General features: G+C 47.2%; 3 protein-coding genes across 4 annotated transcripts; 1 reads left to right on the plus strand and 2 right to left on the minus strand.

Annotated features, from left to right (window-relative positions):
• The first annotated feature begins 27,871 nt into the window (after positions 1-27,871).
• On the plus strand, positions 27,872-59,438 carry ACER3 (alkaline ceramidase 3). 2 transcript variants are annotated; one of them, XM_076074401.1, is made up of 12 exons: positions 27,872-28,299; positions 40,785-40,895; positions 43,013-43,065; positions 44,878-44,930; positions 46,792-46,873; positions 49,064-49,099; positions 50,781-50,839; positions 51,452-51,553; positions 54,340-54,447; positions 54,993-55,038; positions 55,592-55,671; positions 55,925-56,076. In XM_076074401.1, exons 1-11 carry the CDS (start codon positions 28,197-28,199, stop codon positions 55,643-55,645), a joined length of 807 nt encoding a protein of 268 aa, XP_075930516.1. In that variant the 5' UTR covers positions 27,872-28,196; the 3' UTR covers positions 55,646-55,671; positions 55,925-56,076. The 2 variants fall into 2 exon arrangements, with proteins under 2 accessions (XP_075930516.1, XP_032827759.1); XM_032971868.2 differs by having other exon boundaries at positions 27,873-28,299; positions 55,592-59,438.
• Positions 59,439-60,252: 814 nt separating this feature from the next.
• SPRYD7 (SPRY domain containing 7) lies at positions 60,253-69,363 on the minus strand. The gene is made up of 5 exons (XM_032971869.2): positions 69,206-69,363; positions 66,812-66,928; positions 65,369-65,535; positions 64,280-64,382; positions 60,253-61,864 (listed from the first exon to the last, which is right to left on the minus strand). The coding sequence occupies exons 1-5, from the start codon at positions 69,309-69,311 to the stop codon at positions 61,767-61,769; spliced, it is 591 nt and encodes a 196-aa protein (XP_032827760.1). The 5' UTR covers positions 69,312-69,363; the 3' UTR covers positions 60,253-61,766.
• Positions 69,364-70,346: 983 nt separating this feature from the next.
• On the minus strand, positions 70,347-119,133 carry LOC116952481 (cohesin subunit SA-2-like). The gene is made up of 34 exons (XM_032971867.2): positions 118,979-119,133; positions 102,479-102,622; positions 101,646-101,772; positions 100,156-100,347; positions 98,581-98,677; positions 98,152-98,228; positions 97,074-97,278; positions 96,019-96,170; positions 95,536-95,609; positions 94,515-94,638; positions 92,883-92,981; positions 92,615-92,694; positions 91,632-91,742; positions 89,300-89,414; positions 87,856-87,973; positions 86,678-86,781; positions 86,245-86,337; positions 85,912-86,001; positions 85,374-85,577; positions 84,974-85,044; positions 84,144-84,231; positions 83,295-83,375; positions 81,280-81,372; positions 80,554-80,722; positions 79,718-79,857; positions 79,112-79,213; positions 78,594-78,742; positions 77,945-78,073; positions 76,961-77,169; positions 75,903-76,113; positions 72,660-72,767; positions 72,328-72,460; positions 71,697-71,777; positions 70,347-71,219 (listed from the first exon to the last, which is right to left on the minus strand). The coding sequence occupies exons 2-34, from the start codon at positions 102,505-102,507 to the stop codon at positions 71,196-71,198; spliced, it is 3,879 nt and encodes a 1,292-aa protein (XP_032827758.1). The 5' UTR covers positions 102,508-102,622; positions 118,979-119,133; the 3' UTR covers positions 70,347-71,195.
• Between the last annotated feature and the right edge of the window lie 461 nt (positions 119,134-119,594).

Here is a 119,594-nt window from a genome sequence, read left to right on the forward strand (position 1 = left end):
CACCGCCACCACCACACACCACCACACACACACCACACACACCACCACACACACACCACCACACACACACCACCAGCACACACACACACCACCACACACACACCACCAGCACACACACACGACCAGCACACACACACCACCAGCACACACACACCACCACACCAGCACACACCACCACCACACACACCACCACACACACACACCACCACCACACACACACCACCACCACACACACCACCACCACACACACAACACCAGCACACACACCACCACACACACACACCACCAGCACATACACCACCACCACACACACACCACCACCACACACACACCACCACACACGCACCACCACCACACACCACCACAGACACACCACCACACACACCACCACACACACCACCAGTACACACACCACACACACACACACCACCACACACACACACCACCACACACACCACCACCACACACACCACCACACACACACCACCACAACACACACACACCACCACACACACCACCACCACACACACCACCAGCACACACACACCACCACACACACCAGCACACACACACCACCACACACACCACCAGCACATACACACCGCCACACACACACCACACACACACCACCACACACACACCACCACACACACACCACCAGCACACACACACCACCACACACACACACGACCAGCACACACACACCACCACCACACACACACCACCACCACACACACACACCACCACCACACACACACCACCACCACCACACCAGCACACACCACCACCACACACACCACCACACACACACACACCACCACCACACACACACCACCACACACACCACCACCACACACACACCACCACCACACACACCACCAGCACACACACCACCACACACACACCACCAGCACACACACACCACCACCACACACCACCACCACACACACACACCACCACACACACCACCACACACACACCACCACACACACCACCACCACACACCACCACCACACACACACCACCACCACACACACCACCACACACACACCACCACCACCACACACACACCACCACCACACACACACCACCACACACACACCACCACCACACACACCACACACACACCACCACACACACACACACCCCACCACCACACACACACCACCACACACACCACCACAACACACACACCACACACACACCACCGCACACAACACCACCACACACACCACCACCACCACACACACCACCACACACACACCACCACCACACACACACCACCACACACACACCACCACCACCACACCACCACCTGTGTCCCAACGTAAACACTTCGGTCCTCCGAGTCTGGCCCCGTTCCGCGTGTGCCGAGGTCGCTGCACGATGATCGCGGGTGACCATCGGGCCATCTGTCGTGTGGCCGCCGGGCTGTAGAATTCACGTCCACTGCACGTTCGCTCCGCTGACTGCCCCCTTAAATCGCGCCTTAAGACGCAACTTAATTTTCAGGGCTTTTCCTATTTCTTAAATCCTTTATTTTGACGTTGGAATTCATTGGTGTGAGCCTGCACGTGTGTGTGTGTCAGTGTGTGTGTGTTCTGAGTCGCCCCGTGGCACCTGGGTCTGCCCCGTGACCTCCTGCCAGCGGGCGTTTGACACTTCACGTGGCCTCAAGGTGCACATGGCCTGGCACAAGCGTCGTGGTGACGTCACCGCCACTTAGTGGCGAATGGCGGTTGTTGTTGTTGTGTTCTGAGTGGGAAGTGGTGGTGTAGCGGTGAGCGCGACGCTGCGCTACGAACCTGGCAATCCCGAGTTCGATTCCCGTTCACGGCCAAAATCAGTGACGATTATGTGAACCGGTCCTGTGCCTCCCCTAGGTCGATCAGTCTCAAAATGAGTACCTGGTGCGGTGTGTAAACATCGCCACTGGGGAGACAAAGGCGGCCGTGCGTGGTGTTGGCCACCCACTCCCATCGTGTGCCGTACCGGCCTTTATAGGTGCTCGCTAACAGCCCTTGTCCCAACAGTCTGTTCAGGCTATACGGGGGATCTTTGTCTTGTTTGTGTAAATTGTTGTACTCTTGGGTTCTTTCGGTAAAGTCACGTAGGTAGACAAATAATAGATCACGACGTTTTGATCACAACACGAGCAATCGTCATCAGGTGGGACAACCACAGCAAGAAAAAAAACCGCTAAAGTAGCTTTTTTTTCCACCTACGTGACTTGACCGAAATAACCAAAGAGTATGGATTCCTGCAGTCACGAAAGCTTCAAATCAATATTAAATTATGTCGTGTTATTATGAGTAAAGTGCAGGCGCAGCTCCGAGCTGGTGCGGGAGAACGCCAGCGAGAACGACCCCGGCCCGACGGAACGACCCCGCCGGGGAACGGCAGCGAAGAGAACCGGGGAACTCCTCGGGCCCAGCGTCAGGGGCCAGAGGGTGACGCGTCCACAAAACCGCACGAGTCGGCAGCGGGGTTGGCAGTGGGGTGGGAGTAGGGGGCAAGGCAAGGCAGCACGTGGCTTACAACAACCACGTTGACCAAGCACCTGCATTTTCTCACCTTCTCAAAGGTTTTTTTTTGTTCAACCTTAGCCCAGAGCGCACGATGTATATAACAAATCAAATTTACGGCAATTCAAACGAGGTTGTTAAACCTGCCATACCACTTCTGTGCTAAGTGAGCAGCAGTTGTTTTTTCGAATGACTGACTCCTAACCGGAGCAATTTGTAATTTCCCCCACCGCCGAAAAAACTGCAATTAAGATGAGAACCAGGTCGCGCTTGTTTCAGCAGTGGAACAATTTTGGTAATGTTTTGAATTGGCCGCAAACTATGCACACACTATGCACACGTGCGCTGCGCAAGCCTTAAAAGGCGCTCGCTTTCAGCACTTGCCCCCAAGTCGTGTGGTAAAGGCTTCTACTTCGAGGGGTCTTCGTATCCTTGTTGATTATTGCTCCCTTGCTGAGGTTAGCTCAACCTGAAACAAATCCGTATCCAAGTGAAGAGACTTTCGTATGTCTCTCCACGCAAACATTAGATGTTGTTATCATCACCGAATGGGATCTTCCAGAATCATGTTAACATTATTTGGAAGAGTTGGGCCCGGCCGGTTTGGGTCATCTGAGTCTCATCGGCATTTGTTTGTGCAGAGACGAGCGGGGATGGGGCTATTCATGCCGATTTATTTACGCACCCATAATGCTCCACATCAAATACCACCTCGTGCCAATGTACGACCATGGTGACCTTAATAGGCACCCGCTAAATCGTCGGTCGCCTTCACGCGAGGACATCGTCACCACTTACCTGGCGTGTTCGTATTACGCTAAAGAAAAGGTCCCGCATAGCTGTGGGGCCAACCACTCGTTCCCGCACGCCGCGCTCTACGAACCTGGTGACCTGAGTTTGATTCCTGTCAATGGCTAACGTCAACGGTGAGCGATAGCTGAAATTGCCCCGGGACCTCCCCTAGGTTGACTGAGCCTTAAATGCGTATAACCTGGTGCGGTGCACGAACATTGAGCGGTGGAGGGGTCAAAGACGGCCAGCCTTGATGTTTGGTCACACCACCCCATCGTGCGCCGTTCCAGCATTAATAGGTGCTCACTAACAGCATTTACCCCATCAGTCTATGTAGGCTACATGAGCGGTTTTTGTATTGGTGTTGGCTATGCCCAATGGAGTGTGTAATACAAGGCTCCGCGTTTCACGTGGGATTAGGGCTCCAATGCTGAACGTTTATAAACAGGATGCTGTTTTTTGCATCAATTATTTATAGGGTATCCATGCAGCTCTGTACAGTGAGCTGATAATGGTTCCATAAAATACATTTTCCGGATGATTTTGCTGGACATTATCGGCTAAAGCGCCTATACGAATAACAGCCGCTTTAAAAAATAATGGTGGCATATATGGCCCTCACTGTAGACATTACATTTTCACGGACTCTGCTCACATTACGAAGGGCAGCTACCCACAAAATTGCTCCGGCAAACCACACTGCGTGCTCCTCGCCAACAAAATATCCCGCTGAGCCTCTGCCACATTTAACCCCGCAGTAGCCGCTGTGTGTGTGCGGAACGCGTGCGAAAAATCGCAGAGAGATGGGCTCGTGGGGCTCATGATGGCTTTGTCGGCGCACCGAGCCAATGTCAGTGTCATTGGGGAAGCGTTAACTACAATGGTGATAGAGTACTTTCAGTGAGGGCACGTTATTCGTTATTGTCAGTGAGGTCTCTTAATTTGTATTGTCAGACACGCACATTGTGGCAGGCAGGCAGGCACATGGACGGACAGATAAGAAAACAGACAGGCAGGCAGACATAGAGATAAATGAAAAGACAGAGATGAGGATAGGCAGACAAACACATTGACAGAAAGACACAACTAAAGGCAGAGAGACACATCGACCGATATTTGCAAAGACAGGGGAGTGGGCAGAAGGGCAGTACAGTGGTGAATAGTAAAGTAGGATGACAATACATCACGTATTATTATCATGAAGGGTCTATAGTCACTTCGTAAAAGACAAATTTCCCCATGTAGCCTTCAACAGTGGACCACAATGCAGTTCTTCAGTAACTCCTAATGGGCTTTTGCATAATGCACAAAGGCTGAGTGCTTTTAACACATTGTTGTGTCGTTTCAAGCTCGTGGTTTTCCAGCCCCTGCGACGATTCTGCTATAATGTTTTTTTCACTCTCTCGTGATATTCAGATCTTATTCATTTACCAGGCTGTTGGAGAAACAGTTTTCTGGCGAGCAACGGCACCCCGGTGGGCCGCCTGTGTTTCCCCGGTCCTGATATACTCGTTTAAGCCTGAATTGGCCTAGGAGAGGCCCAGGAGGAATCCTGACACCCCTTGCCACTGCTGCCATCATTGGACAGGAATGAAATGCAATCCGTTGGGTTCGTAGCGCAGCATGCTAATCACTGCTCCACCGCTCCCCATCGTGTGTGGATGAGTGTGCACACCTGCGCACGTGCACAACACCCGTAGCGTGACTTTGTTTAAAGAGAGGGGAATACAACAGCATCTCAAAAGTCAATATTAAACTAACTTTAAACGATAAGAAACTGAGGTGTGCTGACCCTTCAGCCCCTACGGGGCGGCTTGTACAAATACCAAAGACACCCCCTATAGCCTTAACAGACTGTTGGGGCAAGTGCTGTTAGCGACCACCTATGAAGGCCGGCACGGCACACGAGGGGGTGGGTGACCAACACCACGCCCGGCCGCCTTTGCCTCCCCAGTGGCGATGTTTCCACATCGCACCAGGTACTCATTTGAGGCTGAGTCGACCTCGGGGAGGCCCAGGACCGGTTCAGATAATCGTCAATGATGTTGGCCATGAGCTGGAATCGAACTCGGGTTGCCAGGTTCGTAGTGCAATGCGCTAACCGTTACGCTAACATTCCAAAGACAAAGACCCCCCCCCCACCCCCACATATAGCTTTAACAGACTATTGGGGCAAGTGCTGTGAGTGAGTAGGACGGATGAAGGTCGGAACGGCTACCGCTCCCCACACAAAGTGCTCTTTCGAGTATGCAGGTGCGCACGTGTCCAAGGCCAGGAGTCGCAGGGGAGACTAATAAGAGGGCTCCACCTCTACGTGCGGATGAATATTTCAAGTAAAATTGCGCACGGGCTTAAAAAAGTGTCAGACCGTTGAGTGCAGCCAATTGAATCGTGCGCCGGTGGACTGTGGTCAGTGCCAAGGGCGAATTCCCTTTGGAGGCGATACATTCCATCGGACGGCTCGTAAAAGTTGAACTCCGCCCTAGAGGAGGAAGAGGTCAGGCGAACGTGTAAACATGGCCCACGGGAGGTACTGTGACTCACCACGCTCATCCAGATTCGTCTCGCACGTCAATTCGTCCTCCTCCTCCTCCATCGTTATTGTCGAATATGTTAGAGTTTGGTTGCAGAAAGCAACTCAATGCAACTTTAGCCCTTGCTGCTGGTTATACATTTTATTTTAAATGTCACGTGTGGGTGCTACTTCCCACGAGTGCCATGCATAATGTTATTTTGGATTCTTCACTTGATTTACATTGTACAGTACGTCGTTCTTTTTACGTATTACTGTGTTATTATTATATTTTATGTATTACTGTGTTATTGTATTTTATGTATTACTGTGTTATTATTGTATTTTACGTATGACTGTGTTATTATTGTATTTTATGTATTACTGTGTTATTATATTTTATGTATTACTGTGTTATTATTGTATTTTACGTATTACTGTGCTATTATTGTATTTTATGTATTACTGTTATTATTGTATTTTATGTATTACTGTGTTATTATTGTATTTTATGTATTACTGTGTTATTATTGTATTTTATGTATTACTGTGTTATTGTTGTATTTTATGTATTACTGTGTTATTATATTTTATGAATTACTGTGTTATTATATTTTATGTATTACTGTGTTATTATTGTATTTTACGTATGACTGTGTTATTATTGTATTTTATGTATTACTGTGTTATTGTATTTTATGTATTACTGTGTTATTATTGTATTTTATGTATTACTGTGTTATTATATTTTATGTATTACTGTGCTATTATTGTATTTTATGTATTACTGTGTTATTATATTTTATGTATTACTGTGTTATTATTGTATTTTACGTATTACTGTGTTATTATATTTTATGAATTACTGTGTTATTATTGTATTTTACGTATGACTGTGTTATTATTGTATTTTATGTATTACTGTGTTATTATATTTTATGTATTACTGTGTTATTATTGTATTTTACGTATGACTGTGTTATTATTATATTTTACGTATGACTGTGTTATTATTGTATTAAGACCTAACAGAGAATGGCTTGACGACATCAGAAGAGATTGGTGTCAGAATGATGTGGCAGTACTTGGAGCATATTGGCACAAGACAGAGAGAGGAAAGTGGAAACAACAGACGAAATGTGCAGTGGATACCGACGGGCTATCTGCCCATGGATCGTAATAATAATTATAATTTATCAAGCCATGTTAATAAGGAAATTAAAATGTCTATGATGTTGTCCTGCGCAGGCCCCCTGTAAACCCTTCCTCCCCATGCACTGTGCCAGCCACGTGGCCACAGAAATACCGCGGGGCTTAGTGGCTCAACGGGCCTCATTCAAAAACAAACCGACTCAACTGAATTTCACGGTGTCCAAAGATGAGGGATGTGTTAATCATAATTAAGTGTATCATCATCATCATCATCATCCATTACAATACCATATGATGGTATATTATTATTCAACCCATTGTCACTCTACTACTGGTAGGTTGTTTGACCATACTTCACCACACCGGTCAGTGTTGGTGAAGGATGGAATCGAGGACCGGTTCAGATATCACTCGCCACAGGATTATGACCGTGGCTTGAAATATATATTAGGTGCGTGTGTTCATAGTATATAGCTGAAAAATGTAATTAATAAGCTTGTGCCAGAGGCCCCGGGGGGACAGGCGTCTATGACGTCTCCTGGATAAACCCCATTTGGCGGAGCCAGGAGACTGAATCCTTCCCTCGAGGCTCCTCCAGAAACAACAAAAAACACTACGGGTAGCCACATGGAATGTTCGAATGCTCACTGCGGACGAGAGTCTGCCAATCCTCTGTTGGGAGCTGGACCGGTACCGCCTGGATCTCTGTGGTATTCAGGAGGTCCGATGGACCGGCTCTGGCTCCTGCCACCATGAGGGGTGGACAGTCCTCTACTCGGGGCAGGAGACTGCCAAAGAGCAGGGAGTGGCTCTTCTGAACAAAATAATGAAGGGGGCGTGGGAGTGTGGCGGTGAGGTGTGGAAAGCTGTAAGCCCCAGGCTACTTTGGGCTCGCCTTCCCATCAACCAGAGGCAAGGAGTGGTGGTCGTGGTTACTTGTGCCCCCACCGAAGACAAACGTCCGTGGACGGATGCAGGCAAGGCCGATGAGTCAGATGCCTTCTATGACCTCCCGTCACAGGTGCGAACTAAAGTGACCCCTCAGGATAGAGTCATCTTGTTGGGTGACTTCAATGCCCGAGTTGGTCATAATGCTGGCACCTGGTCTGGAGTGATTGGAAGGCATGGGCAAGATCAGCTCAATAATAACGGCAGGAGGCTGCTAGACTTTTTGTGCAGCCCATGGGCTTGTATTTACCAACACGCTGTTCCGGCATCGGCGCATCCACACAACATCATGGATGCATGCCGGGTCTAAGCAAGAACATCTGCTGGACTACATAGCGACGGACCAGTGGATGCGAGCCCATGTACTTGACACCAGGACCTACCGTGGAGCTGATCTGCCCTCTGACCATCGACTAGTCATCTGTAAGATGCGCCTGCCATTCTTCCACTCCGGTGGTGGGTGTACACCCAGGACCCCATTCAAACCCATAGTGGCATGGTCTTAGCTAGGTGATTAAATTTGCAAGCTTGAATTTCATCCATAAGAGGTTATTGGGTTAGATCGCGTAAATATATAAATGTGTCGTTAAAACCCACAACCACCCGACACAGCCAGCTAGTAAGGGTTGTCACGTCAACAGAACATGCCAATTCGTCGCTAGTACAGCACACCGGTGTGTTGGAGAGCCAAGCCGCAACATTTACAATCCGAGTACGACGTTTCGCCAGTAATTACGACTAACTTCATCAGGCGACAGCCACATTTGTAGAGAAGTCTTACTGTTTCGTTCCTTATATAGAGGCGCAGATGTGTTGATCACCCTTCTGCGCTCTTGTACAATGTGGGGGGGGGGGGGGGTTACTGAGTCAACGTACATGATGCATGTGCAATATGCGAGCCCTTTTAACTTGTCCTTCCTGTCTATTGTGTTTATTATTAAAATAGCCCTACCAACGGTTTTCATCATCACTTGCGGCTGGGGTTGGCATCGTCTCCCACTCCTCCTGATGTCGAGGGGAAATGGGCAACATTTAGGACTGTGGCTCATGCAGCTGCAATGGCTGCTTTGGGTACGCGGTCCAGACCTCCCCAGACACCCTGGCTAGACAGAGGAGGTGTTCAAGCTGGCTGAGAAAAAGCGACAGGCCCACTGTCATCGGCTACAGAATCCCACGTCGAAGAATGAAGAAACTTACCCCAGTCTTCGCTCAGAGGTTCGGAGAGCCGTGAGGCGCTGCAAGGATGGGTGGTGGTCGCGGGTTGCTGAGGAGATGGAGTCTACCTCAGTGGCCCACGATCACAAATCTCTATTTAACTCCATCAAAAAAGTAACCTGCAGCGCATCACCTATTATCATCATTAGGGGAAATAATGGTGATTCAATCTCCGACCCCAGGAACAGGTTTGCAGATTTGCTGAGCATTTCTGTGAGGTCCTGGGGGAGGGGAAATCCATAAGCCTGGAAAACAACGTGGGACAAAGTGGGGATTACCTTGCTGAAACTGCAGTGCCTCAAATATTGGAAGAAGTCACCCCTGTGAGTGGCTGGCTGTGGAGTCTGAGACCAGGAATGGCATCGGGCAGAGATTATCTCCCAAGCGAAATGTTGAGGGAGGGTGGCGTTTGTGCACAGACTGCCCTACGTGACATCATATCAACAGTCTGGACCACTGGACGGGTTCCGCAGGATTGGAAGGATGCCCTGGTGGTCCCCCTCTTTAAGAAGGGGGACCCCACAGACTGCAACAACTACAGGGGCATCTACTCCTCAGTGTGCCGGGAAAGGTCCTGGCAAAGATGAGGAGAGGCTTGCGGAGCCCCAATGCGTGTCAGGAAAGGGCGGTCTTGCACAGATGCCCTATTTTCTGTCTGTCTGCTAAAACAGAGGTGTAGGGAATTCCAACAAGATCTACATCTCTGCTTTATTGACCTGGTCAAGGCCTATGATACCATCAGTAGGCCTGGGCTCTGGGTTGTTCTTCGTGCTTTCAGAGTCCCTGACCCTCTGGTCACAATCATTAAGGACCTTCATGATGGTGAGCAGGCCCATGTAAAACTATGTGGCCGGGAGTCGGAGCCATTCCCTGTACACCTTGGGGTGTGACAGGGATGTCCTCTGGCTCCCACATTATTTAACATCTATTTCGACCACGTATTTCGTGAAACCTTCAATAGCTGTACCAGAGGAATTTACGTCTGGTACAGATACAATGGGAGGCTGATCGATGCCCGGGTGCGGTCAAGGGATGGCTCCCTATTGCTCAACCATGTTATATATGCTGCTGATCTGGTGATTGCTGCTCACTCAGAGGAGGCGTTGGAGGCGCTGCTGCTGAACCTGGAGCTTGCCACTAAGAGGTGGGACCTTACCATCAACCCCACCAAAACTAAGCATCTGCCTGGGTATTTTGTACCATCGGATACTCCACCCCCAGCACCTCCCAATTGGTGATGGGGCAGTTGTGGAGAGAATGGAGAGTTTCCCATACCTGGGTAGTGTGCTCATGACCGACTCCGGTTTGACAGCAGAGGTCTCACTCCTAATCAGTCGAGTGGCATGATCTTGTCATCGGTTGCTTAACGCTGTGTGTGGAAGCTACCTGGTCTGTCGCTCCGCACAAAGCTTCAAGGCTTCTCGGCCACAGTCATTCCCTCCCTTCTCTACGCTTGCGAAACGTGAACCCCCCTAATGGAACATCTTCGCCGGTTAGAAACATTTAGGCTGGCCTGCCTACGATCCATACTGGGTTTAACCAGGCTAGATTGTGTGAGGAGCTCACAAATCCTTGAAAGATCTGGGCAAAGTCCCATCGGTGAGCTCCTCCGGCAGGCAAGCCTGCGTGGGCTGGGTCATGTAGCCCGCATGCCCAGGCACCGCATGCCTAAACAGCTTTTGTTTGGCCGGATCGAGGGGCTAAACGGGCGCGTCACAGGCGAGAGAAGAGAGGGAATGATGTGGTACAGGAGGATGTGGAGCTGAGTGGACTTTCCGATGACCGGTACCAGCGGTGTCAAGATCGGCCTCTGTGGAGGAGGCTCGTGAAGGACGCTGCTATTGGGCAGTTGGAGCCAGTCGCCCTCCAACAACAACAACGGAGGGCGGAGGAGCAACGCTCACAACAACGAGCGGAGCGCCGGGTGGCTAAAGCACAGCAAGTTTGCACAGTAGGGGGCACAGGTGGTGCATCAGCCAGTCGTCTCAGTCAGTCGACCCGTGGCACCTGGGTCTGCCCCGTGACCTCCTGCCAGCGGGCGTTCGATACTTCACGTGGCCTCAAAGTGCACGTAGCCTGGCACAAGCGTCGTGGTGACGTCACCGCCACTTAATGGCGAATGGCGTTTGTTGTTATAGCTTAAGGCTACACCGCACCGCAAGATGCTGCACGAATATGGGAAGCGTGTACATCGTCATCACTGCCAACACATAATCACAATCATCATTATCCATATCACTTGGTGCCGACAAGTCAACAATGCCACTTGTCCCATAAGAGCCTGCTTCTTGCCATAGAAATGTGTAATTTCCTCCAATGGCTAAGGGCTGCCCCTGGAGATCAAGTGCTGGACTGCCTAACTCTCCAGGTACACTCTTGCAAATGAGTCTTATCCCCACCTGGTTAAGCTAAAATACATTTAACTCGCTCGCTTGAGCCATACAGGAGAAACGCCGTCTTGCTTGGAGTGTGTGTGTTGAAGTTCGTTCGCACCGTACGTAGCCAGCCGCACTAATCGGAGGTGCGGTGGGGAGGGGGGAACCAAACACAAAAAAAGCAGTTCTCAAGAAATGAGTTTCCAATCTCAACATTTATTCCCCCAGCGCAACGGCCAATATACTGCACATAGCTTGGCACCGACGTCATGTTTGCCACAGGCGTGCACTTTGGACATTGCGAAAGACAACACACAGAGAGGTGGAGAGAGCGCCTCCGTGGGAGACCTCTAGAAGGGTCGCACGACGAGTCCCGTAACCCGCTCGTGCTGACGGTGGGAGACGAAAAAAAACCACGCACGCACAAAGACAAAGATCCCCCGTGTAGCCTTGACAGACTGTAGGGGCAAGTGCTGTTAGCGAGTAGCACCTATGAAGGCCGGCACGGCACACGAGGGGGTGGGTGGCCAGCACCACGCCCGGCCGCCTTTGTCTGCCCAGTGGCGATGTTTACTACACACCGCACCAGGTACTCATTTGAGACTAATGCGACCTAGGGGAGGCCCAGGACCGGTTCAGATAATCGTCACTGGTGTTGGCCGTAGCGCGCTAACCGCTACACCACCGCTCCCCACGTACACACACACACACACGTGCACACACACGTACACACGTGTACACATACGTACACACACATACACGTGCACACACACGTGCACACACACGTACACTTGCAACATGCGCACACGAGACATGGCGCACGTAAGGCCGCACACGCATGCAGGAGTGTTACGAAGGGCGGCACAAGTGAGATTGGGCGAGGAACTGAAAAAAAACCTCGACAATACGAACAAAGAGTCCACGGCACACGACACAACCAACTTCGTGCCATTGTGATAACACCGTAAAGCCACTGGTTTACACACAAAATAAAGCCGCAGCGAGTATAGCGAACACTCCTTTTCTTCTTATTCTTCTTTGGTTCTTTCGGTAAAGTCACGTATTATGAGAATAAAATAATAAAATAAAATTATCACGACGTGGGGCCCCTCCACCCCGGGGCCCTCTCTCCTTTTCTTCTCTTTCAGGAGGGTCCTGCATTTGGGAAGTTGGCCAAACTTACCTTTTGTGTGACTGTTGTTATTGTTGCTGCTGTTGTTGTTTTTTGCCAGGTGGGAAGCAACCGCAGTGCCCGGAGAAAACCCCGCCGCGAACATTCAAACGATTCAACGAACCCATCCCGACGTACCCCGTCCACCTCGCAACCAAACGTTGACACAATCACCCCGTGGGGCTCCTCCACGGGTCGCTTGGCTCTCGCCATCCAAAGCGCGAACGAGGAGGAGGAGAGAGGCTCCAAGACCTCACGAGAGACGTGCGGCGCTTGTTCCACGGGACGTCGATGGAATCGGCTTCACTCAAAGCGAGCAAACTGCGTGCTGAGTAGATCCTGGGTTGGCGACATCCATCAGTGGCGTCCAGTGGAAGGAGGCCACTCACTGTGGTGTTACTTCGACTCGGGATCGAATTGACACGGAGAAGATCCACGCACGATTGGTGTCACCACAGGTGGTTTCGCCGGCGTCTCGCGTGAACCACAAGGCGGCACGCTCCTCAATAACACCGTTGGGTCTTAAAGGGCCAACACACGCGTCATTTAGGTCACATTGGGGGCAATGGGGCCTGCTTCTTAATAGGGCATAGAGATGCTGGACTCGGAGTAGACAACAACAACAAGAACCAGCTGGGGATTGAGAGTCAGACACACCCCAGGCGTGCGTGCCTCGTGTCAGTGAAGTTTACTGTACAAACCTGGACTCACACACACAGACACACACACAGACAGACACACACAGATACACACAGACAGACACACACAGACAACAACAACAACCGCCATTCGCCACTAAGTGGCGGTGACGTCACCACGATGCTTGTGCCAGGCTATGTGCACCCTGAGGTCACGTGAAGTGTCGAACGCCCGCTGGCAGGAGGTCACGGGGCAGACCCAGGTGCCACGGGTCGACTGACCGAGATGACTGGCTGATACACCACCATTGCCCCCTACTGTGCCAACCTGCTGTGCTTTAGCCACCCGGCGCTCCGCTCGTTGTTGTGAGTGTCGCTCTTCCGCCCTCCGTTGTTGCCGGAGGGCGACTGCCTCCAACTGCCCAGCAGCGTCCCCCACGAGCCTCCACAGAGGCCGACCCTGACACCGCTGGCACCAGTCATCGGCAAGTCCACTCAGCTCCACGTCCTCCTGCAGCACATCACTCCATCTCCCCAGCCCGTGCCGCGCCCGTCCAGCCCCCTCAATCCGGCCGAACAAAAGTCGCCTCGGCATGCAGTGGCTGGGCATGCGGGCTACATGACCCAGCCATCCCAGCCTTGCCCGCCGGAGGAGCTCACCGATGGGACCCTGCCCAGATCCCCCAAGGACCCGTGAGCTCCTCACACAATCCAGTCTGGTCAAACCCAGGATGGATCGTAGGCAGGCCAGCCTAAATGTTTCCAACTGGGGAAGATGCTCCATCAGGGGGGTCCATGCCTCGCAAGCACAGCGAAGGGAGGGAATGACCGCGGCCGAGAAGACCTGAAGCTCAGTGTGGAGCGACAGACCAGGTAGCTTCCACACAGTGTTACGCAACCGATGAAAAGGTATTGCCGCTCCACTGATTCGGAGTGAGACCTCTGCTGTTAAACTGGAGCCGGTCATAAGCACACTGCCCAGGTATGGGAAACTCTCCACTCTCTCCACAACTGCCCCATCACCGATTGGGAGTTGTGGGGGTGGAGTGTCCGATGGTACAAAATAACCAGGCAGGTGCTTAGTTTTGGTGGGGTTGATGGTAAGGCCCCACCTCTTAGTGGCACGCTCCAGTCTCAGCAGCAGCGTCTCCAACTCCTCCTCTGAATGAGCAGCTATTACCAAATCATCAGCATACATAACGTGGTTGAGCAATAGGGAGCCATCCCTTGACCGCACCCGGGCATCGACCATATGGAGATTCCCCCGGTACAGCTATTGAAGGCTTCACGAACTACGTGGTCAAAATAGATATTAAATAATGTGGGAGCCAGAGGACATCCCTGTCGCACCCCAAGGTGTACAGGAAATGGCTCTGACTCCCAGCCACGTAGTTTTACCCGGGCCCGCTCACCATCATGAAGGTCCTTAATGATCGTGAGCAGAGGGTCAGGTACTCCAAAAGCACGAAGAACAACCCAGAGCCCAGGCCTACTGATGGCATCATAGGCCTTGACCAGGTCAATAAAGCAGAGATGTAGGTCTTGCTGGAATTCCCTACACCTCTGCTGTAGCAGACGAACAGAAAATATGGCATCTGTGCAGGACCGCCCTTTCCTGAAACCGCATTGGGGCTCCGCAAGCCTTTCCTCAGCGTGCCTGGCAAGGCGATGTTGAATAATCCTTGCCAGGACCTTTCCCGGCACACTGAGGAGTGAGATGCCCCTGTAGTTGTTACAGTCTGTGCGGTCCCCCTTCTTAAAAAGGGGGACCACCAGGGTATCGTTCCAATCCTGCGGAACCCGTCCAGTGGTCCAGACTGTTGTTATGATGTCATATAGGGCAGTCTGTGCACAAACGCCACCCTCGCTCAGCATTTCGATTGGGAGATCATCTCTGCCCGCTGCCTTTCCTGGTCTCAGACTCCGGATCGCCTTCAGTACTTCCTCAACAGATGGCACCTCAGCCAGCCACTCACAGGGGGTGACTTCTTCCAATATTTGAGGCACCGCAGCCTCAGCAGGGTCATCCTCACTTGTGCCACGATGTTTTCTTGGCTGAGGGATTTTCCCTCCCCCAGGACCTCACAGAAATGCTCAGCAAATCTGCAAACCTTTTCCTGGGGGTCGGAGATTGGATCACCGTTTTTTCCCCTAAAGATGATAATAGGTGTGGTGCTGCAGGTTACTTTTTTGATGGAGTTAAATAGGGATTTGTGATCACGGGCCACTGAGGCAGACTCCATCTCCTCAGCAACCCGCGACCACCACCCATCCTTGCAGCGCCTCACGGCTCTCCGAACCTCCGAGCGAAGGCTGCGGTAAGCCTCCTCATTCTCTGACGTGGGATTCTGTAGCCTATGACAGTGGGCCTGTCGCTTTTTCTCAACCATCCTGAACACCTCCTCTGTCAGCCAGGGTCTCTGGGGAGGTCTGGACCGTGTACCCAAAGCAGCCATTGCAGCTGCATGAGTCACAGTCCTCAACCTCGCCCATTTACCCTCGACATCAGGAGGAGTTGGGCACAATGCCAATCCCAGCCGCAAGCGATGATGAAATTCTCGCTTGCAACTTTCATCAGATAACTGAGACCAGGCCACTTTAGGTTGAAATGGGGTCCTAGGTGTACACCCACCACCTGAGTGGAAGAATGGCAGGCGCATCTTGCAGATGACTAGTCGATGGTCAGAGGGCAGATCAGCTCCATGGTAGGTCCTGGTGTCAAGGACATGGGCTCGCATCCGCTGGTCCGTGACTATGTAGTCCAGCAGATGTTCTTGCTTGGACCCGGCATGCATCCATGATGTTGTGTGGATGCGCCGATGCCAGAACAGCGTGTTGGTAATTACAAGCCCATGGGCTGCACAAAAATCTAGCAGCCTCCTACCGTTGTTATTGAGCTGATCTGGCCCATGTCCTCCAATCACTCCAGACCAGGTACCAGCATCATGACCAATTCGGGCATTGAAGTCACCCAACATGATGACTCTATCCCGAGGGGCCACTTTAGCCAGCACCTGGGACAGGAGGTCATAGAAGGCATCTAACTCATCGGCTTTGCCTGTATCCCTCCACGGATGTTCATCTTCGGTGGGGGCATAAGTAACCACGACCACCATTCCTCGCCTCCGGTTGATGGGAAGGTGAGCCCAAAGTAGCCTGGGGCTTACAGCTTCCCACACCTCACCGCCACGCTCCCACGCCCCCTTTATTCTTTTGTTCAAAAGAAGAGCCACACCCTGTTGTTTGGCAGACACACACACAGACACACACACAGAGACACTCACACAGACACACACACAGACACACACACGAACACACACACAGACACACACCGGATTATAAGACGGATTATAAGGCGTAGCCACAACAATTGCTTTCGAATGCACGGGGGGGAGGTTGGGACGACACGAGGCGTTTGGGGCAAGTGTTACGGTGAAGGCTCTCAGAGGGTAGGACAAGGGTTAGGTTAGGGTGATGGCTGGCATGACAGATGGGGGGGGGGGAATATTTCTGGAGCTCAGTCCCAGACATCTCCGGCTGAAATCAATTCCTGGCGTAAGGTCGCAATTCCTGGCATAAGGTCGCAAGAGTTCAGGTCAGCATGACCATTGTTGTATCGTTACCACTATCGTCTGTGCCTGAGGCTAGGGTGAGGTTCAGATGTATGAGCACACTTATACCCAGTCTATAACGTCAATGCCGCAATGCCCGCGGCCCTTTCCAAGACTTATAGCGACGCATCTACGTGTCTGTACTTGAGTGCCTGTGAACTATTTTTACTTTCGCCACGCACGCGTCAATGTTTTTTGGGGGGTTTTTTTGTTGTTGCAATTCACGTGGGGTAAACATGACCCCCTGCAGCAGCTCGAGGCCTCGTCTACACGGACGACATTGTCTCAGCATCGATTCGCGACCCAATCGTGCGCAAAATGTGAAGTGGTGTGGGTGGTAGCAGTGCCGGACTAAGCTAGGTGCGGGCCCGGTAGCATGATGTTATAAAGGGGCCCTAAATAAAAAAATATACTTAAACATTAAAACACACATTTTTCACTTGCATAGTAAAGTAATTGTATTTTTTCATGTTCTATACAGCCAAATAATACGACAAATCACTAACCGTAAACACCCAGTTGTTCATAAAAGTTGAAGGCGGTATAGTACTATGGTAATAGAGCAAGTGCAGAATCACTGAACCGGAATTGATAGCTTGAGAACATTCAGCGCGGGGCCCTTGAAAGTGCGGGACCCGTAGCATGTGCAGCTACTTTTGTTACTAGGAGCATCGGGTACTGGGTGGTGGTGGTGATAATGATGCTGTTAACTTTGTTCAGACTGTGTAGCTATGCGAATTGATCATATTATTGTGCAAGGGAAGGAAAATAAAAATACGAGCGCATGAACATATAAACTGGAATCTAAACGTTAAACTATCACACGCATTGATAGAAATGCAGGATTGTGCAAACACATGTTGTGTTGAGATTCAAGGTGTATATTGCAGAACTGATGGGGGAGCGGTGGTGCAGTGGTTCGTGCATCGCTTTCTCGAGGATACTCATTTAAAAATACAGTCCTCAATTGGAATCTACATCGAAAATCGTCGCCCCTACTGCCAAAGCCTGGCAGGACGCTCCGGAGAAAGAGTCGCGAGCCTCGTGAAGCTTTCCTGCTTGAACAAAGGGGGGGGGGGGGAATAAACGATGATCATACTCATACTGTAATAATAACAACTCCTGGACACTGCCCCTCGTGGCCGACACGGCGTGTGGATGATGCCAGCAGTGGAGTGACAAAAGGACTAACGTAGTACTAATACTATAGCTTTACTAATGTACAATTATATTACTTTAAAAAACTAAAGTGGGCTCCTGCTCAGATGAGCATTGAGTCATTGGCGCTCATCTCCTGTCAACAGCCCCTGGTAGTGGAAATTCCGATATATCCATTTAAAACACATTATATACAGTATGTTGAACTTCATTCGCACCGTACGTAGCCAACCGTGATCATTTGAGGTGTGGGGGAAGGACGACAAAACTAAACACAAAAAGCAGCGCTTCAGATGCTCGCCACTGTTGACGTCCCCCACAAAGTGGAACTTCTTTTTTTTATCGACCCCGGAAGGGATAATGAGCTGAGTCAACCCCTCGACCAGGATTTGGAACTCGCAATCTTCCAATTGCTATATCTACGTACGGTGCGAAAGAAGTTCAACATGCATAAGTAAACATCGCTGGAGCGACCTTGCCAGCTGTTCTACTTTGCAACTGACCACTACAACACAGGGCGATTAGTTTATAGACACCCCACTCAATTGCTGCTGGTGACAACCCTCGGACTTTGAACAGGTGGAGCTGAACACTCGACAGTGGTCGCCCAGAACCGACCATCGAACATATTACGACCCAATGCCCCATATAACCACCCAACATTTCACGACCCAATGCCCCATATCACGACCCAATGCCCCATATAACGACCCAATGCCCCATATAACGACTCGACATATAATGAATCATAAAAGCGGTGTTTTTGGGTTAGATCGCGTAAAAATATAAATGTGTCGTTAAATCCGCCACCACCCGACGCGGCCAATCAGTAAGGTTTGTCACGTAAACAAAACGTGCCGATTAGTGACTACTTCAGCACACCGGTGTGTTGGACAGTAAACCCACAACATTTACAATTCCGGGTACGACGATTCGCCGGTAATTACAACCAGCATCATCATCAGGCTGTCGCCTGATATTGATGCGCTCTAACCAGTGTCGGATTAAGCTAGTGCGGGGCCTGTAGCATCTGTAGTACAGGGGCCCTACATAAATAAAAACACGTACATATTAAAACACGAATGTTTAACTTGCATAGTAAAGGAAATGTATTTTTTCATTTGCTATACTGCCAGATAATACGACAAATCGCTAACCTTAAACACCCAGTCGTTCATAAAAGTTGAAGGCGGTATAGTACTATAGTCATAGAGCAAGTGCAGAATCACCGAACCGGAATTGATAGCTTGAAAGCGCTTAGCGCGGGGCCCTTGAAAGTGCGGGGCCCGCAGCTACATGTGTAGCTACTACTACATGTGCAGCTACTACTACATGTGCAGCTACTACTACATGTGCAGCTACTACTACATGTGTAGCTACTACTGCACGTGTAGCTACTGCACGTGTAGCTACTTGTGCTACTAGGATCATCCGGCACTGGATCTAACCCAACAAACCCCCTCTATTATGCATCATAATGGTCGCGAAAGCCCACACCGTGTTCAATATAACGAATCAATTCACAGCTTCGAAGGAGGAGGCGTCATCACCGGCGATGCACCACTCCGCTACTCCTGATGCAATTATCTGGCTCATTAACCGCTACAGCTGTTGCTTGACACCCACACACGAGCCGTCCAGAGGAGTCCGGGCAGAGGAGCGAGTTACTACGATGTGATGAGACAACTGAGATTGGTGCAGGAAGGCACGAAGAGGGATTTAAAATAAAATCGAATTTCTCTCTCATCTCTCCATAGATATATTATTTGAGTGGGATATATAGAGAGTTATATATCAGTGAACATTGCGTATATTTGAGTGGGATATATACAGAGTTATATATCAGTGAACATAGCGTATATTTGAGTGGGATATATACAGAGTTATATATCAGTGAACATAGCGTATATTTGAGTGGGATATATACAGAGTTATATATCAGTGACCATAGCGTATATTTGAGTGGGATATATACAGAGTTATATATCAGTGAACATAGCGTATATTTGAGTGGGATATATACAGAGTTATATATCAGTGAACATAGCGTATATTTGAGTGGGATATATACAGAGTCATATATCAGTGAACATAGCGTATAATCAGCATTCTTTAAATGAGTGTCTCATTGTTGCAGCATCTCCACAGGAGTTCCGACGCAAGCGCAAGTCACAACGCGTGCCCAAGACCATCCTCGTGGAGACGACAACAGACGAGTGAGATATCTTAGACTGTTGGGGGCAAGAGCTGCCCGCGATCTCAGCGAGCACCCATGAAGGCCGACACGGCGCACAAGGGGGGTGTCGTGTGGTTAAAACACCCCCCACGCCCGTTTGTCTCCACACTGCCGATGTTTGTACGCCGCAGCAGGCAGGTGATACTTGTTGTAGGCTGAGTTGACCTGGGGGAGGACCACCACCACCATCCCCCCGCGCCCCACAACGCTTCAGATAATCGCCACTGATGTTAGCCGTAAGCGGGAATCCAACTGGCACGGTTTGGTGTGCGGTGCGCTAACCACTGCGCCACCGCTCCCCCACCCACGCCAACGCGAACCACAATGCGGGGAGGCTGTTTCCGTGCAGGCGGAAACTCCGAGCTCACACTTGAGAGACTTGCACACTCACGTCACGCATCACGTCCACTGTACAGGCACGTGCCACGGCCCTTTGCCCCAATCCACTGCTGGATGAGGGCCTCCCCACGCCACGCGTGGCCGTGGGGGTTGTTTGACCATACTTCACCGCGCTGGTCTACGCGGGTAATTGGCGAAAGGCAGGCGGACAGCACAGACGTAGAGGACAAATTGATGTTAAGTACAAATCCATAGCTGGTTTAACACTTAGGCTTTCGCGACCAATATTATTCATAATCAACGTTTTTTGGGTTAAAGCGCGTTATTTATAAATGTGTCGTAACCCTCCACCACCCGACACGGCCAATCAGTAAAAAAGTGTCACGTTGACAAAAGACAAATACCAGCGAAACGTCGTACTCAACACACCGGTGGGCTAAAGTAGTGAACTATTTTTTACTGATTGGCGGTGTCGGGTGGTGGAGGGTTACGACACATTTATAAATAACGCGATCTAACCCAAAAACGTGTATTATGAAGCTGTCAACCCATACGGTTTACCCGCAGTCTTGTACGGGGAGGTTGAGTCGTCAGGTCCGTGCGGCGTGCAGCCGTTTCAATAGGGGCAACACAAACAAAATCACAAGTCAAAATAAAAAGTCGTGGGACAGTTTTTTTACCCTCTGGAGAATAGCGAGTAGCGGATTGGGATGTCCACAGTGCCGGATTATCCTCGTAGCAAAAGTAGCTACAATGCTACTGGCCCCGCACTTTGAAGGGCCCCGCGCTAAATGCTTTCAAGCTATCAATTCCGGTTCGGTGATTCTGCACTTGCTCTATTACTATAGTACTATAGTGCCTTCACCTTTTATGGACGACTGGGTGTTTAAGATTAGCGATTTGTCGTATTATCTGGCTGTATAGAAAATAAAAAAATACAATTACTTTACTATGCAAGTTAAACATTTTATATCTTATATTTATGTTTTTTTTTTAATTTAGGACCCCTTTATAACATATGCTACAAGCCCCGCACTAGCTTAATCCGGCACTGGATGTACATGAATGATATATTGACACCAATGATCAAAATTTATACATAAAACAATTTTTGTTCAGTAACATAATTGTCTACTTGTTTGCGTTTCTCCCTCGTGATGGGATTTTGTAGGATGAACGTTGCGATAGGGGCACGTGGTGACCAATGAGGTCTGAATTGGTTTTGTAATAAGGTCGGGCACTGATAAGGGGTGGACAGGTTTGCGAATCCCGTACGCTTTCAGAACGCACAACGTGGCCCAGCAGGTATCCCCCATGGCCCCTGTTCCACATTGCCCTGGTCGCACGTTGCGAGCACTGCGCAACCTCCCGAGTTGAGCTCGAACGAGATGGGACTCGCAACGCGGGTCGCATGACCCGCCACTGTGGTGGCACGTGAGTGTAAGAGGGCTGTCGCATGGACAGCACCTCATGTGCAGCAGTCATGGCACAAACCACAATCGTTGCCTGGTAATTGAGAGGAGATATTCTGGACCCTCCCTGTTTCTTTAAAAAAAAAAACTGAATGTAGGTTCCAAAGTCGTTTCTTTAGAACTGCTGTTGTCATTTCCCCGCACCTCCGATTTGCACGGTTGGTCACGTACGATGCGAAAGAAGTTCAACATACTGTACATGCACGTAGGCTTTCGCCACCAATATTATTCATAATAAAGGTTTTTGGGTTAGATCGCGTTATTTATAAATGTGTCGTAACCCTCCACCACCCGACACGGCCAATCATCAAAAAAAGTGTCACGTTGACAAAAGACAAATAGTTCACTACTTTAGCCCACCGGTGTGTTGAAGAGTGAATCCACAACATTTACAGTTTGAGTACGACGTTTCGCTGGTAATTACATCCAGCATTGCCGTTACCCCACGCACAATTCCAGTGGATGAGATAATTGCTGAGGTAGAATCAGCAGTTAGACTCCTTCCACATAATGAGGCAGAGATGACTAGACACGAGGTTGCCAAAATAATTGAGAATAGCAAAGTTCCAAAAGTAAATATTAGCTCTAACGAAGCAAAAGCCTTAAGAGAGCTCCGTGTAAATAAAGATATCGAAATCCTGGCAGCTGATAAAGGCCGCACTACTGTAGTGATGTCACGAGCCGATTATGATAATAAAATTAGAAATTTACTAGAGGAAAGTACCTACATAAAAATTAAACGAGATCCAACTAATATTTTAGAACGTAAGACTACTGCAATAATTGCAAATTCATTAATCCCTAAGATAGAGTAATACCAAATTAAGCCAAGGACATCAAAACCACCTATACTGTATGGGCTACCAAAGATTCATAAAATCGGCATCCCATTACGACCCATAGTCAGTACAATTGGCTCTGCCACATATAAATTAGCAAAATATATAGCTAAACAAATACAGCCCTACATCGGTAGGACATCTTCATTCATAAGAAATTCAGAACATCTTGTGAATGTGATTAAAGATATGAAACTTAATTGTAATGATATTCTGGTAAGTTTTGATGTGATTTCTCTATTCACTAAGGTTCCAGTGAACGAATCGCTTAAATTACTTGATACACTAGTAAAGAATACAGGTTTACCAAATGATATTCCGAAACTTGCTGACCATTGTTTAAATAACACTTACTTCTTATGGAGAGGGGACTTCTTTAAACAAAAGGAAGGAGCAGCAATGGGCTCTCCTTTATCTCCTGCTGTAGCAAATCTGTACATGGAAAACTTTGAAATAAGAGCACTTGCCTCGAGCACATTAAAACCATCTTTTTGGTTTAGATATGTCGATGACACTTTGGTTGTCTGGCCACATGTTAAAGATACACTTAATAATTTTCTAAATCACCTCAATGCACAAAACCCGGCCATCCAGTTCACCATGGAAATGGAGGTGAATAACACACTCCCGTCCCTAGATATTTTGCTTGGACATGGCCTAAACGGTAAAATAACACACAGCGTTTACAGAAAGCAAACACACACTGATGCCTATCTGAATGCAGATTCGCATCATCATCCAGCTCAGAAATCCTCTCTTATCAAAACGCTTATACATCGGGCTAAAACAGTGTCAGATGGTCAAAGTCTAGTGAGGGAGATCACACACGTTAAAGAAGCATTACGACAGAATGGCTACAATAATACTCAAATTAACAGAGCACTTAATGCCAAATCACGATCGCAAAGCAACACTGCTGAAAGCGATCAGATTAAAATTCCATATATCTCAGGAGTAACTGACAAATTAGCCCGTGTTTTGCAAATGCAAAACATTACAGTAAGATTTGGTACAGTACACAAAATTCAAAAACTAGTATCTTGCACTAAAGACGAATTACCTAAATTATCAACAGAAGGTGTACATCGGATTAATTGTTTATGTGGCAGATGCTATATTGGACAGACGGGACGTAACATCAGCATAAGACTAAAAGAACACCAAAGAAATATTAAATTATCTCAAACACAACTGTCGGCAGTGGCAGAACATGCTTGTCAACAAGGACACTCAATTGATTTTGATAACGTTGAAGTGTTGTGTAAAACGAATTATTACTGGCAAAGGCTTATTAGAGAATCCATTGAAATTGAGAGAAATAGAAATAACTTTAATCGCTCTGACAGCTACAGGCTTAGTGCGGCTTGGAAGCGTATTATTAAATAATACATATTACAATTCCTTATAGGGGAAACACATACTAATTAACGGATTACTAACGTAGCATATAATCACAATAACACACATTACAACTAATTACAAATCTACAACTCATTACTAATCATAACCATTGACTGATTACCAATCAATTATATAATTAACCCCCCCCCCCCGCCTCAAATCACTGCACCTGAATGAGTTAGATGATGACGTCACCCTGCTGCTCTATTTAAGACCGGGAGCAAGTGGAGAGGGCTTCACCATTCTGGCGAATTGCTTGATGATGCTGGATGTAATTACCAGCGAAACGTCGTACTCAAACTGTAAATGTTATGGATTCACTCTTCAACACACCGGTGGGCTAAAGTAGTGAACTATTTGTCTATTGTCAACGTGACACTTTTTTGCTGATTGGCCGTGTCGGGTGGTGGAGGGTTACGACACATTTATAAATAACGCGATCTAACCCAAACACCTTTATTATGAATACTGTACATACATGTACATACTGTATATGACCACGTATACGGAGATTATGAGTGGAAACAAACACAAAAACGGCGTCCTTTGAACCTCACCAACTCAAAGCTGCTTGTCTTTTGTAAAGTCTGGTTCCTGCCACATGAAAGTGTAATTTCCACACTGGCTCAGAACCGCCAATGGAGATGTCCTTGTCACTTGAACGCATTAAATATTAAACACCTCCTCCGTCGAGCCCTAACACTGCGCCTTTTTGGCTTTGACATTCATCCTCGAACGCACTCACGTGACCATCAACCGCATCAGAACATCAACGGTCCGATGCGCACATCAACAACAAACGAAAAATGAAAGACGCAAGCCACAGCAGCGCGACTGTGACCATGCCCCCCACACAAACTCTGGAACAGACAGAATCGTGAGCCGCTGCAGGAGGTGCGGAGAGCAGAACTACACGAACTCTCCTTTCCCTCCTGAAGCACTCTCGTCGTGGCGAGCAGCAGACCTCGACAGTGGCATCGACCTCCTGGGCAATGTTGCCATCGCACGCGCCAACGGCATGGTACGGACTACAGACAGACAGACAAACGAACTGGCAGAGCAAATGCATGAAGGCTTTTTGAGCTTAGCTGGAAAGCTTAAAGTGGACGAGAGGAACGGGTGGGACATGATAATGAACACAAAGACAATCGTTGGACGAGTGCTAATGCATTCTATTCTGCACGCCTCCGATTGCATAAAATCTGATTTTAATCGAAAACGCGATGCCGCGAATGGCCGAGGCGATCTACGTTGTAAGAATAGGTTTGATCATTTCTTGCAATAAAACATCAAACAGAAACCTTTGCGAGGAATCATGTCTGTGTTAACCACATATACTTGTGGTGAACATGCAAATAAAAAATTGCTCTAGTAGTATATGATGATGCATTGTCTTTGAAACTGGTTGGTCCACACCAGAGACAGCTTTCGTTAGAGCCTCGTCTCAAGCAGCGTGAGACCAGAGAACATCGCCAAAAGGTGAGCAGCACCAGGACAATGCCACTATCAGGACATTGAGAGCTCGAGGCGAGCAGCTACATCATTGAACCTCCCTTGCCACTATCAAAATATAATAATTAGTTTTACCCTTTCTGGCAATAAAACAGTTGTGTTCAGATGTTAAAAGACCGATGTTGGTGCTTGGTGGTGGTGATTGTTGTGGTGGTGATTGTTGTTGTGGTGGTGATTGTTGTGGTGGTGGTGATTGTTGTGGTGGTGGTGATTGTTGTGGTGGTGGTGATTGTTGTGGTGGTGATTGTTGTGGTGGTGGTGATTGTTGTGGTGGTGGTGGTGATTGTTGTGGTGGTGGTGATTGTTGTGGTGGTGGTGATTGTTGTGGTGGTGGTGATTGTTGTGGTGGTGGTTGTTGTGGTGGTGGTGATTGTTGTGGTGGTGGTGGTGATTGTTGTTGTGGTGGTGATTGTTGTGATGGTGGTGATTGTTGTGGTGGTGGTGATTGTTGTGGTGATTGTTGTTGTGGTGGTGGTGATTGTTGTGGTGGTGGTGATTGTTGTGGTGGTGGTGATAGAGTTGGCCAAAGATCCCAATACATATGGGGCCGCAGAACGTGGACAATCGTTGGTGGCGCCGGTTGTGGCTGCCTTCACCGCTTGTCGTGGGTTCCCACGCCTCTGAGTCACGCTCAAACTCTCTCTGTGTGCCCGTTAAAAATTACAATATTCGTTTCTATGCTTCGACCAGCAGCGAAACGAGCATGGGGGTAGGCAGGGTGCCTTGGCCACCCCACTGGTGGCCCAAAGCTACGAGTTGTGGGCACCGTGGATAGCCACCATGAGATTTGTGTTTTTCTGTAACAGTGTAACAGAACAATGACCTATTTACGGATTCGAAGCTTTCGTGACTGCAGGAATTACTGTTTGGTTCTTTCGGTAAAGTCACGTAGAAAATAAAATAATAGAATACGACGTTTCGGTTGCAACACAAGCAACCATCATCAGGTAAGAATGAATGATGAAACACAGACACGGAAACAACACAGTCAGAAACACTTGTAGAGAGAGGCACACACACGTGTACCTCGCTCGGTGTCACTTTGTGTGCCTCTCTCTGCATGTGTGTCTGTGTTGTTGCCGTGTCTGTGTTGTGTCTTGGTGTGTGTCTCGCTCGGTGTGTCTTTGTGTGTCTCGCTCGGTGTGTCTTTGTGTGTCTCGCTCGGGGTGTCTTTGTGTGTCTCTCTCTGCATGTGTGTCTGTGTTGTTTCCGTGTCTGTGTTTCATCATTCATTCTTACCTAATGATGGTTGCTTGTGTTGCAACCGAAGCGCCGTATTCTATTATTATTTTATTTTCTACGTGACTTTACCGAAAGAACCAAAGAGTAACTTGCGTACGGTTTAAATTTATTTCTACGAAAATGCTTCCATTTACGTTCCACGTTTTATTTTAATTTAATTAGAGCATTGTTGGGGGCCCCACCTGACCGATCGCAGCTCGCCCTGAGCTTACGAAGCTGTAGTCACGACGCCACAGTCTTCGACCGTGTCAGGGTGCGAACCTGTCCGACTGATCAGTGAGCACAGTGTCTGTGGCAGGGGCGTCTCGCATTGCATGGGTTAAATGCTGAGTCGAGAGCAAGCCGCCTGGCTCCCTTATGTCCAAGGTGACCTGGTACAACGCATACACTTGCACGTGCATACAATGAATAAAGGCGCCCCGTATAGCTTGACAGACTGTTGGGGCAAGTGCTGTTAGCGAGCACCTATTAAGGCCAGCACGGCACACGCGATGGGGGTGGGTGGCCAGCACCACGCCCGGCCGCCTTTGTCTCCCTATTGCCGATGTTTACATACCGCACCAGGTTACTCGTTTAAGGTCGAGTCGACCTAGGGGAGGCCCAGGAATGGATCAGATTATTCGTCACCGAATCATCTGGCCGTACGCGGAAATTTAACTCGGGTTGCCGGTCCGTACCGCAGTGCGCTAACCACTGCACCACCGCTCCCCCCCCCCCCTCCACACACACGCAGCACACTTGAACACAGTCTCACACGCACGCACGCGTGCGCTCTCTCTTACACCCCCCTCTCTCCCTCGCGCGCGTGCACACTCTTATCATGCACGCACACTCTCTCCCACCAGCACACATCACTCTCGCCCCCTCCCTCTCCTCTCTCATTCATTCATTCACTCGCGCACCGCGCACCACACGAAGCAGCCAGCAGCTGTAGCCCATTGCCAACTGCATTTTCCTTGCGCGCGTGTGTGTGTGTGTGTCTCCTCTCTCTGTCTGCATGTGCCTCCTTGCGTTATCATCCTCCATACACACGCAGCGCTTGTTGACTGCACTTCGCTATGGCTCCCGTGGACAGCACGCGCGGCTACTGGGGACCGCCCACCGCAACTCTTGACTGGTGCGAAGAGAATTACGTGGTCAGCGTGTACGTTGCAGAATTCTGTGAGTACTGAACCAACACTCGCTCGCACACTCGCTCGCACACCCGTCCATCCGCATGGACCCACCAGCCGCGTGCGCTCACTGGCATGACTTGTAGTCACAGTGCCGTACAATGATGATCGCCTGTGTGTGATGATCACCTGTGTATGGCGATCACCTGTGTGTGAATATCACCTGTGTATGAATATCGCCTGTGTGTGATGATCACCTGTGTGTGATGATCGCCTGTGTGTGATGATCACCTGTGTGTGGTGATCACCTGTGTATGAATATCACCTGTGTATGGCGATCGCCTGTGTATAGCGATCGCCTGTGTGTGATAATCACCTGTGTGTGATAATCACCTGTGTGTGATGATCGCCTGTGTATAGCGATCGCCTGTGTGTGATTATCACCTGTGTGTGGCGATCACCTGTGTGTGAATATCGCCTGTGTATGGCGATCACCTGTGTGTGAATATCACCTTGGTGTGATGATCGCCTGTGTGATGATCACCTGTGTATGGCGATCACCTGTGTGTGATGATCACCTGTGTGTGGCGATCACCTGTGCATGAATATCACCTGTGTGTGGCGATCACCTGTGCATGAATATCACCTGTGTGGCGATCACCTGTGTGTGATGATCGCCTGTGTGATGATCACCTGTGTGTGGCGATCACCTGTGTGTGATGATCGCCTGTGTGATGATCACCTGTGTGTGGCGATCACCTGTGCATGAATATCACCTGTGTGTGGCGATCACCTGTGTGTGATGATCGCCTGTGTATGGCGATCACCTGTGTGTGATGATCACCTGTGTGTGATGATCGCCTGTGTGTGGCGATCACCTGTGTATGGCGATCACCTGTGTATGGCGATCACCTGTGTATAAATATCACCTGTGTATAAATATCATCTGTGTATAAATATCACCTGTGTATAAATATCACCTGTGTGTGGCGATCGCCTGTGTGTGGCGATGTGATGTGGTCGGAGCGGTGGGTCAATGGTTGGCGCAACGGGTTCTGAGCTCGGCGTTTCCACCCGAGTTCGATTCCCGGCCACGGCTAACATCAGTGGCGAGTGATGTCTGAACCACCCCCACCTCTGGAACCTCCATTCACCAACCCGCGCGGACCAGCGTGGTGAACTATGGTAAAACACCCCCATGATCAACAATACGGCGTGGATGGAGGACGTCGTCCACCAGCGGATTGGCAAAGGGCCTTTGCATGGTTCACTGTTGTACATTTCCATTGTGCCAGACTGTATCCTAACACACCTAATGCACACTTGGAACGCACGACTATACCAAAATAGCATGCGAGATATTGCACGAGGTATGACGGGTGCATTGGGAATCTACGGATGAAATGCACCTTACTAATATTAATTATTATTCTTCTAAGCTGTAAGAGGAAGGGGCCATGAGGTGGAGTCTTTTGCATTCAGCTGTCACGGAAGCATGTGGGAGTTTATCTCTCTCCGGACGCAACCCTCCAACAAACCAATTCATCAACTTGGCGAAACATCGCACGCCGCTCGCATTGGTGACAACAACAAAAAGAGTCTCGAGAATCAGTGAGGATTTCCCGAGTGAACCTGGAGCATTATCATTACCTGCAGGTGTGTGCTTGTACACTGTGTGCACACGTGAGTGTGTGTGCTTGTGTTACAAGCTGGCACTTGGACAATGTCGAGTCAGGGTTGTGTGCGTCCTGTGCTTGACTCAGAGAACAGGGTGACGCACACACATGTGCTCCTCCTACCTGTGTTGTTCGTCACCCGAGTTCGATTCGCAGCCACGGCTACAATCGGTGTCGAGTGATACCTGAAGCGGTCCTGGGCTCCAACCCCTTTACCAACCTGCACCGACCGGCATGGTGAAGTATGGTCAAAACAACCATCGTGACCAACACTGGATGAAGGCCTTCATCAGTACGGGACTGACAGAGAACTCTAAATTATTAAACTGTAGTTACTTAATGCCTTGGCATTGCTCTATGACTGCAACTGTGATACTCGTGAGGGTGTCTGAACGCAGTGCCACCACAGTCTGCCGGGGTTCAGCTCGCGCGCTGTGGCTGAGTTCCATGCAAAACGCGGCATTCATTTCCGAGTAAACATTTGCGCAATAAAAAAAACTCAGCACCTTTCACCACAATACACTCAAGCCGAGTAGAACGTTGTCTCCATGCTCAATGTGAGCAATGCTTGTACGTGCACACACACACACATTTATCATTTCCCTCTGCAGCCCTACACGACCTTGGTGGAAATTCTACATTCCTATGGCTGTGGGCAGTCTTGTCCGTATAAGATGATTACTGCTGGGCCACCTTCCACACAAAGTGGTGCTCGTTTTATTGAACGCACCTCGCAAACAAAGGGCGATGGGTTCAGTCAACCCTGCTGGGATATGAAACCCTTCACCTTCAGGTGGAGGTCACTTGCTCGACCCACCGCGCTACGCGAACCGCGTTATTTTAATTTCCTTGAACAGGCATGGCGCAATAAAACCAATTACCGGTGATGAATTACATTTCACGCACGAGCCAAATTATAGGAGCCGGGTGAAATCTTTTCGCTCAGCGCCGCACCACCGACAGTAAAAACCAAACTCGCGAGATTTCCCTACGCATTTGTCAGAGGCCAAACGATAATTCAATGTAATTCAATGTAATTCCAGTCGTTCCCAATCCACCCATGGATGATGGACTCCCCGTGCCACGTCCGTTTGTTGTCCTTCCCCCGCATCTCCGATTAGCGCGGTCGGCTACGTACGGTGCGAAAGAAGTTCAACATCCATCGTGTTGGGGTTTTTGGTGATTGGTCCCCATGACACTCGCCATTGATATTAGCCGTGGCTGGGAATCAAACTCGGGTGGGTGGGTTCATAAATAAACTAAATACCAAGAATATTAGTTTCAATGAAATCTGCACCGAGAGATATGAATGCTAAAGATTGTGTCAATCTTTCAAACTAACTGAGAACAAATAACTCAAAGTGACTCAGACTTGATTCTACCTATCCCTAGAGCAGGCTGATCATTATCCACAACTAATTATCTACCCAGGAAAACTGCACTGAGTCAGCCTCAAGCCTCATTTTCAGGAGGATCCTGCGTGGATTATGTGGCCAATTGCATTATTGAGTATATGTGTGTGCATGTGTGTTTTCAAATCTTGACGTCCTCCAGAAAGTACCATGGATATGAGATCAAACCTGCAGGTAATTATGCTAATGCTCTGTGTTTATTCAGAAAATCCTCAGTGATTCTCAAGAATCTTTATCACAGAAGGGTCCAGCCTTGTGATGTTTGGACAAGTTAATGGATGAGTTTGTGGCTTGTTGGAGGGTACATACGAAGACGAGCGATTAACACGTACAGTCGGATGCTGGATGTAATCTCCGGTCAAACTTCGGATAAGAACAAACAAAGAATCCAGGTTGTGCTTGCTTTTCAACATGGATTCACTTTGCTATTAAACTTATTTGACTGGCATAATTTTCCTACGTGCCATCTCGATTTGATTGGCTGTGTCATGGGGTGGAAAGCGATACTGAAATAATTGACATGCCCACAGAGTCTATCCCAGAGGAGCCTGATTATAAATGAAAGTCTTCCACTCTATAGGTCGGCAGTCAGCAGCAGAGGCCTGGCTAGACATTGTGGGCCCCCCAGTGCAAGGTGCCACCCTTTCACTGCCCCCTTCCCCCCTACCTGACCTGGTCCTACTGGACACCTGTGAAAAAGCCCGATGTAGCTCATTGGATTTCTCCTCCAGGATAAATGCAGATTCTGATGCAAAACTCCTGGGGTGCTAGCACCACTCCCAGCAAACACGAGCCCATCGGCCGCGACCGCTTGATTTTGCGTCTCGTATAAATGCCAAATGTGCTCATTGTATGGACAATAACGGCAAGGAAAACGACGCAGTTGCTCGAGTTAAACATTGACAGACATTTCCAACTGTGAGGTTTCTCTCCAAGGTCATTGTTTTCCACGTCTCAGGTACAACTCAAGAGACGTGGACTGACTCCTATAATTTAGATTATACACAAACACATTCTTGGCCTTAACAACCCCTAGTTTTTGCACCTTAAATGCCACACTCTGTGACAGCTAATGTTTATTATAAACAGTTAGTTTGCACTGTGGCGTGCACTACTTTTAAACAAGCCATTAATTTGGTGGCACTTTGAAATCAAACCACTGCTGGGCGTAGGTGTCCCTACGCGGGTGTCTCCACGTAGGTGTCCCCACGTGGGTGTCTCCACGCAGGCGTACCCACGCGGGTGTCCCCACGAGGATCTCCACGTTGGTGTCCCTACGCGGGTGTCCCCACGCACGCGGGTGTCTCCACGCGGGTGTCCCCACGCGGGTGTCCCCACGCGGGTGTCCCCACGCACGCGGGTGTCTCCACGCGGGTGTCCCCACGCGGGTGTCTCCACGCGGGTGTCCCCACGTGGGTGTCCCCACGTGGGTGTCTCCACGCGGGTGTCCCCACGCGGGTGTCCCCACGCGGGTGTCCCCACGCGGGTGTCCCCACGCACGCGGGTGTCTCCACGCGGGTGTCCCCACGCGGGTGTCTCCACGTAGGTGTCCCCACGTGGGTGTCCCCACGTGGGTGTCTCCACGCGGGTGTCCCCACGCGGGTGTCCCCACGCGGGTGTCCCCACGCGGGTGTCCCCACGAGGATCTCCACCTCTTCCAGGGACTTATTTCTCAGTCGGCCCAAGTCTATCAACACTGAACAGCAGCAGCAGCAGCATCCTGCAGTAATAACTCCACACAGTACCGGTACCAGACCTCGGTACAAATCGATACCTGCCACCTGAACACAGACGCAGATCGCTGGGTCGTCTGGGTCTAACCTGGACTGGTGGCAACCCGATCCAACACACCGGATCAGTTCCACCATACTTCGCCACTCTGGTCGGGTGTGGGGTTTAATTTCAACCAATAAACGTCTGACCCAAATCCCACACAGACACATCTGAGGCGGTACTAATGTAGGTTGCACGGTGTGTGTCCGTCGTACTTTAGGAGGCGCGCGCGTGTAGCCCCAAACGTATCAACCCGTTAATTAATTGTGCAATTATTTGCGGAATTAATGCGCTATTTAGAGCAAGTGTTAATTCGTCGGATTAGCCAAAACAACTAGCGTGGATTAAAAATAAACGGATTAAAATGTGTAGCGAGAGTCAATTTCCACCCAACGGTAATCATAGTCTGTGAGCTGGGGGGGGGTTTCTCTCCGACTGTTATCGTTGTTGTCATTTGGTTCCTGTGCAAACGTCGGCAGCTCCAGAGGCCACCCGAATATTCGCGTGCGCAGTGTGGACCGTGTTGGGCAAGGCAACGATGCGTCGGATCGTCGATTCACGTCGAGTTTGACGCTAACGACGATGCACGCGCGGGAGATTTTGAACGGAACTACATCTCCAAATTGTCACTCCTCGGTGAGTGTGAGGAGGGCCCAGATCGTACCCATGACGAATGTTAGTGGCCTCCAAAAGCAGGCACTAAGCATCCCAAAGCATCCTGTGGAAACCCTGGGCCCCTGTCATATGAACGTGGTATTTACACTCTTTTCTTGGTCGTAGGAAATATGAATGAGGGTTGACCTTCCACAACAATGTGCGCCGAGGATTAATGCTGTCGTAAATACGCCTCTGTGCCGTCAACAGGCAAAAACACCGTCATCGGCGGTTATGCTTAATCCACTGCTGGATGAACGCCCGCCAAAGCCGGCTCGCATCTCTCACGATCCGGCGATGTAATAAAACTAAATATTCTTTTTTTTTAATCGAGGCAACGCGCGGGCCCGCTACATCACGTTGTGACGCACGTACACACACCGTGAACACCAACTCGACCAACTCAACCGGTTAAAAATGAAATATTTATTTTAACGCTCCTTCTGTATTCGCAGTGGTGCCGAAGTATATATATAAAAAAAAAACAAGCAAACCAAAAACCTCAGCACATTCATAAACAACAACAGTGATGGCCGTAGAAATGAAGTCAATCGGAGGTGACATTTTTGGCGATGATTTCCTCCGCAGCCAGAGGTGACCTCTCTCTGTGGTGCTGTGAGCAAGGCAACCCGTCTAGCAGGTGGACACGCTGCTGACTACCGCCACGCTCGTTCGGGAGACGCTCTGACTTTGTAAGCGTTTACAAGCGATTAGATTCTTGGGACTCTTGAGTCGACTGACTAACAGAAACTTGTAATTGCCTCTTTTTTGTGGTTGATGACTCGGACAACTTTAACGTTTGGTGGCTACCCCGACATCCGCCCTGCCGAAGGTGGGAAAACCCTGATAAGCCACGGTACAGTAATGATTACAGTACAGACTGGCTCCACTCAGCGCGACCCCGCAGAACACTCTTTGTCCTGGAGAAGAAATAAAAATTACGGGGGGAAAATGAAGAAAATCAAATACAGTCATCAAATTAATCAGCCCAACTCGGATAATGCCAAAACAACTTAACACGGTGCAGGTGAAACAGCTGATTATCTCTTGATCACGAACCCGATCCAACGGAATCCCTTTACACAAGCCGGAGACGCCCCGCTGAGATACATTACGCCTTAATGAAGGGAAATCTCATCCAGTAGTCATGGAAGTCTGTTTGAGGCTCAGGTTTATTGTATTCCACGGGATCCTAAGAAGCCTGAATGACATTTTGGCCCAGATAGCCTGTGGGTGACCTCCTTTATCTTATTTATTTGCTTGTGTTGAAACCACTCACACCCAGAATGCCGTGTGGCTCATTGAATGTGTAAAAATATACATATACTTTTAAATATATATATCGGGTTTTTTTACGTTGGAGGGAACAGATACGAGTAGGAGGCATAGTCTGCTAATTTATTTGGTTTAAATGATAATTTTACTGACCTAACGACACACGTTCGTATTGGCATAGCTCTGCGATGGGATTCTTTCGGATGCACTGGCCGCGCACCTTGGTTCGAGCCCTGGTGCTGGCGGCCAGCCAATGTGTGCACGTACCTTGGACTTCTCTTGCAACGTACGTAGCCTGCCGTGCTAATCGCAGGTGCGCGATGCACACAGCGTGCCCCCTTGGGTATTTACCACAATATAACGCATTGTTACTATCATATCAGCCCCAATTTAAAATCTTGGTATTTTGTGACCTTCTACCCGTTCCCTTGAGAGGTTTTTTTGTTGATTTGCCTCTGCCAAGCTGCGACAAAATCAATGCCCCACGTAAGCTCGTGTTTTTGTGAACGCACCCGAGAAAGTGCCCCGAACTAAACTATTTCTGCGCTTTCTCCTTCGCCACATCCCGGGCTGAGCCAGGGTGAATTGTACCATACAGTAGACACACAAATGATGAAACGGCGCTGCCGGCTTCCCTGTGGCCTTTAAGCCAGAAAAACCGGTCCTGTTGTGCTGGAAACGTCCCCGCTTCAACAACCTTGCACCCACAAGCCACCTCGTCAAGGTTTGAGGAATGTCCGACTCTGTACAGAATCGAGGTTCCGCCTCTTGGGTCCAAATAACCAGGGACACAGATCGTGGGGAAAGAAGTAAATCTCACAGCACCACCAGAAGAGGGGAGATCTGCACGCGTTGCCATGGGGGTGTATTGTTTGTACGCAACTGACAACAACTGACAACGTGTTTCGGGAACTCGCATTTTTCCGAGGAGAGCAGCTGTCTTAAAACGAGGGCAGTCCCTGGGAAAACGAGGAGAGGTGGCAACACTAGTGCAGACCTGGTCACGTGCCTGGCTATTGAAATCTGGGTCACATTTCACAAGTGCATTGTCATAATAGCAGTAAGTAATTAGGGGAGTAACAATTCAATGCCCTGCTAAGTGAACGCAGCGTCAATTAGAGCCGCGTGCCTTCGAGGTCAGAGCGCTGGGCCCAGCACAGCTGAGAGAACCTGGGTTCGAATCCACGTTTCAGCAGCCAGTAATTTAAGCGGGATCTCGAGGGCATTGAAGTTGAGTGGGCTCAGCTGAGTCACCGATAAAAGCATACCCCCCCCCCCCCCCCCATCAAATGACATTTGGTTCTTTGGACCTTAGTTTGGATAAATTCCAGTTATGAGAATTGTAAAATATCGGTTTGACTGTTACGTGACGAACATTCATTTCCGTATAGACGGGTGAGTGGGAAAGCGCTGCCACTTCTTGTGTGGACCAGAGGTCACTTGAAGGGGGGGGGGGGGTCTCAGAGGCGGTATCGTGGTGTCAACTTCCGCGGGACGTTCTCGAACACCGAGGACTGCACTGCGCGACCACACCGCAGTGAATGTAGCGCCTCTAGTGGCTGCAGGGGTCTCAGGAACCCATTAAATACATTACGAATCTAAAACACTGTCATCGATTCTCACGTGCACGCTTCGATAAGTGCACCGTGAGCTTAAAGATCAATATTCATGAATAAATGCATCGTTGTAGCCGGAGGGCTTTACTAAGTCTCTTTACCCCGCATCGCGATAACGGCCTGCTTACATTTAAAGGCGCGTTGTGCACGTGGCAGGAAAGTGGAGCACTCAAGAGAATTGCAAACAAAAACACCATGCATGTGAGAGGCAATCGTGGTCAAGGGTCCACACGGATGGATTTAAGAATCAATTCGATTTTCACGAAATGTGTGTCGTGAGCCGTGGCCGTGAACCACTCCGCATCGCGGCTCTGAGTCGCCAGCGTCTCAGAGAGACAACCGTGGCTCCAGCACCTTGCCAGCAAACTGGGATTCGTCTGTGACGAAGGGGGCGATAATGCTCGTGTTTTATTTATGTGTGTACGTCTTTATACATGTGTGTACGTCTTTATCCCAATTGACTAAATTTGCTGTGTCATTTTCAAATGCGACAAATTGGACCCCCCACGCCGACACACAACGTCCTCTTCTCTTTGGGGAGTCTTGAACGTCCACTGCCAAGCGGATTGTGCGTGGCGTAATTGCAGTGATTACCGTTATCAGGGCCGGATTAAGGTTCTTGTAGGCCCTAGGGCCTAGGCACTTCTGTGTCGTCGGCCTTGAGTGATACACTTCCCATCAGTTGGTGCTGCTGCTGCTGTCCCGTGTCACGAGTGCCGCCGCTGTCACTGCGTTTGTGTCACTCGGCACTTCATCCAGCCGCTGGACAGCTGTCGTTACTGGCACGTTCATTATTTAGCCTGTGCCCGAATTCGATGGGAGCGCGCGCACTGTGTGCCGCAGATAAGCAGATTTCATTTGAAATTATTATTTTTAAAAAACAAGGTAAGCCTAAAAATATTAAAAGCGAAAATGTCTTCAACTATTTTTTTTACGATGCTTACATTTTTTTTATCATACAAAACAAAACTCTAAAGAATAACTCGTAGGCCCTTTAGTTTTCGTATCCTATTAGATAATACGGCCCTGACTGCTGTGCGTAATAACCAGGGGGGACGGGTAGCTGCTGGATTCGAACCGCGAACCTCTGCAACGAGCGGCGACCCCCGCCCACCGCTGGGCCACATCACAGCTCGAGCAGAGGGCCCCTGATGACGAGCCGGTGACGCCTGCGCGCGGCCACGCGCTCCGCAAACTCGCCACGCACTCGGCGTCTGCACAACCAAACAGCTCTCGAGCCAACGTAGACGAACGCAATCAATCGGTATCCTCCACCGCATTGCGGACAGAGTAAGGTGACGTCTGAACAACACGGGCGTTTCTGTTTTCCTGCGGCCAAGTTGCGCAACAGATCGTTAAGGTGCCGACTCCCGCATAACGAGCAGGGAGGAGAGGCACGTGACGTTGCGGTAGAGATTACGTGCCCTGGGGGAATGTGACATTTTTCATTGTCGCTTTACGTAACCGAGCGGGAGCCCGTTGAGATTCATTATCTTTGTGTCTCGGGCGAAGTGGGCCAGGTAATTTCGTTACGTAAGGCCGCTGTGCCAACGTTGCCGAATTTATAAAGCAGCCAGACAGGCAGTCTCTCCGTGCTCAAATTGGCGATGCGCAGCAAACCCAATTCCGCTGATGGTAAAAATGTCACATCACGACCCTGGCCGGAACCAGTCTCCCGACAGGTACCTCATTTGATCAGCCCCGAAGTGATGAAAATATCCCCGGAGTCGATTCCCAACCGGGAATTGAACCGACGCATTTGGGGTTTTGAGCCGAGCGCTTTACCGCAGCATCACCGGGCCCGATTCGATATTGCCGTGGGGTTTTGTTTTTTAAAGTAAAAATGTGATTTGGGGCCGAGACTGGTGCACGATAGCCTGCCGACACTTGCGAATGGTTAAATCGCGATGATTACATCACTCTGCGGTTGACATTACTAATTAGTGACCGTATCCGGAATCGAACTTTTCGTCTCCATGATAAAATGTTCTGTGGCAAGGGACACAAATCACCCAGCCAGTCAATCACCCAAACACGCAGCCACCCAATGATTAACTACCCAACCACACAACCACATAATCACCTCGTCACACATCCACCCAGTCACAAAACCACCCAGCCACACAACCACCTAGCCACACAACCACCCAGCCACACAACCAACCAGCCACACAACCAACCAGCCACACAACCACCCAGCCACACAGCTACCCAGCCACACAACCACTCAGCCACACAGCTACCCAGCCACACAATCACCCAGCCACATAATCACCCCGTCACACATCCACCTAGTCACAAAACCACCCAGCCACACAACCACCCAGCCGCACCGCTACCCAGGCATACAACCACCTAGCCACACAACCACCCAGCCACACAACCACCTAGCCACACAACCACCCAACCACACAGCTACCCAGGCATACAACCGCCTAGCTACACAACCACAAAGCCACCCAGCCACACAACCGCCCAGCAACGGAGCCACACGGCCACTCTCAACTTTACGGTGGAAAGATCGATGCCTTTTATGTGGGGCTGTGCGTAACGACCGTGACTGCGAGAGTGTCTCGAGCGAGCCGACGGTCCTGCAAGGCGTTGTTGCACAGACAGCACCAGCGGCAATGCACACGCACACAAAGTTTGGGATGCTCATCACTGGCAACCATAAAACAGGACGATAAAGATGGTAATCGAGATATGTATGATGCTATCATTGGGGTGTAGTCATATCGGTAATGAGCGAACGTTATTAGCGTACATAGAAACTGTACAGCGATTTAAAATATTTTATTCTCAGACGCATGTATGGTGAGCGCACGAATCGATTGTTAGCGACTAATTAATTCAGTGCCCCTTGCAAAATGTATCGCAATCACCACCACCACCACCATCATCATCATCCGATCAGACTGCAGGCCCGTCCGTGTAATTCGCGCGTGTTATTTTTTCGGTGGGCTAATTTACCAGCGAATGCGTGCGATGTGTAAACACGCGCACAGGACGGCCCCGGAGGATGGCTGTGAGTGGTACGAACCCGGTCACGGTGCGAGCAACCTGTTTTATTTTTAGTTCGCATCACTCGAAGCGCCTAAACGTGTACACACGGTGGTTACACGCCAGCATTGGGGCGCACTCGAGGGCAGGGTTGGTGGAGCGCGCGAAGAGGGAGACACGGTGTGAGCGAGAGACCCACCAGGAAGTCGGTTGGCGGCAGGATGAATGGTATATGCTAGCAATAGTGGATCAAACTCGTTTCTTTCCACAGACAAAGGTCCCCGTATAGCCTTGACAGAATGTAGGGGCAAGTGCTGTTAGCGAGCACCTATGAAAGCCGGAACGGTACACGAGGGGGTGGGTGGCCAGCACCACGCCCGGCCACCTTTGTCTCCCCAGTGGTAATGTTTTTACACAACACACCAGGTACTCATTTGAGGTTGAGTCGATCTAGGGGAGGCCCAGGACCGGTTTAGATAATCGTCACCGGTGTTGGCCGTGAGCGGGAATCAAACCCAGGTCGCTGGGTTCATAGCGCAGCGTAGCGCTAACCGCTACCCACAGACACACGCACACACACACAACAGGTTGGCCAAACGTCCCACGGCAGGGTCCTCCTGAACAGGAAGCCATGAGACTCAGTGGCACCTTCCCTGTTAAACCTGCTCAACAGAGAACGAGAAAGACCCATTGCCTAAAACGTCGCCCATGGTATGTATTTCCTTTTCAAGGCAGCGTTATTCACGAGCGTGTTGAGTTTAAGACGACGACTACTATTATTATTACTTGTGCTTTTTGCACCACTGCCAACGCAGCAGCAGCAGCAGCATCACCAAATCACGTCGCGATTGATTCAGCACGCCCGCTGTTCGTGCGACTCAAGCGCATTGTCGCAACGCGCGACCGCGACAGATGGTGGCAGCTTCGGTTGGCGTTCATCCAGCAGCGGATCGATCGCGGCTGGCGGCGGCGGCGGCGGCGACCCCTCTTCGACATCGTCGCCGTGCCGCTGCACATTTCCCCGCGAGCGTTCCGGTTCCCCCGATGGCCGAACGGGTCGTGCCGCCCCTCTCTCTCCGTCTCTCTCCCTGTGCGATGTTGACCCCGTGACCCCGTCACCGCCCGCAGGGAACACGGTGAGCAACGTGGTGATGATCGTTCCGCCGCTCTACGGGGCACTGCACACGCTGCGCTCCGGTCTCGAGAGGCGATACATCGCCGCCTTCCTCGGCCTGGCCGGTAACTCTCTCGTCCACTCATCCTCTCACTCTCGCGCTCTCTCGGTATCACGTCAATCCACTGCTGCACTGGGGGGGGGGGGGGGGGGGGGGCCGCTCCCCTTGCCCCGCGGCTCGTGGAGGTTTTCGTTGAGCGCGACTCCGACTAGCGTGGTTGGCTACGTACGGCGCGAAAGAAGTTCGGCATGCGTGCGCGCGTGCGTGCCGTCCTTCTTCCGGGGATGCTGCCGCGACCGCGACATTTGGCGCACGGCGCTGTCCGTCCGCAGGTCGCCGCCTTCATTTGATCCCCCGGCAAGGCGACCGCAGCAGGGAGGGCGTGAGCTTCCTGGACGCTCTGCGTCGACCCAGCGGTGTGGATAGCTATGGGATGGATCGCGTCTCATCGGGGGGTGAAGTGTGGGGCACTCCCACCTCTTCCAAGTTGTGCGGACACCTTCAAAGATGTCTGGGCGGCGTGAAAGAGTAGGCCAAATACCCCCGATGCGAGACAGCGAGGGGCTCTCTAGACCCCCCTCTAGTGGAGGACCTTCCGCCAGCAGTGGCGTGAGCGAGCAGTTGCAGGGTTACATTTTATACTTCACCACGCTGGTCAACGTGGGGTGGTGAAGGCAGGGAGCATAGGCATGAGAGAGCAGTACAGTCCAACAGTGGGTTTCTCTGCACCGTCCTCTGCTGACAACGTTGCCCCGCAGAAGCCCGCAGCACCTGTGCGTGATGGCCGTCCATCCAAACGCTGTCCAGGCTCAAAATCCCTGCTTAGCTTTTTGAGATCTCACCAGATCGGGCGCATTTGGGGCGATGTGGTCATGTGCGACCCCCTCTCACGGGATTCATCATTGGCCGGCGCCCGTGAGAGATCCCCGCATCCCAGACCTGGGTTCGGGTGGTCCCGCTGACAGGGAAGTTCATCAATGGCTGCGCCAAAGTCTCACCACTGTCAAGCTGTTCAGGTTGGATGTGGGGCGTCAGTCGTCCACGGTCAAAGCTGGGTTCTGAAGTGCAGTGCATGTCGTGATGGCTTCAGCCTGGTGTGAGTCACGAATGACTCCACACACACACACACAAAGTGCGACCACTGGCGTAGCAATGTCGACCTTCTCTGTGGCTTGTAATGGCTCAGCCCGCCCTGGAAGGCATCGTTATGGAAATGAGCAGGATAATTTAAAGTTTTGTCATTTTAATGTTCGCTGCGGCGTAATTACACACGTGCACGGCCAGCGCGTGGGTTTGGGGACAGACTGACGCACTGGCCACGTGCGGACGTGGTCAATGAGCAGTCGTTTGGTGACTTTGGTTTTTGCTGCGGGTCGCCGAGCACGCAAACAAAGAACACCGTCGAAGTTGTACTCGACACCAGTGGGTGTGCTTCTCGAAGTGCGTGAGGTTGTAAGCGCCTTCAGAAGATAATAATAGTAACGATTAAAACGAATGTAGCGCCCTTAAACACCCCAAGAGACGGTGGCAGAGGGGGTTCCTCACTGGAGTAGAATGAGAAGGTCTGCAACCTGCAGTGTCGTGGCTCGCCACAGTGTTGTGGTTGTCCACAGTGTTGTGGTTGTCCACGGTGTTGTGGTTGTCCACGGTGTTGTGGTTGTCCACGGTGTTGTGGTTGTCCACGGTGTTGTGGTTGTCCACGGTGTGGTGGCACGACTCAGTGTGATGGCCGAATGCAGTGTTGTGGCCGATCTCAGCGTGGTGGCTGGTACACAGCGTGGTGGCTGGTACACAGCGTGGTGGCCGGTACACAGCGTGGTGGCCGGTACACAGCGTGGTGGCCGGTACACAGCGTGGTGGATGGTACACAGCGTGGTGGCCGATACACAGCGTGGTGGATGGTACACAGCGTGGTGGCCGGTACACAGCGTGGTGGCTAGCCGCAGCATGGGTGGGACCAATGGAGTTACCGTATAATGATTCTCACAAACACATGGACTCGCGCGATTGAGAGTGGATTATTCACCTTGCGCGGGTCAGACACACGACCGTCGGCACACGGCAGAGCGGAGGAGAGAGGCTGATGCCGTGGGAGCTGTGAGACGCCGGGGGGAGACTCGCGCGTGCACGCGGCATTACAACCACCGTCCCTCTCTCCATCCCTCCCTCTCTTCTCCTTAGTTGTTGGCATCGGGTCCTGGTGGTTTCACATGACTCTCCTCTACCACATGCAGGTGAGTCAAGTGTCTCGTTGTTTTATGTTCACTTGCCCCGGGGGACAGCCTCACTGTTGGGGTCGCGGGAGCTTTTCGGGAGGGCTCCTGATAACTATTCGCAGTTGGTGGCTACAGCACCGCTGTGCCGTTTCCCTAGCCGAGCAACTTGCGGTGTCAATTTTTCCCAAATTCGGGCAAATTCAGACGGCGATGCCGGCACACAAACAAACTGCGGCCCACAACGTCGCTGGGTCTTGGGCGGGCATTTTAACGGCTAATCCCGCACCGTGGCATTAACCAGGGTGGCACCCGTGCCCCGAACCGCAAACCCCAGCGACGAGCGAGCGTGACGAGCCACCGCCAGACGGGCACGTGGCGTCGCGCGCATCCTGCGAGGCAGCGCGCAGCGTTGCGCGGCCGTCTTTCTCAGCTCATTGGATTCCTCCAGGATCATGAAATATTTTTTATTCAGAACGAGTCGCGTGTGCCGGCGTCACGGTCAACATTTGCCAAATTTGAAAGATTGCACTCGCAAGTTGCTCAATTTGTGATCGCCACACCGCCTGCTGTGAAACTTACTGCAGGCTTCGTGAAACACAGTAGGGCCCTTCCGTCGTGATAGCCTTGCCACTATTAGAACAGCGCGAATACCAATTAACATTGGTCTGGAAAGCCAATAATGCCGTGCGATTAAAACACGTCATTATTTATATGTCGAGCCATGTGGGATGGTGATGGCACACGATGAATCTGTGTGGTCGTCTTTAATGCCAGGCTCACAAACCCTGAGCTGGCGTCAGTCACAACCGTGAACGTGGATTTTTTTTTGTCCCCACGTATTAATTTTTATTTCGAACAAACACTGCTGGAAATTGTAATTATATCCAGACCCTGGCTTTGCTCGTAACTTAATCATCAGCAGGGCGATCGGTAAACGGCAGCAAATGGGTTTCTGGGCCACCTTTGTGGGTTTTTGTTGTTGTTGAGTATTTTGTCTCTGTATGTGTGTGTTGTTGTCTCCATCTGTGAATACTGCCGCTTCTCCTAACAATATTTCACAAACCTCACCGCCCAAATATCCCTTGACCATTCATCAAATCGCGGAGGGGGTAAATGGACGGGCATCTTGGAAATAAGGTCAGAGATATAAAGATATTACAGAGTTCTAAAGAGTTATAAAGAGATTACAGAGTTCTAAAGAATTATAAAGGGTTTATAAAGACTTCTAAAGAGTCATAAAGAGATATAAAGAGTTATAAAGAGATATAAAGAGTTATAAAGAGATAGTTATAAAGAGTTATCAAGAGATATAAAAAGTTATAAAGATATATAAAGAGATATTATGGAGTTATAAAGAGTTATAAAGGGTTTATAAAGAGCGACTTTCCTTGATATATATAAATAGTGGCTCCTCTATGTAAAGGACAGGGGATCGTCTTTTTGTGATGAACTTGTCTGACCAGAGTTTCCATACCGTGACCCAGCACACAAGTCATCTGATTTACAAGTAAAATGTTGTACAGTTACGCAATCATCGTTATGAAACGATATTTAATTTCGGCTTCCACAATGCATTTTTTTCCCCGCGTATTATTTTAAAGTCAGCCCACTGGACACTTTGGTCCGATACGTGAATAGACTAACATAGGTTCCATACGCAACGTAAATCCCACAGACTAACGTGGGACCCATAAATCTCAAACATCGATGAATACCGAACCCCATTAAACCATCATCACCCCGTCGATGTATCCACACTCGCATCCACTCACCCATTCAGTTCGCTCGTGTGCACGCGTCGACCACCAAACTTTGCAATTCCTCTTCCAGCTGCTGGACGAGTTGCCGATGATCTACAGCTGCTGCGTCTTCGTCTACTGCCTGTGAGTGCCAGCGCGAACCTCCCCCCCCCGCCACGAGAATTGCAACTCGTCTCACCTTACAATCGTGGATGTTGCGCCTTCGCTGAGACGCTTCACGAAGAGTTGGCAGCGGTGCGCATGGATGTGACGATGGAGGTGGATTAAGTAGACAGAGAGGAAGCGAATGGGGGGCGGGGAGAAATCTTTGATGCGTGAATTCGGTGAAAGCGAAATTGATTACGGTGAATGATTGAAGGGATGGTGAATGAGTGAAAGCCGTATAATGAGAATGTGGAGAGGGAGAAGTAACGGTGGCGGATATGAGGGGGAGATTAAGGGGGTCGTGGGGCGAGCTAGGGAACAAGAAAGTGAGCTTTGAGTGCGCAGCGGAAGCCAGCGGATGAAGGTGACCGCTTAATGTGGAGGGGGAAGTTTGTTCCAGTGAAGGGGGGCGAGAAGAGAGAAAGCAGAAGCGTGGATTGACACAGAGACAGAGAGACACAGAGAGAGAGAGAGACACAGAGACACGGGGATAGAGAGACACAGACAGAGATACACAGATAGACACGGGGATAGAGAGACACAGAGACAGAGATACATGGGGATAGAGAGACACAGAGACAGAGAGACACGGGGATAGAGAGACACAGAGAGACACGGGGATAGAGAGACACAGAGACAGAGAGACATGGGGATAGAGAGACACAGAGACAGAGACACAGAGACAGAGAGACACAAAGACAGAGAGACACGGGGATAGAGAGACACAGAGATAGAGAGACACAGAGATAGAGAGACACAGAGACACAGAGACAGAGAGACAGAGAGATACAGAGACAGAGAGACACAGAGACAGAGAGACACAGAGACAGAGAGACACAGAGACAGAGAGACAGAGACACGGAGACTGACAGAGTATTGTCCACTTCCACACGTTAACTGCATACCAAATGGGTAAAGAGGGCACCGATCAGTCCGTGCGAAGCCAACAAATGGTTTTCCTACGGAATCACCGTCCCCCATCATGGCAAAGTGGAATTTTGCAGAGGTTTAGAGGCCGTAAACAGACTTAAAATCTGCTTTTAAACAGAGACTGACGTTAACTCTTACCATCACTGGAATCGCTCTAATCATGTTTCCCAACCGTAGTTAATTTATGATTGCATTGATCCAGTGAATGGGAATTGTTGCAAATCGTTCGTCATTTTAATTGCAAACACAGCAGTAAGTGCTTCGTGTAAGTAAACTCCCGCATGAAATGCCCAGGGTCTATTCGGAATTAAAATATAAGTGCGACAATTAGATTACGGTCATGTTTAGGGTTCAGCACTTCAGACTCTGACAATCGATCGTGGAGATTGGCTCGAGGAATTTGTAAGAGAGGCTATTAGTATCGATTTGTAAAGCGTCGCTTCATCACGCATTCAAACAATCATGCTGTAGAGGAAAAGTTTGCTTACGCATAGCTCGCGTGAACAAAGGCCGGCCGGGCGTGGTGCTGGCCACCCACCCCCTCGTGTGCCGTGCCGGCCTTCATAGGTGCTCGTGAACAGCACTTGCCCAACAGTCTGTTTAGGCTATACGGGGGATCTTTGGCTTTGTATGCATGTGCGAAGGAGAGGTCACCATTGGTGACGGATAATCCGATCCATTACTGGGCCTCCCCTAGGTCGACTCGGCCTTAAATGAGTAAGCTGGTGCGATATGCAAACATCGCCACTGGGGAGACAAAGGCGGCCGGGCGTGGTGCTGGCCACCCATCTCCCCCCCCCCCCCCCCGTGTGCCGTGCCGACATTCATAGCTGCTACTCGCTAACAGCACTTGCCCCTACAGCCTGTTAACGCAATGCGGGGGTGTGGGGGGTCTTTGTCTTTGTCCCAGCTACGAATGCTTCAAGCCCAAGAACACGCACAACTACCCGCTGGCGGGGCTGCTGTGCGCCTACAGCCTGCTCGTCACGGCGGTGAGAGACAGCAGCAGCTCTGCTGGGCCCTGGCACGCTCCCAGGACCCACGCACATTGATTGGGGAGACCGCCCTTGCCTGAAGCCCCTGAGGCTAAGGCGTTGACGTCGCTCTGGGTTTGTCAAAAAGCAAATAGAAATTATTCGTGGCGAATTAACAGCGCCTGCAGCCCTTCGTCAATCCGGCGGCGGGTGAAAGGCCTCGTCCCCGCGCCGCGTGGGATGTGGCCGCTGTTTGACGTCGGTGGGTGCGGACCGGCGAGGGCGGTGAGCACACGCACGGGAGCATAGAAGTGCAGGGCAACGATTGTGCTGCACTGACCGCTGCTGCCCGCAACGTAGCCACGCAGCAACCTGTGCCTGGTGAACACCGTCTGTGCGCTAGCCAGGCTCAAAGGCTGCTGAGCTTCCAAGGATGTGCGTTGGTAGTGGCCGTACACGGGATTTGGTCCGTACATATTATTAATGTAGATTGTGATGGGATGTTTTTAGCATGAATGGCGCGATATAAAAAGAAAGATTTTATTAATATATAACGTGATTGGGCATGTTCTTAGTGGTTTTAGTCATCCGATAATGCAAGAGTAATATATAAATATTATATATAGATGCCTTGTGATGGAAAGGTTGCATATTGGTCCGCATGCAGCACTTATGAAGCCGATGCCCCTCCCTCAGCCGAGCCGCACTGACCGGCGTGGTGAAGTATGGTCAAGCAACCCCCATTAACCGACATGGCTTGAAGAGGATCTAATCCAGCAGTGGATTGACAATGTGCTCATTTAATCGAAATCCGATGGGCTTTGAAGCTCCTTTTTACGGATGAGAGAGGGGCGATAGTGGCCTTAAACGAGGCAAGGGGATGACAGTATAATAGTATGTTGTTGAATCTATCTGTGTGGAGTTTGGAGTGTTACCTGCAGGGGGTTTCTCTCCCCACCCCGATGTCCACCCAAGTGAGAAACATGACTGGGAATTGACACTTTGCCCTGACACTCCATGAGGCTTTCTTGAGTAATGCCAAATTATCATCATCACCATCGCCATATTCTCTGAATTACAAAGAGGCGCTGGATAACAGCAGTCAACCCAAACTTGTGCTCAGAGGGAGAAACATTTCATGGAGGGACAGGCCGCGGTCCCTTCATTTCAAGCATAAAAAAATTCAATTTCCGTGGTAAATATTAATTAAATTTCAATTAACATTTTAGGACTCTCAAGGTGGGGGAGGGGGGTGAGTAATTGCCCCCCCACAGCCCCCAGCTGAGATCTGCCACTGCTTCTGACCACTGTCAATGCGGTTATACAACGAAGACAAAGATCCACCGTATAGCGTGAACAGACTGTCGGGGAAAGTGCTGTTGGCAGGAACCCATGAAGGCTGGCACAGCACACTAGGAGGTGGATCGCCGCCTTTGTTTCCCCAGTGGCGACGTTTACACATCGCACCAGGTACTCATTTGAGGCTGAGTCGACCTAGGGGTGGCCCAGAACCAATTCAGAAAATCGTCACCGGTGTTGACCATGCAACTCTGGTCACACGCTCACCTACCGCTTTGTAGAAAATGACGCACCCCCAACGTTTGCTTTAAAATACCGGTTAAAAAGGGTGCGTCTTATACTCTAATCCAGAGAATACGGCCTTTGCCAAGCGGACTTCCCCACCAGGAGTTTGACTCTTCGCAACAAACCAGGAGGTGAACTCGCAACAAATCCGGAGGGCGGGGGGCGGGGGGGGCCGGGGCGGCAAGGGGGGACAGGGTGGGCGGCCACACGTCAAACCAGCGCCACCGTCGGCCCCGTGGAAGGGAGCTGATTGACTGAACGACCCCACGACTGGACGGGCGGGCGGACGGAAGCGAGATGTTCCCGCCGTGGATCGAGTGAAATAAAAACCGCACCGCGCGCTCGGCCACCCCCCACCGCCCACGTCGTCAAAGTCTGGGACACGGAGAGCGAGTAGCGAGCAACGCAGAGGACGGCAGAGCTCGCACGGGGCGTCGGCGCTCCGGCGCTCCGACGCCCCGAGCGAGCCGAGTGACCGTGGTCGCATCCCGCCGGGAATCCCCTCGCCCAGTCCCCAGGTGGCTCGCGCCGTCGGTTTGTGTCCCGCGGTTGCTGTCGTTCTGCTGCTGCTGTCGTTCTGCTGCTGCTGTTGTTTTGTTTGCTAACGATTTGTTTTTGACACAGGTCTACCTGTCGTGGAAGGAACCAGTCTTCCACCAGGTACTCGCGTCTACGTGACCCCAAGCGTGTCACGCGTGACATTTTACGGCTCTGTAAAGCCACTGCTGGACGTAGGACTCCTCGCGAACCGTTCCGTCAGGGTGGTCGTGTGACCATACTTCACCACTCTGGTCCGCGCGCATTGGTGAAATGGGGGACCCAGGCCCGGTGTGGACGTCACGCGCCGCTGCTGATGGCCGTGGCCCGGAATCGAACACCCTCAGCCGTCCTTGGTGACCCAACCTTTTCAAAACGACACGTGTAAATGCAAACATGCAGAAGGGCCATAGCCCGAAACGTCTATGGCCCAACGGTGGCTAGGAGATGTTAGCTACCTCGCCTGGTATACAGGAGGTCGTGAGTTCGATCCCGACCCTGACGCCTGCTGCTGCTGTATATGTGGAGTTTCCGTGTCTCTCTCCCAGTGGTCGCGTGGATTTCTCTCCGGGTCCTCCGATTTTTCCCTCCACATTTAGAATCAACGTCACCACGCGTTTAGAGTGTTTGGCTGCTGCTGTAAATGTGCACGTGATGATGATGATGATAAACCACTTCGCTGAGCTATGATTCGTGGCCAGGTCGCTTCTGAAAAAGAGATACACAGCTCAATGTGGCTTGCCTGGTAAAACAAAAAGTTAAATTAGTTGTCGATCTTATATATTCCTCCCCATTTAAGGCGGCGGTTGTCACATTCGACGGCTGTGGCATTCACTCGAGCGCCCTCCTGTGCTCCACGTGGCCCAACGCAGCCGCGCGCGGTCGCACTGCCGAGGGTCACGTGGCGCCCTCTGCCGGCGACGGCCGCGGCCTCCACGCTCCGCCCGGGCTGCAGGAGGAGCAGGGGGAGCAGGAGCAGGGGGAGCAGCAGCAGGAGGAGGAGCGGGGGAGCAGCAGGAGGAGCAGCAGGGGGAGCAGCAGGGGGAGCAGCAGGAGGAGGAGCAGCAGGGGGAGCAGGAGGAGGAGCAGCAGCAGGAGGAGCAGCAGGAGGAGCAGTAGGAGGAGCAGCAGGGGGAGGCCGCCGCCTTCCAGCGCCAGGCCAGGGCAGGGCCATGAGCGGGCACATCGAGGCAGCGAAGCAGACGAACTGAGCAGAGCACGCCCCGATATTAATTGCCCGATATGAGGCCACTCTCGCATCATTTGTTTGGGCCACGTCAAGGGCATTGTAACCAATCATCACTCCGCCACGGGTGGCCCAAATCCTGTTCATTTGTAGTCCATATGCCATCTCGAGAGGCCCCCACCCACCCCACCAATGCGCACCTGGTGAAGTGTGGTCTCAAAAGCCCCCACGGCGTGCGGAGGCCTTCATCCAGCAGTGGAATGACAAAGGGCTGTGTACATTGGTAACACTGTACTATGAGAACTAAGTCAAAGTGAACTCCTGCTCAAATCAGCATGGTGACATTGGTGAGCATCACCTATTAAACAGCCCTGACCCACTGATAGAAATTCCACGTTGCTATGGCAGGTGCAGGTTTATCTACAGGACAACCGCCGTTGCCTTCCGCACAAAGTGGTACATATTTTATCGACCGCAATTTTACATTGGCTTGTGCATTGTATGTATGTTGAACTTCTTTCGCACCGCACGTAGCCAAACGCGCGTTCCAATGCAGCCACAGTGCCTTTTATTGCATTCTGTACGCGATTTCTAAACTGCGCAATGTCACGTTGGCAGGTGATGTACAGCATCCTGGTAGCTGCGGTGGTGTTTCGAGCTGCGTATATCGTCACCTGGTAAGATCATTCGTCAAATAGAACCACCCACAGCATGAAAGCGTAGTCGGGATTTCGTGGACAATGTTATCCATCGTAGAGGTTGTTTTTGGGTTAGATCGTGTAAATATATAAATGTTGTGTCGTGAAACCCGCCACCACCCGGCACAACCAATTAGTAAGGTGTGTCACGTAAACAGAAATGCCAATTCGTTACTAGTACAGCACATCGGTGTGTTGGAGAGTAAACCCACTTCATTTACAATTTGAGTACGACGTTTCGCCAGTAATTACAACCAGCATCATCAGGCGACAACCTCAAAACTGACTGTCACCTGATGATGCTATTTGTAATTACTGGCGAAACGTCGTACTCAAATTGTGAGTCTGTGGGTCTCTACGCGAGTCTGTGAGTCTGTGGGTCTCGCTACGAGTCTATGCGAGTCTGATCGTGACCACGGCGGAGTGACGTTCATCACCAAAGACAAAGATCCCCCGCATAGCCTAAACAGACTGTTGGCGCAAGTGCTGTCAGCGAGCAGCACCCATGAAGGCCGACTTAAATCGCCGCACAGCCCCGGGCTCCATTGACAACTGCCGACGATTGCCCGCCGTCTCGCCCGCTCCTCTCAGGGTCTACCCGCAGCTGCGCCCGCACGCGTACACGTTCGTCGGGGTGTTCCTCGCGGGGTTCGTGCTCTGGAACGTCGACAATATCTTCTGCAGCACCTGGAGGTGAGCGGGCGCGCCACCGTTCGCCAGGGCGGGCCCCAGATTCCCAGCCCGGGGCCACGCACGCACCGGCAGATTCGCCGAGGGAAGCGGAACGACGCCGGCCCCGGATTCCGGGGTTGAATTCTGGACAGCCGCCGGCGATTCTGGTGGGGATTGTAAAGTTCGGCGAGTTGATGACCTTTCGGCCTGCTCACCGATGACGTGACGTTCGGTTTTGCGCTTTACTCGCCCCCAGTCCCAGCTCTGAAAGTGAACTATACGCGCCTCGACGTCACGCGGCGGCTGTCACCGCCAACGGCACGGACGGCGCAGAGGCAACAGTCCGTCTGTTTTTGTATTTGTGTCAAGTCCAGCTAGGGAGCGAAACTATTGGCTTGACTGCCATGGCACAGTCTCAGAGGGGAGTGTGTGAAACCCCATTTTTTGAAGGATAAAAAGGGCATTGGAAGGAATTTTTAGAAGCCATGTGTTCTTCTTCCCTGCACCTCCAGAGATTCGCACGGTTGGCTACGTACGGTGCGAAAGAAGTTCAACACTCGCATAGACTCACACAGAGACCCATAGACTCACACAGAGACCCATAGATTCACACAGAGACCCATAGACTCACACAGAGAGCCATAGACTCACGCAGAGAGCCATAGACTCACGCAGAGAGCCATAGACTCACACAGAGAGCCATAGACTCACGCAGAGACCCATAGACTCACACAGAGACCCATAGACTCACACAGAGACACATGGATTCACAAAGAGACCCATAGACTCACGCAGAGAGCCATAGACTCACACAGAGACCCATAGACTCACACAGAGACACATAGATTCACAAAGAGAGCCATAGACTCACACAGATACCCATAGACTCACACAGAGTGCCATAGACTCACACAGAGTGCCATAGACTCACAGAGAGAGCCATAGACTCACGCAGAGACCCATAGACTAACACAGAGACCCATAGACTCACACAGAGACACATAGATTCACAAAGAGACCCATAGACTCACGCAGAGAGCCATAGACTCACACAGAGACCCATAGACTCACACAGAGACACATAGATTCACAAAGAGACCCATAGACTCACACAGAGACACAGACTCACAAAGAGACCTATAGACTCACGCAGATACCCATAGACTCACAAAGAGAGCCATAGACTCACAAAGAGAGCCATAGACTCACAAAGAGACCTATAGTTTGTTGTCCTTCCCCCGCACATCCCGAGATTAGCACAGTTGGCTACGTACGGTGCGAAAGAAGTTCAACGTACATGTGCGAAAAATAATTTCGACCTGCAAAATTGTTCTCCGACACGCAGCGAACTTCCCTAACGGACTCTTTGTATCGTGACGCAAGACCGATGGCGCAAATCGAATAAACTAACCGTGGGGGGGGGGGGAAGAATTGTCGCACAATTTGAACGAAAAATAATAACGAGATAATAACAATTAAAGGATGTCAGTGGAGTGTGGTGGCGGTGGAGTGTGGTGGCGGTGGAGTGTGGTGGCGGTGATATCGGTGGAGTGTGGTGTCGGTGGAGTGCGGTGTCGGTGGAGTGCGGTGTTGGTGGAGTGTGGTGGCGGTGGAGTGGAGTGTGGTGGCGGTGGAGTGTGGTGGCGGCGGAGTGTGGTGGCGGTGATGTCGGTGGAGTGCGGTGTCGGTGGAGTGTGGTGGCGGTGTGCTGGCGCTGGGGTGTGGTGGCGGTGGAGTGGAGTGTGGTGGAGTGTGGTGGCTGTGGCTTCATCGATTCTTTGCGTGGAAGATTTGTGCCAGAAACGCGCCACGGGTTTAAGCTAAAAATAAAATTGTCTCGATTTGTGGGTGACAGGAACATGCCTTCCACACGCCTTGCAGCTAACAGGAACATGCCTTCCACACGCCTTGTGGCTGACAGGAACATGCCTTCCACACGCCTTGCGGCTGACAGGAACATGTCTTCCACATGGCCGCTCGGCAGAACTGGTTTGGTTAGAATCTAGCACTGGAGCTCGTTAAACCCGCCACCACCCGACACAGCCGATTAGTAAGTTCCGTCACGTAAACAGAACGTGGCAATTCGTTACGAGCACACAGCACATCTGCACATTCCAGTGATCAACGCTGGCCAAGCATCCCGGTATAGAAGTACAGACCTTAGGCAATTACTGACAGTGGCTCTGACTGTCTTACTTACTTACCCGTGATTCCCCGTACTTATGAGTGAATATTTCTCTCTCCCTCTCTAAGGTGGGGGGGGGGGGTAAGCTGTGAGTGTCCTACATTCTAATTAAGCCACTTGCTTGAGACTTATGAAAACATAAAATCTGGTAAAAACGTATGTCCTGATCAGAGGCCGTCACTCCGCACACATCAGACCGCCCCGAAGTGACTTCACAAAGCCGCAAGGAACAAAAGGAACATTGATGGTGCCATGAGGAAGACACACGTTGGATTTCACTCACATTTTAAATTGTCCTGGGTCTCCCCACTACCAATGCGCACTGGCCAATCAACCCCTCCATCAGCGAACTGGCAGAGACTTCTTCGTTAACATTACATACCTGTCCGGAACTTTCTTTGTGGAATCCACATTTGCGTTGGATGACCTGGGAAACACAGGTCGGTGCGTCTCGACAAGAGCCGGTGGGCAAGGCCTTCACGGAGCAGCAGATAGACAGAGGGCTGTAAATGATCATGACTGATTTTCATGCGACTGATTTTCGCGCGACTGATTTTCGCGCGACTGATTGTCGCGCTTCCAAGCAGGAGGAGTGAGCTGACGCTCGTGTCTCGGTGTGCAGGGATGTTCGGGGCAGAGTAAAAGTGCCCGTCCTGGGAGCGGTCACGCAGTTCCACGCGTGGTGGCACATCCTGACGGGACTGGGGTCGTACCTGCACATTCTGTTCAGGTATGAGCAAGCGTGCACACACAAACACATACACAAACACACACACGAACACACACACGAACATACACACAAACACACACGCGAACATACACACACGCGCACACACACAGACACACACGCGCACACACACAGACACACACGCACACACAAATATCCCCCGTATAGCGTGAACAGACTGTAGGGGCAAGTGCTGTTAGTGAGCGCCTATGAAGGCTGACACTGTGGCACACGAGGGGGTGTGTGGCCAGCACCACGCCCGACCGCCTTTGTCTCCCTAGTGGCGATGTTTACACACAGCACCAGGTACCTATGCACAGACAACAAATTGTCCTATGAGCCTGCACGTATACTATGAAGAGCCAATTACCAAAAATGTTGCCTATTATATATAAAAAAACGAATTCGACTGTTTTAGGGCCAGGGTGTTATTGACGAATGCGTGGAGTTGTTTGTTATTTGTGCATCACTGCCAATGAGACAGGGTTACCAATTAATTCGTTTCATGATGACGATCAGCGCAGTAACCCACGATTGTTTGCACGCAGCCTCCACACCAGGGCCGTTCACTTGAAGTGCAAGCCTCGGCTCAGGGTAAGACTTCCGTGGCATCAGCCACAACTTTACCTCTCAGTGTAAAAACGATGTCGTTACCGTGTTCTCTGAAATATAAGACGCTGCGGAAAGTAAAACCACGTCCCAAAACTTTGGTTGTATTTAGAGAAGAGGGTGAAAAAGTGCGCTTGAGAACTGTGAGAATACGGCACTGCCCCAGAAAGCCACCTTCTCCCAGATGATGATTATGAATGGCCGTGCTTTGAAATGGAAGATAAGATATTGAATAAGATATTGAATGGCTGGCGGTGCCCTGTGTGCAATGGGGAGAGTGGTCATCTCTTGCTCTGGACAATCGCCGTCTTCCAGGTGGTGATAATGAACGAGATAAAGACCACATCTTCCGTAAGGTCGATGGTGTTCTTCGGATTACAAGACGCACCGCCATCCCCTGACCTTTGCTTTAAAATGCAGGAGGGCTTTGCAACAAAGCGAGTCTTACAATGCGGAGAGAAAACGGTAACGAGAATAATCGAGTGAACACCTACAGACGCGCGAGCGATATTTAATTCGAGACCATTTCTATGTTTAGTTCCTTGCTGGAGTGTGGCCGGTGATGGAGATCGAGGCGCCAAAGCATCTCTGAACTTCAAGGAGAGCCGGCGATGGGGCGTGGGTACTTTGTTGGTGTATTTTATTTTAAATTCTTGCGCGTTGTTTTGCGTGCGTGCGTTCGGAGCGCGTTATACACACACAGCGTGATCGTGCGTCATTAAAACGGCCACTCGTCATCGGTGTGCGTCCGATCACGGAGCCTACACAAAAAGCAATAAACGGGGAATCGTGGCGGAGGACAGAAAAAAAACAACCCAACGCAACCCTTCGTGGGGTGGCACAGAACCCACCACCCCCCCGGCCCCCGCAGGGCCATTTCGCTTCCAGACCCGAAGTCGGCACCCGGATGAAGGGCGCAGCGGCGACCTTCAGGAGGGGTGCCGGGCGCCGGCCGGCGGCGAGCACGTGGACATGAAGGAAGCGAGCCGTCTCCAAACAATACACGCTTTGCTCTATATTCGCTTCTTTGTACAATCGTGTTTTGTTTTACACCGCTCATGTTGTGGTCACTTAAAACGAGCGGAGAAGGCACAAATTGCGAACGCGTTTGTCACTGCCGTACGGGCTGTGTATTTTTTGTAAACGTGAAACCGAACAAAGCCAAGCTGTGGTGGTAACAAGTGCTTGTGGCAAGCACGTGCTGTAAGAGGGTTCAACTGTGAAGATGGCACAACCAGCAATGACGGCGGTAATACTGAGCCGAGGCTGTAGTTTGTGAAGACACTATGAATTTGCACTATTAGTCCACATTCATGTCCGAAAAAAATGACGCGTAAACGATTCACGATCAATGCTTCGATTTAAATGTTTATTTTTCCATCTCATTTGCACCGCGTCACCTGTACCGTCTCATATTTGCATGTGTTCTGTACTGTCTTTTTCGTCTTGTTCATTCAGACCGGTAGCCGATTTCAGTCCATTCAGAGATACACCCCATTGGGCAGCAAAGGTGGCACAGTGGTAACCCTCGTGCCTTGCGGCAACAAGGCCCTGGGTTCGATGCTCGACTCGGGCGCCCTTCTGTGCAGAGTTTGTAAGTTCTCCGCCTCTCTCTGCATTGGTTTCCTCCGGGTTGTCCGCAACTTCCGTTTATCAGTGTTGGCCAAACATCCCCAGTGAGTCTTTGGACTCAAGTGTGGACCTCCTGGCTAAAGTGGTAGTAATTAATAAAACAATTAAAAGGAAACACGTATTTTTTTTGCAAATGAAAATAGGTCCAATTCAGAATCTTTAATTATCCTGGAGGAATCCGATGAGCTAGGAAGCTCTTTTTCACATATGTCCAATTCTTACACCTGTGAAAAAGAGCTTCCTAGCTCATCGGATGTTCAATTCTTACACGTGTGAATCGATGGATGGACTGTGAATAGTGCTGTGGCTCACAGCGGTTTGCGCACTGCACAATGAACCCGGCGACCTGAGTTCAAGTCCCAGCCACTACCAACATCAGTGGCAAGTGGCATCCGAACCGGACCTGCATCCCCACCGGACCTGCATCCCCCACCTGCACAGACCAGTGTGGTGAAGTATGGTCAAACAACCGCCGTGACGGACAAGGCGTGGGGAAGCCTTCATCTAGCAATGTATTGGCAGAGGGCTGTGAATTATGATTTACTTATCATTCTGTCACCAACGTTTCAACTTTATATTGATGCGAAATACACACATCGTGACATGCCTATGACATGCTCTCCGTCCAAGGAAGCTAAAGCGGAGGATTTGAGAGCTTCGAACGGTGGGTAGAATAGCGCGGCTGGCTACGTACAGTGCGCGAAAGAAGTCCTAACGTACGTACACGCGTAGAATTTCGCTTGAATTGTGGAGCAAACGTGACCCCGTGACTTCCCGACACCAAACCACGCGCATCACGGCCCACACACAGCCCAGTAACGCCACCACGGTGTCGATAAGAGACAATTTGCCAATTTGCACCACGCAACGACCGGGTGAGACAGTCACGCGGCAAATGGAGAGCAAATCGCTTCTCAACCCGCGGCCGCCGTTCGTCCGGTGGTGGGGCACGTGTGGTGACTCCACGACACAATGTACACACGCCGTACACAACGTTCATGTGCGTACGCAGCGGCGCCCCACATCAACTGTCGCACACACACACACACCTGTAGGTCAGTGTGATACACCAGTATAATATGAATGCACACTGTGCATGGAGGTATTATTCACTGCTAAGCTTTATAGACTCCGTCGGGGGTGATGGTTGATTAATCCCCCCTCTCCACCCACGAGATCCTGAAAATTGGTATTCCATTGACGTTCGCCAGAGAAAAATGTGGATTTTTTTTAAATATATGAATGTAGGGCCCTGTTGAACAATCTTGACATTTCAGCACTTCACCCCCCCCCCCACCTTGGGAATATTCTCCATCCGGCTCGGGTTAGACTGGAGCTTGAACCGCACGGTTGACAGTCGGAGGAGGTGCATACTCGGTAATGTAAGAAATGAAGCGTTCGCCAAAACAAACTAAAACCTCGAGCAATCGTCAACAGCTCCAACAACGGAAGCGGCAACTTAACGAAGCGCAAGCCGAGACGCCGACGGGCATCTGGGGGGGACGGAGCCCCCGAATCTCGATGCGCCGTGGCGTCTCTCCATCGCCACGGCGGACACGGGGAAGTTCCAGAGGCATGAGACTCGTCAGATACGGTCTCCACACTGCCACGCGCGGGCGTGTATTAGGAACCTAGCTCGCACGACTGTTAAATTAACAGGTCCCTGCAGGGTGGGCTGGTAGGAACATTGGAATTTTGCGCAATTTTATTTTTACACCCCAACAGCACGAGATTTCACTTCGTTAAAGTATTGAAAGGGGACGGACACATTAATCTATTGCAGGCTGGTACACTCAGTTTACAACTTCGTTCCTACCAGTATAATTCCACACCTTTAAGGAGAGCCCCATATATAAAGGGGAGCTAAAGTGAATATTGCAGTTCTCTGTATATGTAAACAGCACAGCACATTCTAATGGCATGGAGAGCGTACAGGAAGAATTGTTGCGCATACAAATCAAAGCGCTCCATTGTCAGTCATGGCAGAGTTCATTCCAGCTTGGTGACCCGAAGCCATTTATAGAAGTTCCACATTCCTATTATGGGGACCAGTCTATGCACAGGATAACTACTGTTGACTCTCCTGCATCCCTTGATGCAGCCTCATGAGGTAGTGCTCATTTTATCAACCCCCGGAGGGATGATGGTAGTGATGGTGTTGATTTGTCCGGTCATGTGCACACATCAATCATCGAACAGATATTGCCATTTGCGACAGACTGATGAGCATTCTAGTGATGTTCTACAAGGCCTAGAAATCTGACATTTGGCACAAATATAGTCCAAGTCTATGCTTAGATCCAGGGAAATCCAAAAAAGCTAACTTTTTGCACCCAAAAACTACAGCCCAGAATACGATTTTTTTCAGGGTCAGCCTAAATTTCTACATCGCTTTAAAGTCTAAATATGTTCCCCGTCATCGGTGAACAAAGTAGTCACCCCGAGGAGTGCGAAGACAAAGCTGACCGAAAGCAGGCATAGCTCACTACCAGTTAATAGTAAACAGTACGTAACGTGTGTGCATCAACTTGATAATACTCCACTGACGTACTTGCGGTTTGTGTAAATGTGGATGCATAAACGGTTACACGCTGAGAGTACAATATACGTAACTCTATATATGCAAATATATACTGCAGAGTGTATGCTCTAATCATGATCATGCTTTCATCCGTGTCTTAAGGATTTAGAGGTTTTTGCAAAAAACCTTAGCAACAAAGTGCCATTAAAACAACTTGTGTGCTTGCAAGGCCCTCGCGTGTCTGCCTCCGGTTTGATTCGAGAGTTACCTTGCACCACTGCACTGACAAACACCCACGAAGCAAGAGCGCCGAACAATGTGCATTCAATTAGCGAGGTCCTTTATTCGGACAACAGTCCAAACGTTTCGAGGGGAGACCAGAATAATCGCGATTACAGTAAAGCCTCGTTATTGCGGTATTTTATCATTCGGAAATCGGGTGATAATTCCGGAAGGCCGCGCGTTCGGTATATGCACGGCGCATTAGTAATTCGCCGCGAGCCGAATTGCCGTACCTAATGGTCCAATTTCGGCACAGCGACGTGCAGCGACGCCGCACGTCGCGACCAAAACGACGGTTCTGCACCGACGCGCGTGGCGAGCGTCGGTGCAGAACCGTCGCTTTGGACTTCACCTTGTTTGTGTGCGCCCTGTGTAAGCCGCACCCTCGCTGAAACGTCGTCTACACCTTCGTCAGGAAGTCATAGAAGGGTGTGTGTCAATGCGTACGGTGTGTGAAGAGTTTGGAAAATAAATTTGTAACAAAAAAATTTATTGGGGCAGGAGACACTGGGGAGTACCACTGTACATAATTCGGAATATTTGACAATTCGGCAAGGCAAGAGCCCCATGTGTGTCGATTCCACAAGGGTTTACTGGATTGTTGGGCGAGTTTGTAAAACTATTTTTTTGTTGGCGATTTAACTAAAAAAACGGTTGTGGCCGAGTTCTCAAAAGGTGGGTTTGGGGTATGAGACCGACACACAATGACCTTCCCCGCACACACACAAAGACGATTGGGAAACATAAGAACAAGATAACTCCACCAATTTCATTAGCTTTACTTGGTGAAATTTTGATAAAGCACACAGCAAGTTGATGAGTGTATTGTACAAAGTGCTTTATAAATTAAACAAAATGATGACAATTACAAACTCGTCAACCCTTTATCAGTGCTTACCTTGTTACATACCAATTCAGACCTTATTGGTCAACCAACGTTCATCCTACAAAGTCCCATCACAAGCAAGAGACAAAAACAAAGACCAAAAAAAGCAGTTTTTTTGCCTGTATTGAAAACGGCTGTCAGCCATATTGACCTGAAAACTCAATTTGCCTGTACAAGAATACAGGCAAACCGTATGGGTTGACAGGTATGGACATCGGCAGGCAGACATATGTACGCACGCGTGGACAAATCACAAATCGGACGATGGTTTTTAGCGGCTGATGGTAAAATTCTTCCAATGCCTCAATGAAATACGCAGCATATTTCTACCATTGCGATTAAGAAGAATGCACACACGCCGGACTTATATATTAATGAGGATTTGAAAGTAAGAGGTCTTTGCAACGGCATGGAGAATACTTGTCTTGGCGAGGCTTCACTGTTCGAATAAAACATTCAGTGCAGTCTTTTTTTGTAACAAGAAAACCCATCACAAAACGGGACAAACACGATGCACACGACGACAAACGGCAACGTGTGAACCGACCGTGAATAAAGCACATGTAATGGGACCTCAAAAATACTTAGCGGAAGCTGTATTTATCATTAAGCACGATTTAAAATCGGACGTCTTGTAGCGATTAAATATGTCTTCTTTATCTCTTAATTTCTATGTTACATCCGGCTGAAATCTGTACCAAATATCACGAAAAGAAAGCATTCGTACAATGAAAGTTACATATTCAACAAAGGTGCCAATTTACCAACGTACAATATATCTTTGCGCAGAAACACCAAGGCTTAAAAAAACACAAAGCGATCTTCATAATTAATTCAAGCAGCGAGCCTAATCGTCACCAGTGGCATCTCTCGCCTCCAGTTTCACGCAAAAAAACCTTTGCCTGTGGTTTTGCATTCTCTTGTTGGTGAGCAAAAGTGGATTTAATGTATAATATCTGGAATGCGATGCCAGTGGCCTGAATAGAACTTTTGCCATTGGATGGCAACACAAACTCCTTCAGCTTCTGGACTAAACCCGGCTGGTTTTTTAAACAAAAAGCCCAGAAAAATCGCCTAACATGGGATACTGTCTTCGCATTCAAGTTATTACAAACAGAGCCACCTGAAATTCGTGATCAAAATGGGGGAAAAGGCGAGGCAGAGATTATTAGCTTCGTCAAACTGAAGCCATGGTTCACCACGGTTATTACTGATAATTCCTGTAAATTTTTGTAACAAATTTTTGTCGGACACAGCACTAGAAAATGGCTTGGTTAAAACACGCACGCGCACACACACACACACAGATGCGTGCGTCAAAAAAAACACACGAGCGCACGCAAGCGCTCACACAGCCACTTACACTCGCGCAGCGGTGTGAACGCCACACTCTCAGAAGATCTGTTGTTCGAACATGATTTTCTCAAATCCCAAGGGCGGAGAGTGATAGAAGTCACTGAACTGGCAGTCGAGGATCGCGCTGTCGTCCACTGTGAATCGGAGCGCACGACACACGAGGGCAAGGGTGACGGTCCACCTTCATTGCACACTTTTTTGTATTTTTCGCCACAAGTTATGCCGATGGTGCTGCCGGCGACGCGTTCCCGAGACGAAGCATCCCACACCTGGGTTCTCGCGCAGAGCGGCGCGAACACACCCCCGTTGTGTTCGAACAAAAAAACACCCAAAAAAAGGGACATCACAGAGTTGCCTCTGAGATCCCCCTTCAAGTGACCTCTGGCACACACACAGACTCTACCGGGGAGCACTTTCCCACCCACTTTTCCATAACAGCTAAACACAGTTTTTTTTGTTTATTTTCCAAGCTAGACTTTAGCCAAATTAAGTGTAGAAATAAATTGATGGCGACAGTGTTTTTGTGAGCAGTCACTGGTAACCGTACTGTGAACATCAACTCAATAAACTTGAGAACCCGGTTTAATCACAGGCAGCAACCTAGAATCAAACAAGACATTCTCATTTGTAATAATTAAAACGTATAACGTACACGGTATTCGCTCGCTCTCGTAGAGAGAGATTGACTCAAGAGGCGCGAAGAACCGCAAAGCAGGAAGGACGTCACGGGGTGAGCAAGCGCCAGCAATTGCCCAAGCTTTGCGGTCCTATATTCTTGGTTCTTTCGGTAAAGTCACGTAGATCGAAAAAATAGAATAACATTTTTTTATTAAAAATAAAAGCAACATTAATTTTTTTTTTCTATCTACGTGACTTTACCGAAAGAACCAAGAATATGAATTCCTGCAGTAACGAAAGTTTTAAGTCAAAATTTATTTGCGGTCCTCTATAATAAGGTTGTTATCGGCCAATTAATGAGCGTTTTTATTTAACGCAGGGGGAAAGCCGAGCACCTGAAGAAAGCCGAAGAATTCGTGGGGGCAAACACCATCTCATCCACACAGACGAAATCGGCAGAGTTCACATTTGTGCTGTGCTGCCTTCTCCTGGCGAGCCCAGGGTATGACGCAACACGTGCCGGATTACAGGCGACACGGATTACAGGCGACGCGCCGCCACCACCGCCGCCTGTAATCCAGCTCAACGCTGACCTCCGATCCACACGGCCACCTCAAAGGGCGATGTTCTTACGTTATCAGGCCCCTCGACAATGCCTAGGTTTTACCACTCGCAATCTTTATGAGCACAAGTGTGAGAGTCAAGGTCATGGATCGAGTTAGCATGAGGCTCAATACAGTACACAAAATTCGTGATCTGATCCCATCCGTGAAGGATGTCATTCCTGACTTACAGTACCCCGGGGTTTACGAATTGAGTTGTACCTGCGGTGATTGCTATATCGGGGAGACAAAGCGACATGTCTCTGACCGAATTCGCGAGCACAAATCAGATTTGAAACACGGCAAAACGAATTCTTCTGCCGTAGCTGATCATTGTTACAACGCTGTGGGTGATCACGATATAATTTTCTCCGATACCAAGGTTCTTTGCAAACCCACGGGTTTTTATCAGAGATTTGTTCACGAGGCAATTCAGATCTACAAGCACAGACACAATTTCTAACCGAGAAGATGGTTTCAAATTAAGCAACCATTGGAAAGATGTTCTAAATCGAACCAAACATTAAACTAAATTTCAATGGTACAGTATATTTTTCAAGTAGTGGTACCCCAAACTTTCGCAGCTCTTAAATTCCCCTTTCACACCATCAATAGGTAAACTCCCCCACCCCCCCCCCGCGCCAACCGGCATGTGCACCCGTACACCACTTCTATGCCAAGTCGGCCAATCAAATGCTAATTTTTATGCTAATTCCTTTGTCAAGGCACCTTGTTTCCCCGCACACAGCTTAAAGGTCGCGGTCTGAGCGTGGCTGTGTTTCACTCCAGCACTGTCCTCGAGACACCCTGATCCCTTCACCTGATGAAGGCCACTTGTGTTCTGGCCGAAACGTCGTGATTTTTGTTGTTTTATTTTTTACCTACGTGACTTTACCGAATAGAACCAAAGAGTATGGATCCTTGCAGTCACGAAAGCTTTAAATCTAGAATTTAATATTACTGTTAACGTTAGCAAGTGTTAGCATTGGGACAAGCTTAGGTTCTGATGCAAGCACTGCGCTTAAGATTAGTGTTAACGTTAACATTAATGCTAATGTTGAGTCGAGGATTTGGTCAGTATTGAGCAATGGAATGATACAGATGAAAAGTTACAGGTTGGGTGAACAGTGACAGTTAGAATGAAGGCTCCTGTTAAGGAGTTGCATTGGGACATTGCTTACTGTTACCAAAGGGAAAAAAATATTGGCTACGTATGGTGCGAAAGAAGTCCAACATACATGCATGCATGGAGGGTGGGGGGGGTTGGTTTTAGTGAGCGACAGCTCAGAGGCACACTTTGATGTGGGATCAGGGCTGGGGTCCACGTACCGTAGACGACGGGATACACAGTCCCACGGATGCCAGAGGCGCTGCAGTGCGTGTTCTTGCCGTTGACATAGACGCTCATCTCCACGTGATCGTACGTGATGCCCTGCACAACGCACACGCATGAACATCAACAGGTTGCGAGAACCTGCCACTGTTCATGCCCACGGGCGTGCAATGTGCACGCTTGCAACTGTGAGCGAGTAGTGTGCATGCCGGCGTGCATTCGCCTACGTAATTAACCATTTCCCATTTTTATGGTTCCGTTACAATGACGTACACGTCTACGTGCGAATAATTTTTGTTCTCCAACACACAACCGGTTAGTGCTGTACTAATAACGAATTGGCATGTTCTGTTTACGTGACAAACCTAATTGGCTGTGTCGGGTGGTGGCGGGTCTAATGACCCATTTATAGTTATGCGATCTAACCTAAAATACCTGTATTATGTATAAAATAACTTTATCGGTACTGTGGCTCCCACAACGCCATGCGGGAGTGCATGGCACAGTTTGGCACCAGGTATCAGAGTGCGGTCATGTCGCTACAGTTCTCTGCGCTGAGTACAACACCTTTAAAAAGAACAACGCTACGCTTTTCTAAATAAAATTAACCCCAACCGCTTTCACGTTCCGAGATTCACCGGTGAACGACACCCACCCTGCAACTTGCAGACGTCTCGGAATAGGAAAGGGTTAATTGTGAGTGTGCAGTTGTATATGTGCGAGTGTTTGAGAGCGATTGGTGTGCGCGAGTCCGTGCATGAGCATGCGATTGTGACCACGGGTTCAGCTTACGCGTGGCATGTGATCATGTGCGAGCTATGCATATGTGTGCGCGCTATTGTAAGCGTGCGGTGTGAAAGTACGTATATGATTGAGCGAGTAGAGTATTCATGTGTGGGACTGTGAGCGAGCATTGTGCACGTGTGTGATCGTGACTTGTGTGCATTTGTGTGATGGTGTACGTATGTTGAACTTCTTTCGCACCGTATGTAGCAAACCATGCTAATCGGAGGGGCATGTTACCACTAGCAAACTGTGGTTGCGCGTGTGTGCGTACGCGCACGCACACGGGTGCGCGAGCTCACAATAACGTCGCCCTCCTGCGGCAGGCTGTTGGCGGGCAGGCGGTTGCACTCCTCGCTGCGGTGGCTCAGCGTGCCGTCGTGCCTCAGCACCAGGCTCTCCGTGTCACCGCCCAATGGCACGCGGCTCAAGTCCACCTTGCGCGTGGCCACGCCAACGCCCCACACGCCTTCCTCGGCGGGAAGCCGGGGGTTGGGGGGGGAGGGGCATGGGAGACAATTACCAACCGCGATGAAGGGTCCCAGCTCCTGAGCACCCTGGAACGTGGATAGCGCCATTTTTGTGAATCCACTGCTGGATGAGTCGTCGTCCCCGTCCCCTCCAAGCCATGCACGTTGTGTAGCCGATATGACTAAACGTTACCACGCTGCTCCGTGTGTGTTTAGCAATGGGTCTCGCTGCAATACCCACCACGTAGCCCCGCAGCAGCCTATAACAAGGTGCTCTGCGTGGTGATCACATCGTCTAAGCCACTGTCCAGGCTCAACCCTGCATAGCTTCTGATATCTGACGAGGTCGGGTGCAGTATGATGGATTTGGTCGTGTGTTTGTTTGTAAAAACTTGTTTTGTCAGTGCTTGCGTGGAAAATCAGCCAAGGTGGACAAAGAATGATGTCCGCTACCATGTAAGTTAGGATATATTATCTAAGTGTGTGCCTTTGGTTGGAGATAAAATCATATTGCATACAAATTATGAAAATACCATTTACCACGACTAACAAAATTGTGAGTTTAAATTTAAACAATGTCCATCAACAGGTGATAGTGGTGTCTTTCGTGCAAGCATCCTCAGCTCTAGAGCTGAAGTAGCTCATCTGACAAGACTCAATTATTTAATAGCTGCTGCTAAGGTGGAACTTCTAAAGTAGCACAGCAGACACCAAGCAGTTGTGGTCAGAATCATGCATGCTGAGGCAAATGTCTTCTGAGTGCTGATGTTTAGCACACAACTATAACAGGTACTGAATAGGCTGATACAACGGAGGAAAGGTCAAGACCAGGTTCAGCCTCCATTTGTCGGTCATGTGTAGCATGATCCTTATAAAAGAACTGGTCACCTGGATAACAGCCCAGAGTGCATTAATCTTTCCACCACTTCTCCGGAAATAGACAGTGTATGTAAAATGCACGTGCATGCATGCCTGGCTTTCATACCTCTCAACCCCTTATCAGTGCCCTACCTTATTACAGACCAATTCAGACCTTATTGGTCACCCCGTGCCATTATAAATCTCAACGTTCATCCTACAAAGTCCCACCACAAGAAAGTAACACAAAAAAAGACGAAAAAAAGTGTTTTGCCTGTATTGAAACGGCTGTACGCTGTATGGACCTGATAACTGAATTTCCCTATACAGGAATACGAGTAAACCCGTATGGGTTGACAGGTGTGGGCTTTGCGTACACGAACAGCCATGCAAATGAATGTGCTGAGCAGCACCCACCTGTGGACTGCACCTTGAACTCAAAGTAGCTTTTGTTCTGGTGCAGGGGAGCGTTGGCGAGGCATGCTCCGGTTCCGCAAATCCTGCGGCCACTCTTCACCACCACCACGTCACAGCCTATTGGCAAGATGGGAGGCCAGGAATTAGTGGCCTGCTCTCGTGGTCGGGCGTGGTTACTGGACTGTGATTTGAGAAACTCCCCGATCCACGAGGTTCACGAACGAACCTTTATCCACTCATATGTGTACTGTCTCCAGGCACTTCCAAGTATCATCCACAGCGCTGTCCTTCAGACAGTCTCGTCCCTTCACCTGATAAAGGCCGCTTGTGTTGTGGCCGAAACGTCGTGAGCATTTTATTGTGTTATTTTATTTTATCAATTTATTATTTTATTCTCATTCTAAGTGACTTTACCGAAAGAACCAAAGAAGATATCACCCACATGCTCGTGAAAAACACAACTCGTCAAATATCCATCCTTAAAAAAAATCAGACTCAGGGTGGCTTTGCCAAGATGAATGCCGTCAATATTACTTCATTACCATAAACAGGGGTTTTCTCCAGGAAATTCTAGTTTCTGTCGATAATGGTCGAGGTACTTGGTCTAACACTCCAATGCAGGACCCTGAAGTACACGAATATTCGTCCTCGATGAGGCTTTGCTGAGTAAATTGTGTAATATTGTTCATAATAAAGTATGATTCCTTTAAATATTCACTGTACTTGTAATTAGTTTGATACCCAAATATAACTGGTCCAGCAAAATCAGCAAGACCCTGCTGACAAATGTGTGATTCAAGGAGGCATTCAAGGGGTAAACATTCAAACCTATTACATGAATTACATTAATACTGTAATAATATAATCTCAACCTGTAAGGCACCTCCACACACGATTTGCTCACTCTCGCAGAGGCCGACTTAGAGGCATCAGGAACCAGACAAGCGGGAAGGCAGCCACGCGCTGAGCCCACGCCAACGAATGCCCAAGCCAACGAATGCCCAAGCTCTGCGTTCCCCTGTGCATTACGATCTTATCGGCCAATTAACGAACCTTCACATGTGGGAGGAAACCGGAGCGTGCACCCGGAGAAAATTCACGCGTGCGAGGGGTTAACACTCGATCCCATCATACGGGTGGGAAACACTGTGGATGAAGTTAACTCCCTTCCCCCGACGCCCGAGGGAAGGGAGTTTCTCACCATTTGGTGCGATCCACTGACCCTCGCTGCCTCCACAGCGGCTTACAGGCGTGGACAACCACCGCCTGCCGGCTTAATGGGTGCACTAACACAGCACACCCTGTACACTAAGCAATGACTCACCATGCTGTCAATGCGCGACTCCTAACGTCAAAAGGGGCCGTTTACTATGAACACCGAGCCCGTGGGGTGTGGAGATGGAGTGATGAAATCAGTTCGTGTGCTGGTGCCGACAGATTGTTGCATGGCGAGCCCCTGAGAGGTGGCTACGGCTTTGGGGAAGCCTTCACCCAGCAGTGCCGAGATCGCGGCTGCTGCTGAGGATGATGATGATGATGCACATATACATGCACAGTATACACATCCACAAAAGGTACAATAGTCTTTACAAACTACAAAGTACAGCACGCAATGATACACATTCTATATATGTGCAGTGCCTGGGGAAAAGTAGCATTCCTTAGATATTATAAGTCATGAGCAACAGCTGATGATGCCTCGCCCACGTGATTAATTTAAATGCCTAAGCTGCATACGCCGCAAAAGAAGTACAACGTACATACATACAAACACGCAAGATTGTCATTAACAATAGCAACGTTCACATTACTAACAATCAATTCACGACAGTAATGTAGACGTTAAAGTGTCAACGCGTCTGTACGATGTTTTTTGTGTCCACTCGAGGTATGTTTGACCACTTGTAGTGGGGCTTGGGTTTTCGGGGCCCCGCGACATCAGCCCAACTACCGCGCAGACAGCTATGCAAAGACGGCCTTGGCCACTGCAACAGGAACCCACTTGCTGTACTACCCCGGCAACATCGCGTAGAGACCAAGGCCGGTTCAAATGTCTCGCAAACCTCGTTGTTGTTACATGGATCCATCAACCACCCGTCCACTTTGCTATTATTTTAATATGCGTTCGCCGTAACACACAAACACTCCCATCCTCTCCCAGGAAAACATTTGCTTATAGCATTCAACCTGCGTTCGATCAACTTCCACACGCTGTTATTTGTTTTTCCAGGAAAGGTGGGGAGGATGGGGTTAGCAGCAAACGCGCCTCTGCCGGATGATGCGCTCTTTACGCGGCAGAGGTTTCAGGAAAACGTAGGGGGTGCGTGATGAAGTTCGGGCCTAGTCGGGGATCCCGACCCAGGAGGTGTTTTTGAGGTAACCGCGCTCGCTCACCCATGTTCTGCGTGTCGAGCTGCACCACAGGCATCTCCTTGAGGGGAATGTGAGCCGAGCCATCGCTCATGAAGCAGGAAAAACACCATCGCAATGCCGCCATCATTTCATCGCTCTGTGTCCTGCGACCCCCCCCCCCAACACAAATTTGACGTCACTTCAATTCGCCCACGGTCACGTGGTTATTTTTTTAGTACCGCGTCCTGATGAAGGGGGGGATACTCGGTGGATCAAACCAATGAGTTAAATACAGGAGGGGGGTTTTGGAGTTGATAGTTCGTATTTAACATTTAATGCGATGCTGTCAGAGCTGGTGGGGGCGGGGTAACAAGGACGCAGCTGATGATGACCGTTTGAGTTATGGTCGAAACGTCGTGAGAATTTTTTATTGTTTTATATATATTTTGTTATTTTGTTGTTTCTCTTCAACGTGACTTTACCGAAAAAACTAAGAATATGAATTACTGCAGTCACGAAAGCTTTAAATCAAAATTTAAGGACGCAGCTGTTAACGTGGCTCCATCCCAATGACTGGCGAACACAAACCGACGCATTGTGAATTGTTAACTAGCCACCATGTGTCTGCAGGCTATCCCCCCCCCCCCCCCAAGGACGTTGCCACCTCTCGCGGTCATGCCATGTCATCTGCAGCCATGAGCTATCCGCTGCTGGATGAAATGCCTCCCAAATGCGATCGCGCACGTTTCTGCGTAATTAACAATCGAGCGCCTGCGCGCGAGCTGTTGTCGCTCCAATAACAGTGGACCGAGGGTCTCGGCAGCACGTTCTCTTATTTGACCGCCGCTCCCATCGTTCGTCGACAACATTGCATTTTTATATTCACGTATATTAATTAGATCTTGCTTTTACAAACAGTTGTCGGGGCAGTGCTTAAGACGAGGATATTGGTGTTGCGATGGTTGGAGATATGGTAAAAAAAGAAATGCTTCAATACAATTTCAAAACAATTGGTGCCACGGTGGCGAGACGTTAAATACCTCGCCTGGTTCAGGTATTACACGCCACCGACGTCGGGAAAATGAGTTCATAATGTACTGCTCCACTCGGTGTTTTGACAACTCGCCACCCTAATTGCCGCGTTACGCATATCGCACACAAGCAAAGCCATCACAAGCTGCACTCTCTATAAACGGGACTTTATTAAATGCTGTTGCGTGCGCGTGTACTGGAGTGTGCTACAGCACAGATCGGGGTATTTACAACTGATTTTCCACGCAAGGAACACATACTAACACATTCCAAAGTGTTACAAAAATCATTTTAAAACTTTTATCTTAAATTCCCATGTTAAACATCTTTTTTTTGTCATTTTTGTTTTATGCCACATTAGATATACGTTTACGACGTACAGGGTACATAAAAAGATTTATAATCGATATAGCATCAGACAATAGTTTTATGCGCAAAGCTTCATCGGTTTTTGCGTTGCCCAAGAAGCCAGGTGGATCCATCCATTCCAGGATTCCTGTGTAGCTTGAGTGGAGCGGTCAGTCTTATTACAAATGTCTTACATTATTATGCCTCAAGATAAGAAATGAGAAAAGATGCACAGTGTTTGGCAAGCTACTCTAACACACCTCTCCCAACTTGCAATAAAAATAATGAAACAAAATAAAAAATATAAGCAATGACGAAAGAAAAAAGATCCATTTTCTAAACACACGTGCTGGCTATATAATGCATCCTTAAGACTATGATACACCTGAGGATCTTTTATCTGGATAAAGTACTGTGTTACACGGAACTAATAAAAAAATAAAATAACAGGTTAAAAAGGCAAGAGAGGCAATAAACCTCTCCATAGCACAACTCTTCTTAATCTCCTTTTCATGTTTTAAATACTCCCAACTTGCTTGCGTTAACACTTGCAAATTCTCTTCTGCTGAGGGTAGGGTTCAAGACGGCTGGGTGGGTAGGTGCTGGAGAGGGAGGCTGGGAGATTGCTTTGACAGCAAGTACTGCACCACACTCAGAATATGGAGACTCCCAAAACCTGCGCGACAAGACACACAGAAAATAAATTTAGATGTGACGATTAGGTACACAATGCTCACTCCTGCAGGACATCCAACACTGGTGCCCTGAGCATCTAAATATAAAAACACACATGTGCAGCAGTGGTTACACAGAATAAGTGTTTTCATTAGATGCAGTACATCGTGTTCATATCGTGCAGGAGTAGAGTGAAACAGTGCATTCATTAACACTGCATTTTTAACTGGGCATTAGTCACCGAGGCATAACATTTTCTGCTTGTGTAAAGTTTAGCAATCCACCAATATAACTAATTGTCAGAGTCTAAGCAGCTGTGGCTTTGCTTAACGATTCTTTGTCATATGTTCCTTATAATGGCAACAACAACAAAAACGTCCCTGCTTTGGATTTCGATCTCACGAACAACTTCGTAAGGGCACGCTATTGGCCAGTGCAGGGACAAACGAGGCGCCAGCGAAGTGAATTTGCTACGTACGCTGTCATCCTCCATGACGGAGGCGGGGTCAAAGAAGTCGGGTTTCAGCTCGTTCCTCTCCCGCCGGTTCTTGGAGGCCGGCTGCATGCCGCACACAGCGCGTCCGTCAACACTGGCACATGGCAAAACCACTTGCAGCAAAACTCGTCAATACGTACCGAGAGCTACCTCAGTACGAACCGTTGCAACCTATTCTCCACTATGCATGTGAAGCACGCTCTCTCTCTCTGTATAATGTAGGTAAGAATTGAACATTTGATTGTAAGGCAAAGTGGCTCTGACTGGAAGAGGGAGCCACTGTAGATGACAAGAAACCGTAACATACATGCCAATATTTTAAAATGGGATTTGAATTATATTCCATTGTAGTGCATGTGGAATATTCCACCTCCACATTATATCGGTGATAAACATATGGAGATTTATCCCCGTCACAGGAATATAGAATATCGCTTAGGTACCAGAGATGAGCACCACACTATGGTCTTTGTGTACAGCAAGGAGGCACTATTTGGCAGCGTATAATTTGGCATTTATGATTCGGTAATATCTTTTGGGAAAGAGCACATGTAATATTCTGCAATCATCTCTGAGGTAGCTGTTGTCACTAATAAGGTTGTGCATGGTTTACCAAGTCGATATCCATTGTGTCATCGAAGTAGCCCATGTTCTCGTTGAGGTCTTCAAGTCGGCTCTCTGATGACATCATCACGTCCTCCACGATGGGCTCCTCATCATCCTCCATCAAGTTGGGACCACGTGCACTGTGGGAATTCAGTTAAACCACGTGTTAAATGTTAACCAGAAAGAAAGGGACGGAGAAGGACAGCAGCGGCAACCAAAACGCCATCGTGGGTGCGTGGGTTTGCATTTGCGATGTGCTGTTGCACAAACAAAATTCGGTGGATGCGAAAATCTCTCAAATGTTGGCAGTGTGCTGGGAGCGACGGTGAAGGTACACACACGGGCGGCCGGGCGTTGGGCTTGGCATAGCTGATGACGGAGCGCTCTCGCCGTTTTCCGTCGTCCACGGTAGCTGGCCGCTGCGGGTCTATCCACGACATCTGCGCGCTGCGCGTGGCATCGTGCAAAGGTAATATTGTGAGTGCGTTGGGTCGGCATTACTGCAGTGATATTAATGATGTTAAAGTAGTCTCAGACAAGAATATTTGCTGCTGAAATGGTATGACGACAGTGACATCACATTCACAGTAGAGTCGCTAACTTAGTTACAATGTGCCATGTTTATACATTTTAGTCCTTGGAGCTGGGTTTGGTATTAGAGAAAAAAAACTAAGTTTGGTGGATTTTTGCATGAACTGGTTACTCGGCTGAAATATTAACCGAAATTAAGTGGTTTAGCTACAGGTGGCCGAAACTTATATTGAAACCAATAATCTCTGCTCTACTTGCTTAGCATCTCTGGTGCAACCATTTAGAACCCCCCAAGAGACATCCAGCCACAATGGCTTACACAGGATGTCAGCTACATCCATGATAAGAAACCTGACCCAGACACACCGAGCCCCCATTTCCTGAGCAGAGAATCTAATTCATGTTGAATCAAGATGTACGACACGGACATCTGACAAAAGGACAGCGTTATAAGATTAAAACCAAAGTACCAAGAGCTGTTATCCTACAGATACTGTATGGGCTGTGCGTCTTGGGCTGTCAAAAAGTCTTTAAAGAATGTACAAGTGCTTCACCATGGCAACCTTATTGATTTCACTCTGACCATTAATAAAGACAATGCAGTGTTGTCACTTTAATGTTGAGACAGCTCCTGACCGTGATTTAAATGTCTTTTTATCTCATGATTGAGGCTTCAAACTTGTACGCAAGTTTGAAGCCTGATAGAAAAGGAATAACTTTCCTTCTCAATTGTACCTTGAAGGCATTCCCTCAAAAGCCTATTTCAACACCAATATATTATTTATTCTAAATGTAACTTCTTTACATACTGTACTGTTTATATTACTCATATGAGCCAAGAATGTCTGTTTGTGTGTAACGCGTGTGATGTCACTCCACGTCGACCAGCCCCCCTCATTAATAAATCATGAACCGGTGGGGTCCTCCACATGGACCCCCCCCCTCCTCCCATAATTAATAATCATGTACGGGTGACGTCATTCCGCATGGAGCACCCCCCACATTAATGATCACGAGTGAGTGACATCACTCCTCATGGATCACCCCCCACCCCCCTCTAATAATCATGAGTGAATGACGTCACTCCTCATGGATCACCCCCCTCATTAATAATCACGCGCAGGGGACGGCACTCCACATCGAACAGCCCCCTCATTAATAACTATGACCTGGTGACGTCCTACAAATGGACCCCCCTCATTAATAATCATGAGCAGGTGTCGTCACTCCACATGGGGGTGGGGGGGGGCCTCCTCCACCCTCCACAGTGTCAACTTATAACCCTCACTTCAAAGGCACACCCCTCACGTCACGCGATATCCATAACGCTATTGAGACATATACGTAAAAAGGACGTCATTATGAATAAGGGATTATAACCTTAAAATTATATAAGTTTGTGTCACCGCGGCCTTACAAATTGCACACAAATGGATGCAATTAATATCACGTCGCGGTCCGCTTTTCGCTTGCAAGTTTCAGATTTACTGCAATACAACCGTCCTTGGACAGGCTATAGGCGAGTATTTTATAATGAGCATAGTTTTGATTTAAAGCTTTCGTGACTGCAGTGATTCATATTCTTGGTTCTTTCGGTAATATCACGTAGAAGGGAAACAATAAAATAATAAAAATGTTAAACAATAAAATTCTCACGACGATTCGATTGCAACACAAGCAATCATCATCAGGTGTGAAAACCACAGCAAGAAAATTTGAAAAAAGTGGCGTTTTTTTAACGTTAGCACCACGGAGAGCGATTTGACAGTTTGTTCAGATGGACGAGTCCATCTATGTTCGGAAAAGAGGAGGGGGGAGACGAAAATAATGGATGCGGTCTGAAAGCCACCGTAAGCGTGAACAATCAATTAAGACCCGAAATGGTTTATCAAATCCTTCCAATGAATGCTAAGCCAGATTCCATCTTCTCGGTTGAAATTGTCTCTGTGTTTGTATATGTGGATAGACTCATGAACGAATCTCTCATGGTAGCCAGATGGCTATCCACATATACAAACACAGAGACAATTTCAACCGAGAAGATGGATTCTGGCTTAGCAATCATTGGAAGGATTTGACAAACCATTTCGGGTCTTAATTGATTGTTCACGCTTACGGTGGCTTTCAGACCGCATCCATTATTTTCGTCTCCCCCCTCCTCTTTTCCGAACATAGATGGACTCATATTCTTGGTTCTTTCGGTAAAGTCACGTTGAAGGGAAACAATAAAATAATAAAATATATAAAACAATAAAATTCTCAACGACGATTTGTGCTCGCGAATTTCCTTTTCTCAGTGGTTGTATATCAAACTTTAGCTACCTTATGATTGAATCGCCGTTTGCCGCCGCTTTAAAAAAAATGGAGCTGTACACATGCAGCATGTCTCTTCCTCCCCCCGACCCCCCACGCAGCATAACAAAAGGTGGGTTTTACCCACTCTCGTGCAGTGCGAAGTGGCTGTTACCCACAGCAGTCTATCAAAAGGCTGCTTAACCCAGCCCTCCCACCCACCCACGCCCCCTTACTGACTCCTCCCCCCCCCCTTAACCTGTATATAATCCCGGTCGTCTCTGAACTGTGCTCCTGACACAGATATTCTGCGTTGACTATTCCACCTGAAGACGGAAGCTTGTGTTGCCTCCGAAACGTCGTGATTTAATTGTTTTCTTTTATTTTGTTTTATTTTATCTACGTGACTTTACCGAATAAAACCAAAGAGTATGAATCCTTGCAGTCACGAAAGCTTCAAATCTAGAATTATGATTTAACCGAGGATTCCCTCGCAAACAAGCCCACGTTCCATGTTGTCTTAATGGCTTGCTTTCCAATTCCTGGTGAGATGAAAGTTCCCTCGATTACTAAACGAGATGAGGTACTTTTTTTGTTGGCCGGGTTGCATATTCCTTCATGGGCCATGCCAAAGGGGGGGCCAGGCCCCCCCCATGCGCATAGTCCCCACCGATGTCGGAGGTAGCCACGCACTCCCCCCCCCCCGCCCCACGTGCTGTTCTAACACAGCCAAGCGTTAGAGAACACCCCCCGACTCACCCCTGCATGTAGTCCATGTCGGAGCCGTGCTCCGAGCCGTCGTGCTCCTCGGGGTACACGCCAGCGCCGCCCCCCTCCTCCCCGCCCCGCGGCGGGGGCCCCCCCACCTCTCCCCTCAGCGCCGTCGAGGTGATGGTGGGCGGCTGGAAGGTGCCCGGTGTCCGCAGAGTGTCCTCCCGCCCGCCCATCCACGAACCGTCGTTGCTCTCCTCTGTGTGGGCGTGCGCGGCAAAAAAACAGGATAATTTTATGCGAGAATATTAATAACTCAAAATAAGTCGCGGAAAATCGGTACAGCATTAAAAGCGCCACACGCATATGTCCTGCAGCAGCATGAGATGCATGCTTGGACAAACAACAGACCGTGCATTACTCAATTTCCCCCCCAAAATATTAACAATTTATAGATTAATCATTCCGTAAATGAGAATTTAACATAACGTATATCGAATGCGTTCCCTAAATGTATAACTTACATCATAGCAACATTCTGTGTATTGAGTTAACGTTTAATGAGGGATGACTGTAGGATAAACATCACCCTTCCAACAATGATCAAGTAGGCAAGGTGTTTTCTACCTGTGGCTGTACGACTGCGACTGCAGCCATTGCCTCGAATTATATTTGAAGTTGTACATTCATTGACATGCATATCACACGAATAATTGTACAAACATCACGCACCCCTCAATGCATATGGTTCAGGATGGCAATATCACTCATATCAATATTTCAAAACCACACTGGGGTGCATTTCTGCATCTGAACACGTGCATACACATTTTTATTGCCTTTTCACCGCAAATCCGATCGGCATGGTTGGCTACGGACAGTGCGAAAGGAGTTCAACATACATACAGACTGGTGCATCTGCCAGTCAGTTTATCCACAACAGCCGGGTCTGTCCCGTCACCTTCTGTCAGCAAGCCTTCACCAACATTTTAGGTGGCCCTCAAATTTTCACCGAGCACAAGCACTGTGGTGATGTCACCAACATCCAGCGGTGAATATCGACCGTCGTTATTGCTCTTGCGTGTGTACGTGCGTTCAGCTCTCACCGTCCGTGTGCCGCCGTCTCGCTGGCCCGGCCTTGTCGCGCTTTCCGCGCGCCGACGACGCCTTGCTGCTGGAGCCGCTCACCACGGACATGCGGTCGTCCTCGCCGCCACCCGTGAGCAGAGAGTTGCGGTACGCAATGAGCGGCAGCCACACGTCCTCGCGCCGCTCCACCATCTGCTCCGTCATGAACTTCTCCAGGTACGCGTAGCTGTCGCATGGATGCACAAATGTAATTATTCTCCCTGTATAACCTCGCCAGACTGTCGGGGCAGGTGGCGTTGGTGAATATCTACGAATGTCGGTGTGGCTAGCACTATGCCTGGCTGCCTGTCCCCCCAGTGGTGATGTTTTATAGGAGCGGTGCGCTACAGACCCATTGTACACATGCACACAAAGACAGATGGCAGCTATTAGCCTGGATTCTATACTTAACCATGAGGCTAAACAATTGTGCAGCCACAAGACACATGGGTTGTTGAATGTTATCTGCAAAGTGTATAATTAGTTATTTCGTCAAATGTGAGGGTCTTCTTGAGTCACTCCTATGTCCCCCCACATGCTAGAATACTTAAGTTCAGAAAATCATAGGCAGAACCTGTCTGCTTAAAAAAAATCTGAAAATTATTGAGAATGGCTGTTGATCTTTTATTTGCCAAATATCAGTTTCACATTTATGAGTAATCATTGCCATGTAGCCAAATTGATTGACAAACTGGTAATGTATTGCAGAAGATTAAATCAACCTTACAAAATAATGTGTTTCAGTCAATCATATTGAACCCATCAGTTTATATATCAATTCCTTTATTTACTCAGGAAAACATCAGTGAACCATCAAGGCTCTTTTCAGGAGAGTCCTGCTTTCTAAATTTTTGGCAGACAGGATGGAAACAAAGCAATAACCACTCAAAGTGAGCCATGCACAGAATATGCACTGCAGCCAACGACGGTGGCAGTGGCGATGACGTGGGTGGGTCACTTACAGGGTGCGCTTGTCCTGCCGCAACAGCTTGGACGAGAACTCGCTGAGCACATCGAGGAAGGGGAGGTTGAGCGGCGGGTAGGCTGGTCCGTTGGGGTTTAGGTCCTTGAACGCGTAGTCTATGCCGTCCCTGCAATCAACATGGCAAACCGAGATAGTCGGCAGTGATTCAACAATTCAATACTGCTGGAGACAACTACGATAGCGTGGGAAGATTGGGGAAGAAATCATTTTTAAGAAGGAACACATCCGCCTGGGGAGGTGGGCGACGTGGCTCAGTAAGCAGTTGAGCAAAGCACATTTCTAACAAGTTAACAGTATCGAGTTCAAGTGTAAATTGCCTCATTTGTGTAGATTATAGGATCAGTTGAACCCTAATCGGAATGCTGTTCCCGTAGTGTACTGACGGACGGCACATACAATGAATTTGGCATGAGCTTTGCTCCTGGCCCTTCTTTGCGCCGAGATAGATTCAAGTGTCTCGTGAGGCCAGCGTAGCAGTTTGGTCACAGCTCGGCACACCAAATTGTCAGTGAAAACCGCCCATATACCGTGAGGGCTCTCCGCTGGCTCGGCTATGATATCCCAGTGGCTAAGGGGGTAGAAGAAAAGGCTGCACGGGAGATATGTCTCCGTGTATGTGTGCATACTTGTGCAATGCCGCCACAGCCTCGCGCGTCTTCTGCTGATCGAGACCGAAGGTGAGCGAGAAGCGCCGCGCCAGCTCCTTGACACCGTTGAAAGCTGCCGATGACCGGTCCAGGTTGTGGCCCATCTCTTGGAGCAGCTCGTGAAAGAGCTGTTCACAGAGCAGGGCCATGGGTACGGGGTGGCGTAAGAGGGTACAGAGAATCAATGGCCAGCAGGAAGACTTAACATGTTTCTGTAATAGGATTACTGAACCGATTGGTTGTGGTTTCATTCAATTGAGCCGTTTATCGCCTTCAGGCTACATCAGATTGCGTTAAGGCGGTAAATGGCACCACTGCGCCTGTCAACTGAGCAGGAGATACACGCATCCTGAAAAAAAATCTAAAGCTGGATAAGGTAAAACGTATTTATATTCCAATCGATTTTCCTAGCATGAATAGAAGAGTGGGCTAATGGCCCACGACGAATAGGAATTGACTAGGGAGGGAGCACTGTAATGTCAACATGAAATTCTTACCTGTTGTAGGCTGAGGATGAGCGTTTTGGCACACTGGATTTTGTCATTTTGTCTCGTCTTGCTCAGAGTTTCCTTGATGATATCTCCGTAGTCATTGTAATACTGCACACGACGGCATTAACAGAGCACATAAATTGAGTGTCATTTGCAGTTTTTTTTTTACCTTAAAAACAATATATATGTAACAGGATGAACATTTTAACAACTAGAAGAATTGCCAGGTTGTTACGTGGTTACAGCGTTGAAATCAGTGTGAAGAAGATTACAAGTTCATATCTCGGCCTGGTGTTGACTCGGCGCGCATCATCGTTTCAGTCGAATAAACCAATCTAAAATTGTTGGAAAGTCAACAGTGATCATCCTATGCAGAGAGACTGGTCCTGCAGTTGGAATGTGGAATAGTACTCCAATGGAGATGTCCACCACCCAATGCTTGCTCGAGTATAGGAAAAAAACTTTTAACTTTTAAATATTCTTCTTCCAATGCCTCTGTATATGAAGGCAAATCGAAATTTCTTGATACGTAACAAAATAACTCTGCAGCTACTAGGCACTACACTCTTGCAGATATTGGAACGAGATGAGAGGCGTGGGACATGCATTCACCTTCATGTAGTGCTTGAAGATGTCCGCGCCTGCAGTCATGTCCACCACGTTGTAGACGATAAGCTTGCAGAAGCCAGCCAGCAGGTTCCTCCGCTTGTGCAGTGCCTCGATTTTGTTTGCCTCATCCTCTTCATCGCCATCTAGGTGGTTTTAAAACACAACCTGCTGTCAACCCACCGGTATCATCATTGGCAACATCATCGCAATGTATGTACGTTGAAGTTCTTTCGCACCGTACGTAGCCAACCGTACTAATCGGAGGTGCGGGGAAGGACAGCAAACTAAACACAAAAAAGTGACGATTGTGCCGAGTGTCTCCCTGTGTTAAGTTTTGGCCGATAAAAACCATCTCCCAACTTTGTACTGAGGCCTTGAGCTACAGGTCGTGTCAAGAAGTATAGCATGTTATCTGATTAATGTTTAAGCTTTATCGTGGCATGTGCACACTTTTTTCTTCTTACAAGACTAAATAGGTTAAATGCTGCTCGAAAACATTGGTCGAGAAGGACCATAGGCTGAAGGATCAGAATGTTATTTTTTTTATTAACACTGACAAACAGACCCTTGCCATATTGTAATGTCAAACCAGGAGTCTGCGCTCACAGCGAATGTCACCACAGGTTCTATCAAGAGCCTCGTGTATATAGCAGCAGGCGGTGCATCATAAGGCAAGGAACAGATATGACAGAGCCTGCATACAGCCGTCAGCTCTCGACGCTGCAAGTAGTCAGCGAGTAAGCTGGCACAAACTTATCAAACACATAAAGGGCTGGGCACATGTCCCACAACGCTGCCGCCAGGGGTAGCCGAATGTTCCTTTCTCCGCTGGCATGTACCCATGCTCTCGTCGTCCTGCTCGATGAAGACGTGGTCCATGACAAAACTGAGCAGCTCGGCCTGCAACGACGCGTCGGGGTTGTAGACGAGTGGCTGCAGTGCCTCCTGCCCGCCGGACACCATCTGATGGCTGAAGATCATCAGCATGTCGCACAGAAGCGTGAATGCCTGCCGTGCAAGAAGTGGGGTGTCGAGGGGAGAACGTGTGGAGGTTGGAAAGCAGGGAAGGAGGGGGCGCAGACAAGGTAACAATCGTTATAACAACCAGAAGAGTACGTGCCATTTTACTATTTATGGCCACAATAGCTGACCGTGGTGAAAAAAACACATCAAATTAATGTATGTGCAGGCTGAAACTAAATACAAAATAATTTGCATATTATATCAAACAGATGAGGCTGTAATGTAATTGGAACACAATATCTCAAAAGGTTTCTGTGTGATCCCTCTATTTCTGTACAGCCGGTATATTTTTCAACAAGCATGCAAAAGTTAGTGTTTAAATTATTCGAAAGAAAAATATACAAAGTGGGTAGCTTGATTGGAACTGATTGTTTGCAATGCAATTCTGTGCAATATAATTTGTAAGGTTTTTTTTTAATAATCACTGTCACATTTATATTTTTTACTTGGATAATACATTAATATAATGGCTTGTATGGAAAATGCAGGTAAGCCACTTCTCCATAGTTTCTGGTTGATCCCCACAAGCCAACCAACCCTACCTGCTCCTTGACTGCCATGTTGACGCTGGTGAGGTAGTGCTGACAAAGCTGGCAAAAAACCTTCACTTGCTTTTTGAGAGTGACAAACTCATCCTGGAAAACAACACAGAAACGCACTTGTAAATACGGCAAGGCCTTGACACATCCGGGAGGGTTCTGTTTTTGAAAATGTGCACGAAAATAGAATTTGCAAATGTAGATACTATGTTTATACGGGAAAAGGGTTCCCATGTAAGACTGATCATATGGGAGAAATGAAAATGTTTCATAACATTAATCCAGTATATTACACATATATAACATCCATATATTACTCATTGTTTTTTTCAGTAAAGTCACGTATGTAGAAATACCACAACATTATATTAAAACAAATCAATCACGACGTTTCGACCGCAACACAAGCGATCTTCATCAGGTGTAAAAAACAAATAGCACATAGGGTGACATCAACGCAACACATAGAGAGCGTTAAACTGCACGGAGGTAAATACAACAAGAAGATGAGAGACGAGAATTCAACAAACCTAAGAAAACATTACGTGATGCAAAACCAGTCGGCCAACAACACAGTTAGACACTTGCCTGGCAGACCACGAATTTCAGAATAGTGCTAAATTTCGTGTTCATCCTCTGGGTTGAACTCACCGCTTGTATTGCGGTCATGATTGATTTGTTTTAATATAATTTTGTGGTATTTCTACATACGTGACTTTACCGAAAAAAAAACAATAAGTAATTTATGCAGTCACGAAAGCTTTAATTCTTTATTAACATCCATATACTAAAAGTAAATGTATAATAATACAAATCATACAAGACATAATTAAAAAACATCACTAAATTATACTGTAAATTTGGAAGTTGTATTTGCCTTGGATGATGATGGGGGTGTGATGATGATGGTGGTGTTATATGAGAAGAAGTCAGAGTGAGGACTACTTTTTGAGCTAAACTCATCACTTTTTCTGCCTTTTACCCTTGCTCTCACTTCCCCCACTCACTTTACACTGAAACCCCACGATCGAAATAAACACACCACAAATAAGGCTAATTTAGTACAAAAGTAAGAGCTTTAGCATGCGGATGGCGGCACAACTGATACAATGGCTTGGGTGCGTACACGGGGACCAAAATCCACTCATGCGCTGCACAAGTACCTCTCCCCCATGACGTGACGTTGCCAAATAATAAATCGTCGAAGGGAAAAGGTGCAAAAGTTAAACTGGTATACAAATATAAAATTTCAAAAAATCTAATTTTGCAAAAAAAATCCACGAATTAAGAGGTTTTACTGGACAGCTCAGAGAACAAGCCAGATATGAAGGGTTTAAAGTAATATTTAACAGTACAACTTCAGTTTGCAACAACAATGATGCAGTACAGGTGAAGCGTTAATAACAAGGATGCTATCTGCTTTTATAAATTATTATTACAAAAATAATTACACAAAACTTCAGAACAGGTGTATTGAAATTAAAGGCCTTTACAATGAGTCAGTGGCTCAGCAAACACGGACTAAATATTATTTTGAGAAGTAGCAATAATGTAGATTGCAAATGAGTTGAATGAACAGATGCATGAACATAATTAAATGCATAATCGTTCACAGTGGAAAGGTTTTACACCGTAATAGTCGAGGTAAAGAGGCTATAAAAGCGAATGCCACGGATTCCACCATACTTAACCATGGCCTTATTTCTTCGACTAATTCCCACAGCTGCTGCAAAATCAACACCCAACCCCTAAGGTCGACTTCATATACTATTCCACCATCTGGATTTAGATCTTGAATTTGATCATCGACCATTGCGTACCTAATCCAAAGCCTCTCTCGGAAACTTTCCTTACTCCATCCTGCACATGCGCTTCACTAATCACAAACCTCCTCTTCAAGATGATATCAACAGTATTTCCCTTTCACAGATGAAACAAACAATATCCGGAAGTGTTTTTGGCATCAAGGGAGCAACTAGAGACACGTATCGTGCTCAATCTTAACTCAACAAACTAACCTTTGTAGGCGTGCCTTCCGAGAGCTTGGCCAGCTGCCACAGGATGATATAGTGCGGGCACTGAAGTGCTTGTACAACCACCTGCAGCAGGAAACAACAAGCCACGCATCAGTGCAGTGTAAACGAGAAACACGACAGTCTGGAGACGGAAGGAGATAGCGGGTCGATCAAAAGCAGGTGGTCTAAGAATGAACAAGAGTCGATACTGCAAATACAAGTCTTCAATAACATTTGCATTTTAATGTCATAGCCCATTCCACATGTGTTAATAAGGTTAAGTGTGCTACAGGCCAATCACCGGACTTTAACGAAGCGAGGTGAGTTGGTGCTGTGAAGGAAGATGAAAAATGAAACTTGTCACTAACATTGTTTTATTACAAAAATAGAGGGCAATGACACATCTTCAACTATTATAAGGCAGTGTTCGTGAAGGTGGTGAGGATTTTGTGTTAAACGCATTTGTACGCCACTGCCTACGCAATCACTAAATGTTTAAATCGACGACATAAGCCACAGCTCTCATCTTGTAAATACACATTGAAAGGTACATGTCCCAGACTATCCAACATTAGTTTGAAACTTTGGTATTGAGAAAGTGTTAAAAGTAAAGACCATGAGTGTAATTACGGCACTCTTGTGATGTCACTGTGAGGCCATCAATAACATGGAGCACTGTGATGGGAGGATCCAACCCTAACTTTCAAGACTTTCTCATAAACGGAGATTTAAACTCATCAGACAACCCGGGAACAGCCTTTGTGTTTTCATTGGTTGCGCCTTATTTTAAGCGACATTATCATTGCGTTGTGATGAGTAATTGGCTGGACTGTGTCACAGACACATACATACCTGTTCAGGAATATCTCCACTTTCAATTCCTGTCCTCAGGAGCTTATAGCAGCTTCCAAAGAGGTCCCAGCGAGTCAGGTCGTGCGCACTACCAAGTGCAAAACGAGTCAGAATAAATTGATGCAACTTGCATAAAGACCAACAAATGGCAATTTAAATAGAGCATTGAACCCATTTTGTTTAATATGTTAATAACGCAGGAAAAGAGTCTGCATTTCCATTACTTTTTCCCTTTGACTAAGAAGCCGAGCCGTCCTCACGGTTGCCAGGCTGAAATGAGCAAATACTACTATTGAATACATTTAACCAAAAGAAGACTTTTAAAAGGAAAACTGCTCCTTGAAGAACGTTTTACAGAAATGTTTAATGACGTGTGAGACAGCCAAGGCAGTAGTGGATTAGAACCACGGTTAATTAAAAAAAATCAAATCGTTTCCTGCTCAAATGCAGGTACGGCAGCATCATTTAGAGCCCTCTAACATTCTTAGGGCAGGGGCACGGCACTCAACAGGAAAGCTTTTCCGACTTCCTACAAAGCGGTATTCATTTTATTAACCACAAACAAATGAAGGGCTGAGTAAACTCCCTCCCCATCCAATAATTTAACGTGCACTTATCTGATTGGGAGCTGACAAAAACCTGGCAGGATATTCTATGAATACTAGTATTACTACAGCTCGCCAGCATCAGCAGCCGACAAGTTCGATTGGTTCCGCTTTAATTAGTGCTTAGACTCCATCTGCAATCTGGCTGCTGATTAGAACTATTTGGTATCAGGATGTTGAGCCAAAGTGCCATGCAGTTTAAGCATCGCATCTGCAACGACTCACTTGTGGAAGGCTGTTATTCTCTTCAGCGTTGCCTGTATGCTGTAGATCTCTTCATCATCCGGTTCTTCACCCTGTGGAGAATGTAAGTACAGACCACTGTTGATCCCGCTGCTGGAAGAAGGCTTCCCCATGCCGTGTGGGTCACAGGAGTTTATTGTCCATACTTTCCCACCCTGGTCAGTGCAGGTTGAAGGAAAATAGCATAGAGGTACAGTACGACAATGTGTTTTGCTGCACTGCCCTCTGCCACATAGTCCTACAGCCTTGAGTAGTTATTTGTGCTTGGTGGTCTCCCAACAAAGCACTATCCAGGCTCAATCCTAATTTACTACCAAGATCTGACCCAGATCAGATACTTTCAGAGTGATTTTGGTCATACAGTGTACAGAAATTGACCCACCTCCTGCACAATGTCGTCCACGAGGTGGTTGAACTTGTCCACCTGCTGGTCAATGAGCTGCGAGAGGGCGATGTCCACGCGGTTGTGGATGGCGAACTCCTCACTGCACAGCGCCTGGAAGGTCTTGCTGCACGTCTCCAGCACGTCGGCCTCCACGTGCTTCTCCACAATCTCGTGCACCTGCTTCAGCAGCGCTTCCAAGTGCTGCAATCAGACGGGAGGCATTGCAAATGTGGGATGCAATGTGCACACAGCTCTCGTGCAGAATTTATTGAAGCAAACAGTACGATGGAAAATGTTCCGGTAGAATTTTGGTCACGTATTTCCGACTTGTATTTTAAAGCCTAGCCTCCTGTGTTTAAGGAACTTTATTCTGAGTACAGAGTATGTGAAAAGTGGTTATTTATGCAACTCGGATTCATTAGTATTAACATTTCAAAATATGTACATCATAAACCCCTCTGTGCAGAACGAGATTTTATAAAAACAAGCCACTGCTAGCATACGCAATGTGAAATGTTTTCATATGCAAACTGACCTTTTCCAACCTCCCTGTGCTGTAGATCTCGAGGTCAAAATACTGCGGGATCTGCAGTAGATTCGTTACTTTCTCTGCGTCGACGGCGTACTGCGGAAAAGATTGTTCGGCAAAATACACGTTAGGTTTTTGTCATATAAGAACCAAGGTTATGAAACTATGCATTTATATCCTGAAGGTCATAGATATGGGTTGATCATCAATGAGAAGTATACAAACATGTCAGAAAGTCTGGGACGCAGTCTGGGTACATATGTACAATGGAAGGGCTATTTGTTTGCCTGACTGCATCCTTCCTATATCAGCTCGGCGGCGTAGGCGAGTGTGAGTCACCTTGGCGAGCAGCTGTGGAAGAACAACAATGAAGTGCTCTGTCAGCTTCGTGCGGTCGTCCAATTGCGTCTTCTTCTCTTTTGCTGTCAGGATCTGAAAATTTCACGTGCAAAAATAATTCAGTTTCTTGAAAAAACCCCGCAAATTCCAGAACAAAACGCTTCACATCTTTGCAATGTATTAATTTGGTCATTTCGCTCACAAATGACACAGACTGAAAAGATGTTGTATGGAAACACCGTATCAACATGTCGTAAAACCCCACTAACAGGTACAATGCACTGCAGTGTTCATGTCGACTGACCCTTTGCAACCCATCATCCCACTATGCCACCTTGCTCACATGGCACTCACAAAGACCCTTGTTCAACAACACGGCAATGGAACGGACATGCAGCAAGGCTGGCGCGACACACCCACCACATCCACTCACCCGTTTCGTGGTTCCTCGCCCAACGGGTGGGTGGCACTCCACCGCTTGCCGAATGGTACACAGCAAGATCTCTATCAGAGCGCTCTCCTGTCTTTCGGTCAAGGCTGGTGATGAAATAATGGAAGACGGCAAAACCAGACACGGTGAGGGCACAAGTGAAGACTCAAAAGTGGGGAAACAAAGGAAACCCTGTCTGTCTTAAGAGCCTCAATAACCACCATCATTAGCAGCATGCAGGGGCAGAGCCAGGATTTTGACTTTGGGGGGGGCTGACTTCAATATTCTGAGATATCCAGTTTATGTTTTCCAATGGGCGCCACAAATGTATAAAAAACATTTTTTTATTGGATTTGAACGCGGAGTTTATTAATAGGTCGGAGCCACTGATGCGGCTAATAAGTTTGAAAGGCTGCCGCTCAAGCAGCCTGCAGCATTTTGCAGCAGCCGGATATCCGGTTATCCCGATTACCGACTTTCCTAAAATTTCACAGGGGCTGAGCCCCCCCCCAGCCCCCCCTGTGGCTCCGCCCCTGGCAGCATGAACACAATCATCATCTCTTTTCATGTTTATTAAGATGCACATAAATCACGTACGAGGAGGGAACCATGGTTTACGTTACAGAAATTGCCTACAACTAATGCAAATTGGTCTACTCTTGCCAGCAGATGCATTTGATCATCGTTACACCTTCAAAACATCCCTTTCTTGATTGGTTACACAAGTCATGACCTATACCTGTGGTCAAAACATGAATCTCTTTGCAGCCTCCAACATCATTTTTTATACAGCGAGCAGCGCTCTGAAAACATGTTGCAAAGTTACCATCAGAAGATCTATATTAAAAACCGCAGAATATTTGTAATCTTTCATCTCACTACATTTGCGAACCAATTGGGTAAGGTGCGTGGGTTCGTACTGGATTTTACTTCAGCTGTGTGTGTCTGGGTCCATAACCCACAAAATAATTTCACACCCAGCACACCACCTCCAATATACCTTTGGCTATGCATGTATGTTGAACTTACTTTGCACCGTACGTAGCCAACCGTGCTAATCAGGTGTGTTATGGCTGTGGATACTAATCACGTGTCACATCCTGGTCTACTGGCGACCCAGAAAATATGCAATGAGAAATTAAGCTCTGGGTGTCCACGGATGTGTATTATCTTGTCCTCACCTTCTTCCCCCTGCGTGGGCTCTGCAAGCAGCAGCTCCGTCATGCCTTCCCAGTCCTTGAGCAGCTCGGCAGCGCAATCCCACAGGCTGTCCACCAGGTAGGCGGCATGGTCGTGCAACTGAGGCGGTGGAGAGGCACTATGGTCAGAATGTCATCGGCATCGCCAAACGCAGGTTCGATCCCCTTATCTGGTCACTCTTAATGAACTCTGTAAGTGTGCTGGGAGTTAAGGTTGGAGGCTCACGATGCTGCTAAGAGCCGGATCCAATAATGTTTGTGTTTGGTTTGAAATGTTTTAAAAGTCAGTCCACTGTATACAACTGCAGTTCACACTGGTTGAAGTTCAAGCTCCTGCTATTTTCTGACACCGAGTATGAATAACCACAAAAGCAGGGGCAATGAAAGAAATAGAATGAAATAAAAAATATATCATGCGACATTGATATATTGTAATAAAAAAGCAACTACAATACATATTTATTATACTTGTTTACCGATGATAAATCACCAAGTCTTAAGACTTTTTTTAGGAGGGTCCTGTCAAGCGTTCGCAGTCAGGGGCGGTGTTGCCATGTGTAATATTTAGAGTATTTTGCAGGTAACTTTTAGCATTGGCATGTATGGCGAACACCAGTTATAAATGTTTTTTTTTACTATTGGAGGAAACCCGAGTATTTGGGGAGAAAACACCATGTAGAACACAAAAAGGCACCCGAGTCAGGAATAAAAGCCAGCATATTATTGCTGCGAGGTACCAGGGTTACAACTGTGCCACCCTGCCGCTCTCAGGAAATAAAACACAATACATTTACAGACATAGCACCTACAGCGCGTATAGACTTAAAGAACCATTTTAGAGAAGCGAGATGTCAGGACAATCCTTTATGCCCCCACACATAAGTTTGGTTGATATCCGCTGATATTTACATACAATATTTTGCCTACATTAGAATGTTTTTTTTAATCTTCCCATATGAAGAGTGGCTGTGAATGTGCTCTTTATTAGAACTTGTGTGCGGAGGTGGCCTCATGGTCCGTGTTATAACACAACTATGATGCCAAGATAGAATCCAGGTTTCAGCCACCCACGATTCAACTGGGTTCTCAAGTGTCGCGAGATAATGGTCAAAGACCAGCAATCAATAACTTCAGTCATCGTAATCAATAATTACATTTGGTTTGTTACTTAGCTTGGCATTTTTCCAGCTTTGATAATTACATTTTTCTGTTATATTAGAATGCAACAAATACTCTTTGCAGGGCATAAAAGGTGTGTCAATTTGCATGGAAAACTGAAGTGACTTCAGAAGTGGTTCTGAAATATTATCTTCTGAGAAAGTGCTGTTATAGTTGCATAGGAAATATTGATTTGACTATGATGCTAATACAGCACGCATATAAAAACTATGAGAAGAAAGTAATTTTCTTTGCTGGCAAAGCTCACCTCGCTTTCAAGGAAGAAAAAGACGAGGGTTTTGATGAGGTTGCCGTTTGGACTCCTCCGCCCTCTTCTCTTGGCCAGTGCCTCCTCTGCCTCTGGGTCGTGCCTGCTGAACAGCCTGCACAGACACACGTGCACACACACACACACACGTGTGGTTCCCCATGGGCAGATTCCATGGCTCAGATCAGCTCCTTTACTTGCCAATGGCTACCGGAGGTAGAAAACTTGGTGGTGCATGTCCAATATGTGTGGAAGCTGCTGATCACATGTGCATGGGATAGGCACCAACAACGTTACGATCAAACAGCGTATCAATTCGCCCTTATTTTGCCTATACGAGCAAATTGGTACCACTAAATCTTGACTTAAAGCTTTCGTGACTGAAGTAATTCATATTCTTTGGGTCTTTTCGTAAAGTCACGTAGATAGAAAACAAAAAAATAAAATAAAATGTTTAAAAATTAATAATAAAATATATAAAAATAATAAAAAACAAAACCACAATAAAATAATAAATTGAAAATAATTAAAGCAAAAAACCCACGACATTTCGACAGCTTGTGTTGCGATCGAAACGTCGTGGATTTTTAGTTGATTATATTCAATTATTTTTTTAAATATTTAATTATACTATTTAAATTGCTTATTTTTATTGCGGTTTTTTGCTTTATTATTTTAAATGTATTTTTATTATTTTAATTTTCAATTTTATTATTTATATTTTTCTATCTTTGTGACTTCCCGAAATAACCAAGAATATGGGTCTATTCGACTGTAAATGAAAAAATGCATCACGTCCAAATAACACAAGTCAACGTTTTAAACGTGGAACAAAAAAAAACAGTTTATTTAAGGATCCAGTAAACCACCCAGTGCAACATTGCATGTGGATGGGGCAGGCGTTGGGTGGACCCTGCTAAGGGTGCCCTCTGCTGGCAGAGAGACGATTGCAGAAAAGTGCTGACACCTGCTGGTCTCCTTTAGGCAATGCCAAATCTCGCCTCGCACACCATTAATAGCAGCAGGCACTGCGCTGAGGCTTAACAGTGATCGGAGAGGGGGCAGTGGTGTGTAACAATGTTGGACCCTGTTTTGTGTGCTCTTCTTAATTGTCCACTGATGCAGAAGATAGCCGCATCTGCCGTATTACATTATGATGCGGTTATAGGCAGACAATTCTTTGTGAAGTAGATTGAAACTGGCGGATTTTTCTGTGGGTTTCACAATGAAGCGCTTCATATTCTTGGTTCTTTCGGTAATAAAATATATATAAAACACAATAAAAATTCTCACGACGTTTCGACTGTAATTTTATTGTTTTTATATATATTTTATATTATTTTATTGTTTCCCTTCAACGTGACTTTACCGAAAGAACCAAGAATATGAATCAATGCAGTCACGAAAGCTTTAAATCAAGATTAAGTGCTTGTTTAGGGACATTGGCATCGTCCCAGGGTGCTCTCCAATGAGCCTCGGGATCGAAGGCGGTGCTTTGAGGGCTTGTGTTCAGAACAAAAGTAGGTTGTGGTACATTAAGCTAGGATACTAATGCATAATAAAGAGGCATTGCATCCCTGTGATCATTATGCCTGCTTATTGGCAAACACAATTTGGTCACTCGTGCAAAAGAGTTCCATTGCAAATAGTAGGAAGATTAAACTTTCTGCGAATAATTTAATATTTGTTCGACACGCAAGATACATTTCCATTCTCTCAGGCACATTAATCCATCAAGGCTGCAACTGACGGCACAACACTAACAATGTGTGCTTGACATATGAGAAAAAAATTGGCAATTTGTAAACAAGGCAGACAATTGGTGGTTATTTTTTATTACGTGATTATATTTTGAAAATCATTTAATAGGAGTCGGAATCCCATCGAAATTCAACACTCATGGGTATATTTAATCTCGTCACTGCCCCCACCCCACCGTCCAACCAACGAGCTGCTTCCATACAACCCAATGGCACATGGCTATGGTTTAAACAAGCTCCTGCAAACGGCAGAGCTGATAAACAGCACCATGACGGATATGCTCAATTCTCAAGAGCCAATGGGCCTAAATTAATTATTTTATTTTGACCTCGTTCGCATTAACTACATAAGCGTTCAAATGACACCCGTTTTACTGAAATTGGTCGAGCAGTAACGGTAAGGCCCCTGTGGAATCATTTACATATTCCCCTGTACAGCAGCATGACACACGCGATCCCATTGTGTACCTGGTAGTTCAAAGCAATGTGCTTGGAAGTTCACGTCTTTGCGTGTACGGTGGCTCGTACGTGAGTGCACGTGGGTAATGCATTGTGCTATCAAGGGCCCTTACTTGCGGTGGAGGAACTCTCCAGCTGCCACAGCGACAGGCCTGTGGGCCGAGTAGACGAGGTGGTACACATTCTCACAGTCCTCGTTCGAAAGCACCTCCTCGCTGCTTGTCCTGCAGGCAAGACCGGGGGGGGAGTGGTATATACGTCTCAGCTGAAACAGAGGTAATTCCTCGTACATCTCTCATGGTAAAAATTTATGAGCAAACAGGAATTGGCCTGGTGGTTTAGCGAGCTCATGCCATGTCTAAGTACCGAGCTGGGGGCCCAATAATAAATATTCTCCCAAAACATTTATTACCCCGAAAAGAAATCTTCATTCCCCTTCTGAATATTTGTACTACTCTTTTTTGAAACAAAGTAATCCTCACCATAAACCCCCAGCCCTAACTAAAACAAATGTTTGCTGCTCGAAACAAATATTATTTCCCTGGGGATGAGCGCCAATATTCATTTACAATGGCGTCATTAATATCCTGCATTCGAATCAGGGTTTCAGCCACCGATGATTAGACCAGGTTCCCCAAGTCTCGTGAGTTAATGGTCTTGGAACCTGTCAACTCCGAGGACCAAAACTGTTTCTGGTGAAGAACACCTCTTTAGAATGAATTGCGATCAGATGTCCCCCCCCATGCCCACCTTAGGACAGATAAGAGGTGAATGAAGGGAGCACATATCTATTTTTTAACAATCTTCCTAGAAGTTGGATTAATTCACTGCTTTCTGTAAGAGTTCCAAATAGAAATCTGCGTCATGACCAGGCACTGATATGCGCAACTGGAATTGTAAGAAAATTTTTTAATTTACACAACAGTGTAATGAATGAAGCCACCATTATCGCAAACCATTTAAACTTTCACACCACAGTTCCACTATTTGTCCAGTTATTCAGCACCTCAATTTCCAGGCTCCGAATGCAACTTCTTTTTCACCTATCTCTCAAAAGTTACAGCCTAAGATATGGCAGGATGCAGGTGTGACTCACTGTAGGATAAGGGTGAGGAGCTTGATAGCCTGCACAGCAACATCGTACTCTTTGTCGAGTGTCATCGACACTATCCGGTCCTGTGTGGTAAAAAACAATATTTACTTGATGGCTTCACAATGCAGTTTTTATAGTAAAAAAAATACAGTTTCTATGTAATGAAAAGCAAGACCAAACCAAGCTTCCTTTCAATCTCTTGCTCAACATATTTCTTTCATTGTTTATTATTTCCATGGTGGCATATCCAAAGCAAGGGGCGTGTACATACCTTGAACCGGTTGGTGAAGAGCTCCAGTTTTGCTGTGAGCTCCTTGCTGCTGTAGAGGCCCTGCAGGGTGGTGAGGCACTTCAGTCGCACCTCTCCTTGCTGCAATGCACACACACACACGCAACTCAGCCATTAACACACTATAGCCACAAACTTTTCTCCTTTCACTCACGCTTCCCACCTATTAAGAGATGGAGTGCTCATTAGAACTGACAATTTACTAGGAATCCCATAAATAATACACAACTGTCTGCTATACGTATGGATCATATTTAAAAACCAGAAAGGACAGAATTGCTTCTAGTCACCATTAATTAATGAAAACTATAGTTCCTTGGGCACATTAGCAGATCCAGCAAGCTATCCAAACCTTACTCTTTGATTCTTTCGGTAAAGTCACGTAGATATAAAATTAATAGATCACGACGTTCCGATCGCAACAGAAGCAACCGCCATCAGGCAAAACAAACACAGCAGGAGAACTGCTTCCACAGAGCACCACGGTAGGCACGAGCAAAAAAAGGTTGCCCAGAATACTTGGATTCAGAACATCGCGGACTCAATGGGCTTAAACTACGAGCAGCTGACCCGGGAGGTTAAGGATCAAGCAAGGTGGAGGAATATTTGAGCTGCCAACATGGTGCCACAAGGACCAACGTAGAACAGTCGTGGGAGATGGATAGATTGTGTGCTCACAAGGACACCAGCAAGAACTGTCTTCCATGGCACAATTGCCCCATAAGCCATACTTGAAGCTTTGGACCCAGAGGGTTTCAGGCAGAGGGCTGCCTGAGACTACCCTCAACCCTGGCCTCAAACCAAGGTGTGCCCAAAAACGGGGAGTACAATTTTCTCCTCGGCTTCACAAAAGCAGAGCACTGAAATTACTGATAACTTAAAACATGAATTACACAGATCGAGTATATGTGCTTGTGTTGTACTTTGTGAGCAATTAATCAAAATTTTTTTGTAAAATTTATCAAAACATATGATGTATTTTGGCAATAAAAAATATAATATGCATTATTCGAATGGCTTGCTTTACAATTAATAAATTAGCACTTCATAATAGAAGTAATTAACCATTATATTAAAGCAGTACTTTAACACTTGTATGGTAATTAATGTGCATTTATAATCGCACGCTCTAAACATCTTTTACATCACAATGCTGTATATCATTATTTAATTATAAGCTGCTCATGTAAAATATGTTGCGAAGGTGTAAATCCCCACTACACCACCAGAGGCACTATTGGATGTAAAAAAATACAAAACAATAACGCACATTGTATTACTAACAAGCACGGATTTCAGTACTTTAGTGTAAGCTATGCACAAGTATGGATTCACGTTAAAATATTGTGCAAATGAAAAAAACAAACAAGCACTCTTGGCCAGCATTCACCAGTGATCCAATAACCGAATCCCGATTTACAATTACTAAAATACAATGTGAATATTTACTTTCTCAAATGCTGGGATGGGTCTACTATCCCCGTGAGAAGTTGGTCTAATTGGGTGAGATACACTCTATGGGCCAATCTGAAGTAAACAACATGAGTGAGACATCGTTGGCGGTGAACATGAAACAATCGTAGTATGCTGCCGTCACAATGCCGTGCTCCTTGCCTTGTCGTGCAACGTCCACCCAACGTATTTGAGATAAGAGTCGTTGAGAAAGGCCTCGCTGTAGCACTTCATCCACACTCCGATCTCTTCCATGCACACGGCACGGATTTCCGCAATCGCATCCCTGTTCCCCACACACCAACATATGCACTCAGAGGATGCCCGTTCCACCGTGCGAACCTTGCACAAAACGTTAACAATTGAGCAATTCAAATGTCTTCTAAGGCATACATGAGATGAATCGAATGGTGTATAAACATCTATTTTCCTGAATGTATGCGATTTTTTTGAAATAATTACTTTAAACTAACGGTCAGAATAAAATCAAACGAGGCAGAATAAAGGCGACAGTACAATTTAGACATTACAGACGAGACCGCACGAGAATGCACAAGAGATTGAGGCTAAAATCGAATCTTGATTCCAAATCGTGTCAACTGTGCTGGGCGGTAAGCGGTTGAATAGTTACATGCTAAGCAATAACAGTCGTAATAAAAACTGAGCGGTTTCACAACGCCGCCGCCGGCAGTGGTGGAATTGCAGCCTGTACTTTACAGCGCTTCGCGGAGACAGCTTTAGAGCGCTGGCTATTTGCCACAAATGATTGCCCCCCACTGAGCGGCAGCAAGGCTTATTTATTACGAGGACATCAAAAGCGTCGGATCAACGGCCCCGTGAAATAAATAAATAAGATGGTGGGGGGGAAAAAAGCTGCTGCCACGTGCTGCAGCCACTGATTTAGGACAATCACATTGCCAATGTTACAGGAAGAGGCATATTGCACGAGATGCCATCTGTTTTAAAAGCCCCCTGGGTGAGATTTTATTTTCATTATGCTTTTTTGCCAAGATATGCATATAAAAATGTTATTTGGCACACACAGCATGACAGCATGATGTACGTCACATAAAATTGAGCTTTACGAAGGCTAAGAGACACTTGCTCAGTGTGCATTATTGCCCATAGTTTTTTTTTTGTAACACACAACTTGCTGCCATTTAATTACCACAGCTCAAAATACCTGTATCTGTGTACAAACACGCCCTTGAAGATTGCATTCATCATGTTTTCTATCTCGTCCTGGTTCTCTTGTAACTGTGGAAGAAAAGGAAAAACCCAGGTGCTGGATGTAAAAAGCACGTTCATGCTTTTTTGATTGGATTCATGATGAAAGAACAATGCACTTTTAAATCATCTAGATTGAAAACGAATTTCTTTATAACTGATTTTTTTGTGTTTAGTTTGTTATCCTTCCCTGCACCTCCGATTAGCATGGGTGGCTACATACGGTGCAAAAGAAGTTCATACATACATGCCATATTCAGTAAAAAAACATTAATTAACAATTTCAACACTTTCAGGAATGTGTGGAACTGGAAAAATACCCACGAATGTAACATATGGTTAAGACATGCAATTAACAATATACTGCAGTAAAGAACATGGAAATTGACAGAGCATAATAAAACTATTGTCGTCGATAAATAAACAAGCAACACGTTACCTCTTTCCTCTTCTGCATGAGCAGCTCAAGCTTTTCGCTGGCACGCTTTCCAATGTTCTTGTTACGCTCTGCCTCGTACTGCCGCTGCGTGTTGTCCAGGTTGATGCTCAGATTCAGCGCCACATTCACCAATGCCGTCATCAGCTTCATGGCTGTGAATTGCCAGCGTCAGTACAGCATAATGCTATCAGGACTACCGCACCACAATAATATAACCATCATTACCAGTGGTAACAACGGTCTCCACATCATTGCCATCTCGAAGTGCCAGAGTGATTTATTTTTAAAATTCAGTTATTGTTCACAATAGAAGAGTTTATTGCTTTGGAGATTTATAATTTAAAACACAAATAATGAATACAAGTAGGATGTTTATGAATGTAATTAATATAAAACATTATAATTCTGTAGAAGATAAATAATAAAATAAAAAAACATTCTTTAATAAAATTCTCAGATAATTTTATTACATTATGTAAATTGCCAGATAATTTTATATATTGTTTTATTTTTATATTTTTTATGCGATAAGCATCAACGCTTTACCGAAAGAACCAAGAATATGAATCCCTGCAGTCACGAAAGCTTTAAATCGAAAATTATCATTCCGATTTATAAGTTAGACAATGAGTACAATTAAGATTATGTTTATTAACATAACTAACAATCTTGAAATTAAACATTAGCCAAAATATTGCCATGACTACACCAGTTACACAAGATGCACTTAAAGAAATGGCAGGAGCCATCCAACATTAAAACTCAAATGAGTTGTACACAATGCAGTCATTCCCAGCACACGCCCCCTCTGAAAGAGTACTTAAAATGTTTTATTCTGAAGAGTGTTTTATCAAAAACTTTTAAATTCAAGTATATTGCTTCATTTTCAACCACTCCTAGCGTATGGTTTGGTCCAATTGTGATAATCATCAACGCTTAACGATCCTTTAGACAATACAGGTTAAGGAATTGGTAGGAATCACTCTTAATAAAATAGAGATTATTATTATTATCCTACCCCACCACCTTGCGCAAGCACAGCAAAGCCCACCTACCGGCCAGCGTGCTCGTGTGCCGGAACGCCCGAACCTGCGAGTCCGAGAGGCCAGCGAGCAACGAGATGACCGTATCCATCATGTACTCATCGTAGATGACGCTGTACTGGCACTGCCGAACGAGCACACCGATGAACTCGCAGAAGTTTGACTTGAACTTCTTCCACTGCGGCCCCGTCATGGTGAGTGGATAGTCTCCACTGTCCTGTTCATCAGTCAAGCCGCATGGTATTCATGGCTAAAGGTCACGCAATTGAATAAACATTCCCATTGCTCCGCATCCATGAGCAGCAGATTCATTATATTATTTTGAGAAAAAAAATTCAAGAGTGAGCATACCCACTCAAATGAGCATTGGGCAATGTTCTTTTCTGCTTGTGATATTTACCAAATTATATACATTATACATACTAAAAGAAAACCACAACTTGGTACTCATTTTATTCACACATGTAAATAAGACAATGGATATATTATCAGAGTAAGTTTTTTGTTTGCATTTTCTCCACAAGTATTGTGGTTAATGCAGACATGCTTCCTTGTAAAAGGTTTCAGTTTGGTGTTTTAACAACTTAACACCTGTTTTGTTGCCAAATAGAAGGGGGAAAAACCTATTCTCGTGTAAATAATTGCTACCCCAATATTACATCACGGCACAGGGGCACCACCGGGACCCTGCCGCTGTTTTCGGGAAAGCGCTGGTACTGCTGTTACATCGTGGGGGCATGGGTTGGTGTTTAGTGGAGGTGGGTGGTGTTGATAAAGTGGGGTGCCAGCACGGTCGACTGAGGGCCCCCCCCCTCTGCCCTGTTATCTTGTTGGACCTTTTCCGGGACTCTCGGCTGATGCTCGGGTTTTCAGTGCCAATTGCTAGCTCGTGTCAATGCACGGGTTGTCGTTTATCCCTCTGTGACATCCCTCATTCATTGTCTTTTTGCCCTCTTTTTTGCCATGATTATTTGTAAGGTGCTTTGGAATGCCAAGTCATGCAGATTTGGATCCTTAAACTCACAATATTACAATTTTAACTTAGGCACTCTGTCACACCACCACCCAAATACATTATTTTAAATCATACCTCGTCAAACTCTTCTGTCATCTTCCGAATAATTTCAGCATTTTGCATATTCCTGAACATTTCCGCAGTAACAACGCCTAAAGAATAAAATTCAGTGTCACACAACGCAGCACACATGACAAAAGATGCTGTTTGTTATTGATACAAAACGTGTCGATCCCTATTAATTACGTCTCATTCTGACAGTGTACCTATGGCACAGGAGAGCCTTGACTTGGCTGGGTTCCGAGGCTCGCATGATGACAAAAACAGTGTCCACTACCGAATGTTATGTTTAACTTAACCCTGATAAACTGTGACATATGTGCGATTAAACCAAGCCCAATAGCCAACAAACAAAACACTTTTACGGGCCCAGCCCAAAATTACCAGGCATAAACAAACATTTTCAGCTGTGGGCGACTAAAAAGATTCGTGAATGTTACCGACCTTTGCAGCCGGAGCACTGGATAAAGAAGTTGATTAGGTCAAGCAGGGCACTGTCCCGATCCTGCTTGTACGACTCGATCCAGTCATCCACCACAGACTGAATGCAGATGCATTTTCAAGCAAAGGCACAGACAACAAGGGTTAAGGGTATTATATGGGCAGTGTTTAGTGGAATGTCATGCTTCCCTAAGGCAATCAATCAATAAACTGATGTTTGTTTATATTATATGGGTGAGACCTGGGACACCGTTGTGCAACCGAGACAAATTTGTCGATTTCTGAGAATGTAAACACTCTCAGCTTGTGCAAATTCCAATATCTCACACAACGCTGATACTTCACATCATCAAAAACCTATGGCATACACTTATACGATTCAATAACCAACAAACTAAATTAACATTTTTATTTACTTCTACGGGCATTCTGCATTCATGTTGGACCATTTTTACATTCCAACACACCAGACCGACCCCTCATTAACTTATAATTCTTCACAGTATATGTAGCAGCAAAGTCAATTCCATTGTTGCTTTAAGAGTGAAAATGGTGTAATTACGGTTGACTCATTCCACTTACTTTATGAGCCAAGGCTGCTATGTGTAATAACATTCCGAAGATGAGCAATCATCCATTACCAAAGAATGAATTGTCTATGATGAGTGTTCAACCTTGTGTAATCGTACTAGATCATCATATTCCAAGATCAGGGGCAATATCCCTCAAAACCATCAAAAAACAAGAGGAATTCCACTATAGACGTCTTTGCTACCACACTCCAGCGGTGGCCTGCAGGTTTCCAAGCTGCTTTCATTCGGTTGTGAAATTATTTTTGAAAAATGTCAATAAAGTGTATTTATGACGAGAAAAAGAAATCAGACAGATTAAGAGAATTGAGTGACGTTATTAGAGACTGCTGAGAAAGACTAAGTATGCTAATTGCCTATATCGTACTACTGTATATTACAAAAAATGTTGCTGGCTGGCTGCCTAGCTGGCTGGCTACACGCCGCTTAACGTGCGTTCTGACTGGCCAGAGGGGGGGGCGTGGGTGGGGGGACGACTGCGAGAATGTCCGGGTGGAGGCCTTGGGGGTGGCACGTGCGGGAGGGGGTGGGGGGGAATACCCATGGGGTGTGGAGGTGGGGATATTAGGGGTGGCAGAGGACCGTCGTTCAACGATGGGTACTTTCACTTTAAAAAAAAAAGTTTTGCTGGCTGGAGAGACAGACAGATGGATGGTCACGTCCAAAGGACGTGCGGACTTGCTAGTTCACAGATTTGGCGACTAATCTAACAATATTTTAAGAAGGGAAGGGAAAAGGGAAGGGGAAAGGGGGGGGTCAGGTGAATGAAAGGAACAATAAATTGTGCCTACCCACTACACCAACATTTATCAACTCTGAGCGAACGGACTAAATGTTCGACTGCTTTCGTCGACTTAGCTAAGAAAATGACTAAATTCAACCTACACTTGGCAAAAACGCTGCAGGTTGCCAGTCGACAAAGAAATTTAAACATTTTAATCAAATATGTTGTGTGGGGTGGGGGGGGGGGGCAATCACGGGAAATTACCTGCATGGCGCTCTTGCCCAGCTTGACGACCTCGAAGAGCGTGACGGCCTCCACCTCGCCGTTCTGTGGCTGCTGGTGGACTCCGTTGGCCCGGCCCTGGGGGCCCATGGTGGAACCACCCCGCCCGATGGGCCCCCCCCCAACCCCCCCTCGGCCACGACCGCCCCCCCGACCGCGCGCGCGCTTCGGTGCCTGTATTCCGCCAAAGCACCACCCCGCCAAAATAAATGCTGATCATCGCGTTTAATGTAATATACATTTAACTTGTGAAGGCACATTACTCAATGGATATACACACAAAGGCATACAAGCAAGCAGACTCTATGCGATAGCATCATTAACCTGTATGATTCCTGCAACAACAGTGTGGGTTGCATGTACTTGTTGCAGTTACTAATAGAGTAGGTTTGGTTTCAGTCATGTACTTGAACTCACGGTAATAAAAAATAAAGTGAATAAAAAATAATAAAATTTTAATAAATAAAAACACTAATGTAGACTGTAGCCTGGTTCTTAATCGGAGTGAGTGTACTAAAAATCTATAATGTGGTCTGTAGCCTGGTTATTAAGTTTGGTGAGTGTACTGGCAGTCTATAATGTAAACTATAGCAATGATTATTAAACTGAGTGAGTGTACTGGCAGTCTATAAATAATGCAGACTGTAGCCTGGTTCTTAACCTGAGTGAGCGTACTGGCAGTCTATAATGTAGACTTATTCTGGTTCTTTCAGTAATAAAAATAAGAATAAAAAAACAAAAACCACGACGTTTCGATCGCAACACAAGAGGTCGTCATCAGGAGAAGTAAGCCTCTAAAGGCAAACTGTTTATAAAGGTTTAGAGATGGGTGGGGCAGCTAATGTTAAATCAAAACATTGCACCTCGCTCCACACACCCACACTGCTGACGGTGGAGGGTGACAAGAAAAAACAAATCAAGTCATGACCCAAAGTGGTTGGATGACATCTTTCCAATGATTGCCGAGCTTATAACTATCCTCTCGGTTTAAATTGTGTCTGTATATATGGATGGCTTCATGAATTAACCTTTGTTAATAGCCAGTAGGCTTGCAAAGTACCATCGTCTTAGATAAATCTATTTCGTGTGAGCCAGCTGCATTCACTCCGATTAAGAACCAAGCTACAGTCTACATTAGTGTTCTATTTTTATTATTTTTTATTCACTTTCTTTTTTATTATTATTTTTCTATCTACGTGACTATACCGAAAGAACCAAAGAATATTAATTCCTGCAGTCACGGAAGTTTTAAGTCAAAATTTAACTCGTGGGTTACGTGACAATGTGACTTAATTTGTAGAGTTGCCTCTGAGCTTTAGAAACCAACAGCTGAAGCGGTTAGGGGTAGGAACAGTTCAATTGGAGGGGGGGGGGTGTCGGTAGGGGTTAGAGTGCCAGTTAATGAGAGGGACAGACGGATGAAGAGCGCGGGAGGTGGGGGGTGAGAGGGAAGATTGAAAGGGGCCACTCACGGTGCCGCCACGGGCTCCCCGCCCCGCCCGCTTGCGACCACGCCCCGCGCCCGCCCATTCTGGCTGGGAGTCCTGCGGCTCCTCCTCCTCCAGCTCCCCATCCGACTGCACCGACGGCTCGCTCTCTCTGTTGGGAACGACGCAGCCGTGACGTGCGTCACGAGCGCGGGTCCAGTCACGAGTGCGGGTCCAGTCACGAGCGCGGGTCTCGGCACGAGCGCGGCTCCAGTCACGGAGCGCGGGTCCAGTCACAAATGCGGGTCCAGTCATCACGAGCGCGAGTCCAGTCATCACGAGCGGGGGTCTAGGCACCGGCGCGGGTCTCGCTTAATGATTTGAACCTTGCACGCGCGTGGTTGCTACTGCTCTTAGCGGTGTACATCACAAAGAGCCGTGAGAGAACAATAAACATGAAGTTGCCTGATAAATGCTCGCAAGTGTGGTCATAGGGTAATAGCTGTTGCAATTGTGTTCCCGTAAATATCACCGTAATAGGGAATGCAACGGCACAGTTTAACTCTGAGGTTCATGTCAAGCAAGCAAGTGCCAATTCGAACATCCCAATAGCATGCATTAAATCAACGCAACACATCGAAACCTATTGCGGGCTAAAAGTGTTTGCATAACAGTAAACCAGTCAATTACTACATGCTATATATAGAAATCAGTACTCAACGTGACTGAATCAACGTTTACAAACGTGCGTGTGTAAACATTTACATTGTAAATATTTAACTAAGTCTGTTACGTGGGGTTGCCTCTCCATAACCACAAGGCACTTTCACTTTCGTGGACCAAGTCTGCCGGGTAGCCCGAACACGTGCTTTACTCACTGCTGAACGCTGGCTTCTGATGCAATCATCCTTACAGCATCCTCCTCGGCCCCTCGATGAGAGAGTGATGGACAGCAGGGGAGAGTTCAGTCCAGAACCTGCGAGCTTGGGGAGGGCTGCCCCAACCGTTATGCTGAGAAGCCCCTAAAACCGCAACAAAAAACAAAATGCAAAAGGTGGCACCCGTCAGAATTTTCGTTTTATCACCCGAAATCATAAAAGTGGGGTTCCCATTCATTAAATTACATTTTCTCAGATAAGATCAGAGCTTCGAAATTTTTACAGTTCACGATTCACAATGGCATGTGCGAGTTTAAGTCGCTATAGGGGGTCAACTAATGCCCCTAGGGTCGATAAAATAGTTACCACTTTTGGGAAGTCAACATTGGTTGTACCACTGCGAAAATATCGTGGAATCAAGAGTTGATAACCATTTACCTTTCTAAGTTTAAGGACAAAATATGCACGTTAAGTTAAAAAAAATATTCATAATTTCCATAGGCTTGCATGGGTGTTTTTGTTCCACCTGTTGAAAATTGAAAATAACTTCCCCAGAGTTTATATACTTAAAGGGTCCATTCACAAAAAAAAACTTACAGCAAATCCTCTAGAAATGTATGTTCTACAGATGTGCAGACTTTAAACCTACGGAAACAGCAGAGAGCTGTTTTCAAAACATCTCCTTTCAAAGCACCCATTTAAAATCTCCCCCGACAACAAACTAACTGGGGCCAGTGCCTATACTGAACCACAGCAGCAGGCTGCAGTGGTGTAAGGCGATGGAGCAATCGGCAGCCCATGCACAAGCACGGCTGCAGTTCCAGGCGTCACCAGCCGGGTCGCTCTCACCTACAAAATATTTCCCCCCATTGCGCTTACTCAACAAAAAAAACCCAAGGCCAAAACTCAGCACGGCTGCCCGCAAGTTGACCTAAACCACGTTTTTTTTGTTGCACAAATTTTGGCACTCGAACGTTATCAGGCTCACGTGAAGCTCAATCATTCATTAATTTGTGCATTTTCTGTGAACGAATCGGGGTGTACTTTTACCAACACAAGGGAAAATGTCACGTTGCGCTCATAAAAACTTGTACAAGCATTATCAGGGGACCTAATTAACAAATGATTAGTTATAATACATTGCTCTCCTTGTGATGTATATTGTAATGATTAATCCTGTTGCGCAGTCAATGACACGACATTTAAAAGTGCATGTTAAATTATAAGTTGCCATGGCTCAGTAGTGTTTACAGATTTAAACTTACATGGCTTTCTTTATAGTTAAGTTGTACTTCTGTCACCGACTTAAACTGTCACCATGGGCAGTACCTTACACAAGTTAATTTTACACAACACGTAAAGTAGCTGGATATTTTGGCAAATTGTCATCCTTGTACACGACCGCTCACCAGGCCTTTCCAAGTCTGGTTTTATCGCACACCAAGTGTCGCTTATGACCGTGACTGGACACTTGGCTCAGGTGTCACAACAGTGGAATGAATGGTGAATAACAGAGGTGCCCTGAAGGGGGAGTGAGGGTGTGCGGGAGGAGGAGAACGCACAGTGGCCATACCCCAACTAGCCGAAGCAAGCTCGTACACGAGCCACTAGATGGCTACATCAAGCCAGGCAAACTGCACACACCGGCCTCTTGAAACAAACCACGCACACATCTTCAGCGTCTGCCCGAGTAGATGCGAGCACACACACACTTCTCACGACCCGCAGGCCCAACACAAGTGTTCTGCAATGGCATTTAATTATCGTTTCAAAAAATTATTCCACAGGAAATGTGCACTCAAGGTGTGAATGCAAGCTATTTTGTTCTGCGGTGAAAAACACATTAAAATTTTGTCAGTACTTAACACTGACAAATTTGCACTTAGGTCCACAACATCAGGGGAATACACACTAAACTCAGTCCACGAGTTAAAATTGTTTGGATGAAAATCAAATATAGTTTAGTTGGAGGGGGGTGGTAGATTTAACTGTTACAGATTTTATTTCAATGGAAAACCAGTTAAAATGTAATGTTCACACAATAGTATACATATATGAAAGCCCCGGTTAAATTCAATTACATCATGCTTTAAATGTCTCAAGGCAAAAGCAAACAATTATGTTGACCAAAATGGAAGGTCTTCCTAAAAAAGGGATGAAATTTATGAGCGAACACTGGAACCCTGTTTCTTTACAACGCCACTTTGACTAAATGTATTTTTTAACAAAGACTTCCGAACATAAACATTGAGGAGAGATGGGCTCCACAAGGTAACGCATTTTAAGTTTTATTCCGACTATTTCTTAATCAAGCGCGTTCCTTCACGGCCACTCAGAGACAACGTCGTCCGGGTTGAGACCAGAAAATGGCACCATATATACAGTGCCCCTTTAAGCGGCTGTGGCAGAGTAACAGCAGCAGGAGCAGCTCCACTGCCCATCCCCCACACGCGCCGCAACACCACACGGCCAGCCAGCGGCACCCGCCTGGGATTGGACGCACGCTGCCGAATTCAAAACGAGAATCCACCATGACGATTTGTGGCCCCGCCTCTCCCCTCCCCCTCGCTTCGCTCCCCTCCTCTCCTCCTCCTCCTCCCGCCGCCCACACAACCCAGCCACCACACCCCCACCCCAATCCGAATCAACCTCCACCACCAGCCCGCTTCCAAACAGCCCCACCCTGGAATTGCCAGCGGGATGAATAACAATGAAAGTGAACCTCTGTGGCTTGGTTCGTGGATTCAAACTCCAAAGCCCGTGTAAGTTTTGAGGGGGGGGGGGTTTATTTTCTAAAACACGATGAGCCCATCATATCCTGGCTGGGGCTCAATTCTGCCCATCGTCCATCCGGGGTCAATACAATAATGGGCACATTGTCACGACGTCATACGAATAGACTCGCCCCTGCCATATGAACGAGGAATTACCACCATCGGGTCAGGGATGTTCAGTGTATGGGCACCACACCTCATTGGTCATTTGAGCAGGAAATCACCGACTTATTTTTCTAATAACCATGCAACCACCGAAAAACAGAATACATGTAATGTTTAGGTTTTATTTAATTAACGAGACAACTGAGACGTTATGTAATACTATTAAACATACCTAAATTATTAATTAATATTTTGTGCTGTTTTATATTAAAATGCGTGCATACTTGGAATGTCCTTCAAATTCTTCCAATTTCATTTCCTATCGTATTAATATTTACCTTTGTCAACTCGCACAATAAGAACACCAAATATGTATTCAAACATAAATTCTGTACCAAGCTCGTTTTACTTTTATTTATCCAAAGGCTTCCTTGCAGTAGACCTTGTGTTAGACTTCCACCTGGTAAAATAATATTCCTAATTTACTGGTCTGGTTACAATTGGCACTTTTTGTTAACCCAAAACATTTAAACTCAGATCAGCATTCTCAGCAGATTGACAAGTCCTTGTTAATATATACAAGTGGTACCACAATGTGTATATCAATGCCTGAGCAAGACGGCACAGAGGCTAAATAAGCATGAGAATTCGGGTCGCAACAACGGCCAACAGGCCATCACCTTTTAGTCCCACTCAGCCTTAAACAGAGCGTAGTCGGGGCATGTGCGTGGGCGCTCAAGATCCCATATCTACAGGGCTTCCCACATCCTTTAGCAGGGCTGCTAAAAAAAATGGAAGAGGTGGGTGAGTAGGGGGGGGAGGAGGTAGGGAAGCGAGAGCATTGGTGGGGGTGGTGGCAAGGGGTTTGGCTGGAACGGGAGCTGGGGGTAGATGAAGGGGAGGGGTGGGCAGGGTTGTGAGCGTGCGTGCGAGCAAGCGCAAGTTCGTCTGTCTGAATGATAGAACTATTACCCGGCTAAGCCAAGCCTGCTGCCTGCTTCTAATCAGCCCGCTCAGCTGCGTGCTGTATTTGTGATGCCCCGCACTGCATGTCTACACGCCGCAGGTGCATGGCTTCCCAACGACTTATCTCTAGCCAATTCTTATTATGCTGCAGTCCTCAGAGACACTGCATGCGCCAAGAAAACAAACGTAGTGCATACGCAAGCATGCGCGTGCACACGCACGACTAACAGAAAGTGGCATTTAATTTGGGCAACAAGCCATAAATATGCACTATAAAGGTAACATTAAGGATACAACACATGCTACCAAGCATTCCGTTGAATTGTGACTCGACGACACATGCCAGCATGCAACTAGGATTCCCTGGTGTGCTCCACAGTCAGAAGGCGATGAATGCAAATCTCATAATCACTCCAGCATTAAGTAATGCAACAAAATATGAGTTATCTGCCTCACGTAGGCAGAATATAAACCAAAAAATAACTGGCAGCGAGACAAACTATGGGGCAGCACATACACGACCAATTAAACCCCACTCCAAAATAAAGAAAATAAATACAACATTTAATCAAATCGATTACGCATTTCCGCTCAGAAAAATACAAACAAATGCTTTTCCAGGAGCAACTTTAGTCAACTTCTGCAATGTATAAGCTGAGCAAACGGTATAACGGCACTTGAACTCATGTGTTTAAATCAAACCAGAACGGGTTGCTTAAGTGCCAAGGCACAGAGGGCCAATAGATAGCGTGTTAACTGCATTGCAGCACTGATTATGAATTCAATTCACCGTTTTTGCCACACCTGACACACGTGTCCACAAGGCTTGCGCACGTGGCAATAACATAAAAATGATGCGCGTTTAATTCGCTGCTTGTAATCAGAGGAACAAGCCAACTGGGAGTTTTAAGGCCCTGCAGGCAGGGAGATGCAGGCCTGCCTCCTGAGCACCACCTTTGCCACGTTGTAAAGAGGTAATCGCTGGCAAAACGTGCTTGTTGTCAGGGAACCATAAAAAAGGTCTCTGCAATCTGGGGACACTACAATGATAATTCATAACTACATGGCATTGCAAACAATATCGGAGCCATTCAATCGTTCAAAATCTGCACGATTTTGATTTAGCCGTAGTAATTGCGATCCATTTTGGCATACGAACGCATACACTGAAGAATTAGTTTTGTTCTATAATTTAATGGTTCCAAGCGTTTGCTCCCTTCTCAGAATATACTACAATGCTATGTTAATTTATATTTGTTTTACAGTTTAAAGTAATGTACCTGCAGCTTAAGGATTTCGGCCGTTGACATCAACAGCTCGTAAAATTTATCTTGGAGGCCATATCAAGTCTAAAACAAGGAACTTGAATGGTCCACCTTTGACATCAAGAGACAACTATCACGTGACCCAAACTCTTTCAGATGATAAAAATGGGCTGCCATTAAGCAATATACAACCCACTTCATATTTATTGACGACCTATACGACATGTGGGAACAGTTGTGGGCAACAGGCTGCGTGGGCTATGTGCTGCCAACATGAATACATCCTGCAACCAGTCGTTTGTCGGGGGGGGGGGGGGGGAGTTTCTAACAGGCCCATTCAGCAGTCCTCTCAAAACAATGCCAAAGCAGCATTATCTGCGGGGCACTTGCTTCCCAACAATTACGAGTGACATACTATAGGTCATTGGCATTGCAATGAACGTAAGGCAGGCAAAATAATGTCGATAAAGTAAAAGATATGTTAAGTTCCTTACCAGGTACAGCTTTCTGAAACAATCCGACCCACTCTTATTGAAAACGATAATCGTTTTAAACATTCTCTGCTTTCAAGAACTGCCCTAGGTACCCATACTCTGCTGTGACTTCCGGTTGTTTCCCTCTGACAGACCTCCAGCTGTTTAGTTGACTTGAGCCCATCTTTGCAGCCTTCTTTTTATGTCATCCAATATTTCCTGAGCTTCATTCCCTTCGGATATTATGACTATGTCGTCAGTAAATCCGAGATGGTTAATTGTTGCCCTTGCCCTGAACCTCCGATTAGCACGGTTGTCTACATACATAAATACAATGCATAGAGGGGGTTTTTTAGGTTAGATCGCATAAATATATAAATAAATACGATGCTATATCCACGAATATTTATGCGTATGATTCTCCAATCCAATTTTTGGAAAATATCCATCACTAAAAACTTTTGTTTTTAGAAATCGTGTCACCTTGTCCGACTCCCCATTTTAATATGTATTTTGGCTCTTTCTTCATATTATCTAGCATGGCTGTTCCATTTTTGTAAACAATAAAACTAAAAATGTCAATTGATAAAGGAGGACCACCCCGTGGCACACCGGAAAAATACAAAAAAATAGGTGACAAGAAACAGCAGATTTCAGGATTTTTTTTATATGTAACTCCATGAATTAAAAAAGTTAGAAATCACTGTATACTACCTGCTGTAATATATGGTTCAGAAATATTGTCCTGAATGATATATAATAGAGGTTTGTTTGGGTTAGATCGCGTAAATATATAAATGTTGTGTCGTTAAACCCGCCACCACCCGACACAGCCAACTAGTAAGGGTTGTCACGTAAACAGAACGTGGCCAATTCGTTACTAGTACAGCACGCCGGCGTGTTGGAGAGCAAATCCACAACATTTACAATCTGAGTACGACGTTTCGCCAGTAGTTTATATATTTACACAATCTAACCCAAAAAAACTCTTATGGATGATATTGGTCACGAAAGCCTACGTGTTAAATCGAAATATATATAGAATATATTTTTTTAATTGCACAAAGAAGCATAGCTATATTTAAAATATAAAAGAGTGGGCTTGGGCAGGATATGTTACGAGAAGGAATGATGGACAATGATCACGATTAACAGCCGAATGGCAGCCAAGGAATGGAACGTGTCTCAGAGGATATACACGGAGGAGATCGAGAAGTGATTTCAGTTTGGTCGTGGGTGCTGGCTGAATTAGGATTGCACTGCAGAATCGTGAGAAGTGGAGGTGGTTTGGGGAGGCCATCATCCAGCCATTGATTGAACATAGCTGATAGGAGGGGTGGGGGGGTAGGGAAACTACTCTAGTGGTTTGTTAATTCAAAAGCTTTCAACTCAAAACCTAAGTGGGGAGGGCAGTCAATTCACGTGGAGCGTATGAAAATAATAATGTCAAGTAAAAACTCTTTCATAAGAAATGCAAAATAATGCGTTTGCAGAAATAGAATGTAGAATGGAAAAATATCACTCATCCTTACTCGCTCACATCGCACGAATTGGAGCACTTTCGTTGACGTGCACCCAGAATTTGTTGACCAAATGAGCAGATGGTCTCCCTCGCGCACGCATGCTGGGTTATGGCCAGGCAGTCAGCAGGCCATGTGCGGCCAGTCAATCCCGGTGTCAGAGCCGCACAAGCAGGCCACCGCACGTGTCTCAGGAGACAAAGACAAGACGCGTGGCCCGAAGCCGGCATACAATGGCATCAGCGTTGAATGGGGAAGCACACCACAGGCAGTGCTGGCCAGGCTGAGGTCATCTATGTGGCCATTTGAAAACCTGCAGCACTGTCAGCAATCTCCACTCAACGAACACTTGTTTCTGGCAACAACAAGAAAACTGAGCTTGGTAGAATGTATTCGAAGATCTGTAATGCTGTTCCCAATGTATTTATGTTCCAATGTATGCCCATTGTTCCAACAAAACGGATGAAAATGTTAGCAAATGGTACTATGCACTTCCATAATATTCCAATATCAGCAGAAAACATCCTCCTTTGTTAAATTTGATTTCTCAGTCGCACGTATGAACTAGCGTATTCAGATAAAACACTTTACCTTTTATGTTCTATAAACCGATGTTTTTGCACTGCCAATATGCTCGTCCATGCCAGTTAGTAATACTACAGACAGCATGCCTAGTCTATCATGAAAACCATCTGGAAAATGTAATTGTACCATCCAGAACAAGCCATGTATTTCACATTTAAAGAGACTGAAATTAAGTAGGGGAGTATGAAGGGTAAGAAAATAAAAAAAAATACAATTTCAAAGCACAGATGGCCTGTAGGGAATGTCATTGTATTAAAAATTACGTCACAAGAGGGAAGGTGGTGGGGGAGTCCTCATGCCAGTGTGATATCTGTATACGGATGGTTTTGACGCAAGCTTCGCGCTTCTGAAAGTTACGACGAGCCTAAATGGTCAGTGTAGCTGGCAGTAGACAGATGGATCTAGTTACACTTTCAATTTAGCGCAACCTGATGAAATCCCACTAAGCATCATTAACTGTGCTGTGCCAAGAGGGAGATAGTTTTTCAAATCAACTCGCACACATAAAAATAGTGAAAACAATACAATGTACTGTATGAACACGATTTCTGGAACAACCAAGTAAGGCATATTAAGTCACTGTTAATGCTACCAAATTATTTAAGTCAAATAGAAATATATTCTCAATTGGTCAACAATACCTGTAATGCGGCAAAAACATTTAATTCAATTATTGTGATCAAGTGTTTTCAATGGGAGTAATTATATTTTAGAATTTTCACTAATTATAACAGCATTTGCAATGAACAAGACTTCACTTGAAATAGCAAAATAGCTCATGCTGAAACACATCCCAAATACTGCACACATTCGTCTTTAATGTTTAATGACGGCACTCCGGTTCATTAAAAAAAATCTAATTTAAAGTTAATAGTTTTTGTTCAATTTTCAAACATTCAAAATTAACTCGGGATGAGGGACCATGATTAAACGAGCACAGTAGAGAGCACTCTCTACACACCGAGTACCTACCCAAGCGGTTCCCGCGTCCCAACCTTTCCAGACCAGTCAACTCTTACAAAACAAAAACATCTTCGCCGACCACAATGCAGTGTAAAAAAGAATGCGGCATTTTGTTTAAAAATTGTGATTGCAACTCTTGAGAGGACTACTTCCCCACGTTCTTTGCAGACCCACCACTGATCCGCACAGTTTTGGAACCACTCACACCTAACCCCGTTCTAAAATGTGAAAATCAGCAAAACTGTATGCAGGTGTTATTCTGGTGTGAAATTTCATATTCTAGAAAGCTTTTCGAATTGGTTCCTTGGAACACAAGATGCATAGGTATTTTGAATTTGAGGTCGGTTAGAATCAACTAGTTGAATTTAATGTGGAAATGGGTTCTCAGCTGCTATGATATAGATCCCAATGCCAGACAACTATACTTAGGAAAATCAATACTGACTGTGTAGGTGGCATTGTTGATGTGCAATGCCTTTTAAAACTAATACCAACTATATCATTTTTTTCAACCTCAAATAAAAAAGTGCACGACCCATTATTGACAGGGCTATAGAAAAGATAAAATATTTTAGGCTAACAATTTGGACAATAGCCATTTATGAATATCTCACAATGAAGACTGTTGTTATTAAAAAAAAAGGGCAATGCCAATCGGAATTTTATGTTATACAGGATTGTGAATGACAAGTGTTGAGGTTTTTTTTTACATCTGTTTAACACGTAGGCTTTCGCGACCATTATGAATTTTTTTACATCTGTCTGTACACCAGCACCAACGCAAGCAAGCTTTAATTCTACTCAGGTTTTTTTTCTTTCGGATTTCCATATAATTTTCGTTTGAATAAAATGTTTTACGTGGCATTCTCATATATACAATGGAAAAATTACAAGCATTTCCTGAAAGGCACTGTAAATCCCAAGATTCAACAAACCAGCAAGCTCAGATGATGAACCACTTTGACCCTTTAGCCTTGCACATTTGCAAATGCTCAGCCATATAACTACTGCCATTCTCTATTTTTCCTTGCTCCAAATCCCTCCCTTTGACATGACAAAAATCTACTTTGTAAGGTGCACTGCATTCAGCTACACTGAACTGCCATCCACTCGAAAGCTTTGCCTTTTTTTTCATTTTAAAATAAAAGTATATGTCTCTGTAATGCCAAACTTCGTTTTCAGTGCTTTCTGCTCTCAGGAGCCACCACCCCAGCCTCAGTGATATGTTTTTCGTATTACAAAGTGGAAAAAAAAATCACGCACCAACACTCACAAATGTATAAATTGGAAAGCCGATATAAGGAAATAATGCACAAAATGTCAGGTTGTGCTTTACTGCATATGACCAGGACTCCGTTATTTAATTGGTGTATGCCAGTACTATATAAATACGACAATGATGTCATCTGCCAAAAAACATTTACCATGACATTTCGGAGGACACACGGCTTGGCTTGGGGGTCTAATTGGAGATAATTTTTGCCAAACTGCTGCAGGGCAAAACCAGTTATTTTTGCGTCTCAGCTGAACGTATACGGTAGATACTGTACTGTACATTCCTCAAAGACACTCGCAATGATCAACATATATTGTTACTAATGTTTGGAAGTGTCCTTCTGGAACAGAGTTTTAAAAAGTGCAATCCATTATATACCATATGCAGCACAATGTATCATCAGGCTTGAGTTGGAATAACGCGGAGCAGTCCTCAGGGTAAGGGGGACAAGATACTAAAGGAGGCAATCAAAGCATACGTATATTCTCACGTTTGCAACAATTAAGTGATTTTTTCTTCTTCAAGATAGGTCAGTACTGTGTTTGGCCCTAGTTCATGTTTCATAATAATCAGCTGACACATCTCAACACAACCTGGATAAAAAATATATAACATAGATGCACATTATGAGACCTCCTTTGACAGAAACAAGATAAAGGAATAGGTTTTACCCTTTTAACTGGCACAAAAACTGACACCTTCATTCAAGGCATCATGTTTGCAATAACCACAACACAAGAATTTTTACTGCTTGTGTTGTGGTTATTGCAAACATGATGCCTTGAATAAAGGTGTCAGTTTTTGTGCCAGTTAAAAGGGTAATACCTATTCCTATAGATGCACATTTTTTTATTTCTGATTTTTTTAATCAGGCAAAAAATATAACACCAGCTGTTAAGCACTTTCCAGTGAGGAAGCACCAGACCTGAGCAAGCAGGACTACGTTCAATAATGCAGCAAAATATCCAACGAGAATTGTTAATGCTCCGCACAAGGCCTCACTCAACACTCCAATTACACCTTGGGGTTGCCAAGGTCTTTGATTTTTTGGGCTAAAAATAAATGGCGACCAACTACTTAAAAGTGCATCTCTGACTCACCAAATACCTTTAATATGCCAAGATTCGTCACCGAAACATGTGGAAGCAATGAAACCAAATTCAGAACATCATTGGTAACAAAGCACAGTTTAAAAGTGTGATTCTACCCTGAAGGCGTATTTAATAATTTATTTTTATGCCTCAACTCCATCGAAGACGCAATCTTTCACGGCATGGCCTTGGTCATGGAAAACGGTCACAAACCCTCATGCATAAGACCGGCAGTGTGTAGGATACTTCAGCTGCATCTCAAAATAATTACGTGTGAAATACTACATAAGAATAAGGCAACAACACAGGGTGGAGGAAAATGCTTTCTTTTAGATTTTCTAGCTATTTTAGGCTTGGACAATATACGAAAACAAAGTGTTACCGAACATAGTATCAAAAGTGCATCTAAGCAGTACAGTGCGTTTAAACTGTTTGTGCCCTGTAATTGCATTCGCATTAGTTCGGTGAGTTTACGGCTTTAGAGATTTGCACTATTCAAAGAAACTGACACAAGTACCAAGCACGCCAGCCAGAACTGAATAATAACACAAGCCTCGTCACCTCATTATGCAGCCAAGCAGTGGCAATTAAAACCACTTTTGCAGGCATTGTCTGAGAAATGCCTCAAGTAATGCTACTCCATAGCACTCTCTACAACTAACACGTTCACTTAATCACATCTAGTGTATGTCGTAGAAATCACAACCGTGTGCGCATTGGTTGATGATACAATCCAAAAAGGCAATAAAAAAAACGTAGCTCATTAAACAATGTCACCTTGAAATGCCAATCAAGATAAAATTACCAAAGGCAGTAATATCTTTATTTTAAAGAAATTGGTGATTACTCACAATCAACCCTACACTTTGGCTTTTAAATCAACTCAATGTAAATAGGGGAGTAAAAAAGCAATTCAATGACAAAGGCACAACATCTATGGGTATTACATTTTTGTACACATTTTCTAGACAGCATTCGCCCAGTGTCAAGAATGAGTTCGAAGGCCCCAAATTGACAAGGGGATTGTAGGTGCATGCTTTAAGGGGCAAAAAAACTGTTCAGAGCAAACAAGGCGAAAGAAATATTGGGCCCAAGAGCTTAAGGACCCTTCTCGATTTCATATAATGGTTTTGTTGCCGTGTTTTTGCGTGTATTCAAGCAGGCACACTAGAATATTGGTCTACTATGATCATTCAAGTGTGACATCTGTACCTTCTCCTTTACTTGAGAAAGACTTCATATTCTGGGACATTAATTTGCTAGATATCTGCATAAACATTCCACAAATTATAAGATTCTCTTTTATATAATACACTGAGATATAATAAAGATAGTGTCATAGATGCTTTTTTACACTAAAGGCGACCATTTATGAAAAGCTAGTCGTATGATTTTGGTGCAACCGAATTTACACACAAAACGTCTTCCAATGCATCTACGTCTGTAATGTACTGTACACCTTGCACAACTAGCCATCTACAATATATAATATTCATCACCATGATCTGTTGCTGCACTGAGTGAACCAGCTGTGATTTTTTGCATGCCTTCCCATTGGGCACAGTACGATGAATATTGCACCTGTACCCACTTTTGGTCACGCCAAGTATCAAACCTATTATCCGATCACATGGCATGGCACGGAATCAACCTCTACCTCAAACGATTTCATTTTTGACCAATGCCATTTTCAGCTTTACATTAATTTAACTCTCCAGGAAAATTGCATTTTTTTCTCTTACGATTCGTTATATTCCCAGTTGTATGGTTTAACTGCATTTGGCATGGTAGACAATGTCGAGTACATTCTTACACATAAGTAGGTCTAAATGCATACCGAGTTCGTACTCTATGCCAGATGGAGCAGAACTGTCTTGGATTATGCATTTTGGGCCTTTAAACCCCTCACTTGCTGTCAAGCACTGCCATTATCAAATCAGTTTTGACGAGACGGCACCAAACCCCAAGAATTAAAAAAAACACAATGGTAAAATGGCCCCCTCATTAACTTGCACGACGAGAAAGCTGGAAGGTGGTACACTGCTGATAATAAACTACTGTTGTGGTCAAACGCACACCATCATCTCTCGTTTGGGTCCGCCGAACCTCAAACAGATGTACCCAGTTGCCATGCTGCATTCGGCCAACATTGGCCCAATGAGTGCTTAACTGCATCATATTGTGTACAAAGCCTCAACGACTGTGCACTTGAGAATGACGCTGGTTTCTTTTCGTCCACGACCAACTAACACGTTAAGCCAAGAAGCACTCAATAACTACCCTCACCTGTGTTAACACTGGACGAACTGTATGCGGTGCAATACATTTGTTTGCTCGTCTTATTTGAAACCTTAAAGGCACGAGTCTCATAACATTAGCATTATGGTTGGACGGGAATATTCAGCGTCAGAATTTAAACACACGGTTTACTCCAGGACACTCGGGAAAAACGCAAAGTCGTTACACGCAAGCCAGTCGTTGTACCATTTGCTGCAGCCAAAAAGGCCAGTGTTGTGCACTCCAGTTCATTAGGGGTCATCGTTTAATACAAGGGTGAACTAAATATGGGCTTGAAACACGTGAACGGGCAAGTATGTGGAGTCGTTTTACGCATGCATGGAAGTCACACGTAGGACAGCACTGGTTAAATTTGGTGTTAAATACCATCAAAATAAAGATATCACTAATTAATACCAAATACCTAGTCCATTCAGTTATGAATCAGTTTTATAATCACTTTGGTGACCAATCTAATACAAACTTCTACAGCCACACACCTGCCAATGTGGGAGACATACATCACCAATTTAAAAGCAATCATAAATAAATCCATTTGATGCGTTGACGGCTACGAATCCAATGCTGTTGTTGCGTCTATCTGCCCATGTCAAGCGGGGCCGTCGCAACTGCAAAAACCAGTTCAACACCCGCTCCCAGCCCAATCTGGGCACAGCATCATCACACATTAAGTCGCAAAACCCCATGCAAGTGTGGGTCACCGCAGCTATTAAAACGGGACACGTATTGCGTTTGCATCTCCACATCCATCAATGAAGCCTCCTGCCTCCTGCACCCCCCACACCACCACCCCCAGCAGTTTAAATAGACCGAGCATCGCATCACACACACACACGTGTACGCAAGGGATCGGTAAATACGCGAGTTAGTAGCACACGTAATTGGTACTGTACATTGGTCAGAGTGCTATGGTCAACACAACTCAATGTCGTTAAGGGGAATGATATAAAACGCGACCTTGCACATTTATTTTACATATTTAGGTGCATTTAAATTTTTTGCGCGTTGTCTGTATCCGTTAAAAACGAATCGGACAAATGTTGACATTTTACCAATTTCATTATTCCGTCCACCCCACCTCTCTTAAATACGAATACTGTAAGTTAGTGTTTTAGTAACGTTTACATTTATACACGTACGCGTTTTATCTTTAACTACGGCCTTTTAATTTACAACTTGTACCTCGCAACGCATTTGTAACAACGACTGCTGTTACTTTTCTTCCGTTCCCTATTTGTACGCGAAATATTTAACAAAAACAAATGTGTCGAGCACGTATATGCTTGCGTGCTTGATGGGGAGCGGTAGCGTAGCAGCGCTTAGCGCGCTGCAACTACCACCCCCTGGAATCCAACTACCACCCCCAGTTGGATTCCAGCCCCACGGCCAACACAAGAACCGGGGTCCCGGGCCACCCCTCAAACGAGAACCCGGTGCGGTGTGTAGTAAACATCGCCACTGGGGGACACAAAAGCGGCCGTGCGTGGTGCCGGCCACCCCACCCCCTTCATAGAGGCGCTACTCGCTAACAGCACTTGCCCCAACAGTCTGTTAAGGCTACACGGGGGGGGGGGAGAATTTGTCTTTGTGTACGTGTCAACACACGCAAGATGACATTTTAGCATCGAACAGAAGAAAACAAACACCCTCCGGTTTAGTGGTATAACGACGTTAAAGTTACACAAACAAGGAGTACAACAATATAGATATTTGCGTGTTCCCCGCCACCCCCTAAACGAAAACACCACGCACGCCGCAGTCGCCAGATCTGCCCGAGCAAATGACCGCCATTTTAAGATCGGCTCAAGTGGCCAGGGCCGCCACAGCCTCCTCCTCCGCCTCCGCTCTTGAGCAATTTTAAAGAGAGGTGGATGATGGGAGAGGGGGGGGATAAAGACATCGAGACGGTGGTTAAATTATCATCTCGACTCTACAAGGTCGACGACTTCGCAACGTTGCGGCGGTGGTGGGGGGGGGGGTGCGGAGATTGTGGGCGTGTGGGGGGCACCATTTCCAAGCCCGGTTCCTCTCGACAGAGAGCTCTGTCCCATAGATCACCGAGTAAAGCCGGGGCGCAGGCGAGTGTACAAGTGGTAAAATGGGCGGCGTGTTTGCCACATGACCTCAGTTGCTTGTACGCACACGGTACTCCGTGGGAGGGGAGTGGAGGAGGAAGGGGGGGGAGGGGGAAATTATATCAATTTTTTTCTAAGTCACATTTGTCCCGATGTTCGTTTAAGTTGGGGCGACTAGCTGTATATACTGTCAAGCGATCGATGATTTTCGCGTTTGTGTTTATTTAGCGAACGCCGTAACCGGCGCAGGGCTTGAAGTGAACTTGGTGTGGGTTTAATTGCCCATCCCCCGCCACGTCTCCGCTCCAACACAACGGGTTCCGTTTTTGTTATCGTCACAAACACCACAAGTTACACACGAAGTGTCCCTTTACGTGACACGTACAAGCGACAGCCTCACGTACAACACTAATAACACGACCACGAATAAAAAGATTGTAAACGCGACGAACGTAAACAAGTTTAAAAAACGCACTCGCACCGCTAACATCCCGTCTGCCTTAAGCCATTGTACATACAGTATATGCAGTTCAGCCTATTTCGATTCTATAATAGATTGTAGAACGCACTGTATAAACTGTATAAACTGTCTTTATACAGTAGTGTAAACAACGTGAGATATACAGTAAACGCATACACATCAACTTTGTAACACGTACGAATATCTCAATTCGCGTGTGCATATACTAAACACGTGCGTACACATACAAATACACACGCACACCTCTGCCCTCATGTACACACATGTACACAAACTCACGTACCCCAATGCAAACATAAACAAACGCATACAACACATACACCTATGTACCGACATGTACACCTATGCATCCACACGTATGCACATATCCACACATGGACACACGCACGTACACATACATACACACATACATACACGCGGCGAAATAAATAATAAATTAATCCCCCCACCGCCATCTTGCCCGGGGCCTAGGCTCCGCGCGAGCCTGGCTCTGGCCTAACGGCCGCCCCCGAACCCCCGACAAGCGCGGCGGCTTGGGCGACGCGGACGCGACCGGGCGTCACCAATAAACGAACGTCGCGGCGCGGCGAGAGCGTCGCGGCAAAAGGGAAGGGGCCTTCTCACTCACCGGCGCGCCTTTTCGCTCACTCTCCCTTCAAAAAAAAACAACTCGCGGGCCGACCGAGGAAAAAAAGGGGCGAATAGAGCGCAAGAGGAGGACGCTTTATCCTGAGCTGCCATCTGGCGGTCTAAGTGTCGGCGGGAAACGCACCGCCCGTTACCCCGGGCGACGCCGCGCGCCCCCTAGCGGCCGGGGCAGCGCCGTGCGCGCGCCGGAGACCCCCGTTGCAATTCCCAGCGTGCATAGGCGGCGACGCGCCCCACGTGACGCGGCGCGCATCCGCGCTAGATAATGTAAACCCCCCCCCGCCACCATTTGCGAGGTCACGCCCCCTCAAGCCCCCGCCTCCTCAAGCCCAGCCCCCTAAACCCCCCGCCCCTTCAACCCCCGCCCCCGCGCCCGTTCCCGCTTGGGCGGAGTAACAATTCAAACGCCCGCGTCGCAATTCGACTCTCGTGCTTAGACAAACGTGGAATCGACTCAACTTATAGTAAACAGGGGGATTGGGTTATCGCGACTTGGGTGTGTTTTTTTTTCAATCTACCGGCGGAGTTTCCCGTGAAGCGTTGGCTTGCAATGGGTGTGCACGAATCGAAAATGTTCGATTTGTTGAACGAGCAGC

The sequence above is a fragment of the Petromyzon marinus genome, chromosome 47 (genome assembly GCF_048934315.1).
Source record: "Petromyzon marinus isolate PM22_M1 ecotype Great Lakes invasive population chromosome 47, UKy_Petmar_22M1.pri1.0, whole genome shotgun sequence".
In the NCBI taxonomy this organism is placed as follows: Eukaryota; Metazoa; Chordata; class Hyperoartia; order Petromyzontiformes; family Petromyzontidae; genus Petromyzon; species Petromyzon marinus.

Excerpts from the sequence above, each read along its gene's own strand:
- SPRYD7 (XM_032971869.2), bottom strand. The coding sequence starts at position 69,311 with ATGATGGCGGCATTGCGATGGTGTTTTTCCTGCTTCATGAGCGATGGC. Across the intron at positions 66,929-69,205 it reads GCTCGACACGCAGAACATGG|GCTGTGACGTGGTGGTGGTG; the intron begins GTGAGCGAGCGC and ends TCTTGCCAATAG. Across the intron at positions 65,536-66,811 it reads GTTCAAGGTGCAGTCCACAG|GCGTGTGGGGCGTTGGCGTG; the intron begins GTGGGTGCTGCT and ends CCGCCGAGGAAG.
- ACER3 (XM_076074401.1), top strand. The coding sequence starts at position 28,197 with ATGGCTCCCGTGGACAGCACGCGCGGCTACTGGGGACCGCCCACCGCA. Across the intron at positions 50,840-51,451 it reads GCTGCGTATATCGTCACCTG|GGTCTACCCGCAGCTGCGCC; the intron begins GTAAGATCATTC and ends CGCTCCTCTCAG. Across the intron at positions 54,448-54,992 it reads TACCTGCACATTCTGTTCAG|CCTCCACACCAGGGCCGTTC; the intron begins GTATGAGCAAGC and ends GTTTGCACGCAG.
- LOC116952481 (XM_032971867.2), bottom strand. The coding sequence starts at position 102,507 with ATGATTGCATCAGAAGCCAGCGTTCAGCA. Across the intron at positions 100,348-101,645 it reads GGGGAGCCCGTGGCGGCACC|GCACCGAAGCGCGCGCGCGG; the intron begins GTGAGTGGCCCC and ends GGCGGAATACAG. Across the intron at positions 72,461-72,659 it reads CCCAACGCCCGGCCGCCCGT|TGCACGTGGTCCCAACTTGA; the intron begins GTGTGTACCTTC and ends GAATTCCCACAG.